The following is a 144,179-nucleotide window of genomic DNA, read 5'->3' on the forward strand; positions in this document are numbered from 1 at the left end:
TGACGGCCGGCCACCAAACAACCTGCCCGCTTGACCCTATCCCCTCTTCTCTTCTCCAGACCATTTCCGGAGACCTTCTCCCTTACCTCACCTCGCTCATCAACTCATCCCTGACCGCTGGCTACGTCCCTTCCGTCTTCAAGAGAGCGAGAGTTGCACCCCTTCTGAAAAAACCTACACTCGATCCCTCCGATGTCAACAATTACAGACCAGTATCCCTTCTTTCTTTTCTCTCCAAAACTCTTGAACGTGCCGTCCTTGGCCAGCTCTCCCGCTATCTCTCTCTGAATGACCTTCTTGATCCAAATCAGTCAGGTTTCAAGACTAGTCATTCAACTGAGACTGCTCTCCTCTGTATCACGGAGGCGCTCCGCACTGCTAAAGCTAACTCTCTCTCCTCTGCTCTCATCCTTCTAGATCTATCGGCTGCCTTCGATACTGTGAACCATCAGATCCTCCTCTCCACCCTCTCCGAGTTGGGCATCTCCGGCGCGGCCCACGCTTGGATTGCGTCCTACCTGACAGGTCGCTCCTACCAGGTGGCGTGGCGAGAATCTGTCTCCTCACCACGCGCTCTCACCACTGGTGTCCCCCAGGGCTCTGTTCTAGGCCCTCTCCTATTCTCGCTATACACAAAGTCACTTGGCTCTGTCATAACCTCACATGGTCTCTCCTATCATTGCTATGCAGACGACACACAATTAATCTTCTCCTTTCCCCCTTCTGATGACCAGGTGGCGAATCGCATCTCTGCATGTCTGGCAGACATATCAGTGTGGATGACGGATCACCACCTCAAGCTGAACCTCGGCAAGACGGAGCTGCTCCTCCCGGGGAAGGACTGCCCATTCCATGATCTCGCCATCACGGTTGACAACTCCATTGTGTCCTCCTCCCAGAGCGCTAAGAACCTTGGCGTGATCCTGGACAACACCCTGTCGTTCTCAACCAACATCAAGGCGGTGGCCCGTTCCTGTAGGTTCATGCTCTACAACATCCGCAGAGTACGACCCTGCCTCACACAGGAAGCGGCGCAGGTCCTAATCCAGGCACTTGTCATCTTCCGTCTGGATTACTGCAACTCGCTGTTGGCTGGGCTCCCTGCCTGTGCCATTAAACCCCTTCAACTCATCCAGAACGCCGCAGCCCGTCTGGTGTTCAACCTTCCCAAGTTCTCTCACGTCACCCCGCTCCTCCGTTCTCTCCACTGGCTTCCAGTTGAAGCTCGCATCCGCTACAAGACCATGGTGCTTGCCTACGGAGCTGTGAGGGGAACGGCACCTCAGTACCTCCAGGCTCTGATCAGGCCCTACACCCAAACAAGGGCACTGCGTTCATCCACCTCTGGCCTGCTCGCCTCCCTACCACTGAGGAAGTACAGCTCCCGCTCAGCCCAGTCAAAACTGTTCGCTGCTCTGGCCCCCCAATGGTGGAACAAACTCCCTCACGACGCCAGGACAGCGGAGTCAATCACCACCTTCCGGAGACACCTGAAACCCCACCTCTTTAAGGAATACCTAGGATAGGATAAGTAATCCCTCTCACCCCCCCCCCTTTAAGATTTAGATGCACTATTGTAAAGTGACTGTTCCACTGGATGTCACAAGGTGAATGCACCAATTTGTAAGTCGCTCTGGATAAGAGCGTCTGCTAAATGACTTAAATGTAATGTAATGTAAATGTAAATCCAATCCGGAAGTGCCCCAGGTTTTGAAAGCGCTGCGTTCCAATGACTCCCTATATGGCTGTGAATGTACCATCAAAGAGCTTACGCTTTCTACGTATTCCCCAAGGTGTCTACAGCATTGTGACCTCGTTTTACGCATTTCCTTTGAAGAATAGCCGTATGGGGGTACATTGCGTAAGTGGTCACATGGTGGCTCCGAGAGAGATTCTCGAGTAAAGTGCAGAAGTAGCCATTACTCCAATCGGTCCTAGAGAAAAAGGAATTGTCCCGATGGATATATTATCGAATAGATATTAGAAAAACACCTTGAGGATGGATTCTAAACAACGTTTGCCATGTTTCTGTCGATTATTATGGAGCTAATTTTGAAAAATTTCGGAGTTGTGGTGACCGCAATTTCTGGGCGATTTCTCAGCCAAAAGTGAAGAACAAATGGAGCTGTTTCGCCTACAAAAATAATATTTTGGGGAAAAAAATAACTTTGGCTATCTACCTGGGAGTGTCGTGAGTGAAAACATCTGAAGTTCATCAAAGGTAAACGATTTAATTTGATTGCTTTTCTGATTTCCGGGACAAGGTTGCTTGCTGCTAGCAAGGCATAATGCTATGCTAGGCTATTATAAACTTACACAAATGCTTGTCTAGCGTTGGCTGTAAAGCATATTTTGAAAATCTGAGATGACAGGGTTATTAACAAAAGGCTAAGCTGTGTTCTAATATATTTCACTTGTCATTTTCATGAATAGGAATATTTTCTAGGAAGATTTATGTCCGTTGCGTTAAGCTAATTAGTGTAAGATGGTGAAAACAGTCCCTGTTCACGGGAGGGGTGTCACTAATATCAGTCATTAGATCAACGTTAGACTCTCTCCTAACACAGGACGCTGAAAAGAAAATGAGATTTGTTAGCCAAAAGCTATATGAACATGGCGATAAGCCAGGAAAGTACTTTACATACCTAGCTAAAAAGAGAGCTGATTCTCAGTCAATTGCTACTATTACTGATTCTGATGGCAATCATTTATATGAAAATAAATTGATAAATGACTAATGTAAGACATTTTGTACAAACCTTCATGTCTCAGAACTACCAAAGGATGCACCCGAATTAATGGAAAACTTCTTTTGTAAGACTGAGCTCCCTACTATCTCCGAAGAACAGAGGTCTCTCCTTAATGACCCTATTACTGAGGAAGAGATAATGTTCGCAATTAAGAATCTTCAAAATGGTAAGGCCCCAGGACCAGACAGGTTTTGTAGTGAGTTCTATAAAGATTTCCATGGCCTGATCCTTGAGCCATTGCGTGATATGTTTAACTTCTTCGATATAGGGGGCGCTCTTTTAAGTTTTGGATTAAAAAAAGTTCCCGTTTTAAACAAGATATTTTGTCACGAAAAGATGCTCGACTATGCATAGAATTGGCAGCTTTGGAAAGAAAACACTCTGACGTTTTCAAAACTGCAAAGATATTATCTGTGAGTGCCACAGAACTTATGCTACAGGCGAAACCAAGATGAAACCTCAAACAGGAAATGAGCAGAATTTTTGAGGCTCTGTTTTTCCATCGTCTCCTTATATGGCTGTGAATGTGCCATGAACGAGCTTATGCTCTCTGCCGTTCGTCCAAGATGTCTGCAGCATTGTGACGTATTTGTAGGCATATCATTGGAATATTGGCCATAAGAGACTACATTTGCCAGGGGTCCGCCCGGTGTCCTTTGTCTAAATTGGTGCGTAATTCTCAGCTGCAAGCATTTTCCCATGCGATTCAGAGGGGAAAGCACACTTCCAGGAACGATATATCATCAAAGAGATATGTAGAAAAACACCTAGAGGATTGATTCGAAACAACGTTTTCCATGTTTCAGTCGATATTATGGAGTTATTTTGGAAAAAGTTTGGCGTTTTTATAACTGAATTTTCGTTTTTTTTGGTAGCCAAACATGACGCAGAAAATGGACCGATTTCTCCTGCACAAATAATCTTTCAGGAAAATGGAACATTTGCTATCTAACTGAGAGTCTCCTCATTGAAAACATCCAAAGTTCTTCAAAGGTAAATTATTTATTTGAATGTTTTTCTGGTTTTTGTGTAAATGTTGCCTGCTGATGCTAACGCTAAATGCTAATGCTAGCTATCAATAGCTATCAATACTGTTACACAAATGCTAGTTTTGCTATGGTTGAGAAGCATATTTTTAAAAATCTGAGAGGACAGTGTTGTTAACAAAAGGCTAAGCTTGAGAGCTAGCATATTGATTTCATTTCATTTGATGCTTGGCCCCCCAAAAAAAGTGACTTTTGACTTCCTATGAAATCATATTTCAAATGGACAAAACATATGCCTTATGGACAAGTAAAAAATAAATAAATATGATAATCAAATATGACAAAAGTATGTTCATACAGTTCATATACAAGTGTAATTGACAAAAAATTGATATTGCAAATGGACAAAACATATGCCTTATGAAGAAGTAAAAATACATTAAAAACAATGATGATAAAATATGACTAAAGTATGTTGATACAGTTCTTTTACATGTGTAATTGACACAAAAATCTAAATAATTTTGAAAAACGTTCCAGAAAGCACTTTTTTAACAAACAAAAACCTAAACATGGCCAGACGCCTAGGTGTTGGGCATCCCCCCGATGCCTGGATACAGCCATCCCAGGCACCTTATCTACATCTACAAGAGAGATCTACACTACAAAAAACCCGACACAGCACACTTCAACCACAGCAGAAAAATAGGAAAACACCTCCCAGGAAGGAAACAATGGGTGTTCTACAACCCCACAAGGGTAAACTTCATCCTATTATAGCCTCAGAGTATTGTCCCACACAGACAAGGTGCAAAGACCAACAGAACTACAGTATAGCTCACCGCGCTCCTCCACTACAATGGAAGCCTATGGAGAATCAATAACACAGACACTCAACTTCAAAGGTAAGTATGGACCACTTTAACACCTCCAAACAGGACCCCCTTACAGGAACACCTACCTAGGAAGGTGGACATCTGCCCTAAACACCCCTTGGACCCTGGGAAGGCCCACACTCAATCTGGAAATGAACTCACTACAACCAGAGCTAACTGCTCCCAACACCCCATACCAGGCAATGGGAGAGAGAGAAAAGACAGCTAACTACTGTTCTTTATTCGCTTGCCATGACCACAAAACACCTCAGAAAGATCTCTACAGGGGCTGATTCCAACCCCCCAAGTGTACACCCTTGCTTCTGACACCTCCTGTACCTGCCACCATCAGAAAATTAATATGGCACTTTTACCTTTTGTGACTAGGGGGCAGTATTTTCATTTTTTGAAAAATAACGTAGTAAACGGGATTTTGGTCAGGACAAGATGCTAGAATATGCATATAATTGACAGCTTAGAATAGAAAACACTCTAAAGTTTCCAAAACTGTAAAAATATTGTCTGTGAGTGTAACAGAACTGATATTGCAGGCGAAAGCCTTAGAAAAATCCAAGCCGGAAGTGACTCATCTTTTGAAAGCTCTGCGTTCCAATGCGTCCCTATTGAGCAGTGAATGGGCTATCAACCAGATTACTTTTTCTCCATATTCCCCAAGGTGTCTACAGCATTGTGACGTAGTTTTACGCATTTATGTTGAAGAAGCGGCTACATTGCGCAACTGGTCACCTGATGGCTCCCAGAGTCAGAGTTACTCATTGTTACTCTAACTTCCGCGACGCATATAAGGCCCTGCCCCGCCCCCCTTTCGGAAAAGCTGACCACGACTCCATTTTGCTGATCCCTGCCTACAGGCAGAAACTCAAACAAGAGGCTCCCACGCTGAGGTCTGTCCAACGCTGTCCATCACGTGGACTGGGACATGTTTCGTATTGCGTTAGATAAAAATATTGACGAATACGCTGATTCAGTGTGCGAGTTCATTAGAACGTGCGTCGAAGATGTTGTTCCCATAGCAACGATAAAAACATTCCCTAACCAGAAACCGTGGATTGATGGCAGCATTCGCGTGAAACTGAAAGCGCGAACCACTGCTTTTAATCAGGGCAAGGTGTCTGGCAACATGACCGAATACAAACAGTGCAGCTATTCCCTCCGCAAGGCTATTAAACAAGCTAAGCATCAGTACAGAGACAAAGTGGAATCTCAATTCAATGGCTCAGACACAAGAGGCATGTGGCAGGGTCTACAGTCAATCACGGACTACAAGAAGAAACCCAGCCCAGTCACGGACCAGGATGTCTTGCTCCCAGGCAGACGAAATAACTTTTTTGCCCGCTTTGAGAACAATACAGTGCCACTGACACGGCCTGCAACGAAAACATGCGGTCTCTCCTTCACTGCAGCCGAGGTGAGTAAGACATTTAAACGTGTTAACCCTCGCAAGGCTGCAGGCCCAGACGGCATCCCCAGCCGCGCCCTCAGAGCATGCACAGACCAGCTGGCCGGTGTGTTTACGGACATATTCAATCAATCCCTATACCAGTCTGCTGTTCCCACATGCTTCAAGAGGGCCACCATTGATCCTGTTCCCAAGAAAGCTAAGGTAACTGAGCTAAACGACTACCGCCCCGTAGCACTCACTTCCGTCATCATGAACTGCTTTGAGAGACTAGTCAAGGACCATATCACCTCCACCCTACCTGACACCCTAGACCCACTCCAATTTGCTTACCGCCCAAATAGGTCCACAGACGATGCAATCTCAACCACACTGCACACTGCCCTAACCCACCTGGACAAGAGGAATACCTATGTGAGAATACTGTTCATCGACTACAGCTCGGCATTCAACACCATAGTACCCTCCAAGCTCGTCATCAAGCTCGAGACCCTGGGTCTCGACCCCGCCCTGTGCAACTGGGTACTGGACTTCCTGACGGGCCGCCCCCCAGGTGGTGAGGGTAGGCAACAACATATCCACCCCGCTGATCCTCAACACGGGGGCCCCACAAGGGTGCGTTCTGAGCCCTCTCCTGTACTCCCTGTTCACCCACGACTGCGTGGCCACGCACGCCTCCAACTCAATCATCAAGTTTGCGGACGACACAACAGTGGTAGGCTTGATTACCAACAACGACGAGACGGCCTACAGGGAGGAGGTGAGGGCCCTCGGAGTGTGGAGTCAGGAAAATAACCTCACACTCAACGTCAACAAAACTAAGGAGATGATTGTGGACTTCAGGAAACAGCAGAGGGAACACCCCCCCTATCCACATCGATGGAACAGTTGTGGAGAGGGTAGCAAGTTTTAAGTTCCTCGGCATACACATCACAGACAAACTGAATTGGTCCACTCACACTGACAGAGTCGTGAAGAAGGCGCAGCAGCGCCTCTTCAACCTCAGGAGGCTGAAGAAATTTGGCTTGTCACCAAAAGCACTCACAAACTTCTACAGATGCACAATCGAGAGCATCCTGGCGGGCTGTATCACCGCCTGGTATGGCAACTGCTCCGCCCTCAACCGTAAGGCTCTCCAGAGGGTAGTGAGGTCTGCACAACGCATCACCGGGGGCAAACTACCTGCCCTCCAGGACACCTACACCACCCGATGTTACAGGAAGGCCATAAAGATCATCAAGGACATAAACCACCCGAACCACTGCCTGTTCACCCCGCTATCATCCAGAAGGTGAGGTCAGTACAGGTGCATCAAAGCTGGGACCGAGAGACTGAAAAACAGCTTCTATCTCAAGGCCATCAGACTGTTAAACAGCCACCACTAACATTGAGTGGCTGCTGCCAACACACTGTCATTGACACTGACCCAACTCCAGCCACTTTAATAATGGGAATTGATGGGAAATTATGTAAATATATCACTAGCCACTTTAAACAATGCTACCTTATATAATGTTACTTACCCTACATTATTCATCTCATATGCATATGTATATACTGTACTCTACATCATCGACTGCATCCTTATGTAATACATGTATCACTAGCCACTTTAACTATGCCACTTTGTTTACTTTGTCTACATACTCATCTCATATGTATATACTGTACTCGATACCATCTACTGTATGCTGCTCTGTACCATCACTCATTCATATATCCTTATGCACATATTCTTTATCCCCTTACACTGTGTATAAGACAGTAGTTTTGGAACTGTTAGTTAGATTGTTAGTTATCACTGCAACTTGTTGGTTATCACTGCATTGTCGGAACTAGAAGCACAAGCATTTCGCTACACTCGCATTAACATCTGCTAACCATGTGTATGTGACAAATAAAATTTATTTTGATTTAGAGTGATTCTCGCGTAAAATACAGAGGTAGCCATTATTCCAATCGGTCCTAATGAAAAACCAATTGTCCCGGTGGATATATTATCGAATAGATATTTGAAAAACACCTTGAGGATTGATTATAAACAACGTTTGCCATGTTTCTGTCGATATTATAGAGGTAATTTGGAATATTTGTTGGCGTTTTCGTGACTGCAATTGTCGGGCGATTTCTCAGCCAAACGTGAAAAACAAACGGAGCTATTTCGCCTACAAAAATTATGTTTTTGGAAAAAAGGAACATTGGCTATCTAACTGGGAGTCTCGTGAGTGAAAACATCCAAAGCTCATCAAAGGTAAACGATTTAATTTGATTGCTTTTCTGATTCCCATGACCAAGTTACCTGCTGCTAGCTGGACAAAATGCTATGCTAGGCTATCGATAAACTTACACAAATGCTTGTCTACCTTTGGCTGTAAAGCATATTTTGAAAATCTGGGGGTACATGGTGGCCTAGTGGTTAGAGCGTTGGACTAGTAACCGGAAGGATGTGAGTTCAAACCCCCAAGCTGACAAGGTACAAATCTGTCATTCTGCCCCTGAACAGGCAGTTAACCTCTGTTCCCAGGCCGTCATTGAAAATAAGAATGTGTTCTTAACTGACTTGCCTGGTTAAATAAATTAAAAATTAACAAAAGGTTAAGCTGTGTCTCAATATATTTCACTTGTGGTTTTCATGAGTAGGAATATTTTCTAGGAATATTTATGTCCGTTGTGTTATGCTAATTTGTGTCAGTCGATGTTTACGCTCCCTCACGCGGGATGGGGAGTCACTAGAGGTTAAAACCAAAGAGGATGAGCCTACCGCGCCTTGATGCTAACACACAGGTCTATGGCAGAACAAAGGTGAAGACTACCATCTTTGGAGGGGGACTTCTACACCACCTAGGAACCTCATCAATGACTCTTTCTAATCCCACAGACTTCGACTCTTACCTTCAACTCATCCTGGACCCAAAAAGAGAAAGGTAACCGGGCCCAATGCAATTGGAAACAAGGTGGCCATCACCATTGTAATCAATGGAGCTAGCTCTCTATCCCAGACCACTTTACCTCCAGATAACATGGACATCCCATGCAGGCCACTACAGGTACTGCAATCTGATTGGACAAAACCACTCACATTTTTTATTTTATTACCTTTATTTAACCAGGCAAGTCAGTTAAGAACACATTCTTATTTTCAATGACAGTCTGGGAACAGTGGGTTAACTGCCTGTTCAGGGGCAGAACGACAGATTTGTACCTTGTCAGCTCGGGGGTTTGAACTCGCAACCTTCCGGTTCCTAGTCCATCGCTCTAACCACCAGGCTACGCTGCCGCCCCGTGCACTCACATGCACAAGGCATGAAATCATCATGCTCCAATGAGCATCATTGACACCTGCTGGACCACACCCCTTTCTTTATAAAAGAAGGACATCATCTCAGGCTCAGCACCATTTGGGTGAAGCACTTCAAGCAGAGAACTTCATCCAGATGCCAGCAATGAGCAAGAGACCCACTGTAGAAGACTCACCCCACTATGGCTAGATCTACCAGACCTCCACTCCCAACGTTCTGAGCTATTAGACCCTCACTTTCACCAACTAGATCTTCCAGACCTCCACCCCAACAAACACTACACCTGCACCACACACGTTTTTCCAGTCCGGAACGGGTAGCTCCCTAGTACCGTCTAGGTGCTCCTTTTTGCACACTTTTTACTTCCTTTATCTCCCTGCCAACTGAAGAAGACCCCCTCCGTTCAACACACCTGTCCACCAGAACATCACCACTCTCCACGAGACCGACCCAGCCAAGACACTACTCTAGAGCTCAGAGGTACTCTACAGCTCAGAATACTGGTGCTACCTGGTGCTAACATGTATCCTTTGTCCTGAATTTGTCCACATTCTGATTGTGTCCACATTTTTAGACAGTTGTAAAAGATTAAAAAACACATTGTGATCAGATCTTACTGATCACCTCTGGAGGCAGTCAGGGACCTATTGTACCCTGGATATAAATCAAGTGTAAACGTATCCAGATGGTCAAACCATTTATATAATCGTTATACCAGCCTCTAAAATATTTGATAGTTAGGACCATTGAGTCATGGAATCAATAATTGTCCTAAAATAACTAACTACCTAAGAAGCAGTGCGGCTTGGTTGGGTTGTGTTTTGGAGGATGCATGGCTCTCAACCTTCATCTCTCCCAAGCCCGTACAGGAGTTGTAGCGATGAGACAAGATAGTAACTACTAACAGTTGGATACCACGAAATTGGGGGTAAAAATGTTTTTAAATGTTTAAACTAAATGCATATTATTTTTAAAAGAAAATCTGTCAATATGGTCACAATGCGGACACAGTGGACGGAGAAGAGACACATTTTAATACCATGTGCAGATGCGGAAAAACCATGACCAGATAATGTCAGAAGTGTCCTGAAAGAATCATCTCAGCTGAAGCTAAACACATACAAATACATTATAAAGACCAACACATAGACACACAAACAAATAAAACAATAACACAGATATATATAGTACCAGTCAAAAGTTATGGACACACCTACTAATTTCAGGGTTTTTCGTAATTTTTACTATTTTCTAAATTGTAGCTTAATAGTGAAGGCATTAAAACTATGAAATAACACATGGAATCATGTAATAACCAAACATTTTTAAATAAATCAAAATATATTTTATATTTGAGAATTCAAAGTAGCCACCCTTTGCATTGATGACAGCTTTGCACACTTTTGACATTCTCTCAACCAGCTTCAAGAGATAGTCACCTGGAATGCATTTCAAATAACAGGTGTGCCTTGTTAAAAGTGAATTTGTGGAATTTCTTTCCTTCTTACTTAATTAATGCTTTTGAACCAATCAGTTGTGTTGTGACAAGGTAGGTGTGTTTTACAGAAGATGGCCCTATTTGGCAAAATACCATATTATGGCAAGTCCATATTATGGCAAGAACAGCTCAAATAATCAAAGAGAAAAGACAGTCAATCATTACATTAAGACATGAATGTCAGTCAATGCGGAACATTGCAAAAACTTTTAAAGTTTCTTGAAGAACAGACGCAAAAACCATCAAGCACTATGATGAAACTGACTCTCATGAGGCCACAGGAAAGGAAGACCCAGAGTTGCCTCTGCTGCAGAGGATACGTTCATTAGAGTTCACTGCACTTCAGATTGTATGGGAGAAAATTATGTACATACATGGAACAACACAAATATTGTCTGGTAAAATGCATTGTCTATTGTATGGTGCAGGAAGCAGATAAAGGCCATGGGTGTATGGGGCAGCTGGGAACACTAAGACCAGTATGTCCAGCCTAGACCAGCTGGACATACAAAGATCAGACGGATAGACAAAGGAGGGGGTCAGCCAAATGACCAACTGATGGATTACAGACATCAATCGCATCACAGGGGAGACACATAAGTCTGTTTGATCTTAGACAACCATATGAAGAGAAGGTGACCAGAACAGCTGGACACCCTAAAGCTAAAGGAGATGAAAGACACATACAAAAGGGACACAGATGCTACCCATCCCGGATCCGGGATCGTGACTACAGGCTCAAGCTCATTAGCATAACGCAAAATGCCAAAAATATTCTTAGAAATATTTAACCTCCACACATTAACAAGTCCAATAGCTCAAATGAAAGATAAACACCATGTTCATCTACCCAGCAAGTCAGATTTCTAAAATGTTTTACGGCGAAAACACACCACATATTTATATTACACCACCAACGAAACAAAGACAAGAGGCAGCCATTTTGTCCCAGAAAATATAAAATTATAAAAGCAGGATTAAAAAATAAATCATTAACTAACCTTTTGAAAATCTTCATCAGAGGACATGGTACAAGGATATGGTACAAGGTACATTTATGTTTTTTTCAATAATATGCCATTTATATCCATAAATCTCTGTTTACAATGACGACATTTTCAAAAAATGCTACTCAAATGTCCGGAGAAATGATGCTAGCTCCGACAGATAACGTCAGATAACAAGCAATAAACATGACTAAATATACATGTTCTATATAGTTACAAAGATACACTTCTTCTTAATGCAACCGCTGTGTTACATTTATTTTTAACGTTACAGAATTCGTTCACTAGGCTATAATATGAGACGGCTCTCAGATATTAGCAGTATGTTTCCTCTACGTTTGGAGTCCACAGAAACCCAAAATAACCACATAAATATTCCCTTACCTTTGATGTTCTTCGATCAGAAGACGTGGAAGGAGTCATACTTACCCAATACATCGTTTGGTTTCAAGTTGTGAGTCTCTGTATTAGCATATGCTAACAGCTTCAGCTGAAATGCACCCAAAATGATTTCTGGTCCCGCACTCTTGCGCATCAAAACTTCAAAATTACATATTATATGTCGACTAAACTGGTCAAACTAAGTGCAGAATCAAGCTTTAGGATGTTTTAAACGTGTAAAACAAGAATCAGCGCGAACAGACAAACCGACATCAATTGGTACTTCATGGAAAAAGAGAGCGCACCAATTCAGACGTGCGCAATAGAGTGCATGTATTCTCGCGTGACCCGAATGTTTTAGCCCACCAAAAGACGAGGGCGCGCGTGATTCTCACAATGAACGACCCATTTGAAAGCAGACTGTAACGGCGTTCTTCGTTTGTAGAAAGAGAGTCGGACTGAAATGCAGCGTAGTGGTTACTCATGACTTTAATAGAAAAAGTGACACATGAAATAACTATACAAAATACAAAATAACAAACGGAACGTGAAATCTAATTACAGCCTATCTGGTGAAACTACACAGAGACAGGAACAATCACCCACAAAATCCCAAGCGAAACACAGGCTACCTAAATACGGTTCCCAATCAGAGACAACGAGAATCACCTGACTCTGATTGAGAACCGCCTCAGGCAGCCAAGCCTATACAACGCCCATACTCAGCCGTAATCCCAATAATACAAAAACCCCAATACGAAATACAACAACATAAACCCATGTCACACCCTGGCCTGACCAAATAATTAAAGAAAACACAAAATACTAAGACCAAGGCGTGGCAGAACCCCCCCCCCCCCTAAGGTGCGGACTCCCGGACGCACCTCAAAACCATAGGGAGGGTCAGGGTGGGCGTCTGTCCATGGTGGCGGTTCCGGCTCGGGACGTGGACCCCACTCCATTAATGTCCTAGTTCCTTCCCTTCGCGTCCTGGGAATATCCACCCTCGCCGCCGACCATGGCCTAATAGTCCTCACCCAGAACCCCACTGAACTGAGGAGCAGCTCGTGACTGAGGGGCAGCTCGGGACTGAGGGGCAGCTCGGGACTGAGGGGCAGCTCGGGACTGAGGCAGCTCGGGACTGAGGGGCAGCTCGGGACTGAGGGGCAGCTCGGGACTGAGATGAAGCTCAGGCCGGTAGTAGGCTCCGGTAGATCCTGGCTGGCTGGCGGATCTGGAAGATTCTGGTTGACTAGCAGATCTGGAAGAGACTGGTTGACTGGCAGATCTGGAAGAGACTGGTTGACTGGCAGATCTGGAAGAATCTGGTTGACTGGCAGATCTAGAAGATCATGGCTGACTGGCGGATCTAGCTGCTCTATGCAGACTGACAGCTCCATGCAGGCTGACAGCTCCTTACAGACTGGCAGCTCTTTGCAGACTGACAGTTCTGGCTGCTTCATGCAGACTGACAGCTCTGGCTGCTTCGAACAGACTGACAGCTTTGACTGCTCCATGCAGGCTGACAGCTCTGGCTGCTTTATGCAGACTGACAGCTCTGGCTGCTTCATGCAGGCTGACAGCACCCTGCAGACTGGTAGCTCCTTGCAGACTGATAGCTCCTTGCAGACTGGCAGTTCCTTGCAGACTGGCAGCTCTTTGCAGACTGACAGCTCTTTGCAGACTGGCAGCTCAGGCTGCTCCGAACAGGCAGGAGGCTCCGGCAGCGCTGTAGAGGAGGAAGGCTCTGATAGCGCTGAACAGGCGGGAGACTCCGACAGCGCAGGAGGGAAGGAAGGCTCTGATAGCGCTGAACAGACAGGAGACTCCAGTAGCGCAGGAGGGAAGGAAGGCTCTGGCTGTGCTGAACAGGCGAGAGACTCCGACAGCGCAGGAGGGAAGGAAGGCTCTGGCTGTGCTAAACAGGCGAGGCGCACAGAAGCCTGGTGCGGGGAGCTGCTACCGGAGGACTGGTGTGTGGAGGTGGCTCTGGATAGACCGGACCGTGCAGGTGCACTGGAGCTCTTGAGCACTGAGCCTGCCCAAGCTTACCTGGCTCTATGCCCACTCTAGCCCGGCCAATAGGAAGGGCTGGTATGAACCGCACCGGGCTATGCACCCGCACTGGAAACACCGTGCGCTCCATAGCATAACACGGTGCCTGCCCGGTCTCTCTAGCCCACCGGTGAGCACAGGGAGTTTGCGCAGGTCTCCTACCTGGCATAGCCATACTCCCATTAAGCCCCCCCCCCAAAAAAAAAATTTGGGCTGCTTTTCGGGCTTCCTTGCCAACCGTGTTCCCTCGTATCGTCGGCTCCTATCTCCGGCTGCCTCTGCTCTCCTTATTGCAACCACCTGTTCCCATGGGAGGCGATCTCTTCCGGCCAGTATTTCCTCCCAAGTGTAACAACCTTTACCATCCAACACGTCTTCCCATGTCCATTTTCCGAATAATTCATCCACCTTTTGCTGCTCCAGCTGTCACTGCCTGTTTATACCAGCGCCTCTCCGCTTTAGTCAGCGTATCTTTAAAAAAAACTCCATTCGCCTATAGCCCTCTTCGCACTGTTCCAGCGAATCCCAGGCGGGCTCCTGCACTCTCTCTGGGTCGGCCGCCCACCTGTCGATTTCTTCCCACGTCGTATACTCCATGCTGGTTGGGAAGGGTGGGGGCGATGACGTCAAAGTTGGCCCAACTTTTCTGTTGACAAGAGAGAGTTTGGGAGAAAGGCTGCCCTGAGAGTTCTGCTTTACATACAGACATAATTTAAACGGTTTTAGAAACTTTAGAGTGTTTTCTATTCAATAATAATTATTCTATGCATATATTAGCAATTTTGGAAAGAAAAAAATATATTTTTACTATGGGCACGCATTTCCTCCCAAGGGGCAGTATTCAGCCCTAGCATCAAGAGGTTAATTACAGGGTCTAAACACAGGCCACAGGAAAGAGGGACGTATATTATCTTTAGGTCAAAGCAAGGGTCTTGTCATCATTATAATCTGGCCGAAAGCAGATGTGGGCGTTACTGGGCTGAACAAGCAGGATTGGGATGTAGCTGTATTTGCATTGGGGGATGAACTGATGATGGGTATAAAATGAAGAGTGAGAGCTCTGAAAAGGTGTGGGTCCCGCGGGGCTCTCCAGCTTATGATACTGGTGTATTAAAAGTCTATATTGATATTCAGTTCTTGGTTGTGTCATATTTGAACCGATTTGCCACTACAATTGCAGCACAATAAATGCTTCACAGAGTTTAAGTAACAGACACATCTTAACATCAACTGTTCAGAGGAGACTTTGTGAATCAGGCCTTCATGGTTGAATTGCTACAAAGAAACCACTACTAAAGGATACCTATAAAAAAGAAGAGATTTGCTTTGTCAAAGAAACACGAGCAATGGACATTAGACAGGTGGAAATCTGTCCTTTGGTCTGATGAGTCCAAGTTTAAGATTTCTGGTTCCAACCACTGTGCCTTTGTGAGATGCAGAGTAGGTGAACGGATGATCTCCACATGTTTGGTTCCCACTGTGAAGCATGGAGGAGGTGGTGTGATGGTGCTTTAATGATGACACTGTCTGTGATGTATTTAGAATTCAAGGCACACTTAGCCAGCATGGCTAACACAGCATTCTGCCATGATACGCCATCCCATCTGGTTTTGCGCTTATTGGGACAATCATTTGTTTTTCAACAGGACAATAACCCAACATACCTCCAGGCTGTGTAAGGGATATTTGACCAAGAAGGAGATTGATTGAGTGTTGCATCAGATGACCTAGCCTCCACAATCACCCAACCTCAACCCAATTGAGATGGTTTGGGATGAGTTGGACCGCAGGGAGGAAAAGCAGCCAACAAGTGCTCAGCATAAGTGGGAACTCCTTCAAAGCATTCCAGGTGAAAATGGTGCAGAGAATGGCAAGAGTGTGCAAAGGTGTCATCATTGCAAATGATGGCTACATCGAATAATGTAAAATATTTAGGACATTTCTGTTCTGTTTAATTCTGTTTAATTCTGTGTTTTTATGGCCTCCACTCTTGTTCCCTGCAACTAATCTGGGCGTATGGTCACCAGAGATGGCTTGAGCTGACAAATTAGTTAACCACTTGCTCCTAGCTGGCACGCAGGCATCCCATCTAGAGCTCTGGAAATGCAAATGCGCTACGCTAAATGCTAATAGTATTAGTTAAAACTCAAACGTTCATTCGTGTGGAAGCTGTAGGTACTGCAACCTCAGCCATATTTAATGTCTTTCGCCCATAACAATGGGTTGAAGCGGCGGATGGATATATTTTTCCACTTTCAGTGATCAGATTTTCCTGCACTTTCCAATGAAACGCACGTTCTGTTAAAGTCACAGCCGTGATTTAACCAGTTTTATAAACGTCTGAGTGTTTTCTATCCACACATACTAATCATATGCATATACTATATTCCTGGCATGAGTAGCAGGGCGCTGAAATGTTGCGCGATTTTTGACAGAATGTTCGAAAAAGTAGAGGGTAGACTGAAGAGGTTAAAGCCTGCATTATATAGACATGAATGTGTTTTACTAGTGATAGCTTCAGAGTAGAACAATCCCTCATTGTCTCAAAATCAACTGGGGAACTAATCCAGGGTGTGGTTAAAACAACATCTCTATGCAGATAATGACAGGATGAACCCAGAGTTGCTCATGATGCTCCTTGGTCTGCATGAAGTAAAAACAGCCAACAAGTGCTCAGCATATGTGGGAAATCCTTCAAGACTGTTGGAAAAGCATTCCTCATAAAGCTGGTTGAGAGAATACCAAGAGTGTGCAAAGTTGTCAAGGCAAAGGGTGGCTACTTTGAAGAATATAAAATATAAAATATATTTTGATTTGTTTAACACTTTTTTTGGTTACTACATGATTCCATATGTGTTATTTCATAGTTTTGATGTCTTTTACAATGTGGAAAATAGAAAATAGAAAAACCCTGGAATGAGTGGGTACTGTAAATACAATGAGTGTACAAAACATTAAGAACACCTGCTGTTTCCATGACATAGACTGTCCAAGTGAATACAGGTGAATACAGGTGAAAGCTATGATCCCTCATGACTGCACGGTCAGGCACGACTCCAACACCATCGTTAAGTTTGCCGATGACACAACAGTGGTAGGCCTGATCACCGACAATGACGAGACCGCCTATAGGGAGGAGGTCAGAGACCTGACTGTGTGGTGCAAGGACAACAACCTGTCCCTCAACGTAAACAATATTACAAGGAATATATGTGATGATACAGAATTGGGCTGTTTAATTCCAGTCCTGGAGGGGCAAACCACTTCTGGTTTTTGTCAGGTAATTGCACTCACCTGATGTCCCAGCTCTGAGTCAGTTCCTGATTAGAAAGAAAGGATGAAAAACAGAACTGTTTTGCCATAATTGACATCGAACAGCCCTAAAATAGAATATACCACATGGAATATACACTGTACAAACCATTAGGAACACCTGCTCTTTCTATTAGATAGACTGACAAGGTGAATCCAGGTGAAAGCTATGATCCCTTATTGATGGCACTTGTTAAATCCACTTCAATCAGTGTAGATGAAGGGGAGGAAACAGGTCCAAGAAGGATTTTTAAGCCTTGAGACAACTGAGACATTAATTGTGCATGTGTGCCATTCAGAGGGTGAATGGATAAGACAAAGTATTTAAGTGCATTTGAATACGGTATGGTAGTAGGTGCCAGGTGCACCGGTTTGAGTGTATGAAGAACTGCAACACTGCTGGGTTTTTCAAGCTCAACAGTTTCTTACGTTGTACACGGAGGATATTTTTGCAGAATTCTTCGTGCAGAGTCTCAATTTGGTGTTTGTCCCATTTTGTGAAGTCTTGTTTGGCGAGCGGACCCCAGACCTCACAACCATAAAGGGCAATGGGCTCTATGACTGATTCATATATTTTTAGCCAAATCCTAATTGGTTTGTTGAAATTTATGTTCCTTTTGATGGCATAGAATGCCCTTCTTGCCTTGTCTCTCAGATCGTTCACAGGAAGTTACCTGTGGCGCTGATGTTTAGGCCAAGGTATATATGTTTTTTTTGTGTGCTCTCGGGCAACAGTGTCTAGATGGAATTTGTATTTGTGGTCCTGGTGACTGGACCTTTTTTGGAATACCATTATTTTGGTCTTACTGAGATTTACTGTCAGGGCCCAGGTCTGACAGAATCTGTGCATAAGATCTAGGTGCTGCTGTAAGCACCAGATCATCAGCAAACAGCAGACATTTGACTTTGGATTCTAGTAGGGTGAGGCCGGCTGCAGACTTCTAGTGCCTGCGCCAATTCGTTGATATATATGTTGAAGAGGGTGGGGCTTAAGCTGCATCCCTGTCTCACCCCACGACCCTGTGTGAAGAAATGTGTTTTTTGCCAATTTTAACCGCACACTTGTTGTTTGTGTACATGGATTTTATCATGTCGTATGTTTTACCCCCAACACCACTTTCCATCAGTTTGTATAGCAGACCCTCATGCCAAATTGAGTCTAAGGCTTTTTTGAAATCAACAAAGCATGAGAAGACTTTTGCCTTTGTTTTGGTTTGTTTGGTTGTCAGGGTTAGGGTTAGGGTTAACCCTGTTTTTCACATATCTATTCGATGATAAATCATTCGTGGCAGCTGTGTTTCTCCTCAGTAGCAAACGGAAAAGTACTGCAGCTGGAGATTACGCAATAATTGCGACGGAGGACGCCAAGCGACCACCTGGTAAATGTAGTCTCTTATGGTCAATCTTCCAATGATTTGCCTACAAATACGTCACAATGCTGTCGACACCTTGGGGAAACAACAGAAAGTCTAAACTCATTCGTGACCCATACACAGCCATATAAGGAGATATTGGAACACAGCGCATTCAAAATCTGGGTCACTTCCTGTATGAAATTTCATCTTGGTTTCGCCTGTAGCATTAGTTCTGTGGCACTCACAGACAATATCTTTGCAGTTTTGGAAACGTCAGTGTTTTCTTTCCAAAGCTGTCAATTATATGCATAGTCGAGCGTCTTTTCGTGACAGAATATCTTGTTTAAAACGGGAACGTTTTTTTATCCATAAATTAAAAGAGCGCCCCCTATATCCAAGAAGTTCAGGAGCTATGGTACCAGTATGTACAGGTAAAACATATCTATGTAACTACTTTACAGCAACATTTTATAGTGATACATAGTACAGTAAGCATAAACTGCACACATTTCCATTGCTGTGGAAGGAACTTGCAATATATGTACATTTTATGTCACTCTTCCTTACCAAAACAAATTCAACTGTGTGTTCTGGGATATAGCGTATAATGGAGTTGGAATCAAGTGAATCCTCTCACAACTTTGTATACGTGGATGAGGCTGGCTTCAACCTGACCAAATGCAGAAGGCTGGGTCGGAATATCATCAGTCACAGAGCTACTGTGGATTTTCCAGGCTAACGGGGAGGAAATATCAGCTTGTGTGCTGCTATTTCGGAGCATGGTGTCCTAACCCATATCCCTCTTATAGGGCCATACAACACCCAGCATCTACTCAACTTTTTAGAGACTCTCTACAGGGCTCTCATCCCTGATGATGAGACGGGTCTGTTTAGAGAGGATTTGCCAAAGTATGTGGTCATTTGTGATAATGAGTTTCCATCGATCAAACATCATAAGGCAATGGTTTGTGACCCACCCGAGGATGCTCATAGAATTCCTCCCACCTTATTTACCATTCCTTAACCCAATTGAGGAGTTATTTTCAGCATGGAGGTGGAAGTTGTACGATCGTCAGCCAGACACACAGATGACCCTGCTGGCTGCAATGGATGCAGCATGTGAGGACATCACAGTAGACGCCTGCAGAGGATGGATAAGGAATTACAAAATATTCTTTCCACGTTGGGAAAATATTCAGTGTGATGTGGATGAGAATATGTGGGCCGACCAACAGGAACGTCTGGATGTGTAGAGACAGCACAACAGTGCTGCGGGCAAAGTTGTGCCTTAGGGATGGTTTCCTGTGTTTCTTTCTAATTTAGTTTTTTTTCCCTTGGGTTGTCCAGTCTCTTTCAATCAATAACCCACATACAGTAATATGTAAATAGTACTGTTGAAATTGATATATGCCATAGAAGTGCAGCCTTGTGCATTTTCAATACAGTAACTGTCATCGAAACTGTATCCTAAGTTTACATCAGGTAATACTGTCAAAGTACACAGTTACATTGACAACATGCCTAAACATTTTGACGACCTTGTTCGTGAACAATGACTCAATGACTTATCATTCTGATGACACTGACATGATCATTGGCATGAATATTTACTTTTGAGAGATGTACATTTTAGGATTTTTAGTGACTGACTAGCTTTAGAAACATATCTATTGTATATTGCAGTTTGTACAAATTGTTCTGAGAAATGCACTTATTATATTGCACATTTACGGATGATGTGAAAAATGCACCAAAGTGACTGAGAAAAACTGTAATAGTTGATTTGAAGATCTGTATTTGATCATGTATATATTTTTGCTCTTTATTCTTTGTTATAGAGCCAAAAAGATTGGAGAAGTGGTTTACCCATACATCTCCATCTTGGATAGATAATTATTCGTGTTGTTGTTTGTTTAGTGTTGTCCAATTTTCCCAGAAGTGGTTAGTCTATGGATTCTTCAATTACATTGAGCTGATTTCTGACATTTACATTTACATTTAAATCATTTAGCAGACGCTCTTATCCAGAGCGACTTACAAATTGGTGCATTCACCTTATGACATCCAGTAGAACAGTCACTTTACAATAGTGCATCTAAATCTTAAAGGGGGGTGGGGTGAGAAGGATTACTTATCCTATCCTAGGTATTCCTTAAAGAGGTGGGGTTTCAGGTGTCTCCGGAAGGTGGTGATTGACTCCGCTGTCCTGGCGTCGTGAGGGAGTTTGTTCCACCATTGGGGGGCCAGAGCAGCGAACAGTTTTGACTGGGCTGAGCGGGAACTGTACTTCCTCAGTGGTAGGGAGGCGAGCAGGCCAGAGGTGGATGAACGCAGTGCCCTTGTTTGGGTGTAGGGCCTGATCAGAGCCTGGAGGTACTGAGGTGCCGTTCCCCTCACAGCTCCGTAGGCAAGCACCATGGTCTTGTAGCGGATGCGAGCTTCAACTGGAAGCCAGTGGAGAGAGCGGAGGAGCGGGGTGACGTGAGAGAACTTGGGAAGGTTGAACACCAGACGGGCTGCGGCGTTCTGGATGAGTTGTAGGGGTTTAATGGCACAGGCAGGGAGCCCAGCCAACAGCGAGTTGCAGTAATCCAGACGGGAGATGACAAGTGCCTGGATTAGGACCTGTGCCGCTTCCTGTGTGAGGCAGGGTCGTACTCTGCGGATGTTGTAGAGCATGAACCTACAGGAACGGGCCACCGCCTTGATGTTAGTTGAGAACGACAGGGTGTTGTCCAGGATCACGCCAAGGTTCTTAGCGCTCTGGGAGGAGGACACAATGCAGTTGTCAACCGTGATGGCGAGATCATGGAACGGGCAGTGCTTCCCCGGGAGGAAGAGCAGCTCCGTCTTGCCGAGGTTCAGCTTGAGGTGGTGATCCGTCATCCACACTGATATGTCTGCCAGACATGCAGAGATGCGATTCGCCACCTGGTCATCAGAAGGGGGAAAGGAGAAGATTAATTGTGTGTCGTCTGCATAGCAATGATAGGAGAGACCATGTGAGGTTATGACAGAGCCAAGTGACTTTGTGTATAGCGAGAATAGGAGAGGGCCTAGAACAGAGCCCTGGGGGACACCAGTGGTGAGAGCGCGTGGTGAGGAGACAGATTCTCACCACGCAACCTGGTAGGAGCGACCTGTCAGGTAGGACGCAATCCAAGCGTGGGCCGCGCCGGAGATGCCCAACTCGGAGAGGGTGGAGAGGAGGATCTGATGGTTCACAGTATCGAAGGCAGCCGATAGGTCTAGAAGGATGAGAGCAGAGGAGAGAGAGTTAGCTTTAGCAGTGCGGAGCGCGTCTGTGATACAGAGAAGAGCAGTCTCAGTTGAATGACTAGTCTTGAAACCTGACTGATTTGGATCAAGAAGGTCATTCAGAGAGAGATAGCGGGAAAGCTGGCCAAGGACGGCACGTGCAAGAGTTTTGGAGAGAAAAGAAGAAAAAAGAAAGAAGGGATACTGGTCTGTAGTTGTTGACATCGGAGGGATCGAGTGTAGGTTTTTTCAGAAGGGGTGCAACTCTCGCTCTCTTGAAGACGGAAGGGACGTAGCCAGCGGTCAGGGATGAGTTGATGAGCGAGGTGAGGTAAGGGAGAAGGTCTCCGGAAATGGTCTGGAGAAGAGAGGAGGGGATAGGGTCAAGCGGGCAGGTTGTTAGGCGGCCGGCCGTCACAAGACGCGAGATTTCATCTGGAGAGAGAGGGGAGAAAGAGGTCAAAGCACAGGGTAGGGCAGTGTGAGCAGAACCAGCGGTGCCGTTTGACTTAGCAAACGAGGATCGGATGTCGTCGACCTTCTTTTCAAAATGGTTGACGAAGTCATCTGCAGAGAGGGAGGAGGGGGGGGGATTCAAGAGGGAGGAGAAGGTGGCAAAGAGCTTCCTAGGGTTAGAGGCAGATGCTTGGAATTTAGAGTGGTAGAAAATGGCTTTAGCAGCAGAGACAGAGGAGGAAAATGTAGAGAGGAGGGAGTGAAAGGATGCCAGGTCCGCAGGGAGGCGAGTTTTCCTCCATTTCCGCTCGGCTGCCCGGAGCCCTGTTCTGTGAGCTCGCAATGAGTCGTCGAGCCACGGGGCGGGAGGGGAGGATAGGGGACATAGAGAGTCAAAGGATGCAGAAAGGGAGGAGAGGAGGGTTGAGGAGGCAGAATCAGGAGATAGGTTGGAGAAGGTTTGAGCAGAGGGAAGAGATGATAGGATGGAAGAGGAGAGAGTAGCGGGGGAGAGAGAGCGAAGGTTGGGACGGCGCGATACCATCCGAGTAGGGGCAGTGTGGGAGGTGTTGGATGAGAGCGAGAGGGAAAAGGATACAAGGTAGTGGTCGGAGACTTGGAGGGGAGTTGCAATGAGGTTAGTGGAAGAACAGCATCTAGTAAAGATGAGGTCAAGCGTATTGCCTGCCTTGTGAGTAGGGGGGGAAGGTGAGAGGGTGAGGTCAAAAGAGGAGAGGAGTGGAAAGAAGGAGGCAGAGAGGGATGAGTCAAAGGTAGACGTGGGGAGGTTAAAGTCGCCCAGCACTGTGAGAGGTGAGCCGTCCTCAGGAAAGGAGCTTATCAAGGCATCAAGCTCATTGATGAACTCTCAGAGGGAACCTGGAGGGCGATAAATGATAAGGATGTTAAGCTTGAAAGGGCTGGTAACTGTGACAGCATGGAATTCAAAGGAGGCGATAGACAGATGGGTAAGGGGAGAAAGAGAGAATGACCACTTGGCAGAGATGAGGATCCCGGTGCCACCACCCCGCTGACCAGAAGCTCTCGGGGTGTGCGAGAACACGTGGGCGGACGAAGAGAGAGCAGTAGGAGTAGCAGTGTTGTCTGTGGTGATCCACGTTTCCGTCAGTGCCAAGAAGTCGAGGGACTGGAGGGAGGCATAGGCTGAGATGAACTCTACCTTGTTGGCCGCAGATCGGCAGTTCCAGAGGCTACCGGAGACCTGGAACTCCACGTGGGTCGTGCGCGCTGGGACCACCAGATTAGGGTGGCCGCGGCCACGCGATGTGGAGCGTTTGTATGGTCTGTGCAGAGAGGAGAGAACAGGGATAGACAGACACATAGTTGACAGGCTACGGAAGAGGCTACGCTAATGCAAAGGAGATTGGAATGACAAGTGGACTGCACGTCTCGAATGTTCAGGAAGTTAAGCTTACGTAGCAAGAATCTTATTGACTAAAATTATTAAAATGATACAGTACTGCTGAAATAGGCTAGCTGGCAGTGGCTGCGTTGTTGACTTTGTAGGCTAGCTGGCAGTGGCTGCGTTGTTGACACTACACTAATCAAGTCGTTCCGTTGAGTGTAATAGTTTCTGCAGTGCTGCTATTCGGGGGCTAGCTGGCTAGCTAGTAGTGTTGTTTACGTTACGTTGCGTTAACCTGTTAAGACTCTAGGGGCAGTATTTCATTTTTGGATAAAAAGACATGCCCGTTTTAAGCGCAATATTTTGTCACGAAAAGATGCTCGACTATGCTTGGAATTGATAGTTTTGGAAAGAAGACATTCTGACGTTTCCAGAACTGTAAAGATTTTCACTGTGAGTGCCATAGAACAGAATCTACAGGCAAAACCAAGATGTTTGAGTGACCAGGAAATCAACAGGATTTCTGGAGGCACGTTTTCCATGATCTCCTTATATGGCTGTGAATGCGACAGGAATGAACGGACACTTCCTATCGTTTCCCCCAGGTGTCTGCAGCATTGTGACGTATTTGTAGGCACATCATTGGAAGATTGACCATAAGAGCCTACAATTACCAAGTGTCCCGCACGGTGTCTGCGTGGAAATTGGTGCGCAAAAGTCAGGTACCAGTATTTTTCCATCTGAATCAGAGAAGAATGCACGCTTCCAGGGAAGGGATTTCAATGAAGAGATATATGACAAAACACCTTGAGGATTGATTCAAACAACGTTTTCCATGTTTCAGTCGATATTATGGAGTTAATTCGGAAAAAAGTTTGACGTTTAGGTGACTGAATTTTCGGTTAGTTTCGGTAGCCAAATGCATAGTAACAAAACGGAACGGTGTGTCCTACACAAGCATCTTTCAGGAAAAACTGGACATATGCTATGTAACTGAGAGTCTCCTCATTGAAACATCTGAAGTTCTTCAAAGGTAAATTATTTTATTTGATCCCTTTGCTGGTTTTTGTGAATGTTGCGTGCTAAATGCTAACGCTAAATGCTAAGCTAGCTATCACCACTCTTACACAAATTATTGATTTTCTCTGGTTCTAAAGCATATTTTGAAAATCTGAGACGACAGGATTGTTAAGAAAAGGATAAGCTTGAGGATAGGCATATTTATTTCATTTAATTTGCAATTTTTAGAAATCGCTAATTTTGCGTTATGGTAATGAGCTTGAGGTTGTAGTCACGATCCCGGATCCGGGATGGGGCGGACTAAGAGGTTAAAAGAACGACAATAGCTGGCTAGCTAACCTAGAAAATCGCTCTAGACTACACAATTATCTTTGATACAAAGACGGCTATGTAGCTAGCTACGATCAAACAAATCAAACCGTTGTACTGTAATGAAATGAAATGAAAATGTGATACTACCTGTGAATGCGACCGGGTTGTTGAGTCTATTCGGTAGACGTTGGCTAGCTGTTGGCTAGCTGTTGGCTAGCTGTTGGCTAGCTAGCAGAGTCTCCTACGTTAAGGATGACAAATAGGACGCAAATAGCTGGCTAGCTAACCTCGGTAAATTAAGATAATCACTCTAAGACTACACACTCTAAACTACACAATTATCTTGGATATGAAGACAGCAAAGACAGCTATGTAGCTAGCTAACACTACACTAATCAAGTCGTTCAGTTGAGTGTAATAGTTACTACTGTGCTGCTAATCGGTGGGCGTTTGCTAGCTGGCTAGCTGGCTAGCTGCTGGGCAAATAGCAGTGTAGACTACGTTAGGACGACGAAATACGATAATTATGCAATTATCTTTGATACAAAGACGGCTATGTAGCTAGCTAAGAAGAAATTGCTAAGATTAGACAAATCAAACCGTTGTACTATAATGAAATGTGAGCTGGCTAGCTAACATTGCTAGCTGGCTAGCTGCTGGGCAAATAGCAGTGAAGACTACGTTAGGACGACGAAATACGATAATTATGCAATTATCTTTGATACAAAGACGGCTATGTAGCTAGCTAAGAAGAAATTGCTAAGATTAGACAAATCAAACCGTTGTACTATAATGAAATGTAATGAAAAATTTATACTACCTGCGGAGCGAAGTGCCGATGCGACCGCTCGCTCCAACCCGGAATTATGAATAGGTGGAACATGCTGTTCCTTCTTTTTCCGTAGTGTATTTCTGTATTGTTTTAGTGATTCACCATAGTGAAGGCGTAGACTCAGGTTTTCCGGATCTCTATGTTTTTGGTTGGACAGGTTTCTCAATTTCTTTCTTAGATTTTTGCTGTTTGCCCGCTCACTACCTGGGCGTATGTGTGGCTTCCATGTTGAGGCCCTCTTTGCGGGGGTGGGGTGCATGGGGTGGGCAAGAGTGGCATAGGTCTGATCTGAGGGGGCCTAAATGGGGTGTGGGCATGGTTGATGTGGGGTTGATGTGGGGGGGTGTTGATGATGTGGGGGGGTGTTGTCTCACTGGTCTGGGTGGGGTGTCTATTGATCTGTTGCTCCTGTGTGAAGCGTTGGGGATACGTTTGAGAACGATGTCCTTTAGAGTTCGGGCAAAGGTGGGCACTGCTGCCTTGTAGATGTGGACCTGGTCATAGAGGCTGTTCAAGTCCAGGGTGGAGTGGTGGGCCAGGAAAACGTTTGGTTTTGAGGCACAGTCACGGGAAATACTTGCATTTACCCGCTGTATTGTAGCAGGGTGGAAGTCTTTTTGTGGTAGCAGGGTGGAGATAACCACTTGTGCGTTGGGGAAAGTAGAAGAAGCCTTTTCAATCACTCCCTTCAGTGCTGTGGCCACCCTTACCTGCTGTGCTCTCAGGTCGTTTGTGCCTGTGTGTATTATTATGTGGCTGGGTGAGCCAAGTTGGTCCTCAGACAGAAGGTCGAGGGCGCGCGCTGGGTGTTTGGACACACTGTGTTTGGGGAAAAGTTTTTTTTCTTCTATATATTTCCCATTTGAGTCCATAAGTAGTACAATCTGTGTCTTGTGTTTGTCCTCAGTGGGTGTGGGGGGGTTGTCAGAAGGGCTGACAGGGGAGGTGCTCAGAGGGGGGGGAGACCCGCTGGGTTCTTCATTTGTCTGTTCTGCTGTGATGTCGAGACTTTTGTCGGGTGCTGAGGTGGGCTGTTCTGCTGGCTTCTCTGTGGGGGTGGCCACCTCTCTAGTGGGTTGTTCTCTGTCACACGCCGCCCCCCCTCAACCTCTCCTCCGTCCCCCTCACGCTCTCCTCCATCCCCCTCAACCTCTCCTCCACCAGCAGTCTGATCCTCTCCTCTAGTGCTCTGTTCTTCTCCTGATCCTGCTCTTTCTCCTGTTGAAGTTGTCTTACCACAGTCCAGAGTGCAGATATGTCTCTGTCCACCTCCAGCTCTCTGGGTCTGGTTAAGGGGATGTTGTTGTGCTGGACTGTTGTCTGGGTCTGTGCTGACTGAAGTGTAATCACCTGCTGTTCCAGCTCCACCTGCCTTACCTCCAGCTGGGTGAATTTATCCTTCATTTCAATGAGGGAGTAGTAATCTGTGCTGGGAGGTTGACTCTCCGCTGGGGGTTGCTCGTCTGTGGGGTTACATAATGAAGAGGTCTGGTCTGACCCGCTCGGGGTGGGGGTATCTCTATCAAGTGAGAGCTTCTCCTGCTGGGCTGATTCTTTAATTTGGTGAAAGTCCAGCTGAAACTGTTTGGGGCTACCCTGTACAAGTACTGTTCCGGACTTATAGAGGTTTATATTAGCTGACTCAGAGTCCTCGTTGTCAAGTATTCTGAGTTTCCACCCCTCGTTAACCCCCCTCTCTTAACAAAGGGGTAGTGTGCTAATATAGCACTGTGCCATGCCAGGGGATGGTTTGTGTGGAAGATAAGGTTGCTGTTCCCAGTCAGCAAAAAGAGATCAAAAAATCTCTTGATTTTCCATAAGGAGCTTCATTTTGTAATATTTTCTTGCCTTATCATTCTTTACATTGGGCGGCAGGGTAGCCTAGTGGTTAAAGCGTTGGTCTTGTAACCCGATGGTTGCAAGTTCAAACCTCCGAGCTGACAAGGTACAAATACTGTCATTCTGCCCCTGAACAAGCAGTTAACCCACTGTTCCTAGGCTGTCATTGAAAATAAGAATTTGTTCTTAACTGACTTGCCTAGTTAAATAAAGGTAAAATAAACATGCACAGGGTGCTGTACTTTAATTACCTCTGAACAGCGGGAGGGAGCTTCTAAGGCCTCTCCATTTGGTTGGGGTAGACTGTGTGACTCTCCTGCCATTTTTGGGCTAATGGGCTTTGACACCTCTTACTTGACACGTCAGTGCTAGTTGAAGCTGTATCAAGCTTGGCACAATTATGTTAGAATTCAGTCCTTATAAAGTAATGTTGTGTATTTTTCTTCTTGGCTTTTGGAAATAAAATATAGTTCCAGACTAAACATTACTCACTCAGTTCCAGGTTGGATGGTGTTTTCAGGTTTCTGTTGTTTTCCAGAGAATTTGCTGTATAGAGTAATAATCTGTGGTACTTCTGTAATTCCGTCCAAAATCAGGTTGTAGGTTTTGATTTGAAGTAGGGGTTATGTTGTAGAGGGTAGAATCCAGTATGTGTTCCTGACAAAAAAATAACATTTTATCTAACTCCTAATCTATCTTTTTTTAAAGAAAATGCTGAAAAATGCAGGAGCTCATCTGATCCTGACCTCTGCTCTGCTCTGCCTATCTATCTATCTGCCTATCTATCTATCTGCCTATCTATCTATCTGCCTATCTGCCTGCCTATCTGTATTCAGACCCCTTGACTTTTCCTAAATTTTGTTACGTTATAGCCTTATTCTAATGTGGACTAAATAAATAAAAAATCATCCACCATATACTCACAATACCCCATACAAAACAGTTTCTGATCAATGTTGCTGATTTAAAAAAAATAATAAACAGAAATACCTTATTTGGATAAGTATTCAGACCCTTTGCTATGAGACTTGAAATTGAGCTCAGGTATAGCCTGTTTCAATTGATTATCCTTGAGATATTTCTACAACTTGACTGGAGTTGACCTGTGGTAAATTCAATTGATTCAACATGATTTGGAAAAGCACACACCTGTACATATAAGGTCCCACAGTTGACAGTGCATGTCAGAGCAAAAACCAAGCCATGAGTTTGAAGGAATTGTCCGTAGAGATCTGAGACAGGATTGTGTCGAGGCACAGATCTGGGGAAGGGTACCAAAAATGGTCTGTAGCATTGAAGGTTCCCAATAATATAGTGGCCTCCATCATTCTTAAATAGAAGAAGTTTGGAACCACTAAAACTGTTTCTAGAGCTGGACTCCTGGCCAAACTGAGCAATCGGGGAGTAGGGCCTTGGTCAGGGAGGTGACAAAGAACCCGATGGTCACTCTGACAGAGCTCTAGAGTTCCTCTGTGGAGATGGTAGTCCTTCTGGAAGGTTCTTCCATCTCCACAGCACTCCACCAATCAGACCTTAATGGTAGATTGGCCAGCCACTCCTCAGTAAAAGACACATGATTCTCTGGTCTGATGAAACCAAGATTGAACTCTTTGGCCTGAATGCCAAGCGTCACGTCTGGAGGAAACCTAGCACCATCCCTACGGTGAAGCATGGTGGTGGCAGCATCATGCTGTGGAGATGTTTTGCAGTGGCATGGACTGGGAGACTAGTCAGGATTGAGGAATAGATGAACAGAGGAAAGTATAGAGCAATCCTTGATGAAAACCTTCTCAAGAGTGCTCAGGACCTCAGACTGGAGCAAAGGTTCACCTTCCAACAGGACAACGACCCTAAGCACACAGCCAAGACAACGCAAGAGTGGCTTCCGGACAGGTCTCTGAATGTCCTTGATTGTCCCAGCCAGAGCCTGAACTTGAAACCGATCGAACATCTCTGGAGAAACATGAAAATAGCTTTGCAGCAACTCTCTCCATCCAACCTGACAGAGCTGGAGAGGATCTGCAGAGAAGAATGGGAGAAACTTCCCAAATACAGGTGTGTCAAGCTTGTAGCGTCATACCCAAGAAGACTCGAGGCTGTAATTGCTGCCAAGGTGAATCAACAAAGTACTGACTAAAGGGTCTGAATACTTTAATTAAATGTCATTTCATTTTGTTGATTTAATTTAATCAGCTAAAATCATGCTAGCTATCTTTCTCCTGGGGAACTGCTGTCAGGTCTTCATTCTTCATGTTTGTCCTTTTCAGAAGTTCTTCCGATGAGTATTCAATCAACTGTTTATATTCTAAAAAAGGGGTTCACATCCAGGATCTGTTATTATACGATACCACATGTTCGTATATATTTTGTTGTATGCAATTATGTGCGTGTGTGTGTATTGATTGACCCACACACTACACAGGAACTAGTAGGAAGGAACATGTATCAATAGTTTTTATTGAACACAGGTATTTTAGAAGGTATGGTTTTAACATACAGTATATGTAATTCAAAGCCTACAAGAAAAGTTATTTAAATATTTATATATATATCTATACAAATGTTTATGAAGGGTCAAAGAGCTTGTATCATAATTGTAGTTCTGGGGAGTGTACAAAGATAGACATGCACAACAAAATGTTTCCATGGTAACTGAATAGTCACCTTTACAAAATGGCAGAGTCTCAGAAATCTGGACTCACACACACGCACACACACACAGGCACACACACACAAGCACAGGCACATGAACACACACACACACACACACACACACTCTCACCAACATAGTGAACCCAGTCTCACACTCTCACCAACATAGTAAACCCAGTCTCACACTCTCACCAACATAGTAAACCCAGTCTCACACTCTCACCAACATAGTGAACCCAGTCTCACAGTCTCACCAACATAGTGAACCCAGTCTCACCAACATAGTGAACCCAGTCTCACACTCTCACCAACATAGTGAACCCAGACCCCAGTCTCTTGGTTCTAAAACGTTAAACAACATAATGGCATTAATTGCACTGTTCAGGTGGAGACTGAAGGGAGAACGTTCTGTGTGTATGTGTTTGTGTGTGTACATGTGTACCCCGCTCCTCTCCCTTTGACTCCCAGATGGCGCTGACCAGAAGTCCCTATCTCTACTTCCTGTTGTTCAGAATGAATAAATGTCTCTGTCAGTCTCCACAGAGATGAGCTCCTCCTCCCAGGGATCCAACCATGACAAACACAGGCACATACACTGCACAGCACAGGAAAAGGGCTACTCTGTCTTTTCAGCTTTGCCGTCTTTATTGAGCAGCTCGCTGGTTTTCCGGACAGTTCCGGTCTTTTCAGTCTCCTGACCAGAGGTTTTCCCAGGGTTCCCGGCTGCAGAATGTTTATCCAGGAAGTTGAGCATCTCACTAAGAACGGTCTGGAAGGTGCTGAGAGCCGCGCACACTGCCGGAGTCCCGAATCCATGGGTGATCAGACTGGAGAACACAAACACATGAAGACATAAATATACACTACATATATAGATAGACATTATATACATTATATATACACTATACATTGCATTCTGAAAGTATTCAGACCACTTCTCATTTTCCACATTTTGTTACGTTACAACCTTATTCTGAAATGGATTAAATCATTTTTTATCCTCAATCTACACACAATAGCCCACAATGACAGAGCAGTTTTGCAAATGTATTAAAAATCTAAAGTATCCAGACCCTTTGCTATGAGACTCAAAATTGAGCTCAGGTGCATCCTGTTTCCATTTATCATCCTTGAGATGTTTCTACAATTTGATTGGAGTCCACCTGTGGTAAATTCAATTGATTGGATATGAGTTGGAAATGCACACAACTGTCTATTTAAGGTCCCACAGTTGACAGTGCATGTCAGAACAAAAACCAAGCCATGTGGTCGAAGGAATTGTCTGTAGAGCCCCGAGACAGGATTGTGTCGAGGCACAGATCTGGGGAAGGGTACTTAAAAAAAATCTGCAGCATTGACCGTCCCCAAGAACACAGTGGCTTCCATTATTTTTAAATGTAAAAAGTTTGGAACCGCTAACACTGTTCTTAGAGCTGGCCACCCAGCCTAACTGATCAATCGGGGGAGAAGGGCCTTGGTCAGGTAGGTGACCCAATTGTCACTCTGATAGAGCTCCAGAGTTCCTCTGTGGAGATGGGAGAACCTTCCAGAAGGACAAACATTTCTTCAGCACTCCACCAATCAGGACCTTATGGTAGAGGGGTCAGACAGAAGCCACTCCTCGGTAAAAGGCACATGATAGCAAGCTTGGAGTTTGCCAAAAGGCTCCTAAAGGACTCAGACCATTTGAAACGAGTTTCTCTGTCAGAGTGACCATCGGGTTATTGGTCACCTTCCTGACCAAGGCCTTTTACTCCTCTAGAAAGAGTCTTGGTGGTTCCAAACTTCTTCCATTTAAGAATGATGGAGGCTACTGTGTTCTTGGGGACCTTCAACGCTGAATAAATGTTTTGGTACCCATCCCCAGATGATTGCCTCGACACAATCCTGTCTCGGAGCCCTACGGACAATTCTTTCCACCTCATGGCTTGGCTCTGGCTTGCTCTCATATGCGCTGTCAACTGTGGTACCTTATATAGACAGTTGTGTGCCTTTCCAGATCATGTCTAATCAATTGAATTTTCCACACGTGGACTCCAATCAAGTTGTAGAAACATCTCAAGGTTGATCAATGGAAACAGGATGCACCTGAGCTCAATTTCGAGTCTCATAGCAAAGGATCTGAATACTGATGTAATAAAGGTAATTGTGTTTTTTACTTTCAATACATTTGCAAACATTTATTCTATCCTGTTTTCACTTTGCCATTATGGGGTACTGTGTGTAGATTGATGAGGATGTTTTTTTAATTTAATCTATTTTAGAATAAGGCCTGAATCATTTCCGAATGCACTGTACACTATATAGACACAATATACACAATATACACTATATATACATTATAAATACACTATAGACACTATGCAGACACGACACACACTATACAAACACTATAGATATACAGTATCTATACAGTTTGGACACACCTACTGATTCAAGGGTTTTTCTTTATTTTTTACTATTTTCTACATTTCAGAATAATAGTGAAGACAAACTATGAAATGACACATGTATTAACCGAAAAAGTGTTGATGAAATCAAAATATATTTTACATTATTCAATGTAGCCACCGTTTGCTATGATGACAGCTTTGCACACTCTTGCCATTCTCTAAACCAGCTTCACCTAGAATGCTTTTCCACCAGTCTTGAAGGAGTTCCCACATATGCTGAGCACTTGTTGACTACTTTTCCTCCCTGCGGTCCAACTCATCCCAAACCATCTCAATTGGGTTGAGGTTGGGTCATGGAGGCCAGGTCATCTGATGCAGCACTCAATCAATCTCCTTCTTGGTCAAATATCCCTTTCCCAGCCTGGAGGTGTGTTGGGTCATTGTCCTGTTGAAAAACAAATGATAGTCCCACTAAGAGCAAACCAGATGAGATGGTGTATCACGGCAGAATGCTATGTTAGCCATGCTGGCCAAGTGTGCCTTGAATTCTAAATACATCACAGACAGAGTCATCATTAAAGCACCACCACACCTCCTCCTCCGTGCTTCACGGTGGGAACCAAACATGTGGAGATCATCCGTTCACCTACTCTGCATCTCACAAAGACACAGTGGTTGGAACCAGAAATCTTAAACTTGGACTCATCAGACCAAAGGACAGATTTCCACAGGTCTACTGTCCATTGCTCATGTTTCTTGTCCCAACCAAGTCTCTTCTTCTTATTGGTGTCTTTTAGAAGTGGTTTCTTTGCAGAAATTCGGCCATGAAGGCCTGATTCACACATTCTCCTCTGAACAGTTGATGTTGAGATGTGTCTTTTACTTGAATTATGCGAAGTATTTATTTGGACTGGATTCTTAATGCGTTTGAGACAATCTGTTGTGTTGTGACAAGGTAGGGGTGATATACAGAAGATAGCTCTATTTGGCAAAAGACCAAGTCCATATTACGGCAAGAACAGCTCAAATAAGCAAAGAGCAATGACAGTCCATCATTATTTTAACCTTTTATAACTAGGGGGCGCTATTTTAATTTTGAGATGAAAAACAAGATATTTTGTCACGAAAAGATGCTCGACTATGCATATAATTGACAGCTTTGGAAAGAAAACACTCTGACGTTTCCAAAACTGCAAAGATATGTGCCACAGAACTGATCTTACAGAAAAAACCCAGATAAAAATCCAATCAGGAAGTGCCGCATTTTTTAAAACCGCCTCATGGCAATGACTCCTTATGTGGCTGTGGAGGAGCTAGGAGTTAGCTTACGTTTTCCATGTTTTCCCCAAGGTGTCTGCAGCATTGTGACATATTTGTAGGCATATCATTTGGAAGATTGACCATAAGAGACTACATCTACCAGGTGGTCGCTTGGTGTCCTCCGTCGCAATTATTGCGTAATCTCCAGCTGCAGTATTTTTCCGTTTGCCTCTGATGACAAACCGACTGCCAGGAATGATTTTTCATCGAATAGAATTGTGAAAAACACCTTGAGGATTGATTCTAAACAACGTTTGCCATGTTTCTGTCGATATTATGGAGCTAATTTGGAAAAAAGTTTGGCGTTGTAAGTGACTGCATTTTCGTTTTTTTTTTCTTAGCCAAACGTGATGAACAAAACGGAGCTATTTCTCTTACACAAATAATCTTTTTGGAAAAAATGAACATTTGCTATCTAACTGAGATTCTCGTCATTGAAAACATTTGAAGTTCTTCAAAGGTAAATTATTTTATTTGAATGCTTTTCTTGTTTTTGTGAAAATGTTGCCTGCTGAATGCTAGGCTTAATGCTATGCTAGGCTATCAATACTCTTACACAAATGCTTGTGTAGCTTTGGTTGAAAGCATACTTTGAAAATCTGAGATGACAGTGTTGTTAACAAAAGGCTAAGCTTGTGTTTCAATATATTTATTTCATTTCATTTGCGATTTTCATGAATAGGAAACGTTATGGTTGCTTTATGATAATGAGCTTGAGGCTATGATTACGCTCCCGGATACGGGTTTGGAGTCGCAAGAAGTTTAAAGACAAGAAGGCCAGTCCATGTGGAAAATGTCAAGAACATTGAACGTTTCTTCAAGTGCAGTAGCAAAAAACATCAAGCGCAATGATGAAACTGGCTCTAATGATGACCGCCACAGGAAAGGAAGACCCAGAGTTACCCCTGCTGTTGAGGATAAGTTCATTAGAGTTACCCCTGCTGTTGAGGATAAGTTCATTAGAGTTACCCCTGCTGTTGAGGATAAGTTCATTAGAGTTACCTCTGCTGTTGAGGATAAGTTCATTAGAGTTATCAGCCTCAGAAATTGCAGCGCAAATAAAAGTAACGGACACATCTCAACATCACCTATTCAGAGGAGACTGTGTGAATCAGGCCTTCATGGCCGAATTGCTGCAAAGAAACCACTGCTAAAGGACACCAATAAGAAGAAGATACTTGCTTGGGCCAAGAAACACGAGCAATGGACATTAGACAGGTGGAAATCTGTCCTTTGGTCTGATGAGTCCAAGTTTGAGATTTCTGGTTCCAACTGCCGTGTCTTTATGAGACGCAGCGTAGGTGAACGGATCATCTATGGTTCCCACCGTGAAGCATGGAGGAGGAGGTGTGATGGTGCTTTAATGATGTCTGTGTCTTTATGAGATGCAGAGTAGGTGAACGGATCATCTATGCATGTGTGGTTCCCACCATGATGCATGGAGGAGGAGGTGTGTGGTTCCCACCGTGAAGCATGGAGGAGAAGGTGTGATGGTGTGGGGATGCTTTGATGGTGACACTGTCTGTGATTTATTTTGAATTCAAGGCACAATTAACATGCATGGCAACCACAGCATACTGCAGCAATACACCATCCCATCCAGTTTGCTCTTAGTGTGACGATCATTTGGTTTTTAACAGGACAATGACCCAACACACCTCCAGACTGTGTAAGGGCTATTTGACCAAGAAGGATAGTGATGAGTGCTGCATCAGATGACCTGGCCTCTACAATCACCCGTTCTCAACCCAATTGAGATGGTTTGGAATGAGTTGGACCACAGAGTTTATTTATGTTTATTTCACCTTTATTTTACCAGGTAGGCTAGTTGAGAACAAGTTCTCATTTACAACTTGGACCTGGCCAAGATAAAGCAAAGCAGTTCGACACATACAACAACACAGAGTTACACATGGAATAAACAAAACATACAGTCAATAATACAGTAGAAAAAGTATATATACAGTGTGTGCAAAAGAGGTAAGATAATAAATAGGCCATGGTGGCGAAGTAATTACAATATACCTTTTAAACACTGGAGTGATAGATGAGCAGATGATGATGTGCAAGTAGAAATACTGGAGTGCAAATGAGCAAGATAAATAAATACAGTATCTGGATGAGGTAGTTGGATGGGCTATTTACAGATGGACTATATACAGGTGCAGTGATCTATGAGCTGCTCTGACAGCTGGTGCTTAAAGCTAGTGAGGGAGATATGAGTCTCCAGCTTCAGTGATTTTTGCAGTTCGTTCCAGTCATTGGCAGCAGAGAACTGGAAGGAAAGGTGACCAAAGGGGGAATTGGCTTTGGGGGAGACAAGTGAGATGTACCTACTGGAGCGCGTGCTATGATTGGGTGCAGATATGGTGACCAGTGAGCTGAGATAAGGCGGGGATATACCTAGCAAACACTTGTAGATGACCTGGAGCCAGTGGGTTTGGCGACGAGTTTGAAGCGAGGGCCAGTCAAAGAGAGTGTACAGGACGCAGTGGTGGGTAGTTTATGCGGCTTTGGTGACAAAACGGATGGCACTGTGATAGACTGCATCCAATTGGTTGAGTAGAGTGTTGGAGGCTATTTTGTAAATTACATTGCCAAAGTCGAGGATCAGTAGGATGGTCAGTTTTACGAGGGTATGTTTGGCAGCATGAGTGAAGGATGCTTCGTTACGAAATAAGAAGCCGATTCTAGATTTAATTTTGGATTGGAGATAATAATGTGAGCCTGGAAGGAGAGTTGACAGTCTAGCCAGACACCTAGGTATTTGCAGTCCACATATTCTAAGTCAGAACTGTCCAGAGTAGTGATGCTGGACAGGCGGGCAGGTGTGGGCAGCGATCGGTTGCATGCATTTAGTTTTACTTGCATTTAAGAGCAGTTGGAGGCCCCAGAAGGAGAGCTGTATGGCATTGAAGCTCGTCTGCAGGTTAGTTAACACAGTATCCAAAAAAGGGCCAGAAGTATACAGAATAGTTTCGTCTGCGTAGAGGTGGATCAGAGAATCACCAGCAGCAAGAGCGACATCATTGATGTAAACAGAGAAAAGAGTCGGCACGAGAATTGAACCGTGTGGCACCCCCATAGAGACTGCCAGAGGTCCGGACAACAGGCCCTCCAATTTGACACACTGTAATCTATCAGAGAAGTAGTTGGTGAACCAGGCGAGTCAGTCATTTGAGAAACCAATGCTGTTGAGTCTGCCGATAAGAATGTGGTGATTGACAGAGTCGAAAGCCTTGGCCAGGTCGATGATTACAGCTGCACAGTAATGTCTTATCGATGGCGGTTATGATATCGTTTAGGACATTGAGCGTGGCTGAGGTGCACACATGACCAGCACTGAAACCAGATTGCATAGCGGAGTACGGTGGGATTCAAAATGGTCGTTAACTTGGCTTTCGAAGACCTTGGAACGGAAGAGTAGGATAGATATAGGTATGTAGCAGTTTGGGTCAAGAGTGTCCCCCCCTTTGAAGAGGGGGATGATCGCGTCAGCTTTCAAATCTTTTGGAATCTTAGACGATACGAAAAAGAGGTTGAACAGGCTAGTAATATGGTTTGCAACCATTTCTGCAGATAATTTTAGAAAGAGAGGGTCCATATTGTCTAGCCAGGCTAATTTGTAGGGGTCCAGATTTTGCAGCTCTTTCAGAACATCAGCTATCTGGATTTGGGTGAAGAAGAAATGGGGAGGCTTGGGCGAGTTGCTGTGGGGGCTGCAGGGCAGTTGACCGGGGTAGGGGTAGCCAGGTGGAAAGCATGGCCAGCTGTAGAAAAATGCTTCTTGAAATTCTCAATTATTGTGGATTTATCAATGGTGACAGTGTTTCCTAGCCTCAGTGCAGTGTGCAGCTGGGAGGACGTGCTCTTATTCTCCATGGACTTTACAGTGTCCCATAACTTTCTTGAGTTTGTGCTACAGGATGCAAGAGTGAAGGAAAAGCAGCCAACAAGTGTTCAGCATATGTAGGAACTCCTTCAAGAGTGTTGGAAAAGTATTCCACGTAAGGGTGGTTGAGAGAATGCCAAGAGTGTGCAAAGCTGTCATCAAGGCAAAGGGTGATTTGTTTAACACTTTTTGGGTTACTACATGGTTCCATATGTGTTATTTAATAGTTTTGATGTCTTCACTATTATTCTACAATGTAGAAAAAAGTACAAATAAAGAAAAACCTTTGTGTCCAAACGTTTGATGGTAGTGTATATACAGATATACAGTATGTCGACACTACATACACAATATAGACATTATATATATACTAAATAGACACCATATACAATATATATATATACTCTATATAGATATTATCTACAGTATATAGACACTATATGTACAAAATACACTATGTTTACACTAAATATAGATTATTTAGCTACTATATAAAGACTATATGTACATTATATAGACACCATGTAGACACTATATAAATACTATATGTACATTATATAGCCACGATATAGACACTATATAAATACTAACTAAGCACCCTGTGGTTTTTGGGTTGTCTCGTTGTATGTCCCGCGCCCTGTATTTGTTGGGCTTATTATTTTGTTGTGCCTGAATAAAGCACTTAACCTCAGAACTCTCTCTGCGTCTGATTCCTGCCCCCACCTAGTCCCTTTCCTGCACCCACCTGACAATATTCACTATATGCACAATATGTAGACACTATTCATACCATATATACACACTATATAGACATTATATAGACGTTATATAGACACTATATAGACACAATATTATATATATGTATTGTATATATATATATTGTATATGTATATATATGTATATATATTATTTAGACACAATATTGGCACTGTTCAAAAGTTTTGGGTCACTTAGAAATTGAAATAATAATTCTGTACTTTAAACTTTGCTTTCTTCAAAGAATCCTCCATTTTTAGCAATTATAGCCTTGCAGACCTTTGGCATTCTAGTTGTCAATTTGTTGAGGTAATCTGACCCCATGTAATCTCACCCCATGCTTCCTGAAACACCTCCCACAAGTTGGATTGGCTTGATGGGCACTTCTCACATACCATACGGTCAAGCTGCTCCCACAACAGCTCAATAGGGATGAGATCCGGTGATTGTTTATTGACTCCATTATAGACAGAATACCAGCTGACTGCTTCTTCACTAAATAGTTATTGCATAGTTTGGAGCTGTGCTTTGGGTCATGTCCTATTGTAGGAGGAAATTGGCTCCAACTAAGTGCCATCCACAGGGTATGGCATGGTGTTGCAAAATGGAGTGATAGCCTTCCTTCTTCAAGATCCCTTTTATCCTGTACAAATCTTCCACTTTACCAGCACCAAAGCACCCTCAGACCATCACATTGCCTCCACCATGATTGACAGATGGCGTCAAGCACTCCTCCAGCATCTATTCATTTTTTTGCATCTCATGAATGTTCTTCTTTGTGATCTGAACACCGCAAACTTTGTCTCTCCATAATACTTTTTCCCACTCTTTCTCTGTCCAGTACCTGTGTTCTTTTGCCCATCTTAATCTTTTCTTTTTATTGGCCAGTCTAAGCTATGGCTTTTTTTCTACAACTCTGCCTAGAAGGCCAGCATTCTGGAGTCGCATATTCACTGTTGACGTTGAGACTGGTGTTTTGTGGGTACTATTTAATGAAGCTGCCAGTTGAGAACTTGTGAGGCTTTCAAACTAGACACTCTAATGTACTTGTCCTTTTGCTCAGATTTGCATCGTGGCCTCCCATTCCTCTTTCTATTCTGGTTAGAGACTGTTTGCGCTGTTCTGTGAAGGGAGTAGTATATGGCGTTGTACAAGATCTTCAGTTTCTTGGCAATTTCTTGCATGGAATAGCTTTAATTTCTCAGAGCAAGAATAGACTGATGAGTTTCAGAAGAAAGTATTTTGTTTCTGGCCATTTTGTGCCTGTAATCGAACCCACAAATGCTGATGCTCCCTCCAGATACCCAACTAGTCTAAAGAAGGCCAGTTTTATTGCTTCTTTATTCAGGACAACAGTTTTCAGCTGTGCTAACATAATTGTAAAAAGGTTTTCTAATGATCAATTAGCCTTTTAAAATGATAAACTTGGATTAGCTAACACAATATGCCATTGGAACACAGGAGTGATGGTTGCTGATAATGGGTCTCTGTTCCCCTATGTAGATATTCCATTAAAAATCAGCCATTTCCAGCTACAATAGTCATTTACAACATTAACAATGTCAACACTGTATTTCTGATGAATTTTATGTTATTTTAATGGACAAAAAAAAGTGCTTTTCTTTCAAAAACAAGGACATTTCTAAGTGACGCCAAACTTTTGAAGAGTAGTGTGTATATATATATACTCTGTCTCTATAGTATATAGTATATAGCGTGTGTATATATATATATGTATATGTATATATGTATATGTGTATATGTATATGTGTATATACACACTACACACTATATGCTATATACTATAGAGACACAATATAGACATTTTAAAGACACCATAAATAAACTACATAGACACTATATACACTCTATACACACTATATACTCTATATACACTATATACTCTATATATACACTATATATTCTATATATACACTATATTAACACTATATACACTCTATACACACTATATACTCTATATATACAATATATTACCAACTATATACACTCTATACACACTATATACTCTATATACACTATATACTCTATATATACACTATATATTCTATATATACACTATATTAACACTATATACACTCTATACACACTATATACTCTATATATACAATATATTACCAACTATATACACTCTATACACACTATATATTCTATATATACAATATATTAACACTATATACACTCTATACACACTATATACTCTATATATACAATATATTACCACTATATACACTCTATACACACTATATACTCTATATATACAATATATTACCAACTATATACACTCTATACACACTATTAACACTATGTACATGATATGGACACAATATAGATGCTATAAATGAACTATATAGACACCATATGCACACTATATAGACATTATAAATATATTATATAGACACTATATATACACTATGTTTACGCTATATACAGTTGAAGTTGGAAGTTTACATACACCTTAGCCAAATACATTTAAACTCAGTTTAATCCTATTAAAAATCCCCTGTTTTAGGTCAGTTAGGATTACCAGTTTACTTCACATATCAGAAAAATAGTAGAGAGAATTATTTCTTTCAGCTTTTATTTCTTTCATCGCATTCCCAGTGGGTCAGACGTTTACATACACTGAATTAGTTTTTGGTAGCATTGCCTTTAAATCGTTTAAGTTGGGTCAAATGTTTTGGGTAGCCTTCCACAAGCTTCCCACAATAAGTTGGGTCAATTTTGTAACTGAGTCAGGTTTGTAGGCCTCCTTGCTTGCACACGCTTTTTCAGTTCTGCCCACAAATGTTCTATTGGATTGAGGTCAAGGTTGTGGCCACTCCAATACCTTGACTTTGTTGTCCTTAAGCCATTTTGCACAACTTTGGAAGTATGCTTGGGGTCATTGTCCATTTGGAAGAAACATTTGCGACCAAGATTTAACTTCCTGACTGATGTCTTGAGATGTTACTTCAGTATATACACATAATTTTCCTTCCTCATGACACCATCTATTTTGTGAAGTGCACCACTCCCTCCTGCAGCAAAGCACCCCCACGACGACAGACACTGGGGACACCCCAAATCAGCTCTGAGAGGCTACACCGAACATTAACACACAGCCGGGCCGGTGCATAGCAAGGAACAGCCGGCCACCTGCCACTGACAGCTGACCCAGACATCACCTGCCCCCCCTGCACTTCTCTCTCACTCTTCACATTCAACGCTCTTCACATTCAACCAAAGACAAACAACACTGTTGTGCAGGTGTCCGCGGTGGAGCCGGAAAATGTTTGTTCCCTTGGACTGTTGGCCTGCAGATGTTAAAACTCATATTCAATCTGCTGGGGTGTCGCATGCTATTAACTGTATAATCTGCCACATATTCGTTGTTGTCACGATCCGATGGAACTTGATGCAGGTAAAGAAAGGATTATTATGACCTGAATAAGGATTCTATGAGACTATCAAATCATCCAAGAGGATCCTAATAGGACTATGATCAGTTTCCCCACTGCACCTCTCTACTAGCTAGAACCAGGAAATGGATGCTCCTTGTTGGACTCCAGGTGAGTGTAAATAGCTGCTCATTGTTGGACTCCAGGTGAGTGTAAATAGCTGCTCCTTGTTGGACTCCAGGTGAGTGTAAATGGATGCTCCTTGTTGGACTCCAGGTGAGGGTAATTTTTTACAATTTAAAATGTATTTTACCAGGCAAGTCAGTTAAGAACAAATTCTTATTTTCAATGATGGCGTAGGAACAGTGGGTTAACTACCTGTTCAAGGGCAGAACGACAAATTTGTACCTTGTCAGCTCGGGGATTTGAACTTGCAACCTTCCGATTACTAGTCCAATGCTCTAATCACTAGACCACCCTGCCGCCCCGCAGCCTGAACCTGCACACAGCCTGAACCACCACTCTCTGGACCAGAGCTCTGTCCTTCTGGCTGTTGTGTCCTGCACACAGCCTGACCCACCACTCTCTGGATCAGAACTCTGTCCTTTTGGTTGTTGTGTCCTGCACACAGCCTGAACCACCACTCTCTGGATCAGAACTCTGTCCTTTTGCAGCCCTCTTCTCAGGTGAGTTCTGGCTCTGGCCTCACAATCTGCTTCAAGACACGACAGATCATTCTGGCTATTGTGATAGGGAGTTCAATGGTGAGGCATATATCTGTACCTGGGGCAAAGACTTTGTGTTTTCTTCAGGCAAAAGTCCCCAGGTTTCTTCACGAGGCTGTGAGTCAGTCACCGGGGCTGATACTGTCATGGTTCACGTGGGGTCAAAGTTCAGGATATCACCAGGTTGCTTCCCGAGGCTGTGAGTCAGTCACTGGGGGCTGATACTGTCATGGTTCATGTGGGGTCAAATTACATTGTGAAGGGCAGCTCAGAACAGCTGAAGATTGTGTGTGTGTGTGTGTGTGTGTGTGTGTGTGTGTGTGTGTGTGTGTGTGTGTGTGTGTGTGTGTGTGTGTGTGTGTGTGTGTGTGTGTGTGTGTGTGTGTGTGTGTGTGTGTGTGTGTGTGTGTGTGTGTGTGTGTGTGTGTGTGTGTGTGTGCGCGTGTGTGTGTGTGTGCATGTACCTGAAGTGTGTGAGGTGTCTCTGTATATCCAGGTCCAGTATAGGTGTGGGTCTGGAGGAGCCAAGAGGAGAACGGTCCTGACTCAACAGGTCCTGGAACTCTTTACAGATCTGCCTAAATGTCACAGGGAAAAGGTAAGAGGTTAGTGGTTAAGAGTTCAATATATATATATATGTGTGTGTGTGTGTGTCTTACTTGGTGGCCAGTACCATCTTCTTGCGCCCACTGGTCTCCTTGGGTTCATTGTGTTGTCTGGCTAGGTGTTCTCCTGCTGCCTTGGTAGGAAACTCTGTCTCACACGTATAACCAAAGTCTCTAGCCAGGTGGAGCGCCTCACCTACACAAACACACACGTACACGTACACACACAAACATATTTTATTAGGAGGAGAATATTGATATAGGGATGAGTAAAATATGAAGGTGTAGGTTGATAGAGGGGTGAGTATAATTAGAAGGTGTAGATTGATATAGGGATGAATATAATTAGAAGGTGTAGATTGATAGAGGGATGAGTTTTATGAGAAGGTTGAGATTGATAGAGGGATGAGTTTTATTAGGAGGTGTAGATTGGTAGAGGGATGTGTTTTATTAGAAGGTGTAGATTGATTGAGGGATGAGTTGTATTAGGTGCAGATTGATAGAGGGATGATATATATCAGAATGAGTAGATTGATAGTCATGGGCTTTAAAGGTGCAGATTGACAGAGATTATTTTTATTCAGAGGTTTAGATACAATAGAGGGATGAGTTTTAATAGAAGGTGTAAATTGATTTAAGGATGAGATTTATTAGGAGGTCCAGACTGATTTAGTTGTATTAGATGTATATTGATATAGGGATGAGTTGTATTAGGTGTAGATAATAAGGAAATGAGTTTTATTAGGAGGTGTAGAAAGATATTTAAGAGGTCTAGATTGATAGAGGGATGAGTTGTATAAAACGATGTAGATTGATGGAGGGATGACATTTATTAGGAGGTGTAAATTGATAGAGGGGTGAGTTGTATTTGGAGGTGTAGATTGATATAGGAATGAGTTTCATAAGAAGGTGTAGATTGATGGAGGGATGAGTTTGGTTTGAAGGTGTAGATTGGTGGATGGATGGGTTTTATTAGGATGTCCAGATTGATAGAGGGAAGAATTTTACATGGAGGTCCAGATTGATAGAGGGATGATTTGTATTAGGAGGTGTAGCTTGAAAGAGGGATGAGTTGTTAAGGTGCAGATTAATAGAGGGATGAGATTTAATGGATTAATATAGGGATGAGGGATGAGATTTAATAGTTTTAATGGAAGATGTAGATTGATAGAGGGATAACTTTTACTTGGAAGTCCAGATTGATAGAGGGATGAGTTTTATTAGGTCTAAATTGTTTGAGGGATGAGTTTTATCAGGTGTAGATTGATAGAGGGATGAGTTTTATTAGAACGTATAGATTGATAGAGGGATTATTTTTATTAGGTCTAAATTGTTTGAGGGATGAGTTTTATCAGGTGTAGATTGATAGAGGGAAGGGTTTTAATGGAAGATGTAGATAGAGGGATAAGTTATATTCATTGTATTTTGATAGAGGGATGAGTTTCATTAGGTGTGTATTGATGGAGGGATGAGTTTTATTAGATGTTGTAGATTGACAGAAGGAGGAGTTTTACTATGTGTAGATTAATAGAGGGATGAGTTTTTAAGAAGGTGTAGATTGATGGAGGGATGAGTTTTATTAGGAGTTCCAGATTGATCGAGGGATGAGTTAGATTAGGTGTAGATTGATAGAGGGATGAGTTGTATTATGGGGTGTATATTGATAGAAGGATGAGTTTTATAAGAAGGTGTAGATTGATGGAGGAATGAGATTTATTAGGAGGTTCAGATTGATAGAGCGATGAGTTGTATTAGGTGTAGATTGATAGAGGAATGAGTTGTTAAGGTGCTAGTTTTATTTGAAGGTATAGTGGGATGTTTTATTTGATTTCGAATGATAGACGGAAGAGTTGTATTAGAAGGTGTAGATTGATAGAGCTTTGAGTTTTATTATGAGGTGTAGATTTATAGGTGGATGAGTTTAATTAAGAGATCCAGATTGATAGAGGGATGAGTTGTATTAGAAGGTGTAGATTGATAGAGGGATTAGTCTAATTAGGAGGTCTAGATTGACTGAGGGATGAAATTTATTTGGAGGTGTAGTTTGACTGAGGGGTGAGTTTTATCGGGTGTAGCTTGATAGAGGGTCGTGTTTTGTTATGAGGTGTAGATTGATAGTCAGGATGTCTAGATTGATTGAGGGTTGAGATGTATTAGGAGGTGCAGATAGATTGAGGGATGAAATGTATTAGGAGGTGCAGATTGATAGAGAGATGAGTTTAATTAGAATGTTTAGATTGATAGAATGATGACTTTTATTAGGAGGTGTAGATTGAGGAGTTTAATTAGAATGTTTAGATTGATAATATATGCCATTTAGCAGACACTTTTATCCAAAGCGACTTACAGTCATGTGTGCATACATTCTACGTATGGGTGGTCCCGGGGATCGAACCCACTACCCTGGCGTTACAAACGCCATGCACTACCAACTGAGCTACAGAAGGACCGTGATAGAATGATGACTTTTATTAGGAGGTGTAGATTGATTGAGGGATGAGTTTTATTAGGAGGTGTAATTTGATAGAATAATGAGTTATTTTAGGAGGTCCAGATTGACAGAGGGATGAGATGTATTAGGAGGTGTAGTTTGATTGAGGGATGAGTTTTATTAGGAGGTCCAGAATGATAGAGGGGTCAGTTTTATTAGAAGGTGTAGATTGTTAGAGGGATGTGTTTTATTAGATGTAGATTGATAGAAGGCTGAGTTTTATTAGGTCTAGATTGATTGAGGGATTAGTTTTATTAGGAGCTGTGTATTGAATCGAGGGGCGAGTTTTATTAGGTGTATACTGACAGAGGGATGAGTTTTATTCAAAGGTGTAGATTGATGTAGTGATGAGTTTTATTAGAAGGTGTAGATTGATATGGGGATGAATTTTATTCGGAGGTGTAGATTGAGGGATTAGTTGTATTAGGAGGTGTAGATTGATAGAGGGGTGAGATGTATTAGGAGGTTCAGATTGATAGAGGGGTGAGTTTTATTCGGTACAGCTTTATAGGGGGATGAGTTTAATTAGATAGAGTAGATTGACAGAGGGATGAGTTTTATTAGGTGTCGAATGAAGGAGGATTGGATGTATTATGAGGTGTAAATGTATAGAGTGGTGAGTTGTATTAGGAGGTGTAGATGTCAATGTGTAGATTGAGGGATGAGTTTTATTAGGAGGTGTAGATTGATAGAGGGATGAGTTTTATTATGAGGTCCAGATTGATAGAGGGATGAGTTGTATTAAGTGCAGATTGATAGAGGGATGAGATGTATTAGGTGTAGATTGATAGAGGGATGAGTTTTATTAGGAGGTACAGATTGATAGAGGGATGAGTTTTATTAGGAGGTATAGATTGATAGAGGGATGAGATTTATTAGGTGCAGATTGATAGAGGGATGAGTTTTATTAGGAGGTACAGATTGATTGAAGGATTGTAGCTCAGTTGGTAGAGCATGGCGCTTGTAACGCCAGGGTAGTGGGTTCGATCCCCAGGACCACCCATACGTAGAATGTATGCACACATGACTGTAAGTCGCTTTGGATAAAAGCGTCTGCTAAATGGCATATATTATTATTATTTTTGTATTAGGTGCAGATTGATAGAGGGATGAGATTTATCAGAATGAGTAGATTGATAGAGGGATGAGTTTTATTATGAGGTCCAGATTGATAGAGGGATGAGTTTTATTAGGAGGTATAGATTGATAGAGGGATGAGTTGTATTAAGTGCAGATTGATAGAGGGATGAGATGTATTAGGTGTAGATTGATAGAGGGATGAGATTTATCAGAATGAGTTGATTGAAAGAGTCATGGGTTTTAAAGGTGCATATTGATAGAGAGATTATTTTAATTTGGAGGTGTAGAATGATATAAGGATGAGTTTTATTAGAAGGTGTAGATTGGTAGGGGGATGTGTTTTATTAGAAGGTGTAGATTGGTAGGGGGATGTGTTTTATTAGAAGGTGTAGATTGGTAGAGGGAGGTGTTTTATTAGAAGGTGTAGATTGGTAGAGGGATGTGTTGTATTAGAAGGTGTAGATTGGTAGAGGGAAGTGTTTTATTAGAATGTGTAGATTGGTAGAGGGAAGTGTTTTATTAGAAGGTGTAGATTGGTAGAGGGATGAGTTTTATTAGGAGGTATAGATTGATAGAGGGATGAGTTGAATTAAGTGCAGATTGATAAAAGGATTAGATTTATTAAGTGTAGATTGATAGAAGGCTGAGTTTTATTAGGTATAGATTGATAGAGGGATGAGTTGTATTCGGGGTGTAGATTGATAGTGGGATGACCTCATCCTTTCATAGTCATATTAGAATGAGTAGATTGAAAGAGGGATGAGTTTTATTAAGAGGGGTAGATTGTTAAATGAATGAGTTTTATTAGTAGGTCCAGATTTATAGAGGGATGAGTTTGATTAGGTGTAGATTGACATAGGGACTAGTTTTATTAGAATGAGTAGATGGATAGCGGTTTGAGTTTAATTAAGAGGTCTATAGTGATAGATGGTTAAGTTTTATTAGGTTTCTATTGACAGAGCGATGAGTTTTATTAGAAGGTGTAAATTGGTAGAGGGAAGTGTTTTATTAGAAGGTGTAGATTGTTAGAGGGAAGTGTTTTATTAGAAGGTGTAGATTGGTAGAGGGAAGTGTTTTATTAGGTTTAGATTGATAGAGCGATGAGTCTTATTAGAAGATGTAGATTGATAGAGGGGTGAGTTTTATTAGGTGTAGATTGATAGAGGGGAGAATTTTCCTAGAAGATGTAGATCGACAGAGGAATACATTTTATTAGGTGTAAATTGATAGAGGGTTGAGGTTTTTTGGAAGGTGTAGATTAATAGAGGGATGAGTTGTATTAGGTGTAGGTAAATAGAGGCATGAGTTTTTTTAGAAGGTCTAGGTTGATAGAGGGGTGAATTATATTAGGTGGTCCAGATTGATTGAGGGATCAGTTATTCCTACCTTCCACCAGAGAGGTGAGGAGTTATATTAGGTGGTCCAGATTGATAGAGTGATCAGTTATTCCTACCTTCCACCAGAGAGGTGAGGAGTTATATTAGGTGGTCCAGATTGATAGAGTGATCAGTTATTCCTACCTTCCACCAGAGAGGTGAGGAGTGTAACATTGGCAGCTTTTCTCCGTCCAGCTGGCAGGTTGAGTCCCAGTCGATCCAACTTCTCTCTCAGACAACGACCACCATTCTTAGACTTAGCTCTGCATTAAAATAGATTATCACAGCAATAAAATAAAATATACTATCATCTCGTTAAAATAATTAACATATTAATTAACCCCCTGAAGTCAATGTCCGCGGTAATGTAATTAGCATTAGGGTTAACGTTCAAATCTGGCAGATATCTGTATTTGTTTTTTATATATTTTATTTTACCTTTATTTAACTAGGCAAGTCAGTTAAGAACACATTCTTATTTTCAATGACGGCCTAGGAACAGTGGTTTAACTGCCTGTTCAGAGGCAGGACGACAGATTAGTACCTTGTCAGCTCGGGGGTTTGAACTTGCAACCTTCCGGTTCCTAGTCCAACTCTCTAACCATTAGGCTACCATGCCGCCCCGTTTTGCATTGGATGCATCTCTGTGTCGTTGTATCTGTCAAACTGCTTTGCTTTATCTTGGCCAGGTCGCATTTGTAAATGAGAACTTGTTCTCAACTTGCCTACCTTGTTAAATAAAGGTGTTCTCAACTAGCCTACCTGGTTAAATAAAGGTGTTCTCAACTAGCCTACCTGGTTAAATAAAGGTGTTCTCAACTTGCCTACCTTGTTAAATAAAGGTGAAATAAATCAATAAAAAATCTCAATCCACGCATCTACCTATATCTACCCCATCTGAGAGGTGTTTATCAGACCATGAGACAGCCCATCTGAGAGGTGTTTATCAGACCATGAGACAGCCCATCTGAGAGGTGTTTATCAGACCATGAGACAGCCCATCTGCGGTGAAAGGTAACAGAGCTAGAGAGGTGTTTATCAGACCATGAGACAGCCCATCTGCAGTGAAAGGTAAAAGAGCTAGAGAGGTGTTTATCAGACCATGAGACAGCCCATCTGCGGTGAAAGGTAACAGAGCTAGAGAGGTGTTTATCAGACCATGAGACAGCCCATCTGCGGTGAAAGGTAACAGAGCTAGTGAGGTGTTTATCAGACCATGAGACAGCCCATCTGAGAGGTGTTTATCAGACCATGAGACAGCCCATCTGCGGTGAAAAGTAACAGAGCTAGAGAGGTGTTTATCAGACCATGAGACAGCCCATCTGCAGTGAAAGGTAAAAGAGCTAGAGAGGTGTTTATCAGACCATGAGACAGCCCATCTGCGGTGAAAGGTAACAGAGCTAGAGAGGTGTTTATCAGACCATGAGACAGCCCATCTGCGGTGAAAGGTAACAGAGCTAGGGAGGTGTTTCTCAGACCATGAGACAACCCATCTGCGGTGAAAGGTAACAGAGCTAGAGAGGTGTTTATCAGACCATGAGACAGCCCATCTGCAGTGAAAGGTAACAGAGTTAGAGAGGTGTTTATCAGACCATGAGACAGCCCATCTGCAGTGAAAGGTAACAGAGCTAGAGAGGTGTTTATCAGACCATGAGACAGCCCATCTGAGAGGTGTTTATCAGACCATGAGACAGCCCATCTGAGAGGTGTTTATCAGACCATGAGACAGCCCATCTGCGGTGAAAGGTAACAGAGCTAGGGAGGTGTTTCTCAGACCATGAGACAGCCCATCTGCGGTGAAAGGTAACAGAGCTAGAGAGGTGTTTATCAGACCATGAGACAACCCATCTGCGGTGAAAGGTAACAGAGCTAGAGAGGTGTTTATCAGACCATGAGACAGCCCATCTGCAGTGAAAGGTAACAGAGTTAGAGAGGTGTTTATCAGACCATGAGACAGCCCATCTGCAGTGAAAGGTAACAGAGCTAGAGAGGTGTTTATCAGACCATGAGACAGCCCATCTGATTCAATGAGGTGTTTATCAGACCATGTTATTCATGAGACAGCCCATCTGAGAGGTGTTTATCAGACAACCCATCTGTAAGGACATTCAATGTGTTTAGACAGCCCATCTGAGAGGTGTTTATCAGACCATGAGACAGCCCATCTGCAGTGAAGCTAATAGGTAACAGAGCTAGAGAGGTTTTTATTCAGACCATGATTCAATGACAACCCATCTGTTATTCAATGTGAAAGGTAACATCTGATTCAATGCTAGAGTAAGGACTGTTTTATTCAATGACCAATGAAGGACTATCTGTTATTCAATGACTAATAGCAGTAAGGACCATCTGTTATTCAATGTGTTTCTATGGGCTAATAGCAGTAAGGACTATCTGTTATTCAATGTGTTTCTAATAGCAGTAAGGACTATCTGTTATTCATTGTGTTTCTATGGGCTAATAGCAGTAAGGACTATCTGTTATTCAATGTGTTTCTAATAGCAGTAAGGACTATCTGTTATTCATTGTGTTTCTATGGGCTAATAGCAGTAAGGACTCTGTTATTCAATGTGTTTCTATGAGCTAATAGCAGTAAGGACTATATGTTATTCAATGTGTTTCTATGAGCTAATAGCAGTAAGGACTATCTGTTATTCAATGTGTTTCTAATAGCAGTAAGGACTATCTGTTATTCAATGTGTCTCTCATAGCAGTAAGGACTATCTGTTATTCAATGTGTTTCTAATAGCAGTAAGGACTATCTGTTATTCATTGTGTTTCTAATAGCAGTAAGGACTATCTGTTATTCAATGTGTTTCTAATAGCAGTAAGGACTATCTGTTATTCATTGTGTTTCTATGGGCTAATAGCAGTACTCCATTATTCATGTTTTTGATATCATTTGAGTCTTCGAAATTATATAAATGTTTAGCTTCAAAATGTTTAGTACTATTGAGTGTGTGTGTCCGTGTGTTTGTTTGTGTTTGTGTGAGTGTGCATGTCTGTGTGCCAGTGTGTTTCTATGAGCTAATAGCAGTGTGTCTGTACCTCTGTTATTCAATGCAATATTCCTCCCAGAACTATCTGTTATTCAATGTGAGGCGTTGAGACACTCTGGAGGCGAGAGGCGTAAGGACTATAGCAGTAGGACTATCTGTTACCTCAGCAATGGTGACTTTATATTTAGAGGTTGAGCTCAGGAGGGACAGACGGCCGGGGACAGAGCAGAACAGATCTGTAGGGTTCACCACACAGGTTCCTCCTAGATAGAACACATACACACATGTTAAACACTAGTAACATATAGTGTTCAGGGACCTTACCCTCCTCCAATAACCCTATGTGCTAACCTCCCCTAACCCCACTAACTACCCCTTAACCTCCTAACCATCCCATAACCTCCTAACTCCCCTAAACCTCCCCTAACCACCTAACCCTCCTATAACCCGCTTAACCCTACCCTAACCCCCTAACCTCCTAACCTCCCATAACCCACAACCCCATAAACCCCCTAAATTCCTCTAACACCCATAACCCCCAACCCCATAACCCCCTAAATTACTCTAACCCCCATAACCCCCTAACCCCACATAACCCCCTATCTTCCTCTAACCCCCCATAACAGCCAACCCCATAACCCCTAACTTCCTCTAACCCCCCATAACCCCCAACCCAATAACACCCCTAACTTATTTTAAACCCCCTACCTCAACCCCCTAACCATCCCCTAACCCCCTAACCTACTCTTAACCCCCTTAACCCTCCTTTAACCCCCTAACTCTCCCCTAACCCCCCTTAACCCCCCTAAATTGTATGGTTGAGAGAGATGAGGTAAAAAGAATGGCAAATAAGTCTGGCTGCACAACCAATTGGCAAACTTACTGCAAATTGAATAAACTGAATAAAAAATATGAGAAAATATATTATAAAACAAAGCTAAATGATTTTAAGAATGATAGTAAAAAGCTTTAGAGCACCTTAAATGACATTTTGGGCAAAAAAAATACAAACTCATTCATTGTCTCAGCCTCCAGTATTTATGCTGCAGTAGTTTATGTGACGGGGGGCTAGGGTCAGTTTGTTATATCTGGAGTACTTCTCCTGTCCTATTCGGTGTCCTGTGTGAATTTAAGTGTGCTCTCTCTAATTCTCTCTTTCTCTCTTTCTTTCTCTCTCTCGGAGGACCTGAGCCCCAGGACCATGCCTCAGGACTACCTGACATGATGACTCCTTGCTGTCCGCAGTCCACCTGGCCCTGCTGCTGCTCCAGTTTCAACTGTTCTGCCTTATTATTATTGGACCATGCTGGTCATTTATGAACATTTGAACATCTTGGCCATGTTCTGTTATAATCTCCACCCGGCACAGCCAGAAGAGGACTGGCCACCCCACATAGCCTGGTTCCTCTCTAGGTTTCTTCCTGGGTTTTGGCCTTTCTAGGGAGTTTTTCCTAGCCACCGTGCTTCTACACCTGCATTGTTTGCTGTTTGGGGTTTTAGGCTGGGTTTCTGTACAGCACTTTGAGATATCAGCTGATGTACGAAGGGCTATATAAATACATTTTATTTGATTTTGATTTGATTGAATCAGATGGCTCGTTCATCACAAAGCCCACAGATATAGCCAACTACTTTAATGATTTTTTCATTGGCAAGATTAGTAAACTTAGGCATGACATGCCAGCAACATACGTCAACACTACACATCCAAGTACAACTGAACAAATTATGAAAGACAATCATTGTAATTTTGAATTCCATAAAGTGAGTGTGGTGGAAGAGATGAAATAATTGTTGTTGTTAATCAGCAATGACAAGCCACCGGGGTCTGACAACTTGAAATGAAAATGATTGAGGATAATAGTGGACGATATTGCCAGTCTTATTTGCCATAACTTCAATCTAAGTCTACTAAATGTCTGTGCCCTCAGGCCTGGAGGGAAGAAAAAGCTACGTAAGAATAGTAAAGCCCCCTTTACTGGCTTAAATAGCCCACCAATCAGCCTGTTACCAACGCTTAGTAAGCTGTAAACAAATTGACCACAGACTTTCAACACTTGTTTCGGGAAAAACATTCAACAAGCACAGCACATACACAAATGACTGATGATTGGCTGAGAGAAATTGATGGTACAAAGATTGTGGGGGCTGTTTTGTAAGACTTTAGCTCTGTTTTTGATATTTTCAACCATAGTCTGCTGCTGGAAAAGCTTATTTGTTATGGATTTACACCCCGTGCTATATTGTGGATAAATAGTTACCTGTCTAACAGAGGGTGTTCTTTAAAACTTGTTAGGGATAGGGGGCAGTATTCGGGATTTTGGATGACTGAGGCAAAAACCTGAGGACCAATTTTCTTTCTTTTGACCTGCCAGGCAATTCCAAGCTTAAGCTATTGAAACCAAAGACTTGCGCCTCCCAAAAGGCAGTTCCTATTGCTTCCACTAGACGTCCACAATCTTTACATACATGGTTTCAGGCTTGTATTCTGAAAAACCAACGAGGAATAGTTGTTTCTCCTCAGCGCGTCCCATGACAAAACTAGTCTCATTGCGCATTGTGTTCTTTTCCTTTCCTATTGAAAATAGTTTGCTCCGTATGAAATATTATCATTTATTTAGATATTAGAGTACCTAATAATGGATTAGAAACGTTGTTTGATTTGTTTGGATAAACTTTACTGGTAACTTTTGGAACTCCAATGTCTGCATTCTGAACGGGTGGATTACTCAATGACGCCTACTAAACAGACTATTTGGGATATAAAGATCGAACAAAATGACCATTCATTGTGTTCCTGGGACTCTTGTGAATGCGATCAGAGGAAGATCTTCAAAGGTAAGTGACTTATTTTATTGCTATTTGGGATTTTGTGACGTCAAATAATCCAGGTAGAATCAGGAATTCCCGAGGGCAGCTGTCTAGGCTCCTTACTTTTTTCAATCTTTACTAACAACATGCCTCTGGCTTTGAGTAAAGCCAGTGTGTCTATGTACTGTATGCAGATGACTCAACACTATACACATCAGCTACTACAGCGACTGAAATGACTGCAACACTTAACCTCTCTGGGATATGTGGGAAGCTAGCGTCCCACCTGGCCAAAAGCCAGAAAAAATGCAGAGCGCCAAATTCATATAAATTACTGTAAAAATCAAACTTTTGTGAAATCACACATACAAGATACCAAATTAAAGCTACACGTGTTGTGAATCCAGCCAATATGTCAGATTTCAAAAAGGCTTTTAGGCGAAAGCAAATGATGCTATTATCTGAGGATAGCTTCATTGTAACGGCGTTCTTCGTTTGTTGAAAGAGAGTCGGACCGAAATGCAGCGTGGTGGTTACTCATGATTTTTATTGAAGGATCGCGATACATGAAATAACTGATACAAATACAAAACAACAAAACGGAATGTGAAACCTAATTACAGCCTATCTGGTGAAACTACACAGAGACAGGAACAATCACCCACAAAATACAAAGCGAAACCCAGGCTACCTAAATACGGTTCCCAATCAGAGACAACGAGAATCACCTGACTCTGATTGAGAACCACCTCAGGCAGCCAAGCCCATACAACACCCCTACTCAGCCGCAATCCCAATAACCACAAAACCCCAATACGAAATACAACAAAACAAACCCATGTCACACCCTGGCCTGACCAAACAATCAACGAAAACACAAAACACTAAGACCAAGGCGTGACAGAACCGCCCCCCCCCTAAGGTGCGGACTCCCGGACGCACCTCAAAACCATAGGGAGGGTCCGGGTGGGCGTCTGTCCATGGTGGCGGTTCCGGCCCGGGATGTGGACCCCACTTCATTAAAGTCATAGTTCCTCCCCTTCGCGTCCCGGAATAATCCACCCTCGCCGCCGACCATGGCCTAATAGTCCTCACCCAGAACCCCACTGAACTGAGGAGCAGCTCCTGACTGAGGGGCAGCTCGGGACTGAGGGGAAGCTCGGGACTGAGGCAGCTCGGGACTGAGGGGAAGCTTGGGACTGAGGGGCAGCTCGGGACTGAGGGGCAGCTCGGGACTGAGGGGCAGCCCGGAACTGGAGGGAAAGCCCAGTACTGAGAGGAAGCCCAGTACTGAGAGGAAGCCCAGTACTGAGAGGAAGCCCAGTACTGAGATGAAGCTCAGGCAGGTAGTAGGCTCCGGTAGATCCTGGCTGGCTGGCGGATCTGGAAGATTCTGGTTGACTAGCAAATCTGGAAGATTCTGGTTGACTGGCAGATCTAGCTGCTCTATGCAGACTGGCAGATCTGGAAGATTCTGGTTGACTGGCAGATCTAGCTGCTCTATGCAGACTGGCAGATCTGGAAGAGACTGGTTGACTGGTAGATCTGGAAGAATCTGGTTGACTGGCAGATCTAGAAGATCATGGCTGACTGGCGGATCTAGCTGCTCTATGCAGACTGGCAGATCTGGAAGAGACTGGTTGACTGGCAGATCTGGAAGAATCTGGTTGACTGGTAGATCTAGAAGATCATGGCTGACTGGCGGATCTAGCTGCTCTATGCAGACTGGCAGCTCCTTGCAGACTGGCAGCTCCTTGCAGACTGACAGCTCCTTGCAGACTGACAGCTCTGGCTGCTCCATGCAGGCTGACAGATCCTTGCAGACTGACAGCTCCTTGCAGACTGACATCTCCTTGCAGACTGGCAGCTCTTTGCAGACTGACAGCTCTGGCTGTTTCATGCAGACTGACAGCTCTGGCTGCTTCATGCAGACTGACAGCTCAGGCTGCTCCAAACAGGCAGGAGGCTCCGGCAGCGCTGTAGAGGAGGAAGGCTCTGATAGCGCTGAACAGGCGGGAGACTCCAACAGCGCAGGAGGGAAGGAAGGCTCTGATAGCGCTGAACAGACAGGAGACTCCGACAGCACAGGAGAGGCGAGGCGCACTGTAGGCCTGATTTGTGGTGCTGGCACTGGTGATACTGGAGCGAGGACACGCACAGGAAGCCTGGTGCGGGGAGCTGCTACCGGAGGACTGGTGTGTGGAGGTGGCTCTGGATAGACCGGACCGTGCAGGCGCACTGGAGCTCTTGAGCACCGAGCCTGCCCAACTTTCCCTGGCTCGATGCCCACTCTAGCCCGGCCAATACGAAGGGCTGGTATGAACCGTACCGGGCTATGCACCCGCACTGGAAACACTGTGCGCTCCATAGCATAACACGGTGTCTGCCCGGTCTCTCTAGCCCCCCGGTAAGCACAGGGAGTTTGCGCAGGTCTCCTACCTGGCATAGCCATACTCCCTGTAAGCCCCCCCCAATAATTTTTTGGGGCTGCTTTTCGGGCTTCAATCCGCGTCGCCGTGCTGCCTCCTCATACCAGTGCCTCTCCGCTTTTCCGCCTCTAGTTCCTCCTTGGGGCGGCGATATTCACCAGGCTGAGCCCAGGGTCCTTTTCCGTCCAGTTCTTCCTCCCATGTCCAATTCTCCAAGTGGTGCAGCCTCTCCCACTGCAGCTGCTCTTCACGATTAACAGGGAGAGTTGGCTCAGGTCTGACTCCTGACTCAGCCACTCTCCCTCTGAGCCCTCCCCCAATAAATATTTGGGGGTGAATTTTGGGTTTCGCTCTGCGCCGCCGTGTCTTTCTCTTCAACTCCATTCTCCTATAGCCCTCTTCGCACTGCTCCAGCGAATCCCAGGAGGGCTCCGGCACTCTCTCTGGGTCGACCGCCCACCTGTCTATTTCTTCCCACGTAGTATACTCCATGCTTCTGCTGTCCATAACGTCCTCCCTTCGCTGTTCATGCTGTCGCTGCCTGTTAACATGCTGCTCGGTCCGTGTGTGGTGGGTGATTCTGTAACGGCGTTCTTCGTTTGTTGAAAGAGAGTCGGACCGAAATGCAGCGTGGTGGTTACTCATGATTTTTATTGAAGGATCGCGATACATGAAATAACTGATACAAATACAAAACAACAAAACTGAACGTGAAACCTAATTACAGCCTATCTGGTGAAACTACACAGAGACAGGAACAATCACCCACGAAATACAAAACGAAACCCAGGCTACCTAAATACGGTTCCCAATCAGAGACAACGAGAATCACCTGACTCTGATTGAGAACCGCCTCAGGCAGCCAAGCCCATACAACACCCCTACTCAGCCGCAATCCCAATAACCACAAAACCCCAATACGAAATATAACAAAACAAACCCATGTCACACCCTGGCCTGACCAAACAATCAACGAAAACACAAAACACTAAGACCAAGGCGTGACATTCATAGTAAACAAAGAGAGAAAACATATTTCTACCCTGCAGGCGCGACACAAAACGCAGAAATAAAAATATAAAACATGCCTTACTTTTGACGAGCTTCTTCTGTTGGCACTCCAATATGTCCCATAAACATCACAAATGGTCATTTTGTTCAATTAATTCCGTATATATCTATCCAAAATGTCCAATTATTTGGCGATTTTGATCCAGAAAAACATCGGTTCCACTTGCGCAACGTGACTACAAAATATCTCAAAAGTTACCTGTAAACTTTGCCAAAACATTTCAAACTACTTTTATAATACAACTTTAGGTATTTTTTTAAGTAAATAATAGACAAAATTGAAGACGGGATGATGTGTGTTCAATACAGGAAGAAAACAAACTGACGCTAGCTTTCTGGTCACGCGCCTCTATCAAACAGTACACATGAAGTGACCCTCGTTTTGAACAGGGCTACTTCTTCAAATCAAATCAAATTTTATTTGTCACATACACATGGTTAGCAGATGTTAATGTGAGTGTAGCGAAATGCTTGTGCTTCTAGTTCCGACAATGCAGTAATAACCAACAAGTAATCTAACTAACAATTCCAAAACTACTGTCTTATACACAGTGTAAGGGGATAAAGAATATGTACATAAAGATATATGAATGAGTGATGGTACAGAGCAGCATAGGCAAGATACAGTAGATGGTATCGAGTACAGTATATACATATGAGATGAGTATGTAAACAAAGTGGCATAGCTAAAGTGGCTAGTGGTACATGTATTACATAAGGATGCAGTAGATGATATAGAGTACAGTATATACGTATGCATATGAGATGAATAATGTAGGGTATGTAAACATTATATTAGGTAGCATTGTTTAAAGTGGCTAGTGATATATTTTACATCATTCCCATCAATTCCCATTATTAAAGTGGCTGGAGTTGAGTCAGTGTCAGTGTGTTGGCAGCAGCCACTCAATGTTTGTGGTGGCTGTTTAACAGTCTGATGGCCTTGAGATAGAAGCTGTTTTTCAGTCTCTCGGTCCCAGCTTTGATGCACCTGTACTGACCTCGCCTTCTGGATGATAGCGGGGTGAACAGCCAGTGGCTCGGGTGGTTGTTGTCTTTGATGATCTTTATGGCCTTCCTGTAACATCGGGTGGTGTAGGTGTCCTGGAGGGCAGGTAGTTTGCCCCCGGTGATGCGTTGTGCAGACCTCACTACCCTCTGGAGAGCCTTAAGGTTGTGGGCGGAGCAGTTGCCGTACCAGGCGGTGATACAGCCCACCAGGATGCTCTCGATTGTGCATCTGTAGAAGTTTGTGAGTGCTTTTGGTGACAAGCCAAATTTCTTCAGCCTCCTGAGGTTGAAGAGGCGCTGCTGCGCCTTCTTCACGATGCTGTCTGTGTGAGTGGACTAATTCAGCTTGTCTGTGATGTGTATGCCGAGGAACTTAAAACTTACTACCCTCTCCACTACTGTTCCATCGATGTGGATAGGGGGGTGTTCCCTCTGCTGTTTCCTGAAGTCCACAATCATCTCCTTAGTTTGTTGACGTTGAGTGTGAGGTAATTTTCCTGACACCACACTCCGAGGGCCCTCACCTCCTCCCTGTAGGCCATCTAGTCGTTGTTGGTAATCAAGCCTACCACTGTTGTGTCGTCCGCAAACTTGATGATTGAGTTGGAGGCGTGCGTGGCCACGCAGTCGTGGGTGAACAGGGAGTACAGGAGAGGGCTCAGAACGCACCCTTGTGGGGCCCCAGTGTTGAGGATCAGCGGGGTGGAGATGTTGTTGCCTACCCTCACCACCTGGGGGCGGCCCGTCAGGAAGTCCAGTACCCAGTTGCACAGGGCGGGGTCGAGACCCAGGGTCTCGAGCTTGATGACGAGCTTGGAGGGTACTATGGTGTTGAATGCCGAGCTGTAGTCAATGAACAGCATTCTCACATAGGTATTCCTCTTGTCCAGATGGGTTAGGGCAGTGTGGTTGAGATTGCATCGTCTGTGGACCTATTTGGGCGGTAAGCAAATTGGAGTGGGTCTAGGGTGTCAGGTAGGGTGGAGGTGATATGGTCCTTGACTAGTCTCTCAAAGCACTTCATGATGACGGAAGTGAGTGCTACGGGGCGGTAGTCGTTTAGCTCAGTTACCTTAGCTTTCTTGGGAACAGGATCAATGGTGGCCCTCTTGAAGCATGTGGGAACAGCAGACTGGTATAGGGATTGATTGAATATGTCCGTAAACACACCGGCCAGCTGGTCTGCGCATGCTCTGAGGGCGCGGCTGGGGATGCCGTCTGGGCCTGCAGCCTTGCGAGGGTTAACACGTTTAAATGTCTTACTCACCTCGGCTGCAGTGAAGGAGAGACCGCATGTTTTCGTTGCAGGCCGTGTCAGTGGCACTGTATTGTTCTCAAAGCGGGCAAAAAAGTTATTTCGTCTGCCTGGGAGCAAGACATCCTGGTCCGTGACTGGGCTGGGTTTCTTCTTGTAGTCCGTGATTGACTGTAGACCCTGCCACATGCCTCTTGTGTCTGAGCCATTGAATTGAGATTCCACTTTGTCTCTGTACTGACCCTTAGCTTGTTTAATAGCCTTGCGGAGGGAATAGCTGCACTGTTTGTATTCGGTCATGTTGCCAGACACCTTGCCCTGATTAAAAGCAGTGGTTCGCGCTTTCAGTTTCACGCGAATGCTGCCATCAATCCACGGTTTCTGGTTAGGGAATGTTTTTATCGTTGCTATGGGAACGACATCTTGGTAGATAATGCGGTCGACATTTGATTGTGAGGAATTCTAAATCAGGTGAACAGAAAGATTTGAGTTCCTTCTTCAATACACAAAGGAAAAACCTCAATCAATTTCTAAAGACTGGTGACATCAAGTGGAAGCGGTAGGAACGGCATGCAAGTTCAAACAGTTTTAGAAACTTCAGAGTGTTTTCTATCCAAATCTACTCATAATATGCATATCTTATCTTCTGGGTATGAGTAGCAGGCAGTTGAATTTGGGCATGCCAACATTCCAAATATCCGCCCCCTATCCTAGAGAAGTTAACAAAGAGCTGCAGTCATCCCCCTCTTCAAAGGGGGTGACACCCTGGACCCAAACTGTTACAGACCTATATCCATCCTGCCCTGCCTATCTAAGGTCTTCGAAAGCCAAGTCAACAAACAGGTGACTGACCATCTCGAATCCCACCGTACCTTCTCCGCTATGCAATCCGGTTTCCGAGCCGGTCACGGGTGCACCTCAGCCACACTCAAGGTACTAAACGACATCATAACCGCCATCGATAAAAGACAGTACTGTGCAGCCGTATTCATCGACCTGGCCAAGGCTTTCGACTCTGTCAATCACCATATTCTTATCGGCAGACTCAGTAGCCTCGGGTTTTCGGATGACTGCCTTGCCTGGTTCACCAATTACTTTGCAGACAGAGTTCAGTGTGTCAAATCGGAGGGCATGTTGTCCGGTCCTCTGGCAGTCTCTATGGGGGTGGCACAGGGTTCAATTCTCGGGCCGACTCTTTTCTCTGTATATATCAATGATGTTGCTCTTGCTGCGGGCGATTCCCTGATCCACCTCTACGCAGACGACACCATTGTATACACTTTCGGCCAGTCATTGGACACTGTGCTATCTAACCTCCAATCGAGCTTCAATGCCATACAACACTCCTTCCGTGGCCTCCAACTGCTCTTAAACGCTAGTAAAACCAAATGCATGCTTTTCAACCGATCGCTGCCTGCACCCGCATGCCCGACTAGCATCACCACACTGGATGGCTCCGACCTTGAATATGTGGACACCTATAAGTACCTAGGTGTCTGGCTAGACTGCAAACTCTCCTTCCAGACCCATATCAAACATCTCCAATCGAAAATCAAATCAAGAATCGGCTTTCTATTCCGCAACAAAGCCTCCTTCACTCACGCTGCCAAGCTTACCCTAGTAAAACTGACTATCCTACCGATCCTCGACTTCGGCGACATCATCTACAAAATTGCTTCCAACACTCTACTCAGCAAACTGGATGCAGTTTATCACAGTGCCATCCGTTTTGTCACTAAAGCACCTTATACTACCCACCACTGCGACTTGTATGCTCTAGTCGGCTGGCCCTCGCTACATATTCATTTACATTTACATTTAAGTCATTTAGCAGACGCTCTTATCCAGAGCGACTTACAAATTGGTGCATTCACCTTATGACATCCAGTGGAACAGTCACTTTACAATAGTGCATCTAAATCTTAAGGGGGGGGGGTGAGAGGGATTACTTATCCTATCCTTATCCTATATTCGTTGCCAGACCCACTGGCTTCAGGTCATCTACAAGGCCATGCTAGGCAAAGCTCCACCTTATCTCAGCTCACTGGTCACGATGGCAACACCCATCCGTAGCACGCGCTCCAGCAGGTGTATCTCATTGATCATCCCTAAAGCCAACACCTCATTCGGCCGCCTTTCGTTCCAGTACTCTGCTGCCTGTGACTGGAACGAATTGCAAAAATCGCTGAAGTTGGAGACTTTTATCTCCCTCACCAACTTCAAACATCAGCTAGCTGAGCAGCTAACCGATCGCTGCAGCTGTACATAATCTATTGGTAAATAGCACACCCATTTTCACCTACCTCATCCCCACAGTTTTTATTTATTTACTTTTCTGCTCTTTTGCACACCAATATCTCTACCTGTACATGATCATCTGATCATTTATCACTCCAGTGTTAATCTGCAATATTGTAATTATTTGCCTACCTCCTCATGCCTTTTGCACACATTGTATATAGACTCCCCTTTTTTTCTCTGTGTTATTGACTTGTTAATTGTTTACTCCGTGTGTAACTCTGTGTTGTCTGTTCACACTGCTATGCTTTATCTTGGCCAGGTCGCAGTTGCAAATGAGAACCTGTTCTCAACTAGCCTACCTGGTTAAATAAAGGTGAAATAAAAAATAAATAAATAAAAGTTTTAGAATGGGTGGTAAGGTATAAGTTAGTCCTAAATATTTTAAAAATTAAAAGCATTGTATTTGGGACAAATCATTCACTTAACCCTAAACCTCAACCAAATATTTTAATGCATAATGTGGAAATTGAGCAATTTGAGGTGACTAAACTGCTTGGAGTAATCCTGGATTGTAATCTGTCATGGTCAAAACATGTTGATACAACAGTAGCTATGATGGGGAGAAGTCTGTCCATAATAAAGTGTTGCTCTACCTTCTTAACAAGACTATCAACAAGGCAAGTCCTACAGGCACTAGTTTGTTGCACCTGGACTACTGTTCAGTCATGTGGTCAGGTGCCACAAAGAGGGATTTGGAAAATTGCAATTGTCTCAGAACAGGGCAACATGGCTGGCCCTTAAATGTATACGGGGAGCTAACATTAATAATATGTATGTCAATCTCTCATTGAATAAAGTGTAGGAGAGATTGACTTCATCACTACTTTTATTTATGAGAGGTATTGACATGTTGAATGCACCTAGCTGTCTGTTTAAACTACTGGCACACAGCTCAGACACCCATGCATACTCCACAAGACATGCCACAAGAGGTCTCTTCACAATCCCCAAGTCCAGAAAAGACTATGGGAGGTGCACATTACTACATAGAGCCATGACTACATGGAACTCTATTCCACATCAGGTAAGTGATGCACCAATAGAATCAGATTCAAAACACATGAAAATACACCTTATGGAACAGCAGGGACTGTGTAGAGACACACTAACAGCTACATACACACACTAGCACACACACACACTCTACACACACGTACATTGTAATATTGTTGTTTGGTGGTATTATCATTTATATTGCATATATGTAGTGGTGTAATAATTGTATATATGTAAATTTTTATATTTTGTTTTATATGTAATGTAAGTAACCCAAACACATTGGACCCCAGGAAAAGAAGCTGCTACCTTGGCAGCAGCTAATGGGGATCCCTGATAAACCCCAGGAAGCATAGCTGCTACCTTGGCAGCAGCTAATGGGGATCCCTGATAAACCCCAGGAAGCATAGCTGCTACCTTGGCTGCAGCTAATGGGGATCCCTGATAAACCCCAGGAAGCATAGCTGCTACCTTGGCTGCAGCTAATGGGGATCCCTGATAAATATAATTGAAAAGAAAAGGCTCAACGCTTGCTCACCATTAAAAATGTGTAGTTTTATTAGACAAGGTTAAAAGATTGATGTTCCCTAATAAATACAAATACAAAACAACCCTAGCAGCTGCTAACAGTCTGGGAGGCATCGCATCAGGGTAACAGGGAGGTTGGACTGACACCACTTTATCAATGAGAACACAGACATTGATTAACTCTCATTTAAATAAGGCTTGCAAATCCAGCCATACTCTTTCACTATTTGATACGGGATTAAAAATGGTCATAGGCTAACGTGCACGTGCGTGTGCGTGTGTGTGTGAATTCCGGCTGTGTGACAGTTTCCGGCCTGGCATGACAGTCAAGCTCACATCTCTGAAAGCTGTGAGTTCACATCATAGTAATTCCTCCAAAAATGTTTTGAATCAAAGTAGTTTGTATTTTATGTTGCCACGGGCAATGGAAAAGGAGCTATTGCCGATAGTACGGTGGAGCGCGTGGGCCCAGAGGCGATAGCTCTATTTAAGCAGCGGAGAGTAGCCTCGGGCAGCGGCGGAGCAGCGGCGGGATCACACTCGGAATCAAGCGCCTTTTACAAGTTTACCATGAAAATTAAAGAAAATGAGACATGGGCCAAATGTCATTCTCCTCCTATTTTAACCACAATGTTTATAGCACCTGTCACAAGACAGCACAGCCCACACATACCCAGCAGCCGTCTGAGAGAGGGTGCGTGCACGTGGAGGGTGATAAGCTTGATCAGATGCTGAAGGCTTGGTGGGATGCTGGTGATTAAAACACAGACACTGCTCTAAGTAGGAGCCGCGTTTCTGGAGACATTTCTTTTGAAAAAGGTTGTGTGAATATTCATGGCGCCAAAGCCGGCGTCAGAAAGAACAACATTAATATGATCTCAGCTGAATTCGGGCCGCGCCGCATTAGCATATCAAAGCGGCCGCCCGAGGCGAGAGAAGCTATCGATACGGGAGCGCGAGGTAAAGCAAAGATTATTGGTTGTGATGGTTGGAGCAGTGGAGCTCGCGGCTAAATCCTACACACCATTAACCAAAAGTGATAGCGGAGAGATTCCCGCATCAAGCTTCCAGAAACGCCCCCCTAAAAAAAAACACCTAGACACAGTAGCACACACACCTAGACAGTTTATGCTACTGTTATAGACTCGCTACTTTATATAGCCTCGCTACTGTTATTTTTCACTGTATTTTTACTATTGTTTTTATTTCTTTACTTACCTATTGTACACCTAATACCTTTTTTGCACTATTGGTTAGAGCCTGTAAGTAAGCATTTCAATGTAAGGTCAACCTACACCTGTTGTATTCGGCGCACGTGACAAATAAACTTTGATTATGAAACATTAACAACTAGACACAGGAGCTCGGTGTTTATAGCTCGAGAATAACGGAATAATAACGCCTTCTTTGCTTCTTTCACATCAACAGAAAGTGATGCGGTAAAAGTACCAAAAAGACATTTGATTCGTGTTGTCCTTTTAGCTCTAGCTAAAAGTTTTTATTTAAATGTTCTAATTTTTGTTTTTAATTTACATTTTAATTTACTTTACCACACAAAAAATGGAAAAGTCAACAGTCTAGTGGATTCAAATCAGCAGGAATAACATTTCAGAGTTCTAATTATCAATTTCTACACCCTTAGGCTATATTTCATTATACAGTTCATTTCCAATTTGTCAAAGGTAACAAGTAATAAAAAACAGCCATAAGTTTTCACTAATGACATTAAAACATCATCCTGTTATTACTGTGAAGCTCAACATAATGAAATAACATCAAAACATCAACACAATAAAATTACCAAAACATCCTTCCATTATTACTGTGAAGGCCAACACAATAAAATTACCAAAACATCCTTCCATTATTACTGTGAAGACCAACAAAATAAAATTACCAAAACATCCTTCCATTATTACTGTGAAGGCCAAAACAATAAAATTACCAAAACATCCTTCCATTATTACTGTGAAGACCAAAACAATAAAATTACCAAAACATCCTTCCATTATTACTGTGAAGGCCAACACAATAAAATTACCAAAACATCCTTCCATTATTACTGTGAAGGCCAACACAATAAAATTACCAAAACATCCTTCCATTATTACTGTGAAGGCCAACACAATGAAATAACATAACAAATAAATGATGTTAATACTGTGATGGCCAAACAATGAAATTACCAAACGACTATCATTATAACTGTTAGAATTACTATTGTTATTATTACTATAATTATTATTACTCTTATTACAACTGTTATTATTACTTTTACTATTACTGTAAATATTATTACTCTTATTACAACTGTTATTATTACTGTTATTATAACTATTATTATTACGGTTACTATAACTGTTATTAGTACTGTTATTGTTAGTAGAATTACTGTTATTATAACTAGTATTATTACGGTTACTAGAACTTATACTATTACTGTTATTGTTAGTAGAATTACTGTTATTATAACTAGTATTATTATGGTTACTCTAACTGTTATTATTATTGTTATTGTTAGTAGAATTACTGTTATTATAACTAGTATTATTACGGTTACTATAACTGTTATTAGTACTGTTATTGTTAGTAGAATTACTGTTATTATAACTAGTATTATTACGGTTGCTCTAACTGTTATTATTATTGTTAGTAGAATTACTGTTATTATAACTGTCTGGGTGACTGTTATTATTATTGCTGTTATTATTGTTAGTATTTTTACAGTTATTATTGATACTATTATTACTGTTATTATTACCACGACTACTGCTGTTATTACAACTGTAATTATAATTGTTATCATTATTACTATTACAACTGTTATTATTATTATTACTGTTGTTATTATTATTGTGACCATTGTTACTGTTATCATTGTAACTATTATTACTGTTATTATTGTTACTAATATTGCTGTTATTACAACAGTAATTATAACTTATTATTTATGAAATTATAACTCTTACTATAACTTATTGTTATTATTATTATTCCTGTTATTATTATTATTATTGTTGTTGCTGTCATTTTTAATAATTGTTAGGCAATATTAATTTGGGTTTCTTCTTTTCATTGTTGATTTTGATAATAGAGTTGGTTAGGAGAAAGAATTATGACTCTATTCTACAATGGAAGGCACTGATAGCGTCAATTAAACCCGACATTACAGCTTTTGGCATAGTAGTACAATTCTCTGGATTGACGTGACATCCTAATTTAACCATTTTAAACACAAACTGAGAGAAAAATGAAAAATAGTACACTGGTGTGTCATAAAATTGTCATGTTCAACAAAAATATATTTTCCCTTGATTTAGATAATGCTTCCATCTTGTCTTTTCGATGATTATGTTTTACCAGACAGGGAAGGAGATGGGTATTCATGTGAATGTGTGTTTAAGGTGTGGGTTTTAAGGTGTGTGTGTAAGGTGTGTCTTACCTCTTCGGATGATGCCGCCTTGGCCATTGAGCACAAGCCCGCACTGCGCCTCCACAGAGCCCTGAAACAGCGTCATATTATTAACAATAATAATAGTACAAGGTCCGTGATAAACAATCAAGAATCGTAATCAAGAAACACACACACGAGCTTGGCGCAGTGCGTCAACCTCAGTGTTGACGAGAACGCTCAGCCCAGCCCACAGTGGTGTGTGTGTGTGTGTGTGTGTGTGTGTGTGTGTGTGTGTGTGTGTGTGTGTGTGTGTGTGTGTGTGTGTGTGTGTGTGTGTGTGTGTGTGTGTGTGTGTGTGTGTGTGTGTGTGTGTGTGTGTGTGTGTGTGTGTGTGTGTGTGTGTGTGTGCTTTTACACCTGCATTGTTTGCTGTTTGGGGTTTTAGGCTGGGTTTCTGTACAGCACTTTGAGATATCAGCTGATGTACGAAGGGCTATATAAATAAATTTGATTTGATTTGTGTGTGTGTGTGTGTGTGTGTGTGTGTGTGTGTGTGTGTGTGTGTGTGTGTGTGTGTGTGTGTGTGTGTGTGTGTGTGTGTGTGTGTGTGTGTGTGTGTGTGTGTGTGTGTGTGTGTGTGTGTGTGTGTGTGTGTGTGTGTGTGTGTGTGTGTTTTGACACCTGCGCCTACCTGTTGTTACCGCTTATAACCGATCCTAACCACAGATGTGGAACCTGTTACACATGGTGATATCAGTGATGTCATCCGAACGACTGAGGAACATGAGCTGTTATTGAGAAGAACCCCGTTAATCCCCGATGTGAGCCGCGAGCGGACGGGGTGCAGACACAACCCTGATTAAAATAAACACTCGGCTGTCTTTCTCGGAGAGGCCGTTTAAGTCTTTATAACAAACAAGGCTGTATAGAACATTTTTACTCCGAAGCTAAAGTGATTATAAAATCAATATACAAAACGCAGAGGTCTCGCATACATTAAGTGTCTAACAGGAGAAAGAGTTAGGGAGCCTGACGGGGGAAAGGTGTGGCAGCTCTTTTGTTGAGCATGGAAATCTCTTTAGGCGCTCAAAAATGCGATGTGCTGCACGAGACAGACTGCATCTGTTCTACTCAGGTTCACGTGCCTTTATTTTCTAAAGAAGGTCGAAGACCTTTTCTAGTGGCTCGTGTGTGAGAGACCCCTTGCTCGCTTGTGTTTGTGCATTTCTATGTGTTAGTGTGTGTGTGGTTACCCTTCTTACCAACACGCCACTCAATGGTCTGATAATCTACATAATGAAAGTGGTAATGATGGTGACATATTGAAATATATTAACATCTAAATAAAAATACATATTCTTAGTATCTATAATAATAATCCGAATCAGAATAATCAGAATAATAATAACTGTTATCCTCATCACCATCATAATAGCCTAAATAAGAGAACAATCACAACAGAAAGAAAGATATGGTAGGCTCTTAGATCTAGAACAGCTCCATTATTATTATTATTGTTCTTATTATGGTTATTATTATAGTTGTTGTTGTCATTATTGTTATTATGGTTTTGTTATTATTGTTAGTAATTGTTATTATTATTACCATTATTATTATTATTACAGGTCTTATCAGCAGACTATTTTACTATGCTACGCTATTAGTTATCATATAGCCCTTTATAAATATTATGAATTAACTAGTTATTATCATATATTAATACCACAAACAAGTAGTTATCAAATATCCCTATATTAGTACTATTAGTCAAGCAAATATATATGTAGGTCTAGCAGATTAATTTCTTCAGGTATTCTACCTATTGAATTACTTGAATTACTTCTGGTATGCTAGTACTTTAATTACCTCTGGTATGTTAGTACTTTAATTACCTCTGGTATGTTAGTAGTTTAATTACTTCCGGTACCCTACAAGTTGAATTACTTCTGGTATTTTACCAGTCTGGTTGTAAAATTGAGAAATGAACAACGCGATAAAGGAATGATGCAACGTGTTTAAAACGAGATATTTTTGTCTCGTGCACAGTGTTTAACTGGAGGTTGTTCTGTCTGGTGCAGCAGTGTGTTTAACCAGAGCCGCGGCTCAGATGTCGCTGCATAAAGAACACGTTGATTGACATTAAAACGGTAATTGGATAAACTACGGTGCTTTACCGTGCCCGAGCAGCCCATTGTGCCCTGAACCCCAATCCCTTAATCCGCTTTCAGAAGAGAAGAGAGAACCAGCGTCTTTTCACCGCCTCACCAGCCGGACACACACACACCATTTCTTTACATCGAAAATAATATGTAAAATATAGGTCACGTGCATTTTGAGTAAAATAGAGGGTGGACTGCATAATGGGAGTGAATTTCTCACATGAACTGTTTTAATGCAGAGTATATTCGATTCAGTTGTATTCTAGATTACTTCATATTTTAATTCCTCTCCATCTAATGTAATATCAGCCTAATGTCATATTCAGTCATGGAATATTCTGTTTTTATTCTGACTGAACCCTCCTCGTCCTACTCAGAATAACTGGAGTTCTGTAGAGCGTGAGAGAGCAGAGATACCCTCGGGTCTCTGTGTTTGGAACGGGACAGACAGACAGAAGAACTCTGAGAGTGACAAGAGTTAGGGTTTAGGAGTTAGGAAATAGGGTTTAGGAGATAGTGGCTAGGCTTTAGGAAATAGGGGCTAGGGTTTAGTATTTAGGGTCTGAAATTAAACTTTGTGGTGCATTATAGCCAGTATGGCTGTTGTGTGAATTGTTGGTGTTTGACCAGAATGACAACAGTGGAGGAGAGGAGAGAGAAGAGGGGGTACCTGCAGGTCGTCCGCCCCGGGGGGAGGGAGCCCCAGACCGGCTGCAGGCAGCAGCCTCTGGTCGTGGTGCATGCCGTACTGCCCACCGTGTGACGTCATCAAAGACAGGTCATGGCGCCGGTAGGCGTCCAGGCAGCCCAGCTCGCGCCGCTGCTGCTCGTCCAGGCACGAGGACTTAAGTGCACGGGCGCTGTGCAGGTTGATGAAGTCTGTGTCTCCGTGGGTCGCGTGGTGAATCTGCTGGTAGTACTGCCCGGAGTGGAGAGAGTTGAGGCCGTACGCCTCTGGGCCCACGGCTGGGTGGGAGTGCTGGAAGTCATAGTGGAAGGACTGGTGGTGCAGGGGGGTGTACTGGTGGTTGGTGGAGAAGTAGGGCGAGGCAAACTCTGTAGCCGCCGCGGGGTAGGCTGTGAGCGGCGAGGACGAGCTGTAAGCCACGGAGGAGTTGGCGACGCTCTCAAGGCAACCAAGCTGCATCAGACGGTAACTGTTGGACCCGTCATGACGTATCTGAGAGGAATAAAGGAACATATCAGCAGTGTCATTTCATTTACCATCTCTCTCTCTTTTACCATCTCTCTCTCTTTTACCATCTCTCTCTCTTTTACCATCTCTCTCTCTTTTAACACCTCAAACTCAAACACTCAAAGCTCTTAGAAAAAACACGAAGAAAATGTGATTCCATGAGCCTGGGAGGGGTACGCACAGCAGCACAAGCCTTCAGTGTGTGTGTGCGTTGTACACGGTATCTGTCATTTTCAGTGCAGCGTTTTAGAGCGCGTGCTGTTCTATTATTATTTGGGTCTCAGCTCTGAACGCGCGCTGGGTGGCAGGTAAGTAGAGTGAGCCACCAGTGTTCCGCCCTAAATGTTATAATCACACCCGTTACCGGTTTACACACACAAGCCTCATCTGCCTCCCTCATTTTATTCCCTCACTTTTCACACAAATAAAAAACATTACTCCAGTTATCCGTAGCCAGTCTTCTCCCATTACCCAGGGAAGCTTTGCTTTCTGGAGACGCATCATAACGATTTTACTTTAAATCTGCATGTATCAAACAAACAGATGTGATTACTAGAACTTTAAATCTGCGTGTATCAAACAAACAGATCTGATTACTAGAACTTTAAATCTGCGTGTATCAAACAGGTGTGATTACTATAACAGGTAGATTATATTCCTAAATATTATTGATAATGAAGAGTGAGAATAAATAAATACCTCGGCATCATGGACCAAACCGGGGAACGTGGCTGACATGGTGTTGCTCCGCTAACCAGCTTTCCCTCCTGATCGAACAAATGCTTTCCGTTAAAATCCCCAAACCGAGAGAAGTGGAAAAAGTCCCTGCACGGAGCTGCGGATAGCTGGTGGAACACGAGCGTTTTCCCTCTGTACCATCACACCGGCTGGCGCACAGATTTTGTACTTGCAGGGTATTTCTGTTGTGATGTCGTCGGTGGTCCCCTGATAATATAGTTAGAAAAATAAGCATCAGCACTGAGGAATGGATGGAGGACAATAGAAGAGCTAGCTGTTTCCATCCCAGGAGACAAGGAATAAATATTGTATCTTCCCTAATAAGGAACCGACACTTTCAAAATGTTTTACCATTTTTGTGGACATTTTCTTTTTTGTATTTTCAGACGGTTTGCTTTCTTCGTTTTACCCACATGGCTTAAACCTAGGCTATTACAAAACTAGTCGGATTTTCAACAAAAATGTAAGTTGATTTAAAAACATCCCCACGTTTATTTATATAGGCTATCATTATTAAATAAACATGTTTTTTCGTTTTAGAATATTTTTTTCTCATCTATTGAACTTAATGCAATTTGATGTAGGCTATTTTGTTTTTTCAAACAGAGCCGTGCCCCGTCAACAAGTCTCTATTAATTAATAAGCAAATTATTATTACTACTACTACCATTATAATTATTATTATTGTTTTATTTTAATTATTATCGTTATTGTTGTGTAATTAATATCAGTATTATATATTATTATAGACTTATGTATTGCCTTTTATTATTATTATTACTAGTATTATATTATCTTTGTTTTTAAATCAAATGCACCCCATATTAAACAGTAACGTCTGCTCCAGATGTACTTGGAATTAAGCGACAATATTTTGTTTTGATCGAAATTAAAATTAGGCTATGCAATGAGTGTATACCAGGGAGGAAGATAATTTCGTGGAGAGAAATAATGAGAATAATCAGGGAATAATTTCTGCTAACAGCACTGGATTTTCTTTGAGAAATAAACCTCATTGCTTTTATTTTATGTCGTGAATGGATCTTGGACATTTATAACGTACATTTATAGGCAAAACAAATGTCGTTTCACAGTCAATTGTAGAGGCTTTGTGATATTACCAGGAGAAGTTTGTGTGTGTGTTTCTGCTCTGCGCTCATGCAGAAGGGCGATAGGTTTGCAGCTCGTGAGGGAAACGGCGACACAAACTCAGTCTCTTTTGTCGGTTTGGATCGAGCCGCTTCAACCCGTGCTTACGCGCTGAGAGGACGTGTCCTCTGCCTCTGCCATGTTGCCCTCGAGCAGACCGCTACAAGACCCTGACTCCATTGTGTGACAGGCGGGGCGTGCATGGAGGTCAGCTGGCGACACTGGAACGGGAACGGGAAATCAGCGTGAGACACGGCGGTCAGTATGATGATCCGAACCACCCGCACTCACCTGGCCGCGTGCCCACAGGGTGGTCCTGAGCTGGTTAGGCGGGTAGAGAGAGAGAGAGAGGGATTGAGAGCAAGGGCCTGCCGGCTCGGGAGGGAAGAGAGGAAAATAGAAATGTGAAACGACAGAAGAAGGCTGTGCTTCCGGTCAGGCCCTGCAGCTCTCTCTGTCTGACTCAGTACTGAACTACTCTAGCAGTCTGTCAGATATAACACATTCAGACACACCAACACGCACACACACACAGAGGGAGGGAGAACAGAACGTGAGTCAACGTGAGGGCAGGACGGTGCTTTTAAAGTGTTTTAAAGCCCAAAGCCTAATTATTTAACCCAAATCATCGCAATTACTCCGGGAGCGTCTAGACCCCTAAACTCATCCGCCCACTCCACTATCGAAAACGCCTGCCCAACAGGAACATGGACATATTAATCAATGTTTAACTGAAACAACCGGTTATTGTTTAAACTGTAACGATGTGATATTAATCTGCAGAGTGCAGACTGTGTCATTATAATATCCAGTCACCACAGACGCTGCTACAGACAGACCGACAGATAGGCAGGCCAGTTAGACGCCGCTATTGACTCTTAGTCTTGAATTAGCAAACTATTTATCCATCTGTTCCTGCAGGTCACAGGCCTATCGTTGAATAACCACCACAACACTCTCTCATCTCTACAATATTATTCTACATATCTTCTAAAATATATCGTAATCAAATTAGAATTTACAACCACAAAACAAGATAATGAAACGCACACATTATGCAAGGTTTAATAAAATATATATATATATAAAGATCTCAAGGCCCTCATGTCCATGAGCAAATTAAGTAATTCGATTGTTTTGCCTCGAGGCTTGATGAAACCTCCGCGCGATTGAAGGCCAGTTGTCGCATGTGAGGATTAAGTTTTCCACCCGGCAGAGCGCGCTGTGTGTGCGCGAGGCACCAGTTGCGTAGTAGACGGTGCTAATAGGGCTTAGCTCCTGGAGCAGCCTCACCGACAGGGCGGGAAGCGCAGCGCCAGATGCGCAGTGAGATCGAGCATGGACCGGCTCCATCTGCTGCTTCGCAAGGCTCGGAGAGACATGAGCTCCAACTCTCAGAATCTCAGCGGCAGAGAAATGAACAGTCACACATAAAGGCTCAACTCATAACATATCGCCTACTGTAATAATAAACTACTATAACACTATACTACTAGGTTATACTATAATAACTATTACAGCGTATTATATATCGGCGAATACAGTTAACCATGTCTATCAACATCACATTGAGGTTGAACCGTAAATCATCTCATAATCATCTCATAAACGATCAATTCCGTCTGACATTAATACATTTACAACCATTGAATGATACATATACTAACCTACAGGCCTACTATAAAATAAATATACTAGTCTCTACTCTCTTGATAAATATACTAGGCTATACTATTCATGATAAATATACTAGCCGATACTATTTTTGAGAAATATACTAAATACCCTTACTTTAGGCATTAAAGTTACATTTTAAGAACTTTAATTTTAAGGGTCAACATTACTTGAAAGAAAATATCACCAATTTTATTGGAGAGTGATAAAGACCCTGTTGAAAGCGTCTTAATGTTCTCACTGAGATGAGATACTATTATGAACTCTGTCTTTCAATTCTTGAGTTGTTTTGTTGCTAAAACCTCTATGCTTCCTTCCATTGGGACTGGAATTTAATCGAAATCCTCACGTGAACGAAACATTTACAGACCACTAATCAAATAGATTGGTTTAGTGGAAAACACTTGGTAAAAGCCTATAGGCCGAGCTGAACATTTTTCAACACAAATGTTATGTTTATAAATACATTTGAACCATATTTTTGCAGGCTTTGGAGCAGGCTTAGTTTTGTCAATATGTCAACTTGCTTGTATCTGTCCCATTTCAAATATATATATAAAAAAATAGAAATGCCACATGGTTTCATCTCGACATCCTTTCTCCTCTCTTCTTCCCTTTTTATATCTAAATAGGAGGGGCCTACTGCCGTTTCAGACTGGAACGGTATTGTTTCAGTTTCCAGCAGGGAAGTTCAGTTATTAAGGAAGCCTGGAAATGCTTCACATGATTAGGGTATGTGTTATTACTTTTTACGTTTTTTTAATGTAACTAGGCAAGTTTATTTAACTATGCTGAATTTATTTATTCATTTATTTAGGCATATTTTGTTTTCAGGTGACAGAGACAGTAGCCTACAAATTAATCCACCTTTAAACATATACATTTTTTCATGGTTAAATCAGGATAAAATTATATCAGCAATAGGTTAAACATGTGTTCCATCAACAATATCACCACTAGCGGGAACTACACATTACCATACAATAAGCCTACCATACAATAAGCCTACCATACAATAAACCTACCATACAATAAGCCTACCATACAATAAGCCTACCATACAATAAGCCTACCATACAAGTATAATTACTATGCTAGAAATAGGTAAAAACAGACAGCAATACAATCCAATGAACAAAATACAGATTGAAGAATAGATTTGAAATGAATCATTTGTAGGGTAGGCTATATTTAACGATGTATAAACGCCTTTGTAGGCCTATATATTGTATATTAATGTGTTGTATTGAACGGCGTGTTGAGGACTGTGTTGTGCTGTGGACTGTTATGCCCAAGTTGTAAACTAAGTCAGACAGGTTCATATGGCCACAAGAGTCCATTAGGCTACCTTTGCACCGCATGCAGCGCCAGCCCAAGAGTCTTGGTCAGAGTGTAAGTTATTATTAGGAAACATAACAACCGCCATGACAACAGCCTGGCTTTAATTAAGGATACATAACAACCATCCATGGAAAAAGCCTGGCCATAACGCAACATAATAATCCGCCATGACAACATCCTAGCCTGACCTGCAAAGCCCAGTGATGGGATATTAGGGGAGGGAGGGGGGGGGGGTCATTTAGAGGCAATGTTTGGTTAATTTACACATTTCACTAAATTCATTTCACAGGGTGCTAGGAGTGGAGCAGGAAACAGGTGTTCAGTATTTAAATGAAGCCTGTTGCTGCAAGGCCAGAGCCGTTCAGCCAGAGTTTCTTATTTTGTGGTCCTTCTGTAGCTCAGTTGGTAGAGCATGGCGCTTGTAACGCCAGGGTAGTGGGTTCGATTCCCGGGACCACTCATACGTAGAATGTATGCACACATGACTGTAAGTCGCTTTGGATAAAAGCGTCTGCTAACTGGCATATATTATTATTATTATATTAGGCTGTAGGCCTAGTGTAACAATATAAGCCATTCATTATTTACACATACCACCAGACCAAATATAAACACATAGGCCTACATAGAAAAATCTCTCATTAGTAGTGAAGATTATTCTTTTTATTTGTAGTTGGGATGTTTTATTATTTGAATTAAGAAATCAAATCAAAGGCTACACAGTTTAGAGCAGCTTTAATTAACAGGTGCAGCGAAATGAGTATGTGCTCGCTCCCTCAACAATGCAGTAGGCCTAGATGAATCTTTAGTTATCAAAGTGCCAAACCATGAAAATATGTCTTGGTTCCTGACCCTCATCCAGGCTAGCTAGGCCTATTGAAACTCCAAACCCTACTAGCAGCATACCCTCACCCTTCACCAGCACCCTCACCCTTACCCCTCACCCATAGGCTACCCCTCAGTTATCGTCTCATGACCTTAATGCCATCATGTAGTTATAAGGAGCTGCCAGTAAGCCTGGGCAGCCAGCCGGTCACGGCCTTGTCACAGTAATGTATCTGAGGGCTCTGAAGTAATCCCGGAGACCAGGGATCTCCCTTTAATCAAATAAATACAAGAAAATAAAATTATATTGCATTTGTCACATGCACCGAATACCTTACAGTGAAATGCTCACTTACACGCCCTTAACCAACAATGCAGTTCAAGAAATAGATTTAAAAAATATTTACTAAGTAAACTAAAGTAAAAAATGAAAAGTAACACAATACAATTACAAACAATAACGACGCTACATACGGGAGAACACCAGACATCGACGATAACATCCGGGCTACAAGCTACTGGTATCATGAATATTTGTCTACTTCATTAACAACAAACTCCTGGTATCACTAACCGTTTGTCTACATCATTAACAGAGTTATTGTTGTTCATTATTAATTTAATTACTGCCCCATTCAGTCCTTTCAGACCAGACACGTGCCAGCTGCGATAATTAACAAAAGAGTGCAGAAAAAGGCCGATCTGGTTGCTCCCACTCAGACGCCAACAGACACGCAACAGCCGGTCCAAGTTGAATTGATTTGTTGGTTGCAGATGTAAAACTTTTTACGCATTTTCATAAATAATAATGCTAAGATGAAATGAATTTGATCAAATTGAAATTGATCAGACATCATCCATTAGACATGACAAGACTGGATCTATAGCCTGTTGATGGAATATTAAAGGGCTTCATGGGAAATTGGGAATGTCCTGGTTAAATCGGCCCAAATAACACATTGATATAAAACCCCACTGGGCACAGACGTCAGTTCAACATATAGTTTTTATTTACACTTGGTTAAGTTGTCAACTAATGTGAATTCAAGCTTGAAATCAACCAAATATTTCAGAATGTCATTGTACGAGGTTAACAGTTGCGTGAAAAAAGACGAAATTACCTTGCATTGATGACTTTTTGCAAACCCAATCAGCTTTAAATCATGTTGATTCAACATGTTTATACAAACATCCTCTGTTGTTTTTTTTGTCAGTAAAATGGGCTTTACAAAAATCAGTTATTCAGAAAGGACCAAACAAAATGTCCTGAGGTCCATTAAAAGGTTGGCATGTCAGCCCAGGTAAATAAAGACTAGCTTTAAGACTGCTGGTGGCAGATTCTAGGTACCACCTTCTGCCATTGTGCCCCTAAGCAAGACATTTATTCCTCCATAGTTTGTGGTTGTGTCTACCTTGGGGTTTGGTAGCATGATACTATCTACATACCAACTGTTAAACCAACTATTATACCAATTACATAACTACAGACCAACTGTTATACCAACTAGCTACATAACTACAGACCAACTGTTAAACCAACTATTATACCAATTACATAACTACATACCAACTGTTAAACCAACTAGCTACATAACTACAGACCAACTGTTAAACCAACTATTATACCAATTACATAACTACAGACCAACTGTTATACCAACTAGCTACATAACTACATACCAACTGTTATACCAACTAGCTACATAACTACATACTAACTGTTATACCAACTAGCTACATAACTACATACCAACTGTTAAACCAACTATTATACCAATTACATAACTACAGACCAACTGTTATACCAACTAGCTACATAACTACATACCAACTGTTATACCAAATATTATACCAATTACATAACTACAGACCAACTGTTATACCAACTAGCTACATAACTACATACCAACTGTTATACCAACTATTATACCAATTACATAACTACAGACCAACTGTTATACCAATTACATAACTACAGACCAACTGTTATACCAATTACATAACTACATACCAACTGTTATACCAAATATTATACCAATTACATAACTACAGACCAACTGTTATACCAACTAGCTACATAACTACATACCAACTGTTATACCAACTATTATACCAATTACATAACTACATACCAACTGTTAAACCAACTATTATACCAATTACATAACTACAGACCAAGTATTATACCAATTACATAACTACAGACCAACTGTTAAACCAACTATTATACCAATTACATAACTACAGACCAACTGTTATACCAACTAGCTACATAACTACATACCAACTGTTATACCAACTAGCTACATAACTACATACCAACTGTTAAACCAACTATTATACCAATTACATAACTACAGACCAACTGTTATACCAACTAGCTACATAACTACATACCAACTGTTATACCAACTATTATACCAATTACATAACTACAGACCAACTGTTATACCAACTATTATACCAATTACATAACTACAGACCAACTGTTATACCAACTAGCTACATAACTACATACCAACTGTTAAACCAACTATTATACCAATTACATAACTACAGACCAACTGTTATACCAACTAGCTACATAACTACATACCAACTGTTATACCAACTAGCTACATAACTACAGACCAACTGTTATACCAACTACATAACTACATACCAACTTTTATACCAACTAGCTACATAACTACATACCAACTGTTATACCAACTAGCTATATAACTACATACCAACTGTTATACCAAATATTATACCAATTACATAACTACATACCAACTGTTAAACCAACTATTATACCAATTACATAACTACAGACCAACTGTTATACCAACTAGCTACATAACTACATACCAACTGTTATACCAACTAGCTACATAACTACATACTAACTGTTAAACCAACTAGCTACATAACTACATACCAACTGTTATACCAACTAGCTATATAACTACATACCAACTGTTATACCAACTAGCTATATAACTACATACCAACTGTTATACCAAATATTATACCAATTACATAACTACATACCAACTGTTATACCAACTAGCTACATAACTACATACTAACTGTTATACCAACTAGCTACATAACTACATACCAACTGTTATACCAAATATTATACCAATTACATAACTACATACCAACTGTTATACCAACTAGCTACATAACTACATACTAACTGTTATACCAACTAGCTACATAACTACATACCAACTGTTATACCAAATATTATACCAATTACATAACTACATACCAACTGTTATACCAACTAGCTACATAACTACATACTAACTGTTATACCAACTAGCTACATAACTACATACCAACTGTTATACCAACTAGCTATATAACTACATACCAACTGTTATACCAACTAGCTATATAACTACATACCAACTGTTATACCAAATATTATACCAATTACATAACTACATACCAACTGTTATACCAACTAGCTATATAACTACATACCAACTGTTATACCAAATATTATACCAATTACATAACTACATACTAACTGTTATACCAACTAGCTATATAACTACATACCAACTGTTATACCAGATATTATACCAATTACATAACTACATACCAACTGTTATACCAACTAGCTACATAACTACATACCAACTGTTATACCAACTAGCTACATAACTACATACTAACTGTTATACCAACTAGCTACATAACTACATACCAACTGTTATACCAACTAGCTATATAACTACATACCAACTGTTATACCAACTAGCTATATAACTACATACCAACTGTTATACCAAATATTATACCAATTACATAACTACATACCAACTGTTATACCAACTAGCTATATAACTACATACCAACTGTTATACCAAATATTATACCAATTACATAACTACATACCAACTGTTATACCAACTAGCTACATAACTACATACTAACTGTTATACCAACTAGCTACATAACTACATACCAACTGTTATACCAACTAGCTATATAACTACATACCAACTGTTATACCAAATATTATACCAATTACATAACTACATACCAACTGTTATACCAACTAGCTACATAACTACATACTAACTGTTATACCAACTAGCTACATAACTACATACCAACTGTTATACCAAATATTATACCAATTACATAACTACATACCAACTGTTATACCAACTAGCTACATAACTACATACTAACTGTTATACCAACTAGCTACATAACTACATACCAACTGTTATACCAAATATTATACCAATTACATAACTACAGACCAACTGTTATACCAACTAGCTACATAACTACATACCAACTGTTATACCAACTAGCTACATAACTACATACTAACTGTTATACCAACTAGCTACATAACTACATACCAACTGTTATACCAACTAGCTATATAACTACATACCAACTGTTATACCAACTAGCTATATAACTACATACCAACTGTTATACCAAATATTATACCAATTACATAACTACATACCAACTGTTATACCAACTAGCTACATAACTACATACTAACTGTTATACCAACTAGCTATATAACTACATACCAACTGTTATACCAACTAGCTACATAACTACAGACCAACTGTTATACCAACTAGCTACATAACTACATACCAACTGTTATACCAACTAGCTACATAACTACAGACCAACTGTTATACCAACTAGCTACATAACTACATACTAACTGTTATACCAACTAGCTATATAACTACATACCAACTGTTATACCAACTAGCTACATAACTACAGACCAACTGTTATACCAACTAGCTACATAACTACAGACCAACTGTTATACCAACTAGCTACATAACTACAGACCAACTGTTATACCAACTAGCTACATAACTACAGACCAACTGTTATACCAACTAGCTACATAACTACATACTAACTGTTATACCAACTAGCTACATAACTACATACCAACTGTTATACCAACTAGCTATATAACTACATACCAACTGTTATACCAAATATTATACCAATTACATAACTACATACCAACTGTTATACCAAATAGCTACATAACTACATACCAACTGTTATACCAACTAGCTACATAACTACATACCAACTGTTATACCAACTAGCTATATAACTACATACCAACTGTTATACCAACTAGCTATATAACTACATACCAACTGTTATACCAACTAGCTACATAACTACATACTAACTGTTATACCAACTAGCTACATAACTACATACCAACTGTTATACCAACTAGCTATATAACTACATACCAACTGTTATACCAAATATTATACCAATTACATAACTACATACCAACTGTTATACCAAATAGCTACATAACTACATACCAACTGTTATACCAACTAGCTACATAACTACATACCAACTGTTATACCAACTAGCTATATAACTACATACCAACTGTTATACCAACTAGCTATATAACTACATACTAACTGTTATACCAACTAGCTACATAACTACATACCAACTGTTATACCAACTAGCTATATAACTACATACCAACTGTTATACCAACTAGCTACATAACTACATACCAACTGTTATACCAACTAGCTATATAACTACATACCAACTGTTATACCAACTAGCTACATAACTACATACCAACTGTTATACCAACTAGCTACATAACTACATACCAACTGTTATACCAACTAGCTACATAACTACATACCAACTGTTATACCAACTAGCTATATAACTACATACCAACTGTTATACCAACTAGCTATATAACTACATACCAACTGTTATACCAACTAGCTACATAACTACATACCAACTGTTATACCAACTAGCTATATAACTACATACCAACTGTTATACCAACTACATAACTACATACCAACTGTTATACCAACTACATAACTACATACCAACTGTTATACCAACTAGCTACATAACTACATACCAACTGTTATACCAACTAGCTATATAACTACATACTAACTGTTATACCAACTACATAACTACATACCAACTGTTATACCAACTAGCTATATAACTACATACTAACTGTTATACCAACTACATAACTACATACCAACTGTTATACCAACTAGCTATATAACTACATACTAACTGTTATACCAACTAGCTATATAACTACAGACCAACTGTTATACAAACTACATAACTACATACCAACTGTTATACCAACTAGCTATATAACTACAGACCAACTGTTATACAAACTACATAACTACATACCAACTGTTATACCAACTAGCTATATAACTACATATCAACTGTTATACCAACTAGCTATATAACTACATACCAACTGTTATACCAACTAGCTATATAACTACAGACCAACTGTTATACAAACTACATAACTACATACCAACTGTTATACCAACTAGCTATATAACTACAGACCAACTGTTATACAAACTACATAACTACATACCAACTGTTATACCAACTAGCTACATAACTACATACCAACTGTTATACCAACTAGCTATATAACTACATACCAACTGTTATACCAACTAGCTATATAATTACATACTAACTGTTATACCAACTACAAAACTGCATAGCAACTGTTGTACCAGTTGTTTAAAAAAAAGTATTACAAGTAAAAAAAAAAATACCTTATTTACATAACATTTCAGACCCTTTGCTATGAGACTCAAAATTAAGCTATGGTTCCATTGATCATCCTTGAGATGTTTTTACAACTTGATTGGAGTCCACATATGGTCAATTCAATTGATTGGACATGATTTGGAAAGGCACACAATCTGTCTATGTAAGGTCCCACAGTTGACAGTGCATGTCAGAGCAAAAACCAAGCCTTGAGGTCGAAGGAATTGTCCATAGAGCTCAGAGACAGGATTGTATCGAGGCACAGATCTGAGGAAGGGTACCAAAACATTTCTGCAGCATTGAAGGTCCCCAAGAACACAGTGGCCTCCATAATTATTAAATGGAAGAAGTTTGTAAGCAGAAAGGCTCTTCTTAGAGCTGTCCGACCGGCCAAACTGAGCAATCGGGGGAGAAGGGCCATGGTCAGAGAAGTGGCCAAGAACCCGATGGTCACTCTTACAGAGCTCCAGAGTTCCTCTGTGGTGATGGGAGAACCTTCCAGAAGGACAACCATACCTGCAGCACTCCACCAATTGGGTCTTTATGGTAGAGTGGCCAGACAGAAGCCACTCCGCAGTAAAAGGCACATGACATCGCGCTTGGAGTTTGCCAAAAGGCAACTAAAGGACTCTCAGACCATGAGAAACAAGATTCTCTGGTCTGATGAAATCAAGATTGAACTCTTTGGCTTGAATGAGAAAAATCACTTCTGGAGGAAACCTGGCACAATCCCTATGGTGAAGCATGGTGGTGGCAGAATCATGGTGTGGGGATGTTTTTCAATGGGAGGGACTGGGAGACTAATCAGGATCGAGGGAAAGATGAACGGATCAAAGTACAGAGAGATCCTTGATGAAAACTTGAGCGACTCCAGAGCGATTAGAACCTCAGACTGGGGCGACGGTTCACCTTCCACCAGGACAACGACCCCAAGCACATAGCCAAGACAACGTGTGAGTGGCTTTTGGGACACGTTTCTGAATGTCCTTGAGTGACCCAGCCATAGCTCGGACATGAACCTGATAGAACGTCTCTGGAGAGACCTGAAAATAGCTTTGCAACGATGCTCATCATCCAACCTGACAGAGCTTGAGAGGATCTGCAGAGAAGAATGGGAGAACCTCAGTACAGGTGTGCGAAGCAGCATCTTACCCAAGAAGACTCTAGGCTGTAATTGCTGCCAAAGTTGCTTGAACAAAGAATTGAGTAAGGAGTCTGAATACTTATGTAAATGTGATATATATATATATATATATATATATATATATATATATATATATATATATATATATATCTGTTGACATAACTACATAGCAACTGTTATACAAACTATATACCAAGTTTTATATCAGATATTAACCAATTACATAAATATATGCCAACTACATAACTACATACCAAATGATATACCAACTACATACCAACTGTTATACCAACTACATAACTACATACCAACTGTTATACCAACTACATAACTACATAACTACAGACCAACTGTTATACCAACTACATACCAACTGTTATAAAAACTACATAACTACATACCAACTGATATACCAACTGTTATACCAACTACATACCAGCTGGAAAACCAACTACATAACTACATACCAACTATTATATCAACTACATAACTACATACCAACTGATATACCAACTGTTATACCAACTACATACCAGCTGGAAAACCAACTACATAACTACATACCAACTATTATATCAACTACATAACTACATACCAACTGGTATACCAACTACATAACTACATACCTACATAAATCAAATCAAATCAAATCAAATTTATTTATATAGCCCTTCGTACGTCAGCTGATATCTCAAAGTGCTGTACAGAAACCCAGCCTAAAACCCCAAACAGCAAACAATGCAGGTGTAAAAGCACGGTGGCTAGGAAAAACTCCCTAGAAAGGCCAAAACCTAGGAAGAAACCTAGAGAGGAACCGGGCTATGTGGGGTGGCCAGTCCTCTTCTGGCTGTGCCGGGTAGAGATTATAACAGAACATGACCAAGATGTTCAAATGTTCATAAATGACCAGCATGGTCAAATAATAATAAGGCAGAACAGTTGAAACTGGAGCAGCAGCACAGTCAGGTGGACTGGGGACAGCAAGGAGCCATCATGTCAGGTAGTCCTGGGGCACGGTCCTAGGGCTCAGGTCCTCCGAGAGAGAGAAAGAAAGAGAGAATTAGAGAGCATATGTGGGGTGGCCAGTCCTCTTCCGGCTGTGCCGGGTGGAGATTATAACAGAACGTGGCCAAGATGTTCAAATGTTCATAAATGACCAGCATGGTTGAATAATAGTAAGGCAGAACAGTTGAAACTGGAGCAGGAGCATGGCCAGGTGGACTGGGGACAGCAAGGAGTCCTCATGTCAGGTAGTCCTGGGACATGGTCCTAGGGCCCAGGCCAGTTGAAACTGGAGCAGCAGCATGGCCAGGTGGACTGGGGACAGCAAGGAGTCATCATGTCAGGTAGTCCTGGGGCATGGTTCTAGGGCTCAGGTCCTCCGAGAGAGAGAAAGAAAGAGAGAAGGAGAGAATTAGAGAACGCACACTTAGATTTACACAGGACACCGAATAGGACAGGAGAAGTACTCCAGATAAACAAACTGACCCTAGCCCCCCGACACAAACTACTGCAGCATAAATACTGGAGGCTGAGACAGGAGGGGTCAGGAGACACTGTGGCCCCATCCGAGGACACCCCGGACAGGGCCAAACAGGAAGGATATAACCCCACCCACTTTGCCAAAGCACAGCCCCCACACCACTAGAGGGAAATCTTCAACCACCAACTTACCATCCTGAGACAAGGCCGAGTATAGCCCACAAAGATCTCCGACACGGTACAACCCAAGGGGGGAACCCAGACAGGCCGACCACAACAGTGAATCAACCCACCCAGGTGACGCACCCCCCCCAGGGACGGCACGAGAGAGCCCCAGCAAGCCAGTGACTCAGCCCCCGTAACAGGGTTAGAGGCAGAGAATCCCAGTGGAAAAGGGGAACCGGCCAGGCAGAGACAGCAAGGGCGGTTCGTTGCTCCAGAGCCTTTCCGTTCACCTTCCCACTCCTGGGCCAGACTACACTCAATCATATGACCCACTGAAGAGATGAGTCTTCAGTAAAGACTTAAAGGTTGAGACCGAGTTTGCGTCTCTGACATGGGTAGGCAGACCGTTCCATAAAAATGGAGCTCTATAGGAGAAAGCCCTGCCTCCAGCTGTTTGCTTAGAAATTCTAGGGACAATTAGGAGGCCTGCGTCTTGTGACCGTAGCGTACGTATAGGTATGTACGGCAGGACCAAATCAGAGAGGTAGGTAGGAGCAAGCCCATGTAATGCTTTGTAGGTTAGCAGTAAAACCTTGAAATCAGCCCTTGCTTTGACAGGAAGCCAGTGTAGAGAGGCTAGCACTGGAGTAATATGATCAAATTTTTTGGTTCTAGTCAGGATTCTAGCAGCCGTATTTAGCACTAACTGAAGTTTATTTAGTGCTTTATCCGGGTAGCCGGAAAATAGAGCATTGCAGTAGTCTAACCTAGAAGTGACAAAAGCATGGATTAATTTTTCTGCATCATTTTTGGACAGAAAGTTTCTGATTTTTGCAATGTTACGTAGATGGAAAAAAGCTGTCCTCGAAATGGTCTTGATGTGTTCTTCAAAAGAGAGATCAGGGTCCAGAGTAACGCCGAGGTCCTTCACAGTTTTATTTGAGACGACTGTACAACCATTAAGATTAATTGTCAGATTCAACAGAAGATCTCTTTGTTTCTTGGGACCTAGAACAAGCATCTCTGTTTTGTCCGAGTTTAATAGTAGAAAGTTTGCAGCCATCCACTTCCTTATGTCTGAAACACATGCTTCTAGCGAGGGCAATTTTGGTGCTTCACCATGTTTCATTGAAATGTACAGCTGTGTGTCATCCGCATAGCAGTGAAAGTTTACATTATGTTTTCGAATAACATCCCCAAGAGGTAAAATATATAGTGAAAACAATAGTGGTCCTAAAACAGAACCTTGAGGAACACCGAAATGTACAGTTGATTTGTCAGAGGACAAACCATTCACAGAGACAAACTGATATCTTTCCGACAGATAAGACCTAAACCAGGCCAGAACATGTCCGTGTAGACCAATTTGGGTTTCCAATCTCTCCAAAAGAATGTGGTGATCGATGGTATCAAAAGCAGCACTACATACCAACTGGTATTCCAACTACATAACTACATACCATCTACATAACTACATACCAACTGTTTTACCAACTACATAACTGCATACCAACTGTTATACCAACTACATAACTACATACCCACATACCAACTGTGATACCAACTGTTATACCATCTACATAACTGCATACCAACTGTTATACCAACTACATAACTACACACCCACATACCAACTGTTATACCAACTGTTATACCAACTACATAACTACATACCAACTGTTATACCAACTACATAACTACATACCAACTGTTATACCAACTACATACCAACTGATATACCAACTATTATACCAACTACAGAACTACAGATCAACTATTATACCAACTACATAACTACACACTAACTGTTATACGAACTACATAACAACATACTGTCACGCCTTGGTCATATTATTTTGTGTTTTTGTTATATGTTTGGGTAGGCCAGGGTGGGTTTATATGTTGTTTTCATTACATTTACATTTAAGTCATTTAGCAGACGCTCTCATCCAGAGCCACTTACAAATTGGTGCATTCACCTTATGACATCCAGTGGAACAGTCACTTTACAATAGTGCATCTAAATCTTAAAGGGGGGGTGAGAGGGATTACTTATCCTATCCTAGGTATTCCTTATTGGGGTTTGTATTATTTGGGATCGTGGCTGATTAGGGGTGTTGTATAGGCTTGGCTGCCTGAGGCAATTCTCAATCAGAGTCAGGTGATTCTCGTTGTCTCTGATTGGGAACCGTATTTAGGTTGCCATAGTTTCGCTTTGTATTTCGTGGGTGATTGTTCCTGTCTTTGTGTAGTGTTCACCAGATAGGCTGTAATAGGTTTCACGTTCTGTTTGTTGTTTTGTATTTATGAGTAATTTCATGTTACGCTCTTCATTCATTAAAGTCATGAGTAACCAACACGCTGCATTTCGGTCCGACTCTCTTCCTTCAACAGAAGAACGCTGTTACACATACCAACTAAAATACCAACTACATACCAACTGCTATACCAACTACAAGTTCTACACTTATTCTAACTACATAACTTCACACCAACTATTAAACAAAATGTAATACACACTGCATAACTACATACCAATTGTTATACCAACAACATTCCTATCGACATGCCAACTTTTATACCTGCTACACAACTACATAACTACACACCAACTAAAATACCAACTGTTATAGAAACTGTTTTACCAACTACACACCAACTGGTCTACCAACTACATAACTACATACCAACTGTGACACCAACTATATAACTACATACCAACTCTTCTAAGAACATACATAACTACATACCAACTGGTATACCAACTATTCTACCAACTACATAACTACATACACACTGGTATACCAACTACATAACTACATACCAACTATTCTACCAACTATATAACTACATACCAACTATTAGACCAACTAGATAACTACATACCAACTATTATATCAACTACATAACTACAAACCAACTATTATACCAACTACATAACTACATACCAACTATTATACCAACTACATACCAACTACATAACTACATACCAACTATTCTACCAACTATATAACTACATACCAACTATTAGACCAACTATTCTACCAACTACATACCAACTATTATACCAACTACAAACTAACTATTATACCAACTAGATAACTACATACCAACTATTATGCCAACTACATAACTACATACCAACTATTCTACAAACTACATACCAACTACATAACAACTATTATACCAACTACATAACTACCTACCAACTAATATATAATCTACATACCAACTATTATATCAACTACATACCAACTACATAACTAAATACCAACTAAAATACCAACTACATAACTACATACCAACTGTTATACCAACTACATAACTACATACCAACTATTCTACCAACTACATAACTACATACCAACTATTCTACCAACTACATACCAACTATTCTACCAAATACATAACTACATACCAACTATTCTACCAACTACATAACTACATACTAACTATTCTACCAACTACACAACTACATACCAACTATTATACCAACTACACGAATACATACCAACTATTATACCAACTACATAACTACATACCAACTATTCTACCAACTACACAACTACATACCAACTGTTATACCAACTACATAACTACATACCAACTATTCTACCAACTACACAACTACATACCAACTATTATACCAACTACATAACTACATTCCAACTATAATATCAACTACATACCAACTATTATATCAACCACATACCAACTATTATATCAACTACATACCTACTATTATACCAACTACATGGGAAAAAATGTCAGTCTCTCGATGTGCAAAACTGATAGAGACATACCCCAAGCGACTTACAGCTGTAATCGCAGCAAAAGCTGGCGCTACAAAGTATTAACTTAAGGGGGCTGAATCATTTTGCACGCCCAGTTTTTCAGTTTTTGATTTGTTAAAAAAGTTTGAAATATCCAATAAATGTCGTTCCACTTCATGATTGTGTCCCACTTGTTGTTGATTCTTCACAAAAAATACAGTTTTATATATTTATGTTTGAAGCCTGAAATGTGGCAGATGTCGCAAAGTTCAAGGGGGCCGAATACTTTTGCAAGGCACTGTACCAACTACATAACTACATACCAACGATTATACCAACTACATACCAACTGATATACCAACTATTATACCAACTATTATACTGTTATATTATACTGTTATATACGGTTATACCAACTACATATCAACTATTATACCAACTACAAAACCACATACCGACTATTATACCAACTACATAACTGCATACCAACTATTATACCAACTACATAACTACATACCAACTATTATACCAACTACATAACCACATACCAACTATTATACCAACTACATACCAACTATTATATCAACTACATACCAACTATTATACCAACTATTATACCAATTACATACCAACTATTATACCAACTACATAACTACCTACCAACTAATATATAATCTACATACCAACTATTATATCAACTACATACCAACTACATAACTAAATACCAACTAAAATACCAACAACATAACTTCATACCAACTGTTATACCAACTACATAACTACATACCAACTATTCTACCAACTACATAACTACATACCAACTATTCTACCAACTACATACCAACTATTCTACCAAATACATAACTACATACCAACTATTCTACCAACTACATAACTACATACCAACTATTCTACCAACTACACAACTACATACCAACTATTATACCAACTACACGAATACATACCAACTATTATACCAACTATTCTACCAACTACACAACTACATACCAACTGTTATACCAACTACATAACTACATACCAACTATTCTACCAACTACACAACTACATACCAACTATTATACCAACTACATAACTACATTCCAACTATAATATCAACTACATACCAACTATTATATCAACTACATACCAACTATTATATCAACTACATACCTACTATTATACCAACTACATGGGAAAAAATGTCAGTCTCTCGATGTGCAAAACTGATAGAGACATACCCCAAGCGACTTACAGCTGTAATCGCAGCAAAAGCTGGCGCTACAAAGTATTAACTTAAGGGGGCTGAATCATTTTGCACGCCCAATTTTTCAGTTTTTGATTTGTTAAAAAAGTTTGAAATATCCAATAAATGTCGTTCCACTTCATGATTGTGTCCCACTTGTTGTTGATTCTTCACAAAAAATACAGTTTTATATATTTATGTTTGAAGCCTGAAATGTGGCAGATGTCGCAAAGTTCAAGGGGGCCGAATACTTTTGCAAGGCACTGTACCAACTACATAACTACATACCGACGATTATACCAACTACAAAACCACATACCGACTATTATACCAACTACATACCAACTGATATACAGACTATTATACCAACTCTTATACCGACTATTATACCAACTACATAACTGCATACCAACTATTATACCAACTACATAACTACATACCAACTATTATACCAACTACATAAACACATACCAACTATTATACCAACTATTATACCAACTACATACCAACTATTATATCAACTACATACCAACTATTATACCAACTATTATACCAATTACATACCAACTATTATGCCAACTACATAACTTCATACCAACTAATATACCAACTACATAACTACATACCAACTGTTATACCAAATACATACCAACTGTTATACCAACTACATAACTACATACCAACTATTATACCAACTACATAACTACATACCAACTATTATACCAACTACATACCAACTGATATACAGACTATTATACCAACTCTTATACCACCTATTATACTGTTATATTATACTGTTATATACTGTTATACCAACTACATACCGACTATTATACCAACTATTATACCAACTACATAACTACATACCAACTATTATACCAACTACATAACTACATACCAACTATTATACCAACTACATAACTACATACCAACTATTATACCAACTACATAACTACATACCAACTATTATACCAACTACATAACTACATACCGACTATTATACCAACTACATAACTACATACCGACTATTATACCAACTACATAACTACATACCGACTATTATACCAACTATTATACCAACTACATAACCACATACCAACTATTATACCAACTATTATACCAACTACATAACCACATACCAACTATTATACCAACTATTATACCAACTATTATACCAACTATTATACCAACTATTATACCAACTATTATACCAACTACATAACCACATACCAACTATTATACCAACTATTATACCAACTACATAACCACATACCAACTATTATACCAACTACTATACTGTTATATTATACTGTTATACCAACTATTATACCAACTACATACCGACTATTATACCAACTATTATACCAACTACATAACCACATACCAACTATTATACCAACTACATAACCACATACCAACTATTATACCAACTATTATACTGTTATATTATACTGTTATATACTGTTATACCAACTACATACCGACTATTATACCAACTACATAACTACATACCGACTATTATACAAACTATTATACCAACTACATAACCACATACCAACTATTATACCAACTACATAACCACATACCAACTATTATACCAACTACATAACCACATACCAACTATTATACCAACTAAATAACCACATACCAACTATTATACCAACTACATAACCACATACCAACTATTATACCAACTACATAACCACATACCAACTATTATACCAAATACATAACCACATACCAACTATTATACCAACTACATAACCACATACCAACTATTATACCAATTACATAACCACATACCAACTATTTTACCAATGATTATACCAACTACATAACTACATACCAACTATTATACCAACTACATAACAACATACCAACTATTATACCAATTACATAACCACATACCAACTATTTTACCAACTATTATACCAACTACATAACTTCATACCAACTATTATACCAACTACATAACTACATACCAACTACATAACTACATACCAACTATATAACTTCATACCAACTATTATACCAACTACATAACTACATACCAACTACATAACTACATACCAACTATTATACCAACTACATAACTACATACCAACCGGTATACCAACTACATACCAACTATTATACCAACTACATAACTTCATACCAACTATTATACCAACTACATACCAACTATTATACGAACTACATACCAACTATTATACCAACTAAATAACTTCATACCAACTATTATACCAACTACATACCAACTATCAGACCAACTACATAACTACATACCAACTATTATACCAACTATATACTAACTATTATACCAACTACATAACTTCATACCAACTATTATACCAACTACTATACCGACTACATATCTACTATTATACCAACTACATACCAACAATTATACCAACAACATAACTTCATACCAACTATTATACAGACTACATAACTACATACCAACTATTATACCAACTATATACTAACTATTATACCAACTACATAACTACATACCAACTATTATACCAACTATATACTAACTATTATACCAACTACATAACTTCATACCAACTATTATACCAACTACATAACTACATACCAACTACATAACTACATACCAACGATTATACCAACTACATAACTACATACCAACTGTTATACCAACTACATAACTTCATACCAACTATTATACCAACTACATACCAACTATTATATCAACTACATACCAACTATAATACCAACTACATAACTACATACCAACTATTATACCAACTACATACCAACTATAATACCAACTACATAACTACATACCAACTATTATACCAACTACATACCAACTATTATACCAACTACATACCAACTATTATATCAACTACATACCAACTATTATACCAACTACATAACTACATACCAACTATTATACCAACTACATACCAACTATAATACCAACTACATAACTACATACCAACTATTATACCAACTACATAACTACATACCAACTATTATACCAACTACATAACTACATACCAACTGTTATACCAACTACATAACTACATACCAACTATTTTACCAACTACATAACTACATACCAACTGATATACCAACTACATAACTACATACCAACTGATATACCAACTACATAACTACATACCAACTGATATACCAACTACATAACTACATACCAACTATTATACCAACTACATAACTACATACCAACTATTATACCAACTACATAACTACATACCAACTGATATACCAACTACATAACTACATACCAACTGATATACCAACTACATAACTACATACCAACTATTATACCAACTACATGACTACATACCAACTATTATACCAGCTACATACCAACTGATATACCAACTACATAACTACATACCATCTATTGTACCAACTACATAACTACCTACCAACTATTATACCAACTACATAACTACATACCGACTATTATACCAACTACATAACCACATACCAACTATTATACCAATTACATAACCACATACCAACTATTTTACCAACGATTATACCAACTACATAACTACATACCAACTATTATACCAACTACATAACAACATACCAACTATTATACCAATTACATAACCACATACCAACTATTTTACCAACTATTATACCAACTACATAACTTCATACCAACTACATAACAACATTCCAACTATTATACCAACTACATAACTACATACCAACTATTATACAGACTACATAACTTCATACCAACTGATATACCAACTACATAACTACATACCAACTGATATACCAACTACATAACTGCATACCAACTGTTATACCAATTGTAATACCAACTACTTAACTACATATCAACTATTATACCAACTACATAACTACATACCAACCGGTATACCAACTACATACCAACTATTATACCAACTACATAACTTCATACCAACTATTATACCAACTACATACCAACTATTATACCAACTACATACCAACTATTATACCAACTATATAACTTCATACCAACTATTATACCAACTACATACAAACTATCATACCAACTACATACCAACTATTATACCAACTACTATACCGACTACATATCTACTATTATACCAACTACATACCAACAATTATACCAACAACATAACTTCATACCAACTATTATACAGACTACATAACTACATACCAACTATTATACCAACTATATACTAACTATTATACCAACTACATAACTACATACCAACGATTATACCAACTACATACCAACTATAATACCAACTACATAACTACATACCAACTGTTATACCAACTACATAACTTCATACCAACTATTATACCAACTACATACCAACTATAATACCAACTACATAACTACATACCAACTATTATAACAACTACATACCAACTATAATAACAACTACATAACTACATAGCAACTATTATACCAACTACATACCAACTATTATATCAACTACATACCAACTATTATATCAACTACATGACTGTAAGTCGCTTTGGATAAAAGCGTCTGCTAAATGGCATATATTATTATTATTAACTATAATACCAACTACATAACTACATACCAACTATCATACCAACTACATACCAACTATAATACCAACTACATAACTACATACCAACTATTATACCAACTACATACCAACTATTATACCAACTACATAACTACATACCAACTATAATACCAACTACATAACTACATACCAACTATTATACCAACTACATAACTACATACCAACTATTATACCAACTACATAACTAAATACCAACTATTATACCAACTACATAACTACATACCAACTATTATACCAACTACATAACTACATACCAACTGATATACCAACTACATAACTACATACCAACTGATATACCAACTACATAACTACATACCAACTGATATACCAACTACATAACTACATACCAACTATTATACCAACTACATAACTACATACCAACTATTATACCAACTACATAACTACATATCAACTATTATACCAACTACATAACTACATACCAACTATTATACCAACTACATAACTACCTACCAACTATAATATCAACTACATAACTACATACCAACTATTATACCAACTACATAACTTCATACCAACTATTATACCAACTACATAACTACATACCAACTATAATATCAACTACATAAATACATACCAACTATAATATCAACTACATAACTACATACCAACTGTTATACCAACTATTATACCAACTATTATACCAACTACATAACTACATACCAACTGTTATACCAACTACATACCAACTGATATACCAACTACATAACTACATACCAACTATTATACCAACTACATACCAACTATTATACCAACTATTATATCAACTACATACCAACTATTATATCAACTACATAACTATATACCAACTATTATACCAACTACATAACTAGATACCAACTGTTATACCAACTACATAACCACATACCAACTATTATACCAACTACATAACTACAAACCAACTATTATACCAACTACATACCAACTGATATACAGACTATTATACCAACTCTTATACCACCTATTATACTGTTATATTATACTGTTATATACTGTTATACCAACTACATACCGACTATTATACCAACTACAAAACTACATACCGACTAATATACCAACTATTATACCAACTACATAACCACATACCAACTATTATACCAACTACATAACCACATACCAACTATTATACCAACTACATAACCACACATACCAACTATTATACCAACTAAATAACTATTATACACATACCAACTATTATACCAACTACATAACCACATACCAACTATTATACCAACTAAATAACACATACCAACTATTATACCAACTACATAACCACATACCAACTATTATACCAACTACATAACCACATACCAACTATTATACCAACTACCAATACCAACTTATACCAACTATAACTACCATATTATACCAATTACATAACCAATACCAACTATTTTACCAATGATTATACCAACTACATAACTACATACCAACTATTATACCAACTACATAACAACATACCAACTATTATACCAATTACATAACCACATACCAACTATTTTACCAACTATTATACCAACTACATAACTTCATACCAACTATTATACCAACTACATAACTACATACCAACTACATAACTACATACCAACTATATAACTTCATACCAACTATTATACCAACTACATAACTACATACCAACTACATAACTACATACCAACAATTATACCAACTACATAACTACATACCAACCGGTATACCAACTACATACCAACTATTATACCAACTACATAACTTCATACCAACTATTATACCAACTACATACCAACTATTATACCAACTACATACCAACTATTATACCAACTAAATAACTTCATACCAACTATTATACCAACTACATACCAACTATCAGACCAACTACATACCAACTATTATACCAACTACTATACCGACTACATATCTACTATTATACCAACTACATACCAACAATTATACCAACAACATAACTTCATACCAACTATTATACAGACTACATAACTACATACCAACTATTATACCAACTATATACTAACTATTATACCAACTACATAACTACATACCAACTATTATACCAACTATATACTAACTATTATACCAACTACATAACTTCATACCAACTGGTATACCAACTACATAACTACATACCAACTACATAACTACATACCAACGATTATACCAACTACATACCAACTATAATACCAACTACATAACTACATACCAACTGTTATACCAACTACATAACTTCATACCAACTATTATACCAACTACATACCAACTATTATATCAACTACATACCAACTATAATACCAACTACATAACTACATACCAACTATTATACCAACTACATACCAACTATAATACCAACTACATAACTACATACCAACTATTATACCAACTACATACCAACTATTATACCAACTACATACCAACTATTATATCAACTACATACCAACTATTATACCAACTACATAACTACATACCAACTATTATACCAACTACATACCAACTATAATACCAACTACATAACTACATACCAACTATTATACCAACTACATAACTACATACCAACTATTATACCAACTACATAACTACATACCAACTGTTATACCAACTACATAACTACATACCAACTATTTTACCAACTACATAACTACATATCAACTGATATACCAACTACATAACTACATACCAACTGATATACCAACTACATAACTACATACCAACTGATATACCAACTACATAACTACATACCAACTATTATACCAACTACATAACTACATACCAACTATTATACCAACTACATAACTACATACCAACTGATATACCAACTACATAACTACATACCAACTGATATACCAACTACATAACTACATACCAACTATTATACCAACTACATGACTACATACCAACTATTATACCAGCTACATACCAACTGATATACCAACTACATAACTACATACCATCTATTGTACCAACTACATAACTACCTACCAACTATTATACCAACTACATAACTACATACCGACTATTATACCAACTACATAACCACATACCAACTATTATACCAATTACATAACCACATACCAACTATTTTACCAACGATTATACCAACTACATAACTACATACCAACTATTATACCAACTACATAACAACATACCAACTATTATACCAATTACATAACCACATACCAACTATTTTACCAACTATTATACCAACTACATAACTTCATACCAACTATTATACCAACTACATAACTACATACCAACTACATAACAACATTCCAACTATTATACCAACTACATAACTACATACCAACTATTATACCAACTACATAACTTCATACCAACTGATATACCAACTACATAACTACATACCAACTGATATACCAACTACATAACTGCATACCAACTGTTATACCAATTGTAATACCAACTACTTAACTACATATCAACTATTATACCAACTACATAACTACATACCAACTATTATACCAACTACATAACTACATACCAACTGATATACCAACTACATAACTACATACCAACTATTATACCAACTACATGACTACATACCAACTATTATACCAGCTACATACCAACTGGTAAACCAACTTTTCTACCAACTACATACCAACTGTTATACCAACAACATAACTACATACCAACTGATATACCAACTACATAACTACATACCAACTGATATACCAACTACATAACTACATACCAACTGATATACCAACTACATAACTACATACCAACTATTATACCAACTACATAACTACATACCAACTATTATACCAACTACATAACTACATACCAACTGATATACCAACTACATAACTACATACCAACTATTATACCAACTACATGACTACATACCAACTATTATACCAGCTACATACCAACTGATATACCAACTACATAACTACATACCATCTATTGTACCAACTACATAACTACCTACCAACTATAATATCAACTACATAACTACATACCAACTATTATACCAACTACATAACTACATACCAACTACATAACTACCTACCAACTATAATATCAACTACATAACTACATACCAACTATTATACCAACTACATAACTACATACCAACTATTATACCAACTACATAACTACCTACCAACTATAATATCAACTACATAACTACATACCAACTATTATACCAACTACATAACTTCATACCAACTATTATACCAACTACATAACTACATACCAACTATAATATCAACTACATAAATACATACCAACTATAATATCAACTACATAACTACATACCAACTGTTATACCAACTATTATACCAACTATTATACCAACTACATAACTACATACCAACTGTTATACCAACTACATACCAACTGATATACCAACTACATAACTACATACCAACTATTATACCAACTACATACCAACTATTATACCAACTATTATATCAACTACATACCAACTATTATATCAACTACATAACTATATACCAACTATTATACCAACTACATAACTAGATACCAACTGTTATACCAACTACATAACCACATACCAACTATTATACCAACTACATAACTACATACCAACTATTATACCAACTACATACCAACTATTATACCAACTACATACCAACTATTATACCAACTACATAACTACATACCAACTATTATACCAACTACATACCAACTATAATACCAACTACATAACTACATACCAACTATTATACCAACTACATAACTACATACCAACTATTATACCAACTACATAACTACATACCAACTATTATACCAACTACATAACTACATACCAACTATTATACCAACTACATAACTACATACCAACTGATATACCAACTACATAACTACATACCAACTGATATACCAACTACATAACTACATACCAACTGATATACTAACTACATAACTACATACCAACTATTATACCAACTACATAACTACATACCAACTGTTCTACCAATTACATAACTACATACCAACTGGTATACCAACTGTTCTACCAATTACATAACTACATACCAACTATTATATCAACTGCATAACTACATACCAACTGGTATACCAACTGTTCTACCAATTACATAACTACATACCAACTGGTATACCAACTATTCTACCAACTACATAACTACATACCAACTATTATACCAACTACATAACTACATATCAACTATTATACCAACTACATAACTACATACCAACTGATATACCAACTACATAACTACATACCAACTGATATACCAACTACATAACTGCATACCAACTGTTATACCAACTGTAATACCAACTACATAACTACATACCAACTGGTATACCAACTATTATACCAAATACATAACTACATACCAACTGTTATACCAACTACATAACAACATTCCAACTGTTATACCAACTACATAACTACATACCAACTGCTATACCAACTACATAACTACATACAAACTGATATTCCAACTGTTATACCAACTATTATACCAACTACATAACTACATACCAACTGTTATACCAACTACATAACTACGTAATAACTGAATTACCAACTACATAACTACATACCAACTGATATACCAACTACATAACTACATACCAACTTTTATACCAACTACATAAATACATACCAACTGTTATACCAACTACATAACTACATACCAACTGGTATACCAACTGTTCTACCAATTACATAACTACATACCAACTATTATACCAACTACATAACTACATACCAACTTGTATACCAACTGTTCTACCAATTACATAACTACATACCAACTATTATACCAACTACATACCAACTGGTATACCAACTGTTCTACCAATTACATAACTACATAACAACTATTATACCAACTACATAACTACATACCAACTGGTAAACCAACTTTTATACCAACTACATACCAACTGTTATACCAACTACATAACTACATACCAACTGTTATACCAACTACATACCAACTGTTTTACCAACTACATAACTACATACCAACTGTTATACCAACTACATAACTACATACCAACTATTATACCAACTACATAACTACATACCAACTGGTATACCAACTGTTCTACCAATTACATAACTACATACCAACTGGTATACCAACTATTCTACCAACTACATAACTACATACCAACTATTATACCAACTACATAACTACATATCAACTATTATACCAACTACATAACTACATACCAACTGGTATACCAACTGTTCTACCAATTACATAACTACATACCAACTGGTATACCAACTGTTCTACCAATTACATAACTACATACCAACTATTATATCAACTGCATAACTACATACCAACTGGTATACCAACTGTTCTACCAATTACATAACTACATACCAACTGGTATACCAACTATTCTACCAACTACATAACTACATACCAACTATTATACCAACTACATAACTACATATCAACTATTATACCAACTACATAACTACATACCAACTGGTATACCAACTGTTCTACCAATTACATAACTACATACCAACTGGTATACCCTGCCTCACACAGGAAGCGGCGCAGGTCCTAATCCAGGCACTTGTCATCTCCCGTCTGGATTACTGCAACTCGCTGTTGGTTGGGCTCCCTGCCTTTGCCATTAAACCCCTACAACTCATCCAGAACGCCGCAGCCCGTCTGGTGTTCAACCTTCCCAAGTTATCTCACGTCACCCCGCTCCTCCGCTCTCTCCACTGGCCTCCAGTTGAAGCTCGCATCCGCTACAAGACCATGGTGCTTGCCTACGGAGCTGTGAGGGGAACGGCACCTCAGTACCTCCAGGCTCTGATCAGGCCCTACACCCAAACAAGGGCACTGCGTTCATCCACCTCTGGCCTGCTCGCCTCCCTACCACTGAGGAAGTACAGTTCCCGCTCAGCCCAGTCAAAACTGTTCGCTGCTCTGGCCCCCCAATGGTGGAACAAACTCCCTCACGACGCCAGGACAGCGGAGTCAATCATCACCTTCCGGAGACACCTGAAACCCCACCTCTTTAAGGAATACCTAGGATAGGATAAGTAATCCTTCTCACCCCCCTTTAAGATTTAGATGCACTATTGTAAAGGGACTGTTCCACTGGATGCCATAAGGTGAATGCACCAATTTGTAAGTCGCTCTGGATAAGAGCGTCTGCTAAATGACTTAAATGTAAATGTAAATGGTATACCAACTGTTCTACCAATTACATAACTACATACCAACTATTATACCAACTACATAACTACATATCAACTATTATACCAAATACATAACTACATACCAACTATTATACCAACTACATAACTACATATCAACTATTATACCAACTACATAACTACATACCAACTATTATACCAAATACATAAATACATACCAACTACATACCAACTACATACCAACTACATACCAACTACATAAATACATACCAACTACATACCAACTACATACCAACTACATAAATACATACCAACTACATACCAACTACATAAATACATACCAACTACATACCAACTACATACCAACTACATAAATACATACCAACTACATACCAACTGTTATACCAACTACATACCAACTACATAAATACATACCAACTACATAACAACTACATAAATACATACCAACTACATACCAACTACATAAATACATACCAACTACATACCAACTACATAAATGCGTACCAACTACATAAATACATACCAACTACATACCAACTACATACCAACTACATACCAACTACATAAATACATACCAACTGTTATACCAACTACATAAATACATACCAACTACATACCAACTACATACAAACTACATACCAACTACATAAATACATACCAACTACATACCAACTGTTATACCAACTACATACCAACTACATAAATACATACCAACTACATACCAACTGTTATACCAACTACATACCAACTACATAAATACATACCAACTACATACCAACTACATAAATACATACCAACTACATACCAACTACATAAATACATACCAACTACATACCAACTACATAAATACGTACCAACTACATAAATACATACCAACTACAAACCTATTACATACCAACTACATACCAACTACATACCTACATACCAACTGGTATACCAACTGTTCTACCAATTACATAACTACATACCAACTGTTATACCAACTGTTCTACCAATTACATAACTACATACCAACTATTATACCAACTACATAACTACATACCAACTGGTATACCAACTGTTCTACCAATTACATAACTACATACCAACTGGTATACCAACAGTTCTACCAATAACATAACTACATACCAATTGGTATACCAAATGTTCTACCAATTACATAAATACATACCAACTATTATACCAACTACATAACTACACCCAAACAACTACATACCAATTGTTATACCAACTACATATCTACATACCAACTGTTATACCAACTATGTAAGTACATACCAACTGTTATACCAACTACATACCAACTGATATACCAACTACATAACTACATACCAACTGTTATACCAACTACATAACTACATACCAACTGAATTACCAACTACATCACTACATACCAACTTATATACCAACTACATAACTACATACCAACTGGTATACCAACTATTATACCAACTACATAACTACATACCAACTATTATACCAACTACATACCAACTATTATACCAACTACATACCAACTGTTATACCAACTACATAACTGCATAACAACTGTTATACCAACTACATAACGACATGTCAACTGTTATACCAACTACATAACTACATACCAACTGTTATACCAACTACATAACTACATACCAACTGTTATACCAACTACATACCAACTGTTATACCAACTACATAACTACATACCAACTGTTATACCATCTACATACCAACTGGTATACCAACTGTTCTACCAATTACATAACTACATACCAACTATTATACAAACTATTATACCAACTACATAACTACATACCAACAGTTATACCAACTACATAACTACATACCAACTACATAACTATATACCAACTGATATACCAACTACATAACTACATACCAACTGATATACCAACTACATAACTACATACCAACTGTTATACCAACTACATACCAACTGCTATACCAACTACATAACTATATACCAACTGGTATACCAACTATTATAACAACTACATAACTACATACCAACTATTATACCAACTACACACCAACTATTATATAATAATAATAATAATAATAACCACATTACATCAAGTCCCATAAGCACAGACATCACTGATCAGAGTGTGTGTGTGTGTGTGTTTATGTGTGTTTATGTGTGTTTGTATGTACTGTATGTGTGTGTTGTTGATGCTAGTTTAATTTGACACATGCTGTTCGTGCTGTATAATTACAGGGAGTCTCCTGATGTTGAACCTTTGCTGTTCTCACAATGAACCCATTTACTACTTTTATCTATCAAACACACACACACACACACACACACACACACACACACACACACACACACACACACACACACACACACACACACACACACACACACACACACACACACACACACACACACACACACACACACACACACACACACACACACACACACACACACACACACACACACACACACACACTAACACACACTAACACAGTAACACACACTAACACACACACTAACAGATATACACACACAAGCACATATACACACGCAAGCACATATACACTCACACACACACATATACACTCACACACACATATACACTCACACACACATGTACACACACACACACACACACACAAATATACATATACACACACATATACACACACACATATACACACAAACACATATACACACACAAACCAACCATTTGAAAGGAATTCAGAGAAATAAACAGAGAAGAGAGAACACAACCCTTTCACGCCACTGGGAATTTTAATATTCCACACTTCTCTCCCTCTCTTCCCCCGTTCCTTTGTCTCTCTGATTATGCAGCTGATCCCAGGGTGCACTGCTCTCTGCGATCATCCACCTGTCAATCACACACACATGCACCCACCTTAGTGTCATTCTGCCAAGTGTTGATGTACAGGAGAAGATATTAATGGTATCATTGTTAACACAACACATACGTTATACTCTCAATGTTAAACAGATAATTACTCTCAACATTAAACATAGTTTTAATACTCTCAATGTTAAACAGATAGTTTTTATGGTACAACACTGGTAAAACATCTATGAAGTAATATAAAGCTTTATAATGACCTACTCTGATAACAGTTATGATAATGTTTATGTGTGGATAATCCACCCTACCACCTCTACACTGGAGACTGATGGAGCATCTATGGACACATCTCCTCCTCTCTCCCCTTCTCTCTTTCCCTATGTACCTACATGGACATATCTACCTCAACTATCTCATACCCCTGTATATTGCCTCGGTATGGGTCCTCCTTGTATATTGCCAAGTTATTGTTTTAGTGTGTCACTATTACTACTATTTTCTATTTTTATTTTCTAATCTTCTTTCTTTTTATCTGTGCATTGTTCGGAAAGGGCTCATAAGTAAGCATTTCACAGTAAAACTTACACCTCTTGTATTCGGCGCATGTGACAAATAAAATTTGATTTGATATGATCCATCTCCTCCTCTCTGTCCTCTCTCTCTCTGCTTCTCTCGCTCCTCCTCCCTCTCCGCTTCTCTCCTCTCTCTGCTTCTCTCGCTCCTCCTCCCTCTCGCTCCTCTCCTCTCTCTGCTTCTCTCGCTCCTCCTCCCTCTCCGCTTCTCTCCTCTCTCTGCTTCTCTCGCTCCTCCTCCCTCTCGCTCCTCTCCTCTCTCTGCTTCTCTCGCTCCTCCTCCCTCTCCGCTTCTCTCCTCTCTCTGCTTTTCTCTCTCCGCTTCTCTCCTCTCTCTTGGCTGTAATCTCATGTGTGCTGATATAGAGTTTCCATGGTAACGCAGTGGTCTTGTGGCCTAGGACACACACACACACACACACACACACACACACACACACACACACACACACACACACACACACACACACACACACACACACACACACACACACACACACGCACACACGCACACACACACACACACACACACACACACACACACACACACACACACACACACACACACACACACACACACACACACACACACACACACACACACACACACACACACACACACACACACACACACACACACACACACACACACACACACACACACACACATACAGCCACAGGTGCTCCCCGAATTAGTGTAGACTTCCCTTCTCTATTTTTCTCTGTCTGTGTTTTTCCATGTCTCCCTCTGTCCTTCTCTCTCTATCCATCCATCTTGCTCCTCCCCCACTCTTTCTCTCTCTCTATCACTCTCTCTCCATCTCTCCCCCTCCCTCTCTCTCCTCTCTGGTTTGATTGACAGATTCTGGGGCAGTGGATCATAATTAGTGATGCAGCTAATTTCCCACAATGCCCTGCAGCACTGGTCTCCCGCGGTGCCTGCGGCCCGCTTATACATATTGAACAGTATGCTAATGAGTATGCTAATAAGCATCACTATGCCCAGGTGAGCTGCTTCCACTGAGAAGGCCAATCAAAACACAGACAAACTGACCAATCGGATCCCAGAACACAGAAAACTGACCAATAAGATCCTAGAACACAAACACACTGAATATTCAGATCCAAGAACATAGACACACTGACCAATCAGATTACATAACACAGACATACAGGCCAATCAAAGCACAGAAAACAGATCTCAGAATGCAGACACACTGACAAATCAACATCCAGAACCCAAACTAATATGGCAGAAATTCCACCTAGCCAATCAGAAGGTATGATGGAGCTACCATATTACTAAACATACTGATATCTACCCTGGCTCTCTGAACACGGATACCCCATTATTCAAATCCACTGAGATCCATCCTGTCTGTTCGACCCAGGAGATCCATTGCGTCTTTCCGACCAGGCATACCATATTAATGATATCTGCTGAGATCTATCCTGTCTGTCAAACCCGCATACCATAGTGGTAATACCTACTGAGATCAATCCTGTCTGTCACACCAAGGATACCATATTACTAATGTATGCTGACGTCAGTCCTGTCTCTCAAACCAAGGATACCATATTACTAATATAAGCTGAGTCCATCCTGTCTGTCCGACCCTGTAAACCATATTACTAATATCCACTGAGTCCATTCTGTCTGTCCGACCCTGTAAACCATATTACTAATATCCACTGAGTCCATCCTGTCTGTCCGACCCTGTAAACCATATTACTAATATCCACTGAGATTCATCCTGTCTAACCCGGGTGATCCATCCCACCTGTCCAACTCTGGATACCATTTTAAGTAACAAGTATGAAGGTAAGACCCAGACAACGTAAAATGAACAATGCTTTAATATTCCAACAGGGGCAGGCAATAGACAGGTCAGGGCAGGCAGGGGTCAGTAAACCGGAGTTGGGGCAAAGGTACAGGTTGGCAGACAGGCTCGGGGTTAGGGCCAGGCACAGTGGTCGGGCAGGCAGGCTCAGAGTCAGGACAGGCTCAGGGTCAGGGGCAGGCATAGTGGTCAGGCAGGCAGACTCAGAGTCAGGACATTGACAGGGGCAGGCATAGTGGGCAGGCAGGCGGACTCCGAGTCAGGACTGGCACAGGGTCAGGGGCAGGCATAGTGGTCAGGCAGACGGACTCAGAGTCAGGACAGGCACAAGGTCAGGGGCAGGCATAGTGGTCAGGCAGACGGACTCAGAGTCAGGACAGGCACAAGGTCAGGGGCAGGCATAGTGGTCAGGCGGACGGACTCAGAGTCAGGACAGGCACAGGGTCAGGCAGGCAGACTCAGAGTCAGGACAGGCACAGGGTCAGGGGCAGGCATAGTGGTCAGGCAGGCGGACTCAGAGTCAGGACAGGCACAGGGTCAGGGGCAGGCATAGTGGTCAGGCAGGCAGACTCAGAGTCAGGACAGGCACAAGCTCAGGCAGGCGGAATCAGAGTCAGGACAGGCACAGGGTCAGGGGCAGGCATAGTGGTCAGGCAGGCAGACTCAGAGTCAGGACAGGCACAGGGTCAGGGGCAGGCATAGTGGTCAGGCAGGCGGACTCAGAGTCAGGACAGGCACAGGGTCAGGGGCAGGCATAGTGGTCAGGCAGGCAGACTCAGAGTCAGGACAGGCACAAGCTCAGGCAGGCGGACTCAGAGTCAGGACAGGCACAGGGTCAGGGGCAGGCATAGTGGTCAGGCAGGGAGACTCAGAGTCAGGACAGGCACAGGGTCAGGGTCCCCACCTCTTTAAGGAATACCTAGGATAGGTTAAGTAATCCCTCTCACCCCACCCCCGCTAAGTTTTAGATGCACTATTGTTAAGTGACTGTCCCACTGGATGTCATAAGGTGAATGCACCAATTTGTAAGTCGCTCTGGATAAGAGCGTCTGCTAAATGACTTAAATGTAAATGTAATGTAATGGGTCAGGGGCAGGCATAGTGGTCAGGCAGGCGGACTCAGAGTCAGGACAGGCAAGGGTCAAAACCAGGCGGGTGAGAAAAAGAGAGACTGGGAAAAGCAGGAGCTGAGACAAAAATGCTGGCTAACTTGACAAACAAGATGAACTGGAAACAGACAAACAGAACACAGGTATAAATACACAGGGGATAATGGGGAAGATGGGTGTCAGCTGGAGGGGGGTGGAGACAGTCATAAAGACAGGTGAAACAGATCAGGGTGTGACATTAACTATATCCACGAATATCCACCCTATCTGTCCGACCCGGGATACTATATTAACAACTTCTTAGGGACAGGCGCCCAGTCAACAGGACAGTTGTAAATCATGCAGCGCTGTGTGTCACGATCGCAGCTTTGAAAGAAACAACAAATGTTGGTACATATAAGTGTCTTATATCGTCTGAAAGCTTAAATTCTTATTAATATAACTACACCGTCCAAATTACAATAGCTATCACTTTTTTTCACCACGATAGGTTTGATAAATTCACCCCTGAAGGTGAAATGTGTACTTACATTCTGAAATCTTTTGTTATCTTTTGTTAGTTAAAATCCTTTTTCATATCCTAAAAAGCTCCATATATATTCACGATCGATTTTGTATTTGCACTTGTTCAATTTGCAAAAAAAAAGGGTCAAATTACATTCACATTTATTCCTCAGAGATCCTAGAACGTAACCAGACTTCACTATATCTTTAGGAGTGTAGTATATCCTATAGGACACCAAATTTGGTCAGAGAGCGACACCTTCATGGCACACCGATGATGCGGGCAGTCTTCACTTGATTGACTGTAGCTTTGACAAATAAGCACCAATCGGGGTCAAATAAAGCTATCTAGATAGCCAATGAGCTGGGCTTTATGGAAACCCATATATGTCGCAAAATATTCGCTGCTAACCTTTTCCTTTTGGACAAAAATTACAAGAATATGGAGAGTTATGAAGTTATATAATCTGGGTGTTTTGCAAATGTTGAACTGACAATATGGCTACTAATACTGGAAAAGCTAAATCAAAGTTGATATTGAAGATATTCTTGCAGAAAAAATGCAATGTAAATGTAAATGTCTCCTTCACGATTTGCCCAAATGTACCTGGGTGACTTCACACTAAATGTTATGTATCTTGTTCATACTTCAAGTTATCTGTCTGAAACCTTGCACATACACTGCTGCGCTCTTGTAGACACCATCGGAGCTACAAGCAGAGTGATAGCTAGATGTGGGACCTTTCCATTGCATTTCAAAGATTGTGGTAAAAAAAGGTTGCTTTTTTCTTTGTAATTTCTTCTACCAGATTTATTGTGTTATATTGTCCAACATTCAATTCACATTTCCATAAACTTCAAGGTGTTTCCTTTTAAATGATACCAATAATATGCATATCCTTGCTTCAGGGCTTGAACTACAGGCCGGTAGATTTGGGTATGTCATTTTAGGTGAAAATGGGGCTATTGTAATAAACACTGAGAATCATCCTGTCTGTACAACCCCGGATACAAATTTAAGTGTGTCCTCTGAGATCCATTCTGTCTGTCCAACCCGGGAGACCCATCCCGTCTATACGACCCTGGATAGCATATCACTAATATCTATTGTGACCCATCCTGTCTATCAGAACCCGGAAACCGTATTACTAGCATCAACTGAGATTGATCCTGTCTGTCTGACCCGGGAGATCCATCCTGTCTGTCTGAGCCGGGAGATCCATCCTGTCTGTCTGACCCGGGAGATCCATCCTGTCTGTCTGACCTGGGAGATCCATCCTGTCAGTCCTACCTAGGAGATCCATCCTGTCTGTCCGACCCGGGAGATCCATCCTGTCTGTCTGACCCGGGAGATCCATCCTGTCTGTCCTACCCAGGAGATCCATCCTGTCTGTCTGACCCGGGAGATCCATCCTGTCTGTCTGACCCGGGAGATCCATCCTGTCTGTCCTACATAGGAGATCCATCCTGTCTGTCTGACCCGGGAGATCCATCCTGTCTGTCCTACATAGGAGATCCATCCTGTCTGTCCTACCTGGGAGATCCATCCTGTCTGTCCGTCCCGGGAAAATCATCATGTCTGTCCTACCTGGGAGATCCATCCTGTCTGTCCGTCTCGGGAAAATCATCATGTCTGTCCTACCTGGGAGATCCATCCTGTCTGTCCTACCTGGGAGATCCATCCTGTCTGTCTTACCTAGGAGATCCATCCTGTCTGTCCTACCTGGGAGATCCATCCTGTCTGTCTGACCCGGAATACCATATTACTAATATCCACTAATACCCATCCTGTCTGTCCGACCCGGAATACCATATTACTAATATCCACTAATACTCATCCTGTCTGTCCGACCCGGAATACCATATTACTAATATCCACTAATACTCATCCTGTCTGTCCGACCCAGAATACCATATTACTAATATCCACTAATACCCATCCTGTCTGTCCGACCCGGAATACCATGTTACTAATATCCACCGAGACCCATCCTGTCTGTCCGACCCGGAATACCATATTACTAATATCCACTAATACTCATCCTGTCTGTCCGACCCGGAATACCATATTACTAATATCCACTAATACTCATCCTGTCTGTCCGACCCAGAATACCATATTACTAATATCCACTAATACTCATCCTGTCTGTCCGACCCAGAATACCATATTACTAATATCCACTAATATCCATCCTGTCTGTCCGACCCGGAATACCATATTACTAATATCCACTAATACCCATCCTGTCTGTCCGACCCGGAATACCATATTACTAATATCCACTAATATCCATCCTGTCTGTCCGACCCGGAATACCATATTACTAATATCCACTAATATCCATCCTGTCTGTCCGACCCGGAATACCATATTACTAATATCCACTAATATCCATCCTGTCTGTCCGACCCGGAATACCATATTACTAATATCCACTAATATCCATCCTCTCTGTCCGACCCGGAATACCATATTACTAATATCCACTAATACCCATCCTGTCTGTCCGACCCGGAATACCATATTACTAATATCCACTAATACCCATCCTGTCTGTCCGACCCGGAATACCATATTACTAATATCCACTAATATCCATCCTGTCTGTCCGACACGGAATACCATATTACTAATATCCACTAATATCCATCCTGTCTGTCCGACCTGGAATACCATATTACTAATATCCACTAATATCCATCCTGTCTGTCCGACACGGAATACCATATTACTAATATCCACTAATATCCATCCTGTCTGTCCGACACGGAATACCATATTACTAATATCCACTAATATCCATCCTGTCTGTCCGACACGGAATACCATATTACTAATATCCACTAATATCCATCCTGTCTGTCCGACCCGGAATACCATATTACTAATATCCACTAATATCCATCCTGTCTGTCCGATCCGGAATGCCATATTACTAATATCCACTAATACCCATCCTGTCTGTCTGACCCGGAATGCCATATTACTAATATCCACTAATACCCATCCTGTCTGTCCGACCCGGAAAATCATATTACTAATATCCACTGAGACCCATCCAGTCAGTCCGACCCAGAATACCATATTACTAATATCCACTGAGACCCATCCTTTCTGTCCGACCCGGAATACCATATTACTAATATCCACTAATACTCATCCTGTCTGTCCAACCCGGAATACCATATTACTAATATCCACTAATACTCATCCTGTCTGTCCGACCCGGAATACCATATTACTAATATCCACTAATACATTTACATTTAAGTCATTTAGCAGACGCTCTTATCCAGAGCATACCCATCCTGTCTGTCCAACCCGGAATACCATATAACTAATATCCACGAATACCCATCCTGTCTGTCCGACCCGGAATACCATATTACTAATATCCACTGAAACCCATCCTGTCTGTCCGACCTGGAAAACCATATTACTAATATCCACTGAAACCCATCCTGTCTGTCCGACCTGGAAAACCATATTACTAATATCCACTGAAACCCATCCTGTCTGTCCGACCCAGAATACCATGTTACTAATATCCACTAATACCCATCCTGTCTGTCCGACCTGGAATACGATATTACTAATATCCACTAATACCCATCCTGTCTGTCCGACCTGGAATACGATATTACTAATATCCACTAATACCCATCCTGTCTGTCCGACCTGGAAAACCATATTACTAATATCCACTGAAACCCATCCTGTCTGTCCGACCCAGAATACCATGTTACTAATACCCACTAATATCCATCCTGTCTGTCCGACCCGGAATACCATATTACTAATATCAATTGAGACCCATCCTGTCTGTCCGACCCTGGATACCATATTACTAATATCCACTGAGACCCATCCTGTCTGTCCAACCCGGAATAACATATTACTTATATCCAATGAGACCCATCCTGTCTGTCCGACCCGGAATACCATATTACTAATATCCACTAATATCCATCCTGTCTGTCCGACCCGGAATACCGTTTTACTAATATTCACTGAGAACCATCCTTTCTGTCCGACCCGGAATACCATATTACTAAATTCCTCTAAGATCTGTCCTCTCTGTCCAACCCGGAATACCATATTACTAAATTCCTCAAAGATCCGTCCAATCTGCCGAACCCGGGAGATCCATCACATCTGTCTGACCCGGAATACCATATTACTAATATCTATTAATACCCATCCTGTCTGTCTGACCCGGAATGCCATATTACTAATATCCACTAATACCCATCCTGTCTGTCTGACCCGGAATGCCATATTACTAATATCCACTAATACCCATCCTGTCTGTCTGACCCGGAATGCCATATTACTAATATCCACTAATACCCATCCTGTCTGTCTGACCCGGAATGCCATATTACTAATATCCACTAATACCCATCCTGTCTGTCTGACCCGGAATGCCATATTACTAATATCCACTAATACCTATCCTGTCTGTCTGACCCGGAATGCCATATTACTAATATCCACTAATACCCATCCTGTCTGTCTGACCCGGAATGCCATATTACTAATATCCACTAATACCCATCCTGTCTGTCTGACCCGGAATATCATATTACTAATATCCACTAATACCCATCCTGTCTGTCTGACCCGGAATGCCATATAACTAATATCCACTAATACCCATCCTGTCTGTCTGACCCGGAATGCCATATTACTAATATCCACTAATACCCATCCTGTCTGTCTGACCCGGAATGCCATATTACTAATATCCACTAATACCCATCCTGTCTGTCTGACCCGGAATATCATATTACTAATATCCACTAATACCCATCCTGTCTGTCTGACCCGGAATGCCATATTACTAATATCCACTAATACCCATCCTGTCTGTCTGACCCGGAATATCATATTACTAATATCCACTAATACCCATCCTGTCTGTCTGACCCGGAATGTCATATTACTAATATCCACTGAGACCCATCCAGTCTGTCTGACCCGGAATACCATATTACTAATATCCACTGAGACCCATCCAGTCTGTCTGACCCGGAATATCATATTACTAATATCCACTGAGACCCATCCAGTCTGTCTGACCCGGAATATCATATTACTAATATCCACTGAGACCCATCCAGTCTGTCTGACCCGGAATATCATATTACTAATATCCACTGAGACCCATCCAGTCTGTCCGACCTGGAATATCATATTACTAATATCCACTGAGACCCATCCAGTCTGTCTGACCCGGAATATCATATTACTAATATCCACTGAGACCCATCCAGTCTGTCCGACCTGGAATATCATATTACTAATATCCACTGAGACCCATCCAGTCTGTCTGACCCGGAATACCATATTACTAATATCCACTGAGACCCATCCAGTCTGTCCGACCTGGAATATCATATTACTAATATCCACTGAGACCCATCCAGTCTGTCCGACCTGGAATACCGTATTACTAATATCCACTAATATCCATCCTGTCTGTCCGACCCGGAATACCATATTACTAATATCCACTAATATCCATCCTGTCTGTCCGACCTGGAATACCGTATTACTAATATCCACTAATATCCATCCTGTCTGTCCGACCCGGAATATCATATTACTAATATCCACTGAAACCCATCCTGTCTGTCCGACCCGGAATACCATATTACTAATATCCACTGAGACCCATCCAGTCAGTCCGACCCAGAATACCATATTACTAATATCCACTGAGACCCATCCTTTCTGTCCGACCCGGAATACCATATTACTAATATCCATCCTGTCTGTCCGACCCGGAATACCGTATTACTAATATCCACTAATATCCATCCTGTCTGTCCGACCTGGAATACCATATTACTAATATCCACTAATATCCATCCTGTCTGTCCGACCTGGAATACCATATTACTAATATCCACTAATATCCATCCTGTCTGTCCGACCTGGAATACCATATTACTAATATCCACTGAGACCCATGCTGTCTGTCCGACCTGGAATACCATATTACTAATATCCACTAATATCCATCCTGTCTGTCCGACCTGGAATATCATATTACTAATATCCACTAATATCCATCCTGTCTGTCCGACCTGGAATATCATATTACTAATATCCACTAATATCCATCCTGTCTGTCCGACCTGGAATACCATATTACTAATATCCACTAATATCCATCCTGTCTGTCCGACCTGGAATATCATATTACTAATATCCACTGAGACCCATCCTGTCTGTCCGACCTGGAATACCATATTACTAATATCCACTAATATCCATCCTGTCTGTCCGACCTGGAATACCATATTACTAATATCCACTAATTACCATCCTGTCTGTCCGACCTGGAATATCATATTACTAATATCCACTGAGACCCATCCTGTCTGTCCGACCTGGAATACCATATTACTAATATCCACTGTCTGTCCGAGAATATCATATTACTAATATCATCCCATCCTGTCTGTCCGACCTGGAATATCATATTACTAATATCCACTGAGACCCATCCAGTCTGTCTGACCTGGAATATCATATTACTAATATCCACTGAGACCCATCCAGTCTGTCCGACCTGGAATATCATATTACTAATATCCACTGAGACCCATCCAGTCTGTCTGACCCGGAATATCATATTACTAATATCCACTGAGACCCATCCAGTCTGTCCGACCTGGAATATCATATTACTAATATCCACTGAGACCCATCCAGTCTGTCTGACCCGAATATCATATTACTAATATCCACTGAGACCCATCCAGTCTGTCCGACCTGGAATATCATATTACTAATATCCACTGAGACCCATCCAGTCTGTCCGACCTGGAATACCATATTACTAATATCCACTAATACCCATCCAGTCTGTCCGACCTGGAATACCATATTACTAATATCCACTGAGACCCATCCAGTCTGTCCGACCTGGAATAACGTATTACTAATATCCACTAATATCCATCCTGTCTGTCCGACCCGAATATCATATTACTAATATCCACTGAAACCCATCCTGTCTGTCCGACCCGGAATACCATATTACTAATATCCACTAATATCCATCCAGTCAGTCCGACCCAGAATACCATATTACTAATATCCACTGAGACCCATCCTGTCTGTCCGACCCGGAATACCATATTACTAATATCCATCCCATCCAGTCTGTCCGACCCAGAATACCATATTACTAATATCCACTGAGACCCATCCTTTCTGTCACTAATATCCATCCTGTCTGTCCGACCTGGAATACCATATTACTAATATCCACTAATATCCATCCTGTCTGTCCGACCTGGAATACCATATTACTAATATCCACTAATATCCATCCTGTCTGTCCGACCTGGAATACCATATTACTAATATCCACTAATATCCATCCTGTCTGTCCGACCTGGAATACCATATTACTAATATCCACTGATACCCATCCTGTCTGTCCGACCTGGAATATCATATTACTAATATCCACTAATATCCATCCTGTCTGTCCGACCTGGAATATCATATTACTAATATCCACTAATATCCATCCTGTCTGTCCGACCTGGAATATCCATATTACTAATATCCACTAATATCCATCCTGTCTGTCCGACCTGGAATATCCATATTACTAATATCCACTAATATCCATCCTGTCTGTCCGACCTGGAATATCATATTACTAATATCCACTAATATCCATCCTGTCTGTCCGACCTGGAATACCATATTACTAATATCCACTAATTACCATCCTGTCTGTCCGACCTGGAATATCATATTACTAATATCCACTGAGACCCATCCTGTCTGTCCGACCTGGAATACCATATTACTAATATCCACTGAGACCCATCCTGTCTGTCCGACCTGGAATATCATATTACTAATATCCACTGAGACCCATCCTGTCTGTCCGACCTGGAATACCATATTACTAATATCCACTAATATCCATCCTGTCTGTCCGACCTGGAATACCATATTACTAATATCCACTAATTCCCATCCTGTCTGTCCGACCTGGAATATCATATTACTAATATCCACTGAGACCCATCCTGTCTGTCCGACCTGGAATACCATATTACTAATATCCACTGAGACCCATCCTGTCTGTCCGACCTGGAATATCATATTACTAATATCCACTGAGACCCATCCTGTCTGTCCGACCTGGAATATCATATTACTAATATCCACTAATATCCACTGAGTGTCATGTTTGTCATTTATTATCATGTCTTGTCCCTGTGCTCCCCATTCTGTTCGTTTCCCTCTGCTGGTCTTATTGGGTTCTTTCCCTCTTTCTATCCCTCTCTCTCCCCCTCCCCCTCTCACTCTCTCGCTCTCTCTTCTCTCTATCGTTCCGTTCCTGCTCCCAGCTGTTCCTATTCCCCTAATCATCATTTAGTCTTCCCACACCTGTTCCCGATCCTTTCCCCTGATTAGAGTCCCTATTTATTCCTTTGTGTTCCGTTCCTGTCCCGTCGGTTCCTTGTTTTGTATTCACCATGCTGTGATTGTGTTTCGCCCTGTCCTGTCGTGTTTTTGCCTTCATCAGATGCTGCGTGTGAGCAGGTGTCTCGGTCCACTACGGCCTGCGCCTACCCGAGCGACCTGCAGTCTGTGGCCGCTTCTCCAGTTATTCCCCTCTACAGACTAGAGGATTTCTGTTATTCCCTGTTTGGACTTAAATAAACTCTGTTTCTGTTAAGTCGCTTTTGGGTCCTCTTTCACCTGCATGACAGAAGGAACCGACCAAGGAATGGACCCAGCGACTTCAGACGCTCGTTACACTGCCGTCGAGATCCAAGGAGCCATGCTCGGCAGACACGAGCAGGAATTGTCTGCTGCTCGCCATGCCGTGGAGAACCTGGCCGCTCAGGTTTCCGACCTCTCTGGACAGTTCCAGAGTCTACGTCTCGTGCCACCTGTTACTTCCTGGCCTGCCGAGTCTCCAGAACCTAGGGTTAATAACCCACCTTGCTACTCCGGGCAGCCCACTGAGTGCCGCTCCTTTCTCACGCAGTGTGAGATTGTGTTCTCTCTCCAACCCAACACATATTCTAGAGAGAGAGCTCGGGTTGCTTATGTCATTTCACTCCTTACTGGCCGGGCTCGAGAATGGGGCACAGCTATCTGGGAGGCAAGGGCTGATTGCTCTAACAAGTTCCAGAACTTTAAAGAGGAGATGATTCGGGTTTTTGACCGTTCAGTTTTTGGTAGGGAGGCTTCTAGGGCCCTGGCTTCCTTATGCCAAGGTGAACGGTCCATAACGGATTATTCTATTGAGTTTCGCACTCTTGCTGCCTCTAGTGAGTGGAACGAGCCGGCGCTGCTCGCTCGTTTTCTGGAGGGACTCCACGCAGTGGTTAAGGATGAGATTCTCTCCCGGGAGGTTCCATCAGATGTGGACTCTTTGATTGCTCTCGCCATCCGCATAGAACGACGGGTAGATCTTCGTCACCGGGCTCGTGGAAGAGAGCTCGCATCAACGGTGTTTCCCTGCTCCGCATCGCAACCATCTCCCTCCTCTGGCTTTGAGACTGAGCCCATGCAGCTGGGAGGGATTCGCATCTCGACTAAGGAGAGGGAACGGAGGATCACCAACCGCCTGTGCCTCTATTGCGGAGTTGCTGGACATTTTGTTAATTCATGTCCAGTAAGAGGCCAGAGCCCATCAGTAAGCGGAGGGCTACTGGTGAGCGCTACTACTCAGGTCCCTTCATCTAGATCTTGTACTACTATGTCGGTCCATCTACGCTGGACCGGTTCGGGTGCTACATGCAGTGCCTTGATTGACTCTGGGGCTGAGGGTTGTTTCATGGACGAAGCATGGGTTCGGAAACATAACATTCCTTTCAGACCGTTAGACAGGCCTACGCCCATGTTTGCCTTAGATGGTAGTCATCTTCCCAGTATCAAGTTTGAGACACTACCTTTAACTCTCACAGTATCTGGTAACCACAGTGAGACTATTTCTTTTTTGATTTTCCGTTCACCGTTTACACCTGTTGTTTTGGGTCATCCCTGGCTAGTATGTCATAATCCTTCTATTAATTGGTCTAGTAATTCTATCCTATCCTGGAACGTTTCTTGTCATGTGAAGTGTTTAATGTCTGCCATCCCTCCCGTTTCTTCTGTCCCTACTTCTCAGGAGGAACCTGGCGATTTGACAGGAGTGCCGGAGGAATATCATGATCTGCGCACGGTCTTCAGTCGGTCCCGAGCCAACTCCCTTCCTCCTCACCGGTCGTATGATTGTAGTATTGATCTCCTTCCGGGGACCACTCCTCCTCGAGGTAGACTATACTCTCTGTCGGCTCCCGAACGTAAGGCTCTCGAGGATTATTTGTCTGTGTCTCTTGACGCCGGTACCATAGTGCCTTCTTCTTCTCCGGCCGGGGCGGGGTTCTTTTTGTTAAGAAGAAGGACGGTACTCTGCGCCCCTGCGTGGATTATCGAGGGCTGAATGACATAACGGTTAAGAATCGTTATCCGCTTCCCCTTATGTCATCAGCCTTCGAGATTCTGCAGGGAGCCAGGTGCTTTACTAAGTTGGACCTTCGTAACGCTTACCATCTCGTGCGCATCAGAGAGGGGGACGAGTGGAAAACGGCGTTTAACACTCCGTTAGGGCATTTTGAGTACCGGGTTCTGCCGTTCGGTCTCGCCAATGCGCCAGCTGTTTTTCAGGCATTAGTTAATGATGTTCTGAGAGACATGCTGAACATTTTTGTTTTTGTCTATCTTGACGATATCCTGATTTTTTCTCCGTCACTCGAGATTCATGTTCAGCACGTTCGACGTGTTCTACAGCGCCTTTTAGAGAATTGTCTCTACGTAAAGGCTGAGAAGTGCTCTTTTCATGTCTCCTCCGTTACTTTTCTCGGTTCCGTTATTTCCGCTGAAGGCATTCAGATGGATTCCGCTAAGGTCCAAGCTGTCAGTGATTGGCCCGTTCCAAGGTCACGTGTCGAGTTGCAGCGCTTTTTAGGTTTCGCTAATTTCTATCGGCGTTTCATTCGTAATTTCGGTCAAGTTGCTGCCCCTCTCACAGCTCTTACTTCTGTCAAGACGTGTTTTAAGTGGTCCGGTTCCGCCCAGGGAGCTTTTGATCTTCTAAAAGAACGTTTTACGTCCGCTCCTATCCTCGTTACTCCTGACGTCACTAGACAATTCATTGTCGAGGTTGACGCTTCAGAGGTAGGCGTGGGAGCCATTCTATCCCAGCGCTTCCAGTCTGACGATAAGGTTCATCCTTGCGCTTATTTTTCTCATCGCCTGTCGCCATCTGAGCGCAACTATGATGTGGGTAACCGTGAACTGCTCGCCATCCGCTTAGCCCTAGGCGAATGGCGACAGTGGTTGGAGGGGGCGACCGTTCCTTTTGTCGTTTGGACAGACCATAAGAACCTTGAGTACATCCGTTCTGCCAAACGACTTAATGCCCGTCAAGCTCGTTGGGCGTTGTTTTTCGCTCGTTTCGAGTTTGTGATTTCTTACCGTCCGGGTAGCAAGAACACCAAGCCTGATGCCTTATCCCGTCTGTTTAGTTCTTCTGTGGCTTCTACTGATCCCGAGGGGATTCTTCCTTATGGGCGTGTTGTCGGGTTAACAGTCTGGGGAATTGAAAGACAGGTTAAGCAAGCACTCACACGCACACTGCGTCGCCGCGCGCTTGTCCTAGTAACCTCCTTTTCGTTCCTGTTTCCACTCGTCTGGCTGTTCTTCAGTGGGCTCACTCTGCCAAGTTAGCTGGTCATCCCGGTGTTCGAGGCACTCTTGCGTCTATTCGCCAGCGCTTTTGGTGGCCGACTCAGGAGCGTGACACGCGCCGTTTCGTGGCTGCTTGTTCGGACTGCGCGCAGACTAAGTCGGGTAACTCTCCTCCTGCCGGTCGTCTCAGACCGCTCCCCATTCCTTCTCGACCATGGTCTCACATTGCCTTAGACTTCATTACCGGTCTGCCTTTGTCTGCGGGGAAGACTGTGATTCTGACGGTTGTCGATAGGTTCTCTAAGGCGGCACATTTCATTCCCCTCGCTAAACTTCCTTCCGCTAAGGAGACGGCACAAATCATTATTGAGAATGTATTCAGAATTCATGGCCTCCCGTTAGACGCCGTTTCAGACAGAGGCCCGCAATTCACGTCACAGTTTTGGAGGGAGTTCTGTCGTTTGATTGGTGCGTCCGTCAGTCTCTCTTCCGGGTTTCATCCCCAGTCTAACGGTCAAGCAGAGAGGGCCAATCAGACGATTGGTCGCATACTACGCAGCCTTTCTTTCAGAAACCCTGCGTCTTGGGCAGAACAGCTCCCCTGGGCAGAATACGCTCACAATTCGCTTCCTTCGTCTGCTACCGGGTTATCTCCGTTTCAGAGTAGTCTGGGTTACCAGCCTCCTCTGTTCTCATCCCAGCTTGCCGAGTCCAGCGTTCCCTCCGCTCAAGCGTTTGTCCAACGTTGTGAGCGCACCTGGAGGAGGGTGAGGTCTGCACTTTGCCGTTACAGGGCACAGACGGTGAGAGCCGCCAATAAACGCAGGATTAAGAGTCCAAGGTATTGTTGCGGCCAGAGAGTGTGGCTTTCCACTCGCAACCTTCCTCTTACGACAGCTTCTCGTAAGTTGACTCCGCGGTTCATTGGTCCGTTCCGTGTCTCCCAGGTCGTCAATCCTGTCGCTGTGCGACTGCTTCTTCCGCGACATCTTCATCGCGTCCATCCTGTCTTCCATGTCTCCTGTGTTAAGCCCTTTCTTCGCACCCCCGTTCGTCTTCCCTCCCCCCCCCGTCCTTGTCGAGAGCGCACCTATTTACAAGGTACATAAGATCATGGACATGCGTTCTCGGGACGGGGTCACCAATACTTAGTGGATTGGGAGGGTTACGGTCCTGAGGAGAGGAGTTGGGTTCCGTCTCGGGACGTGCTGGACCGTTCACTCATCGATGATTTCCTCCGTTGCCGCCAGGATTCCTCCTCGAGTGCGCCAGGAGGCGCTCGGTGAGTGGGGGGGTACTGTCATGTTTGTCATTTATTATCATGTCTTGTCCCTGTGCTCCCCATTCTGTTCGTTTCCCTCTGCTGGTCTTATTGGGTTCTTTCCCTCTTTCTATCCCTCTCTCTCCCCCTCCCCCTCTCACTCTCTCGCTCTCTCTTCTCTCTATCGTTCCGTTCCTGCTCCCAGCTGTTCCTATTCCCCTAATCATCATTTAGTCTTCCCACACCTGTTCCCGATCCTTTCCCCTGATTAGAGTCCCTATTTATTCCTTTGTGTTCCGTTCCTGTCCCGTCGGTTCCTTGTTTTGTATTCACCATGCTGTGATTGTGTTTCGCCCTGTCCTGTCGTGTTTTTTGCCTTCATCAGATGCTGCGTGTGAGCAGGTGTCTCGGTCCACTACGGCCTGCGCCTACCCGAAGCGACCTGCAGTCTGTGGCCGCTTCTCCAGTTATTCCCCTCTACAGACTAGAGGATTTCTGTTATTCCCTGTTTGGACTTAAATAAACTCTGTTTCTGTTAAGTCGCTTTTGGGTCCTCTTTCACCTGCATGACACTGAGACCCATCCTGTCTGTCCGACCTGGAATACCATATTACTAATATCCACTAATATCCATCCTGTCTGTCCGACCTGGAATACCATATTACTAATATCCACTGAGACCCATCCTGTCTGTCCGACCTGGAATATCATATTACTAATATCCACTGATACCCATCCTGTCTGTCCGACCTGGAATACCATATTACTAATATCCACTGAGACCCATCCAGTCTGTCCGACCTGGAATATCATATTACTAATATCCACTGAGACCCATCCAGTCTGTCCGACCTGGAATATCATATTACTAATATCCACTGAGACCCATCCAGTCTGTCCGACCCGGAATACCATATTACTAATATCCACTAATACCCATCCTGTCTGTCCGACCTGGAATACCATATTACTAATATCCACTGAGACCCATCCTGTCTGTCCGACCTGGAATATCATATTACTAATATCCACTGAGACCCATCCAGTCTGTCCGACCCGGAATACCATATTACTAATATCCACTAATACTCTTCCTGTCTGTCCGACCTGGAAAACCATATTAGTAATATCCACTAATACTCTTCCTGTCTGTCCGACCTGGAAAACCATATTACTAATATCCACTAATACTCTTCCTGTCTGTCCGACCCGGAAAACCATATTACTAATATCCACTGAAACCCATCCTGTCTGTCCGACCCAGAATACCATGTTACTAATATCCACTGAGACCCATCCTGTCTGTCCGACCCAGAATACCATGTTACTAATACCCACTAATATCCATCCTGTCTGTCCGACCCGGAATACCATATTACTAATATCAATTGAGACCCATCCTGTCTGTCCGACCCGGAATACCGTATTACTAATATCCACTGAGACCCATCCTGTCTGTCCGACCCGGAATACCATATTACTAATATCCACTAATATCCATCCTGTCTGTCCGACACGGAATATCATATTACTAATATCCACTAATACCCATCCTGTCTGTCCGACCTGGAATACCATATTACCAATATCCACTAATATCCATCCTGTCTGTCCGACCTGGAATACCATATTACTAATATCCACTAATATCCATCCTGTCTGTCCAACCTGGAATACCGTATTACTAATATCCACTAATATCCATCCTGTCTGTCCATCCCGGAATACCGTATTACTAATATCCACTTATATCCATCCTGTCTGTCCGACCTGGAATACCGTATTACTAATATCCACTAATATCCATCCTGTCTGTCCATCCCGGAATACCGTATTACTAATATCCACTAATATCCATCCTGTCTGTCCGACCTGGAATACCGTATTACTAATATCCACTAATATCCATCCTGTCTGTCCATCCCGGAATACCGTATTACTAATATCCACTAATATCCATCCTGTCTGTCCGACCTGGAATACCATATTACTAATATCCACTAATATCCATCCTGTCTGTCCGACCTGGAATACCGTATTACTAATATCCACTAATATCCATCCTGTCTGTCCGACCTGGAATACCGTATTACTAATATCCACTAATATCCATCCTGTCTGTCCTACCTGGAATATCATATTACTAATATCCACTGAGACCCATCCTGTCTGTCCGACCTGGAATATCATATTACTAATATCCACTGAGACCCATCCTGTCTGTCCGACCTGGAATACCATATTACTAATATCCACTAATATCCATCCTGTCTGTCCGACCTGGAATACCGTATTACTAATATCCACTAATATCCATCCTGTCTGTCCTACCTGGAATATCATATTACTAATATCCACTGAGACCCATCCTGTCTGTCCGACCTGGAATATCATATTACTAATATCCACTGAGACCCATCCTGTCTGTCCGACCTGGAATACCATATTACTAATATCCACTAATATCCATCCTGTCTGTCCGACCTGGAATACCATATTACTAATATCCACTGAGACCCATCCTGTCTGTCCGACCTGGAATACCATATTACTAATATCCACTGAGACCCATCCTGTCTGTCCGACCTGGAATATCATATTACTAATATCCACTAATATCCACTGAGACCCATCCTGTCTGTCCGACCCGGAATACCATATTACTAATATCCACTGAGACCCATCCTGTCTGTCCGACCTGGAATATCATATTACTAATATCCACTAATATCCACTGAGACCCATCCAGTCTGTCCGACCCGGAATACCATATTACTAATATCCACTGAGACCCATCCTGTCTGTCCGACCCGGAATACCATATTACTAATATCCACTAATATCCATCCTGTCTGTCCGACCTGGAATATCATATTACTAATATCCACTGAGACCCATCCTGTCTGTCCGACCTGGAATACCATATTACTAATATCCACTAATATCCATCCTGTCTGTCCGACCTGGAATACCATATTACTAATATCCACTGAGACCCATCCTGTCTGTCCGACCTGGAATACCATATTACTAATATCCACTGAGACCCATCCTGTCTGTCCGACCTGGAATATCATGTTACTAATATCCACTAATATCCACTGAGACCCATCCTGTCTGTCCGACCCGGAATACCATATTACTAATATCCACTGAGACCCATCCTGTCTGTCCGACCTGGAATATCATATTACTAATATCCACTAATATCCACTGAGACCCATCCAGTCTGTCCGACCCGGAATACCATATTACTAATATCCACTGAGACCCATCCTGTCTGTCCGACCCGGAATACCATATTACTAATATCCACTAATATCCATCCTGTCTGTCCGACCTGGAATATCATATTACTAATATCCACTGAGACCCATCCAGTCTGTCCGACCCGGAATACCATATTACTAATATCCACTGAGACCCATCCTGTCTGTCCGACCTGGAATACCATATTACTAATATCCACTGAGACCCATCCTGTCTGTCCGACCTGGAATACCATATTACTAATATCCACTGAGACCCATCCTGTCTGTCCGACCTGGAATATCATATTACTAATATCCACTAATATCCATCCTGTCTGTCCGACCTGGAATACCATATTACTAATATCCACTGAGACCCATCCTGTCTGTCCGACCTGGAATACCATATTACTAATATCCACTGAGACCCATCCAGTCTGTCCGACCTGGAATACCATATTACTAATATCCACTGAGACCCATCCTGTCTGTCCGACCTGGAATACCATATTACTAATATCCACTGAGACCCATCCTGTCTGTCCGACCTGGAATACCATATTACTAATATCCACTGAGACCCATCCAGTCTGTCCGACCCGGAATACCATATTACTAATATCCACTGAGACCCATCCAGTCTGTCCGACCCGGAATACCATATTACTAATACCCACTAATATCCATCCTGTCTGTCCGACCCGGAATACCATATTACTAATATCAATTGAGACCCATCCTGTCTGTCCGACCCGGAATACCGTATTACTAATATCCACTGAGACCCATCCTGTCTGTCCGACCCGGAATACCATATTACTAATATCCACTAATATCCATCCTGTCTGTCCGACCCGGAATACCATATTACTAAATTCCTCTAAGATCGGTCCTGTCTGTCCGACCTGGAATACTGTATTACTAATATCCACTGAGACCCATCCTGTCTGTCCGACCCGGAATACCATATTACTAATATCCACTAATATCCATCATGTCTGTCCAACCCGGAATACCATATTACTAATATCCACTAATTCCCATCCTGTCTGTCCAATCCGGAATACCATATTACTAATATCCACTAATATCCATCCTGTCTGTCAGACCCGGAATACCGTATTACTAATATTCACTGAGAACCATCCTTTCTGTCCGACCCGGAATACCATATTACTAATATCCACTAATACTCATCCTGTCTGTCCGACCCGGAATACCATATTACTAATATCCACTAATATCCATCCTGTCTGTCCGACCCGGGAATACCATATTACTAATATCCACTAATACTCATCCTGTCTGTCCGACCCGGAATACCATATTACTAATATCCACTAATATCCATCCTGTCTGTCCGACCCGGGAATACCATATTACTAATATCCACTAATATCCATCCTGTCTGTCCAAACCGGAATACCATGTAACTAAAATCCACTAATACCCATCCAGTCTGTCCGACCCGGAAAACCATATTACTAATATCCACGAATACTCATCCTGTCTGTCCGACCCTGGAATACCAAATTACTAATATCCACTGAGAGCCATCCTGTCTGTCCAACCCGGAATACCATATTACTAATATCCACTAATACCCATCCTGTCTGTCCAACCTGGAATACGATATTACTAATATCCACTAATACCCATCCTGTCTGTCCGACCCGGAATACCATATTACTAATATCCACTAATATCCATCCTGTCTGTCCGACCCGGAATACCATATTACTAATATCCACTAATATCCATCCTGTCTGTCCAACCCGGAATACCATATTACTAACATCCACTAATACTCATCCTGTCTGTCCGACGCGGAATACCATATTACTAATATCCACTAATACCCATCCTGTTTGTCCGACCCGGAAAATCATATTACTAATATCCACTGAGACCCATCCAGTCAGTCCGACCCAGAATACCATATTACTAATATCCACTGAGACCCATCCTTTCTGTCCGACCCGGAATACCGTATTACTAATATCCACTAATACTCATCCTGTCTGTCCAACCCGGAATATCATATTACTAATATCCACTAATACTCATCCTGTCTGTCCGACCCGGAATACCATATTACTAATATCCACTAATACATTTACATTTACATTTAAGTCATTTAGCAGACGCTCTTATCCAGAGCATACCCATCCTGTCTGTCCAACCCGGAATACCATATAACTAATATCCACGAATACCCATCCTGTCTGTCCGACCCGGAATACCATATTACTAATATCCACTGAGACCCATCCTGTCTGTCCGACCCGGAATACCATATTACTAATATCCACTGAGACCCATCCTGTCTGTCCATCCCGGAATACCATATTACTAATATCCACTGAGACCCATCCAGTCTGTCCGACCCGGAATACCATATTACTAATATCCACTAATATCCATCCTGTCTGTCCAACCCGGAATACCATATTACTAATATCCACTAATACCCATCCTCTCTGTCCGATCCGCAATACCATATCACTAATATCAACTTAGAATACCATATTACTAAATTCCTCTCAGATCCATCCTGTCTGTCCGACCCGGAATACCATATTACTAATATCCTCTCAGATCCATCCTGTCTGTCCGACCCGGAATACCATATTACTAATATCCACTAATACCCATCCTGTATGTCCGACCCGGAATACCATATTACTAAATTCCTCTAATTCCCATCCTTTCTGTCCGACCCGGAATACCATATTAAAAATATCTATTAATACCCATCCTGTCTGTCCAACCCGGAATACCGTATTACTAATATTCACTGAGAACCATCCTTTCTGTCCGACCCGGAACACCATATTACTAATATCCACTAATATCCATCCTGTCTGTCCGACCTGGAATACCATATTACTAATATTTACTGAGAACCATCCTTTCTGTCCGACCCGGAATACCGTATTACTAATATTCACTGAGAACCATCCTTTCTGTCCGACCCGGAATACCGTATTACTAATATCCACTGAGACCCATCCTGTCTGTCCGACCCTGGATACCATATTATTGTTAGTTGATAACTGATATCTGATAGGTGATAGCAGATAACTAATATGTAATAGTCCATGTGAATACGTGGTATAAGATGTCTGGTGTGAGTAGTTAATTCCTGGAACAGCATTCAGAGACTCTGTAAATTGTGTGTTTGAGTGTATGTTAGTGTGTATTTGTGCTTGTGATTGAGAATTGTGGTTGTGTTCCCCTGAGAGATACTCCATTAATTGTGAAGAGAAGCAGCCTGAGGGCGACACTAGAGACCTGAACACAGACAGACAACTGACAGCCTCCCTCCCTCCCTCCCTCCCTCCCTCCCTCCCTCCCTCCCTCCCTCCCTCCCTCCCTCCCTCCCTCCCTCCCTCCCTCCCTCCCTCCCTCCCTCCCTCCCTCCCCTACCTCCCTCTTTACCTCTCTCTACCTCTCTCTACCTCTCTCTCTCTTTCTTTACCTCTCTCTTTCTACCTCTCTCTCTCTCTCTCTCTCTGTCTCTCTACCCCTCTCTCTACCTCTCTCTCTCTACCTCTCTCTCGCTACCTCTCTCTCGCTACCTCTCTCTCTCTCTCTCTCTCTCTACCCCTCTCTCTAGCTCTCTCTCTCTCTCTTTCTCTCTCTCTCTCTTTCTCTACCACTCTCTCTCGCTACCTCTTTCTCTCTCGCTACCTCTCTCGCTACCTCTCTCGCTACCTCTCTCTCTCTACCTCTCTCTCGCTACCCCTCTCTCTCTACCTCTCTCTACCTCTCTCTCTCTTTACCTCTCTCTCTTAACCCCTCTCTCTACCTCTCTGTCTCCCTCTCTGTCTCCCTCTCTCTCTCTCTCCCTCTCTCTCTACCTCTCTCTACCTCTCTCTCTACCTCTCTCTCGCTACCTCTCTCTCTCTCTCTACCCCTCTCTCTCTACCTCTCTCTCGCTACCTCTCTCTCTCTCTCTACCCCTCTCTCGCTACCTCTCTCTCTCTACCTCTCTCTCTCTCTCTCTACCTCTCTCTCTCTACCTCTCTCTCTCTTTACCTCTCTCTCTCTTTACCTCTCTCTCTCCCTCTCTCTCGCTTTACCTCTCTCTCCCTCTCTCTCTCTCTACCTCTCTCTCTCTACCTCTCTCTCTACCTCTCTCTCTACATCTCTCTCTCTCTCTCTACCGCTCTCTCTCCCTCTCTCTCTCTTTACCTCTCTCTCTCTCTACCTCTCTCTCTACCTCTCTCTCTACCTCTCTCTCTCTACCTCTCTCTCTCTACCTCTCTCTCTCTCTCTCTCTACCTCTCTCTCTTTACCTCTCTCTCTCTTTACCTCTCTCTCTCTCTACATCTCTCTCTACCTCTCTTTCTCTCTGCCTCTCTCTCTCTACCTCTCCCTCTCTCTCTCTCTCTCTCTCTCTCTCTCTCTCTCTCTCTCTCTCTCTCTCTCTCTCTCTCTCTCTACCTCTACCTCCCTCTCTCTCTCTCTCCCTCTCCCTCTCTCTGCAGTGAGTTATTCTGTCCAGTAGAGGGGGCAGCAGCAGTGTTGTGGAAGTACACAACATTGTCAGAAAGATAATGGGGTTTATAGGACTTTTAATCAATGGATACACTAGGAAAGGATTGAAGTGCATTTTGTGTGAGGTCTACACACACACACACACACACACACACACACACACACACACACACACACACACACACACACACACACACACACACACACACACACACACACACACACACACACACACACACACACACACACACACACACACACACACACACACACACACACACACACACACACACACACACACACACACACACACACACACACACACACACACACACACAGATGTAGCAGATGGTAGGGATTAGTGTGTGTGTGAGTGTGTAGCCTCAGGCTATGTTCAACAATGCATTATTCCTGAGTGCACCAGTTAAGAGGGGCACTCCATCACCATGGTGACCACAGACTCTGTTGTAAAAACACAGTTAAATATTTTAGTTTGTTTTATATTTTGTATATAATAGGGTTAGGGTTAGTTACAGCGGTAGTATAATAACAATAGAAATGTCCCATCGGGCAAAACCCTGACGTAACATCTAATCAGCATCTAATTTTGGTTGTTAGTTAATATAGTTGCTAGTAAACATCAATTCAACTTGAAATGGAACAAACCTTCAAATAACACACTGTCAAGGTAACACGCTGAGGAAGAAAGGAAAACTCAGTCTGCTCCCTGGTTGGACAGCCGGGTTCCTTTCCTCCTGTCCTCAGTCTGCTCCCTGGTTGGACAGCCGGGTTCCTTTCCTCCTGTCCTCAGTCTGCTCCCTGGTTGGACAGCCGGGTTCCTTTGCTCCTGTCCTCAGTCTGCTCCCTGGTTGGACAGCCGGGTTCCTTTGCTCCTGTCCTCAGTCTGCTCCCTGGTTGGACAGCCGGGTTCCTTTCCTCCTGTCCTCAGTCTGCTCCCTGGTTGGACAGCCGGGTTCCTTTCCTCCTGTCCTCAGTCTGCTCCCTGGTTGGACAGCCGGGTTCCTTTCCTCCTGTCCTCGAGCTGTGTGCTAGTAGTTTAAACAGACACATCGGTACATTCAGCTTGTCAACACTTATTACAAAAACAAGTAGTGATGAAGTCAATCTCCTGACACTGTCGTAGTCCATGTGGGGTCAAACGACTTCAAGAGGGCTAGCTTTGAAAATGGATTTTCAAGAAATGACTTTAGCATTAAAAGACTCCTTAAAACGGTCAATAATTTCAAGTACAGTACCATCGTTGGGTGTGAAAGATTCAGCAGACTACTGGATTTACACATCTGGAGTAACTTTCATTGATAACTTTGACACATTCTGGAAACAGAAGATACTCTACAGGAATGACGGTCCATCCAAATCATCTTGGCTCCTAGACATCCACACATTTCAAGGCTGCTTTGAAACAATGAGACTTGTAAATCATCTTGGCTCCTAGACATCCACACATTTCAAGGCTGCTTTGAAACAATGAGACTTGTAAATCATCTTGGCTCCTAGACATCCACACATTTCAAGGCTGCTTTGAAACAATGAGACTTGTAAATCATCTTGGCTCCTAGACATCCACACATTTCAAGGCTGCTTTGAAACAATGAGACTTGTAAATCATCTTGGCTCCTAGACATCCACACATTTCAAGGCTGCTTTGAAACAATGAGACTTGTAAATCATCTTGGCTCCTGGACATCCACACATTTCAAGAAACAATGAGACTTGTAAATCATCTTGGCTCTAGACACATTTTCAAGGCTGCTTTGAAACAATGAGACTTGTAAATCATCTTGGCTCCTGACATCCACACATTTCAAGGCTGCTTTGAAACAATGAGACTTGTAAATCATCTTGGCTCCTAGACATCCACACATTTCAAGGCTGCTTTGAAACAATGAGACTTGTAAATCATCTTGGCTCCTGGACATCCACACATTTCAAGGCTGCTTTGAAACAATGAGACTTGTAAATCATCTTGGCTCCTAGACATCCACACATTTCAAGGCTGCTTTGAAACAATGAGACTTGTAAATCATCTTGGCTCCTAGACATCCACACATTTCAAGGCTGCTTTGAAACAATGAGAAATCATCTTGTCCTAACATCATCATTTCAAGGCTGCTTTGAAACAATGAGACTTGTAAATCATCTTGGCTCCTAGACATCCACATTTCAAGGCTGCTTTGAAACAATGAGACTTGTAAATCATCTTGGCTCCTAGACATCCACACATTTCAAGGCTGCTTTGAAACAATGAGACTTGTAAATCATCTTGGCTCCTGGACATCCACACATTTCAAGGCTGCTTTGAAACAATGAGACTTGTAAATCATCTTGGCTCCTAGACATCCACACATTTCAAGGCTGCTTTGAAACAATGAGACTTGTAAATCATCTTGGCTCCTAGACATCCACACATTTCAAGGCTGCTTTGAAACAATGAGACTTGTAAATCATCTTGGCTCCTAGACATCCACACATTTCAAGGCTGCTTTGAAACAATGAGACTTGTAAATCATCTTGGCTCCTGGACATCCACACATTTCAAGGCTGCTTTGAAACAATGAGACTTGTAAATCATCTTGGCTCCTAGACATCCACACATTTCAAGGCTGCTTTGAAACAATGAGACTTGTAAATCATCTTGGCTCCTAGACATCCACACATTTCAAGGCTGCTTTGAAACAATGAGACTTGTAAATCATCTTGGCTCCTAGACATCCACACATTTCAAGGCTGCTTTGAAACAATGAGACTTGTAAATCATCTTGGCTCCTAGACATCCACACATTTCAAGGCTGCTTTGAAACAATGAGACTTGTAAATCATCTTGGCTCCTGGACATCCACACATTTCAAGGCTGCTTTGAAACAATGAGACTTGTAAATCATCTTGGCTCCTAGACATCCACACATTTCAAGGCTGCTTTGAAACAATGAGACTTGTAAATCATCTTGGCTCCTAGACATCCACACATTTCAAGGCTGCTTTGAAACAATGAGACTTGTAAATCATCTTGGCTCCTAGACATCCACACATTTCAAGGCTGCTTTTCAAGGCTGCTTTGAAACAATGAGACTTGTAAATCATCTTGGCTCCTAGACTCCACACATTTCAAGGCTGCTTTGAAACAATGAGACTTGTAAATCATCTTGGCTCCTAGACATCCACACATTTCAAGGCTGCTTTGAAACAATGAGACTTGTAAATCATCTTGGCTCCTAGACATCCACACATTTCAAGGCTGCTTTGAAACAATGAGACTTGTAAATCATCTTGGCTCCTAGACATCCACACATTTCAAGGCTGCTTTGAAACAATGAGACTTGTAAATCATCTTGGCTCCTAGACATCCACACATTTCAAGGCTGCTTTGAAACAATGAGACTTGTAAATCATCTTGACATCCACACATTTCAAGGCTGCTTTGAAACAATGAGACTTGTAAATCATCTTGGCTCCTAGACATCCACACATTTCAAGGCTGCTTTGAAACAATGAGACTTGTAAATCATCTTGGCTCCTGGACATCCACACATTTCAAGGCTGCTTTGAAACAATGAGACTTGTAAATCATCTTGGCTCCTAGACATCCACACATTTCAAGGCTGCTTTGAAACAATGAGACTTGTAAATCATCTTGGCTCCTAGACATCCACACATTTCAAGGCTGCTTTGAAACAATGAGACTTGTAAATCATCTTGGCTCCTAGACATCCACACATTTCAAGGCTGCTTTGAAACAATGAGACTTGTAAATCATCTTGGCTCCTAGACATCCACACATTTCAAGGCTGCTTTGAAACAATGAGACTTGTAAATCATCTTGGCTCCTGGACATCCACACATTTCAAGGCTGCTTTGAAACAATGAGACTTGTAAATCATCTTGGCTCCTAGACATCCACACATTTCAAGGCTGCTTTGAAACAATGAGACTTGTAAATCATCTTGGCTCCTAGACATCCACACATTTCAAGGCTGCTTTGAAACAATGAGACTTGTAAATCATCTTGGCTCCTAGACATCCACACATTTCAAGGCTGCTTTGAAACAATGAGACTTGTAAATCATCTTGGCTCCTAGACATCCACACATTTCAAGGCTGCTTTGAAACAATGAGACTTGTAAATCATCTTGGCTCCTAGACATCCACACATTTCAAACAATGAGACTTGTAAATCATCTTGGCTCCTAGACATCCACACATTTCAAGGCTGCTTTGAAACAATGAGACTTGTAAATCATCTTGGCTCCTGGACATCCACACATTTCAAGGCTGCTTTGAAACAATGAGACTTGTAAATCATCTTGGCTCCTAGACATCCACACATTTCAAGGCTGCTTTGAAACAATGAGACTTGTAAATCATCTTGGCTCCTAGACATCCACACATTTCAAGGCTGCTTTGAAACAATGAGACTTGTAAATCATCTTGGCTCCTAGACATCCACACATTTCAAGGCTGCTTTGAAACAATGAGACTTGTAAATCATCTTGGCTCCTAGACATCCACACATTTCAAGGCTGCTTTGAAACAATGAGACTTGTAAATCATCTTGGCTCCTCCAGAAACAATGAGACTTGTAAATCATCTTGGCTCCTACATTTTCAAGGCTGCTTTGAAACAATGAGACTTGTAAATCATCTTGGCTCCTAGACATCCACACATTTCAAGGCTGCTTTGAAACAATGAGACTTGTAAATCATCTTGGCTCCTAGACATCCACACATTTCAAGGCTGCTTTGAAACAATGAGACTTGTAAATCATCTTGGCTCCTAGACATCCACACATTTCAAGGCTGCTTTGAAACAATGAAACAATGAGATCTTGGCTCCTAGACATCCACACATTTCAAGGCTTGTAAATCATCTTGGCTCCTAGACATCCACACATTTCAAGGCTGCTTTGAAACAATGAGACTTGTAAATCATCTTGGCTCCTAGACATCCACACATTTCAAGGCTGCTTTGAAACAATGAGACTTGTAAATCATCTTGGCTCCTAGACATCCACACATTTCAAGGCTGCTTTGAAACAATGAGACTTGTAAATCATCTTGGCTCCTAGACATCCACACATTTCAAGGCTGCTTTGAAACAATGAGACTTGTAAATCATCTTGGCTCCTAGACATCCACACATTTCAAGGCTGCTTTGAAACAATGAGACTTGTAAATCATCTTGGCTCCTAGACATCCACACATTTCAAGGCTGCTTTGAAACAATGAGACTTGTAAATCATCTTGGCTCCTAGACATCCACACATTTCAAGGCTGCTTTGAAACAATGAGACTTGTAAATCATCTTGGCTCCTAGACATCCACACATTTCAAGGCTGCTTTGAAACAATGAGACTTGTAAATCATCTTGGCTCCTAGACATCCACACATTTCAAGGCTGCTTTGAAACAATGAGACTTGTAAATCATCTTGGCTCCTAGACATCCACACATTTCAAGGCTGCTTTGAAACAATGAGACTTGTAAATCATCTTGGCTCCTAGACATCCACACATTTCAAGGCTGCTTTGAAACAATGAGACTTGTAAATCATCTTGGCTCCTATCCACACATTTCAAGGCTGCTTTGAAACAATGAGACTTGTAAATCATCTTGACATCCACACATTTCAAGGCTGCTTTGAAACAATGAGACTTGTAAATCATCTTGGCTCCTGGACATCCACACATTTCAAGGCTGCTTTGAAACAATGAGACTTGTAAATCATCTTGGCTCCTAGACATCCACACATTTCAAGGCTGCTTTGAAACAATGAGACTTGTAAATCATCTTGGCTCCTAGACATCCACACATTTCAAGGCTGCATTTGAAACAATGAAACAATGACTTGTAAATCATCTTGGCTCCTAGACATCCACACATTTCAAGGCTGCTTTGAAACAATGAGACTTGTAAATCATCTTGGCTCCTAGACATCCACACATTTCAAGGCTGCTTTGAAACAATGAGACTTGTAAATCATCTTGGCTCCTAGACATCCACACATTTCAAGGCTGCTTTGAAACAATGAGACTTGTAAATCATCTTGGCTCCTAGACATCCACACATTTCAAGGCTGCTTTGAAACAATGAGACTTGTAAATCATCTTGGCTCCTAGACATCCACACATTTCAAGGAGACTGCTTAAATCATCTTGAACATCAATTTCAAGGCTGCTTTGAAACAATGACTTGTAAATCATCTTGGCTCCTAGACATCCACACATTTCAAGGCTGCTTTGAAACAATGAGACTTGTAAATCATCTTGGCTCCTAGACATCCACACATTTCAAGGCTGCTTTGAAACAATGAGACTTGTAAATCATCTTGGCTCCTAGACATCCACACATTTCAAGGCTGCTTTGAAACAATGAGACTTGTAAATCATCTTGGCTCCTAGACATCCACACATTTCAAGGCTGCTTTGAAACAATGAGACTTGTAAATCATCTTGGCTCCTAGACATCCACACATTTCAAGGCTGCTTTGAAACAATGAGACTTGTAAATCATCTTGGCTCCTAGACATCCACACATTTCAAGGCTGCTTTGAAACAATGAGACTTGTAAATCATCTTGGCTCCTAGACATCCACACATTTCAAGGCTGCTTTGAAACAATGAGACTTGTAAATCATCTTGGCTCCTAGACATCCACACATTTCAAGGCTGCTTTGAAACAATGAGACTTGTAAATCATCTTGGCTCCTGACATCCACACATTTCAAGGCTGCTTTGAAACAATGAGACTTGTAAATCATCTTGGCTCCTAGACATCCACACATTTCAAGGCTGCTTTGAAACAATGAGACTTGTAAATCATCTTGGCTCCTAGACATCCACACATTTCAAGGCTGCTTTGAAACAATGAGACTTGTAAATCATCTTGGCTCCTGGACATCTTTCAAGGCTCACTTGTAAATCTTTCAAGCTGCTTTGAAACAATGAGACTTGTAAATCATCTTGGCTCCTAGACATCCACACATTTCAGGCTGCTTTGAAACAATGAGACTTGTAAATCATCTTGGCTCCTAGACATCCACACATTTCAAGGCTGCTTTGAAACAATGAGACTTGTAAATCATCTTGGCTCCTAGACATCCACACATTTCAAGGCTGCTTTGAAACAATGAGACTTGTAAATCATCTTGGCTCCATCCACACATTTCAAGGCTGCTTTGAAACAATGACATCATCTTGGCTCCTAGACATCCACATTTCAAGGCTGCTTTGAAACAATGAGACTTGTAAATCATCTTGGCTCCTAGACATCCACACATTTCAAGGCTGCTTTGAAACAATGAGACTTGTAAATCATCTTGGCTCCTAGACATCCACACATTTCAAGGCTGCTTTGAAACAATGAGACTTGTAAATCATCTTGGCTCCTAGACATCCACACATTTCAAGGCTGCTTTGAAACAATGAGAAATCATCTTGTAAATTTCATCAATGAGACTTGTAAATCATCTTGGCTCCTAGACATCCACACATTTCAAGGCTGCTTTGAAACAATGAGACTTGTAAATCATCTTGGCTCCTAGACATCCACACATTTCAAGGCTGCTTTGAAACAATGAGACTTGTAAATCATCTTGGCTCCTAGACATCCACACATTTCAAGGCTGCTTTGAAACATCCACACATTTCAAGGCTGCTTTGAAACAATGAGACTTGTAAATCATCTTGGCTCCTAGACATCCACACATTTCAAGGCTGCTTTGAAACAATGAGACTTGTAAATCATCTTGGCTCCTAGACATCCACACATTTCAAGGCTGCTTTGAAACAATGAGACTTGTAAATCATCTTGGCTCCTAGACATCCACACATTTCAAGGCTGCTTTGAAACAATGAGACTTGTAAATCATCTTGGCTCCTAGACATCCACACATTTCAAGGCTGCTTTGAAACAATGAGACTTGTAAATCATCTTGGCTCCTAGACATCCACACATTTCAAGGCTGCTTTGAAACAATGAGACTTGTAAATCATCTTGGCTCCTAGACATCCACACATTTCAAGGCTGCTTTGAAACAATGAGACTTGTAAATCATCTTGGCTCCTAGACATCCACACATTTCAAGGCTGCTTTGAAACAATGAGACTTGTAAATCATCTTGGCTCCTAGACATCCACACATTTCAAGGCTGCTTTGAAACAATGAGACTTGTAAATCATCTTGGCTCCTAGACATCCACACATTTCAAGGCTGCTTTGAAACAATGAGACTTGTAAATCATCTTGGCTCCTAGACATCCACACATTTCAAGGCTGCTTTGAAACAATGAGACTTGTAAATCATCTTGGCTCCTAGACATCCACACATTTCAAGGCTGCTTTGAAACAATGAGACTTGTAAATCATCTTGGCTCCTAGACATCCACACTGCTTTGATTTCATCTTGGCTCCTAGGCTGCTTTGAAACAATGAGACTTGTAAATCATCTTGGCTCCTAGACATCCACACATTTCAAGGCTGCTTTGAAACAATGAGACTTGTAAATCATCTTCCTGGCTCCACACATTTCAAGGACATCCACATCCATTTCAAGGCTGCTTTGAAACAATGAGACTTGTAAATCATCTTGGCTCCTAGACATCCACACATTTCAAGGCTGCTTTGAAACAATGAGACTTGTAAATCATCTTGGCTCCTAGACATCCACACATTTCAAGGCTGCTTTGAAACAATGAGACTTGTAAATCATCTTGGCTCCTGGACATCCACACATTTCAAGGCTGCTTTGAAACAATGAGACTTGTAAATCATCTTGGCTCCTAGACATCCACACATTTCAAGGCTGCTTTGAAACAATGAGACTTGTAAATCATCTTGGCTCCTAGACATCCACACATTTCAAGGCTGCTTTGAAACAATGAGACTTGTAAATCATCTTGGCTCCTAGACATCCACACATTTCAAGGCTGCTTTGAAACAATGAGACTTGTAAATCATCTTGGCTCCTAGACATCCACACATTTCAAGGCTGCTTTGAAACAATGAGACTTGTAAATCATCTTGGCTCCTGGACATCCACACATTTCAAGGCTGCTTTGAAACAATGAGACTTGTAAATCATCTTGGCTCCTAGACATCCACACATTTCAAGGCTGCTTTGAAACAATGAGACTTGTAAATCATCTTGGCTCCTAGACATCCACACATTTCAAGGCTGCTTTGAAACAATGAGACTTGTAAATCATCTCATCTTGGCTCCTGGACATCCACACATTTCAAGGCTGCTTTGAAACAATGAGACTTGTAAATCATCTTGGCTCCTAGACATCCACACATTTCAAGGCTGCTTTGAAACAATGAGACTTGTAAATCATCTTGGCTCCTAGACATCCACACATTTCAAGGCTGCTTTGAAACAATGAGACTTGTAAATCATCTTGGCTCCTAGACATCCACACATTTCAAGGCTGCTTTGAAACAATGAGACTTGTAAATCATCTTGGCTCCTAGACATCCACACATTTCAAGGCTGCTTTGAAACAATGAGACTTGTAAATCATCTTGGCTCCTAGACATCCACACATTTCAAGGCTGCTTTGAAACAATGAGACTTGTAAATCATCTTGGCTCCTAGACATCCACACATTTCAAGGCTGCTTTGAAACAATGAGACTTGTAAATCATCTTGGCTCCTAGACATCCACACATTTCAAGGCTGCTTTGAAACAATGAGACTTGTAAATCATCTTGGCTCCTAGACATCCACACATTTCAAGGCTGCTTTGAAACAATGAGACTTGTAAATCATCTTGGCTCCTAGACATCCACACATTTCAAGGCTGCTTTGAAACAATGAGACTTGTAAATCATCTTGGCTCCTAGACATCCACACATTTCAAGGCTGCTTTGAAACAATGAGACTTGTAAATCATCTTGGCTCCTAGACATCCACACATTTCAAGGCTGCTTTGAAACAATGAGACTTGTAAATCATCTTGGCTCCTAGACATCCACACATTTCAAGGCTGCTTTGAAACAATGAGACTTGTAAATCATCTTGGCTCCTAGACATCCACACATTTCAAGGCTGCTTTGAAACAATGAGACTTGTAAATCATCTTGGCTCCTGGACATCCACACATTTCAAGGCTGCATTTGAAACAATGAGACTTGTAAATCATCTTGGCTCCTACATCCACACATTTCAAGGAAACAATGAGACTTGTAAATCATCTTGGCTCCTAGACATTTTTCAAGGCTGCTTTGAAACAATGAGACTTGTAAATCATCTTGGCTCCTAGACATCCACACATTTCAAGGCTGCTTTGAAACAATGAGACTTGTAAATCATCTTGGCTCCTGGACATCCACACATTTCAAGGCTGCTTTGAAACAATGAGACTTGTAAATCATCTTGGCTCCTAGACATCCACACATTTCAAGGCTGCTTTGAAACAATGAGACTTGTAAATCATCTTGGCTCCTAGACATCCACACATTTCAAGGCTGCTTTGAAACAATGAGACTTGTAAATCATCTTGGCTCCTAGACATCCACACATTTCAAGGCTGCTTTGAAACAATGAGACTTGTAAATCATCTTGGCTCCTAGACATCCACACATTTCAAGGCTGCTTTGAAACAATGAGACTTGTAAATCATCTTGGCTCCTAGACATCCATCACATTTCAAGGCTGCTTTGGCTCCTAAACAATGAGACTTGTAAATCATCTTGGCTCCTGGACATCCACACATTTCAAGGCTGCTTTGAAACAATGAGACTTGTAAATCATCTTGGCTCCTAGACATCCACACATTTCAAGGCTGCTTTGAAACAATGAGACTTGTAAATCATCCAAGACCAGCTCAGTTAAAACCTCTTTGGGATTGGGGGCAGCATTTTCACTTTTGGATAAATAGCGTGCCCAATTTCAACTTCCTGCTACTCATGCCAGGAATATATGATATGCATATAATTAGTAGGTGTGGATAGAAAACACAAGTTTCTAAAACTGTTTCAATCATGTCTGTGACTATAACAGAACTTATGTAGCAGGCAAAACCCCGAGGACTAACGGTTGTTGTCTTTGCCAAGGGATATTTGATAGGGACCATTTCAAATCGAATCAAATCAAAATCAAATCAAATCACATTGTATTTGTCACATACACGTAGTTAGCAGATGTTTAATGCGAGTGTAGCGAAATGCTTGTGCTTCTAGTTCCGACAATGCAGTAATAACCAACAAGTAATTTAACTAACAATTCCAAAACTAGTGTCTTATACACAGTGCAAGGGGATAAATAATATGTACATAAGGATATATGAATGAGTGATGGAACAGAGCAGCATAGGCAAGATACAGTAGATGGTATCGAGTACAGTATATGCATATGAGATGAGTATGTAAACAAAGTGGCATAGTTAACGTGGCTAGTGATACATGTATTACATAAGGATGCAGTCGATGATATAGAGTACAGTATATACGTATGCATATGAGATGAATAATGTAGGGTAAGTAACATTATATAAGGTAGCATTGTTTAAAGTGGCTAGTGATATATTTACATCATTTCCCATCAATTCCCATTATTAAAGTGGCTGGAGTTGAGTCAGTGTCAGTGTCAGTGTGTTGGCAGCAGCTACTCAATGTTAGTGGTGGCTGTTTAACAGTCTGATGGCCTTGAGATAGAAGCTGTTTTTCAGTCTCTCGGTCCCAGCTTTGATGCACCTGTACTGACCTCGCCTTCTGGATGATAGCGGGGTGAACAGGCAGTGGCTCGGGTGGTTGATGTCCTTGATGATCTTTATGGCCTTCGTGTAACATCGGGTGGTGTAGGTGTCCTGGAGGGCAGGTAGTTTGCCCCCGGTGATGCGTTGTGCAGACCTCACTACCCTCTGGAGAGCCTTACGGTTGAGGGCGGAGCAGTTGCCGTACCAGGCGGTGATACAGCCCGCCAGGATGCTCTCGATTGTGCATCTGTAGAAGTTTGTGAGTGCTTTTGGTGACAAGCCAAATTTCTTCAGCCTCCTGAGGTTGAAGAGGCGCTGCTGCCCCTTCTTCACGATGCTGTCTGTGTGAGTGGACCAATTCAGTTTGTCTGTGATGTGTATGCCGAGGAACTTAACACTTGCTACCCTCTCCACTACTGTTCCATCGATGTGGATAGGGGGGGTGTTCCCTCTGCTGTTTCCTGAAGTCCACAATCATCTCCTTAGTTTTGTTGACGTTGAGTGTGAGGTTATTTTCCTGACACCACACTCCGAGGGCCCTCACCTCCTCCCTGTAGGCCGTCTCGTCGTTGTTGGTAATCAAGCCTACCACTGTTGTGTCGTCCGCAAACTTGATGATTGAGTTGGAGGCGTGCGTGGCCACGCAGTCGTGGGTGAACAGGGAGTACAGGAGAGGGCTCAGAACGCATCCTTGTGGGGCCCCAGTGTTGTGGATCAGCAGGGAAGAGATGTTGTTGCCTACCCTCGCCACCTGGTGACTTCCACTGGATGGGCTATTTTCCTATAGACTATGTACAGCTGCAGCGATCGGTTAGCTGCTCGGATAGCTGATGTTTGAAGTTGGTAAGGGAGATAAAAGTCTCCAACTTCAGCGATTTTTGCAATTTGATGATACAGTGGTAGCAATAAATGGTTATAACATCTACAGAAAGACAGAAATGCCAACGGGGGTGGTGTTGCGGTCTATATTCAGAACCACATTCCTGTAAAGCTTAGAGACAATATAATGTTAAATACTGTTGAAGTACTATGGCTACAGGTTCATCTGCCTCACCTAAAACCCATTCTGGTGGGAAGCTGCTAGACGAGCGGAAATGGAGGAAAACTCGCCTCCCTGCGGACCTGGCATCCTTTCGCTCCCTCCTCTCTACATTTTCCTCTTCTGTCTCTGCTGCTAAAGCCACTTTCTACCACTCTAAATTCCAAGCTTCTGCCTCTAACCCTAGGAAGCTCTTTGCCACCTTCTCCTCCCTCCTGAATCCTCCTCCCCCTCCCCCCCCTCCTCCCTCTCTGCAGATGACTTCGTCAACCATTTTGAAAAGAAGGTCGACGACATCCGATCCTCGTTTGCTAAGACAAATGACACCACTGGTTCTGCTCACACTGCCCTACCCTGTGCTCTGACCTCTTTCTCCCCTCTCTCTCCAGATGAAATCTGGCGTCTTGTGACGGCTGGCCGCCCAACAACCTGCCCGCTTGACCCTATCCCCTCCTCTCTTCTCCAGACCATTTCCGGAGACCTTCTCCCTTACCTCACCTCGCTCATCAACTCATCCCTGATCGCTGGCTACGTCCCTTCCGTCTTCAAGAGAGCGAGAGTTGCACCCCTTCTGAAAAAACCTACACTCGATCCCTCCGATGTCAACAACTACAGACCAGTATCCCTTCTTTCTTTTCTCTCCAAAACTCTTGAACGTGCCGTCCTTGGCCAGCTCTCCCGCTATCTCTCTCTGAATGACCTTCTTGATCCAAATCAGTCAGGTTTCAAGACTAGTCATTCAACTGAGACTGCTCTTCTCTGTATCACGGAGGTGCTCCGCACCGCTAAAGCTAACTCTCTCTCCTCTGCTCTCATCCTTCTAGACCTATCGGCTGCCTTCGATACTGTGAACCATCAGATCCTCCTCTCCACCCTCTCCGAGTTGGGCATCTCCGGCGCGGCCCACGCTTGGATTGCGTCCTACCTGACAGGTCGCTCCTACCAGGTGGCGTGGCGAGAATCTGTCTCCTCACCACGCGCTCTCACCACTGGTGTCCCCAAGGGCTCTGTTCTAGGCCCTCTCCTATTCTCGCTATACACCAAGTC

The 144,179-nt window shown here is 41.7% G+C and overlaps 1 pseudogene; it reads right to left on the bottom strand.

Moving 5' to 3' along the window:
- Positions 1-30,491: 30,491 nt before the first annotated feature.
- LOC123995918 lies at positions 30,492-71,789 on the bottom strand (annotated as a pseudogene).
- Positions 71,790-144,179: the final 72,390 nt, after the last annotated feature.

This window comes from Oncorhynchus gorbuscha, linkage group LG14 (assembly GCF_021184085.1).
Source record: "Oncorhynchus gorbuscha isolate QuinsamMale2020 ecotype Even-year linkage group LG14, OgorEven_v1.0, whole genome shotgun sequence".
Taxonomy (NCBI): Eukaryota; Metazoa; Chordata; class Actinopteri; order Salmoniformes; family Salmonidae; genus Oncorhynchus; species Oncorhynchus gorbuscha.